The sequence below is a fragment of the Mesocricetus auratus genome, unplaced genomic scaffold (genome assembly GCF_017639785.1).
Source record: "Mesocricetus auratus isolate SY011 unplaced genomic scaffold, BCM_Maur_2.0 Super-Scaffold_100008, whole genome shotgun sequence".
In the NCBI taxonomy this organism is placed as follows: domain Eukaryota; kingdom Metazoa; phylum Chordata; class Mammalia; order Rodentia; family Cricetidae; genus Mesocricetus; species Mesocricetus auratus.
Genome location: NW_024429192.1, coordinates 53892754 through 54036932, shown reverse-complemented (window position 1 = coordinate 54036932; position 144179 = coordinate 53892754). Strand labels below are relative to the sequence as shown.

The window sequence follows — 144179 nt, the reverse complement described above, 5'->3', positions numbered from 1 at the left end:
GCTCTGGGTTTTTTTTTTTTTTTTTGGTTTTTACGAGACAGGGTTTCTCTGTATTGTTTTGGAGGCTATCGGTCCAGCCCAGCCTCGAACTCACAGGGATCCGCCTGCCTCTGTCTCCCGAGGGCTGGGATTAAAGGTATGCGCCACCACCGCCCAGCAAGCTCTAGTTTCTTTTTCCAAAATTCTTCCACTCAACATCATGTTGCTTCCATCACAAATCCTCTGTTTTGTGCATAACTCCAAATTTTCATACTTACTGCTATATCACGTCATGTCAATTCCCAGGTCCACCTTTGATGAGATAAAAAATCAATGGAAGGGGTTCTGGTTGCCTTAGAAGATAATTTGAGTAGGAATCAGGTGGCTTTCTAACAGAGGGAAAGAGGGCATAAGCAGAACAAACCAACTGAGACATTTTGCTAGACTTTACCTGCTTATGTGCAATAAAGCATTTTATGAAACTAAATGATTAAAATTTAGGAGGATATGTACCTTTTTAGATACTAAATGTAGTGCTAGATAAAATGTATTTCCTAGTAGAAACTTTAAAATGTCTGATAAAAATACTTAATTTGATGTAGTAGTAGTAGTTGTTGCTAAAAAATTTTGGTTCATTTTTTTATTATGTGCAGGTGTCTGTGTGTGGGGGTGTGCGCACATGATTGCAGGTACCCACAGAGGCCAGAAGGAGGCAGTGGATCCCTTGGAACTGGAGTTAGTTATAAGCAGCTGTGAATACCCTCTTATAGGTACTGGGAACCAAAGCTGGGTACTGTGCAGAAGCAGTATATGCCCTACGTGTTCTTATCCACTGAGCTGTCTATGCAGCTCTTGTTTTGTTTTTAATAAGACATTGCCACAGCTTTTCTTGAGTATTTTGCATTCACAAAGAGTGTGACATTTGTTCTCTAGGTCCTCACAGTGCTCCTGATTCATCCAGTGTCATGCATGGTTTTTCACGCTTTATTTCGCAGTAAAATATTTTAGTAAACAAAATCTCACAATAGAAGACTCAGTCAGCCACAGTGCTCACATGGCAATTTCTAACACAGATGGAAAGCTCTGAAGGTGAGTAAAAAGCTTTTTAATGAAGGGACTATTCACAAAGATCTGGCTGTGTAGAGGGAGACCAACAAAGGAAGGCAAAATTTCCTCAAGACTGGAAATACCACTTCCTATGTATGTGAAAGGGCAAAAGGGGGCGGAATGGTTCCCAAAGCCTAGAAAGAGCTGCAGCTGTTGTAGAAGGCTACCAAATGTGATGTGTGAACTCTAGTAGATGTAAACAACCGTTGCCAAACCACAGACTCAAAAGGATGGAGTCAGAGGAGTCGATATCCTGCTTTTTTCTTCTACCTTCTGGATACTTCTCTGATTGCCTGGGCCCAATCAAATGCTAAAGGCCAAGGAATTCCAGCCAACATGGTTCATCAGAAGACAATCCCCCTAAGGACAGAGAGCAAAGTGGAGCAAGGCAAGGAAAAAAAACAACTAAACAGGCCGACAAAGAATGTGCAGCACAAACCCAAAAACACAAGATTCATGGAATGGAGTTTGTCCTGCAGAATCAGGATGGAGAGGTTCAAAGCCAACCACTACATCTCCCTCTATACTGATTCACTGGACCACAGAATCTCTGGGGCACCATTGCTGAATCCTGATCTAATCCTTGTGTTATGAATACCTCTGTCAGTCAACAATAGGCCTATGTGCTTTGCATTTAACTATCTCATAAAAACATTATGTGTTTATATGCTCTTAACCACCGAGGCATCTCTCCAGCTCTTGTTTTTGTTTTTAGTAAGACACTGCCACAGCTCTTCTTGGGTATTTTGCATTCACAGAGTGTGACATTTGTTCCCTAGGTTCTCCCAGCGCCCCTGATTTATCCAGTGTCAAGGTATTCCAAAATTTTTTAGTGATGGGGGAAGTCCTTCTGTGTATATGTAAATAAAGCACTGTTGGTCAAAAGGGAAGCAAGATAGGTGGAACTAGGAGTCAAGGAGGATTCTGGGAAACAATGGCACAGTCAGTCACAATGTAGGACACCAGAGGAGTAAGAGGTCCAGACCCTTTCTCCAGTAAGAGAAGACCACATGGAAATACTCAGATTAGCAAGTATGGATTAATAGTTAAGTCAGGAACCAAGCAAACAGCCAACAGCTTCATAATTAATATAGTGTTTTGTGTGTTATTTGGGGGCTGAGACAGCTCGGGTCCCAAGTGGCTGGCGGGAAGACTACACATTACAATTTAGTATTGGATCCTTTGCTAAACCAAATCTTACAAAAGAATATTCAATCAGCCATAGTGCTCATAATGTGCTATATGCTCTCACTGTGGAGTTATCATAGTGCGACATGAAGGGCACCAAATCTTTCTCTATGAATTGATCACACTGAGGACCCCAGAGTCTGGAAGCCTGATGGCTACGTCATTTGTTTATGACATGTAGGTTTGTTGAAGACATTTGTTTCCCCATCCACAGACTTTGAATTTATAGGCTTAATTTAGGGAGCTTCATCAGTTATTAAGTGGAACCCTCCCTCTCAAGGATTCATGATTAATTTTCATGTATACATTCAATTTTAAAAAGAATTTTGTACTTGAATATATTAAAATATATAGTTACCGGAAAGAAAAAAATAAGGAGATAGATAAGAAGGGAGCAGAATTTAAAAAACAAGATAGTGGTAAAAAAGGATTAAGAAGACAACTAACAATAATAGCCTTACTATTAATCAGAAAAGTGATCATAGAGAATCCAGTGATAACAAAATGCAAACCTAATGCAGTCACTGGGAACCAGAGCAATGCCCTACAAATGTACTCTAAAGCACAGCTTGGCTTCCTTCACAGAGGCTGCTGCAGGTCTGTCAGTCACTGGGCCGAGTGGTGAGCTCACCCTCTGCTGCTATGCAGAGAAGTCAGGGGAGGGAAGCCAGGGGAGGAAAGCCAAAACGGAGACAGGGATGGGCAGGGATGGAGAGCCGCCAGCACAGGAGCTGGACTGCCAGATCTTCTGACATAAGAGCTGCTACTTAGACCTCCTGGTTCACTGGAAGAAGGGAAAGGAGAAGGGCTGGTGGTGTGGGGATATGGGAGGAGATGTTGCTTTCAGTCTCGGTAGCTGGAGTGGCCTTCACAAGGAACAAAAATAAGCTGGACAGAAAAGAAAGGCACAGCTGTTCTTTGCTTTCTTAGCTCTCCAGATTTCTTATTTTATCATGTGCTGATGCAGCTGCATAGCCAGAGAGCATGGGTTTCCTCTGTGCCAGACACAGGTAAAGAGCAAAGTAGAGTGACATTCAGTCAGGCTACATCGACCCCATGTCCCCTGCACCCTCCCACTGCATGCCTCTCTTCTAGACTGGCAAGACTTGAATCATATTTACCATATTTAATTCTCCAAGCCGAAATATGAGATGGGTACCATTATTACCATATAGTTTTTTGTTTTGTTTTGTTTCAGATGGAAAAATTAGTAATTAGAAATGTCAATATATTCGATGGAAGAATAGTGAACTGCAGTTTGGGCCTTGGGAAGTAGCCTTTAGTAACTAAACTTAAGCACTGAGTCATCTTATTTTGACTGTGTATACCTAGTACCTGGCCTTACTGCTTTGTTTCCTCCAAATCTCTGGGATTCATTGTTTTTAAATCTTTCATTTAACCTTTGATTTCCAGTTGTTTTCTCTATCAAAGATGCTTGACTTTTCATCCTGATGAAATTCTGTCAGCAGTCACCCTGTGGCCAGAGCTGGTCAGTGAGGTTAAGTACCCAGGTAGGCTTCTCTTCTAAGAGCTTAGGCTGCCTCAACTTGCAACCCCATTTTCACACATTTTAATTTTTTAAACAGGTTCCCACTATATAACCAGACTTTCAGTCCTTCTGCCATAGAATTATAGGTGTGCATCCTCATGTCAGGGGCCTATTTTCACAACTCGTAGTGAACACACAACCCTACCTAGAAATGTAGTTCCATCAAATATAGAGAGCTCCCAAACATGGAGCATCCCTTTTATAAGAAGAAGCTGGACTATTAGCCTGAATCCATGGCACCATTCATGGTAAGTAATGTTCAAGGCAAAACTGAGTACCAGTGAAGCAGCAAACATGTCTTACTCCCAAAGCACATGGCCGAGAATATTCAGAGAATTAAGGATGACTGAAATGCTCACATACAGGAATTTGATTGCAATTCAGAAAGCTATTAAAATTTTCCTTATTTAAAAACCCATGAGTTTAGAGTGACTTTTTGGTTGGTTGTTGAAAGTACTTAAAATAGCTGAAGAAAATGGAAAATAGAGACATTTACTTAAAGTCTCTTTTTAAGTTAGACAGTTTTCATCCTTTGTGTGCATATTTTATTATTGTAGGAGTAGTTTTAAACTGTTTGGTTCCTGTGTGTATCATGGGGCATGGTGCCTTAGTTCCATGTCCTCTGCTTTCTTTCTTTGTTTAAGTAAGACTTTAACTAATTTTTATGGTATATTTGGCATATGGGTAGAGTCATACATATGCACTCACTCATATTTAAATGAAAATGTTATTTTAAGAAATTCAAAGTAAACTTTGCATGAGTCATAGAGGCAGTTTCTTCACTGATTTTGTTTTCCTTTCTCCACTCAGCTCCCTCTTTGTGGTGCAGACGTTGTCCTCTGCTCTGAAGAGTAAAAGGATATACACAATTACATGTACTTAAAGGGTTATCAGTGGTTATTTGCCAGCTTAGTTTTAAAGCTTAATTCAACCTTGGGATTCATTTGACTCTTTGTAATAGAGCAAAGTTGGTTGAGTAGAAAAATCTTAAAATGGCTCAAGTAAGACTGGCTGTGGGAGCTGTAATATGGAAGCCGATCTTCTGTGAATCAAGAGTCTCTCCAGAATCAACCAACAGAATTAACCAAATCAGAGGACCTGAGTTACACTTAGTCTTAGTTTCCACTATAAATACCATTAAGCTACCCATGCTCTCAATTTCCAGGTTTCTTTATTGAAGGGAGGGAGAGAGGGAAATGGAGAGAAAGAAAGAAACCAATTACCCAGCCTATACATTGTTCCCTTTAAGTCACATGATCATTTCTGTGGTCACTTGTACTTGAGCAAAGTGGGAGCAAGTTACTTGCTACCAACAGAATTACCAGAGGTATATTGGAGATTGTCCCAGCAGGTCATATTCTCAAGTGTAGGTGTGTGTGTGTGTGTGTGTGTGTGTGTGTGTGTGTGTGTGTGTGTGTTACAAATACCAATTTATAATATATGAATTCAGGAAAATCTAAAATGGATGAACAAGTATCATTATCTTTATTCACGGTTTTTTGTTATACATTTGCATGCATGTGTGTGTCACTGCATGTGTGGAGGTGGAAGACAACTATTAGGAGTCCATTCTCGCTTTCCACCACCTTAAGACAGGGTCTCCTTTTAGTCTCTGCCTCTGTGCAGTACGCCAGGCTAGCTGGCCCAGGGGCTTCTGATTAATTCTCTTGTCTCTGCTTCTCATCTCACTGTAGAAGAGTTGGGGTACCAGAAACATTCAGCTTGTTACATGGACCGAATGACAAACTTGGGTCATCTGGCGAGTGTGGTCCTTGCTTTTACCTGCTAAGGAATTTCCCTCATCTGGTTAGGGGTTTTCAAAAGCCTCGTATTGTTTGTCAAAACCCTTTAATTTTCCTTTTTTAATTATTTTTATCATTTTATGTGTATGGGTGTTTTATCTGCATATATGTCTATATACTGTGTGTGCCTGTTGTCCTCAGAAGTCAGAGCAGATCACAAGATCTCCTGGAACTGGAGTTATGGCTGCCTGTGAGTTGCATGTGTTTGCTGGGGATCAAACCTAGGTCCTCTGCAAGAGCAGCCAATACTCTTAATCACTGAGCTACCTCTCCAGGCCCATTTTTTATCTTAGAGTTTGATCAAATATTGTACATTAAAATATTTGTATGAGAACAGCATACAACCTAACAGTTGATTGTGTCCTTCATGTTTCCTGGTGTCTTAGTGTGCTAGGGCAGCCATAACAAAGCCACATAAAGATAGGATGGGTTAAACAACAGAAATCAATGGAAGTCTAATATGAAAGATGCCAGCTTTAGCTTTCCTCTGTATCTTCTAGAGCAGTGGTTCCTAATGCTGCAGTCCCTTAATACAGTTCCTCATATTGTGGTGACCCTCAACCATAAAATTATTTTCATTGCTACTTCATTACTTCTTATAGTAAATATCTGTGTTTCCAATGGTCTTAAGCAACCCCTGCGGAAAAGTCATTTGACTCTCAAAGGGGTTGTGACCCACAAGGTTGAGAACTGCTGTTCTAGAGTCTTCCTTCTGTCTGTCTGTCTTAACATCCTTTTTTATAAGGAAACTAGTCATATTGTGTCAGGGCCACCCTAACTTTCTTCATTTTCATGTATTTAGTATTTCTTCAAAAGGGGTTACATGCTAAGGTATGAGAGATTAGGACAGTGGTTCTCAACCTAAGGGTTGAGTCCCCTCTGGGGTCATACATCAGATATTTACATATAGTAGCAAAATTACAGTTATAATGCAGCAATGAAATAATTCTATGTTTAAGGGTTACTATAACATGGTATTAAAGGGACCCAGCATTAGGAAGGTTGAGAATCATAGGCTTAGGACTTCAACATAAGAGTTTTTTGTGGAGTTATAATTTAACCTGTACCAGTTGATGTTTTCTATTTGGAACTAGGAATAGAAAACACATTTTCCACATCTCTCCCAATCTTCTGATTCCCCAGTTCAACAAGCCACAATTAACCTACCAGAAAGCCACTAAACTGGTCCTTCTCTATATGAAAAATCTAATGGTGACATTCCTTGTTTAAGTGACTTCTGTCACTTAACCTTGAAGTTCAAAAGTTTCCTACAGTGAAACTCCCAAACTCACAACCAGCCACTCCTCTTCCACACCATTGTCTCTAAGTCTTTCTTTTCCTTCCTTCCTTCTTTCCTTCCTTCCTTCCTTCCTTCCTTCCTTCCTTCCTTCCTTCCTTCCTTTTCCTTCTTTCTTTCATTTCTTCCTTCTTTCCTTTCTTCTCTCCCTCCATCCCTCCTTCCCTCCTTCCTTTTCTTCTTTCTTTCAAGACAAGATCTCTATATAGACCCAGGTTGACTTAACCGCAATTCTCCTGCCTCAGACTTTTGAGCACTGGGACTACAAGATATGAACCATCATACCCAGTGATTTTATGAATTGGGCATTTTATGTTCTTACTTAGTCTTCATTTAAATAAATTTTATATTACTGGGAAGAGAAGAATGAAGTCACACCATTCCTCTCTACCATCCATTACCCGTACACATATTTCAATTTCATCGTAAATGAAATAGCATTTTGGGTTACATAGAAACCCAGCCTAGGATTTCTGACCAGTTCCATAAAATATTTGTTCAGTACCTATTACATGTCTGGCACTCTTGACATTTATTACATGAAGATGAAAAGCAGAGCCAGGTTTTCAGAAATCCACAGTCTAGCAGGGGGAAAAGACAGACAGAGAAACAAATAACTGAAATACAGTATGACAAGTGCAGGAAATAGAAAGATGCATGCGGTACTCTAGGAACGCAAGATAGATTAATTTACTTGGGGTGATCAGGAAGAGCTTCAGGGAGGAGGGTTGGTATTGGAGTTTCAGTCACAGGGCTGCAGGAACAAAGGGAATACTCACAGGCAGACACCTTCCAGAACTCCAAGGAACCCTGAGTGCCTGGTTCTCTTCTCTCCGTGAGGATCTACAAGTTGGGCTGAACAGTCTTTTCTTTTGAACTGTCAAGACACAAAAAATCTAATTATACTCTCTTCTCCAGACAGCCCCTGGTGAAGTTCAGGCTTCGGGGGTCTCCTCTCCACACCTGCCTGTCTGAAAGAAACCACCCTGGAATTCTGAAGTAATGTCTATCTCAAGAAGAGCCCTAAAATGATTCCAAGGTACCTTTACAGTACCTCTCTCCAGAGAAATGAAAAATAAACTTACTTTCTGGGAAGTTCCCCTCTTATACATATTATCATTTTCTTTCAAAGTAGCTCTCAGTCTTGACTATTAATGACATCAATACACCCCAAACCAATTAAACCAGAATTTCTATGAATAGGGCCTAAGGAGGTAGGTGTGTGTGTGTGTGTGGTGTGCTGAGGTGTGTGTGTGTGTGTGTTCAAGCTCCCTGATGATTCCGATGTAAAGCCTATGCTAAAAACCAGGGTTTATTGTATCTTCCCTTAATGGAGAATTTAATTCTCAGAGTTCTCCACATTTTAGGCTAAGGGCTACTTAATAGTTCTATTGCCCCTTAGCTTGAAATGCTCCTCTTCCAGTTCTGGCTTATCTCAGTTTTTTAAGTATTGTTGTTTTTGTTGTTGTTGTTTATGGGTTTTTTTTTTGAGACAGGGTTTCTCTGTGTAGCTTTGGAACCCGTCCTGGAACTCACTCTGTACACCATGCTGGCCTCAAACTCACAGAGAAATGCCTGCCTCTGCCTCTGCCTTTGCTATGATTAAAGGCAAGTGCCACCACTACCTGGCTTTATCTCAGTTTTGTAACTTCCCTGATTTTTCTCCTGGTGAGTGTGTTCCTTCCTCTCCAGTTAGGAGACAAGTTTTAGCCAAGCGAGTCTAAGAGGAAGGTGTACGACCTGCCCTGCTTTTAGATCATTGCTTCTGCAACTAAGGGGTCCTCTTTGCTTAAGGACACAGACTTCACCCAACTTAAGCTCCTTTAGAGCCAGGTCCTCGCCGTTCTTTATAGCTGGCCTCCTCTCCCGCTCTGACCTCCACTTTCTGTGTACTGTTTAGGGAGAGGAAGAAGGGAGCAGAGGATTTCTGAGCACAGACAGGAGAAAGCTTTCTGGTTAAGAGATGATAAACACACCCCTCACCCTGAGACACAAGACTTAGTTTCTGCTCTTTCTCTCCCTCTGCTGACTGGGGGAAGACTGTGGTGGCTGGGACTGGGCAGGGGAAAGAAGACTGAGGTAACCAGTTAACACTCAGGTCAATAATAGGATGTAGAACGTGGTGACTCAGAAATCCTAGAGGCGCTGAAGGAGAAACAGAGCTCAGGGCAGATGAAAGTGCTGGTGTTGCAGTCCACTGACTCAAGGAGAACTGAATTTTCGTCAGATTAACCAGCTAACGCCTGTGGATGAAGCAGCCCACTCAAGTGTTGGCTGTAGCCAAGCTGCTCATTTGTCAGCATTGAAGTGACATCATGTAAATTCACAAGGCAGATGCTAAACTTGGTGAAAACCATGAATCACTCAGAGACTGCTGACACATACAGCTGTCTGGATGACCTCTAAGGCCCTTTTCGATTTTTTTCCTTAAGTAGTACTTTGAGAATTTTGTATAATGTGTTTTGATTATATTTATGCCCTCTGCAACTCTGCCCAGATCCATCCCTCCTTCCCTACCTACCCAACTGTGTATCCTTTATTGTTTTTTTTTTAATCTAACAAGCACATTTGTGCTGTCCATACACTCTTGGTTGTGTGGCTTTCTGTTGGAGGGTAATTGGCCTACCAAGGGCCACATATTCAAGGAAGACTCTCCCTCACACAGCAGCTTTCAGCTGTCAATAGTTCCTTAGTTAGGGGTGGGACTTTCTGTCCACTTCATCCCTCCATGCTGGGATTTGTCCAGTTTGAGCTGTTGGAGACCTTGTGCATGCTGTTACAACTGCTTTGAATCCATATGCACAACTGTCCTACTGTGTCCAGAGAACACTGTTTCCTTGTAGTCATCCACAGCCGCTGACTATTAAGTCCCTCTGCCTCCTCTTCTGCAGTAATTCTGAAACTTAAGAGGAAGAAGTGTGACAGAAACATCCCGTTTTGGTCTTATAGTTCTAGTCTTCTATTCTCTGCACTTGAACTGCTTCTTAGCATGCTAAAGGGTCTTCTCATTAAAGGGCCTCTGTGTTATGTTAGTCACTCCCTACTTCAAAAGGATCTTCTGATGAAGATGTGCTAATTATATTATACTATGGGTTTGATGATAAGTCATTAGATGCCTGTTTAATACTATGCCCAGAGTAATGTAGCAGAACCTCCCCTAGGGCCCAAGACCTGTATAAGTACCAGATCTTGGCCCTGATAACAGTGCCATCTATTGAGCTGTGGAGTGGGCCTTGATTCCAGCCAGAATGAGGGCGGCTATGCCTGTGACATTTATGCCACTATTGCACCAGTGGGCAAGTCTTGTCGGGCTGATCATTACCGCAGCTCACAGGTTCACAGCTGGGTAAGATTGATATACTTTGCTTTTCTGGTAGTGTACATAGCACTTTGTAACACCATGAAAGGCCTTCAGTTGGGATGAAGTTTCCAGGTCAGTAACAAGCTTGATTTCTCTATGCTCTATGATCCAAGTATGTGGTATCTTCAACACTAGTGTGCTTGCTATCTTTGACTTTAAAAGTGTATCCCATTTGGAATACCCATAAAGGTCAGTAAGTCCAGTAAGGGGGTTTGGGGGAAAGACTCCAAGGGAGGGAATATAGAATACAGTGACGTAAGTGAGTAAAGGAAAATAATGCAACAGGGAAGATTAAACGGAGTGGAAGATGAGAGGCAGGGTAAAGGGAATATGGTGGGGTGTGTATGAAAACCTACTACTGTAAACACTTCCTACAATATATATATGCACACATATAAAAAATAGTTAAAATGGAGTTGTCCCTAATAGGGCAAGAAAGCCCTTCTAGGCACAAAAGGCAAACACATAAAAAGCCCAGCGATCATAATGGCTTACCTCTCTTGGAGTTGTTGGCCAGTGAAGTCCTATAGGTCCCCAAGCATTCCAGGCTGTCGCCAGTTATTTTGGCTACCTTCCTGAACTCTGACAGCAAGACCTTTCCTAGCTTTTTGACTCTAACATTCTGTGATTCCAAGTGACTGCCATTAACCTAGCAAGTCCCAAAAAGTGCACTTGGGTGACTTCCAAACAGCTTTGTGTTCTGGTGCCACCACATTTTATGTGAAAAATGAGGCACTTTCCTTGCCAAGGAAAGGAACTTGCCAAATGGCAATTTTCAACATAGGAACGATGGCTTCCAGGTACCCACTTTTCCTAAACAAGCCTCTAAATGGTATAAAGACCCAAGACAGCACATTTAATAAGTTCCTACCAGGGGAAAGGAGATGTTTGTTGGTGAGAAATCTTCCTCTTCCTTCTTCCTGGTCACCTATAAACAACATTCCCTTGGGTCCTCGCTTTTGAAGCCATACCCACCTCCCTTTGCTAGGGACAATCTGTCCAGCCTTCTGTAGGTTTCTAGGCTTACTTGTTCAAAGGCACCATGGGTGTTTTGGTCTCTATTTCTGATCCCTCCAGGTAGTAAACATTGTGCCAGTTCCTTCTGGACTGAGCTCCACTAACAGCAGAGAACTCAACGGAAACAGGGGCTCTGCAAAGATGGAAGCAGACCATGTGTTCCCCTTGTGAACATAACAGGTTTCTGTGCTCCCGCTGAGGGAGCAGCTGTAACCCCTCACCCTATCCTTACCAGACCTTTGCCTTGCTCCTTTTAATCACTTGTTCTGGCTGTCCTTCTTCCTGCCAACAATAATTCACATACAATGCTCATCTCTTCATGGTGTGGTATAAACCATGGAATTACAATGTAAAGAATGAACAGAAAATCCAGGGGAAGTCTTAAAATATTCTCTTTCTAGTCATGAATTGGAAATATTGTGGATTTGGGGTTATTATCATTTGTTTTTCTTTTTATTTCTAAGGCATTTCCTACTTTTAGAATTCTCTTATCATATTAAAATATGTGTTAATAGGAACCTAACTACTGAAGCAGGTTCTGTGGTACTCTATTTTTGGAAAGAAATGAAGGGTTAGGACACAAAAAGATACCTTTGATTTTTAACCATTAGATAAACATTTAATAAATGATTAGATATTAGTAAGTTAATAACTAATTAAAATTGTATATCATAGGTTTAGTATTTATAAAAGAACAGAGGATATTATGGTGTACAATGAATTGGTACAGTCTTAGAAATTTTTGTTGTGATCATCATCTGAAATATTTATGAATCTTTTTGACTCATCCATTCTACAAAATTCTCAAACTCCGAAAAAAGATTAATGACATCACCTAGTAATCCAATGTCTTCAAATTATCTAGATTTGTAAGGATTGATAATATGAGCTTAAATGATAATATTTCAGTTATTTTTTCCAGATCTGGGGATAGATCATATTCCCCAGAAGAGAAATCATAGTCACATGTTAGAGTTGTGCATGCCTATGATCACAGCCTGTAGGGGTTGAGGCAGAAGGATTATAAGCTCAAGGCTAGCCTGGGTGACAATGTGAGACCCTGCCTCAAAAAAAATTCAAGCAAGTAAACAAACAAATATTGGGAGCCTTTACTGCCATTGTTCTTGGCTACCCACAAGAACTTAATGTCAGATCCTACTGCTGGATACACAACATACTTTGGGCACAGGACATGGAGAAATCAAGTTGATTCTTGCCTAGAAGTTTCCTCCTTTCATAGTGCCAGAAGTGCTAAGCAGACTGCTAGGGGAGAAAAGTCCTCAGCAGCCTAGGCCAGTTGCTATCTCTCTAAGCTATAACATTGGTGCAATAATGGCTTGAGTGTTATGGGGACAGCCAACTAACTTCTAATTGAATTGAAGATTCACTTCACCAAAGGAGACTCATGTCTGATTATGTAAATCTGGTCAACAGCCTGTGCCTAGAGCAAGCATCAAAGAACCTACTACCTTTATTTTGCTAAATGGACACCGTATCAAACTGCCTTCTAAATACATATTTTTATAGCTCAAGATTAGTGAAGCTCTTAGTCTTCATTAGAGGAGATGCTTTTTGCAGTGGATGATACTTAATACATAATGACTCTGGGAGGTCAGTCCTAAATGTGAGATCTTCATCACTTCCACCCTGCAGGCTCAAGGTACATCGTGGAAGAGGAGGCAGAAAGATCGTATGAGCCAGAAGTTGGGAAGGACTACTTTGAAACAATGTCTTCTGAACAAGACAAGGCTGATGTACTCATGAACTCAGTCATAGCTGTGGGTCCTAGGGATCAAACTCCAGTCACCTGGCTTGACAAAAAGTGCCTTTACCTGCAAAGCCAACCACTGGTCCAACTGTAGCTTGCTCACCACTCCCTGCCTGCCCCCCAGACAGGGTTTCTCTGTGTAGCCCTGACTGTCCTGAAACTCACTCTGTAGACAAGGCTGCCCTCCAACTCAAAGATCTGCCTGCCTCTACCTCCTGAGTGCTGGGATTAAAGGTGTGTGCCACCACGGCCCAGACCACCTATAATTCTTGATTTGGTACTGCATCTTCTTGGCCTGTTTGATCTGCTCTTAAGCAATTATATTTACTAAGATATGACAAAGATTGTTATGAAAAATGTTTCTTATGTACAGCTAAATATTTTTCCCTGACTTATACTAAATATACAAAGAAAGTCAATTTCACAGATTTATCATTGGTAAACATTTAGTAATCCGTAAATAAAAGATTCTTAAGAGGAACTGGATAACTTGCACAAAAGTGCCAGAGTGAGAGACAGGAGCTCTGTATTACTAGGAACTGTGGGAAAATAAGTAGAAAATCCAATGCCAAATATCAACAACAGAGTGATTTAAACGACTTATTAACTACATAGAAAAAGACATAGGGACCACCAGGTATCAGTGCAGTTACCATTGAAAAAGTAATTAGATTAGAGATTTGCAAAGTAAACAATATAAAGACAAATTTTAATTGCAGTAAATCTCTTCTATGTCAGAGATGGGGTGATTTGGGGTAAGTTATGATGATAGTGTCATTTAGGGTTGAATTTTCTCTTTTGATATGTTTTTCCCTTGTATCTCTTGTGTCTAATTTGGTGTCTGGAAAATATTAGGCATCTGATATATCTCTTCTGACACCCGAATTTATGTGCTTAAAATTAATCATACTCAAAATGAGCTATGCAATACAGCAAATATAATTCTTACATGGTATACTGAAAATATTCTGTGTATGTCTATTAGCTTGTTCAACACTCTAATATGAGCAGTAAAGATAGATAGATAGATAGATAGATAGATAGATAGATAGATAGATAGATTCTGGTGAGATGGCTCATTGGTTAAGAAAACTTGTTTCAGTTCTAGAGGAATTGCATTCAGTTCCCTAAATGGCAGCTGGCAACCATCCATACCTCCAATTCTAGAGGATCCAAAAACCCTCTTCTGATCTCTGTGGGCACCAGACATGCATGTTGTACATAGACATGCCACACACACAAAAAGATAAAGAATAAAAATAGATCAGCTACAAATAAATGCAATTTAGGTAAATGTCTCAGTGAAAAAGAATTAAAAATAATAGCCAGGAAAAAAGTAGTTGTCTAATATCAGTGGCTTTATATCCTATAATGCATGGTATAATGCTGTGTATATAACATGTATATGTAAATTTTAATAGATATTTTATGTTGATTGGAACAATTAGATATAGTCATGTGTACCTGTACCTCAGACAAAAATAAACCTCAAAATGGGTTAAAGACCTAATACAAGAACTAAAACCATAAAAATTTAGAAAAAAATGTAGATATAAATCTTTCCAATGTTGAATTGCTGAATAGTTTCTTAGCTATAAGAGCCAAAGCACAAACAAAAATAAAACAAAACTGCATATTATAAAATTTTTAAAATTCTGGGGGTGGGAAAAATTTTTTTAAAAATTTAAATTCTGTTCTTTGATAAACACCATTAATGAAGTGAAAAAGACAACCCACAGAATGTGAGAAAATACTTGCAAATTACACATACGATCACGAACTTGCATCTAGGGTCTATCAGGAATTACTACAACTCCATAATTAAGGGATAATTAATCTACTTTAAAGTGGAATAAACACTTGAGCAGAAATATCCCCACAGAGTTATATTAAGATAAATGTTTCTCATTATTATCTGTGAATGAAATGCAGAAGGATGTATCATTTAAACCCCTAGAATGGGTACAAATAAAACAGCTAACAATAACAAATAACAACAACAACAACAACAAAAAACCCAGAACCTTCTCAAACTACATGAGACTGTAAAATGGAATAGATACTTTGAAAATAGTCTAGCATGTCTTTAAACAATAAAAAAAAAGTTACCACGCATTCTAGAAATTCCTATATCCAATGGAAATGAAACTATGTCTATTCTTTATCTACAAGATCACACATTAAAAATCAATATCATAAAGTAAACATACCAACTTTTAAAAGTTCCACAGTCCTTAAAACTCAGACTCTTAAAGGTCCAAAGTTTCCAACTCATGTTTCCTCACTTTCCTCCACAGGGATTGATCTCTGATCTTGAACCCCAAATTATACTTCAGCATCTTCTTCATGGGACAATATTAAACACAGCAGATTAAGATGTATCTTCCACTAAAGTGAAAGCAATGTAATTTGTTTTATTTTTTAACTCACTAGGTAGGAGAAAATAAGAAACTTAGCAAATGATCAGTCATTATATATTAAAGGAGGGGAAAACAAAATTTATTATAGACTACTTATAAGTTGTTGACTGATAAAATTATAGAATCTCCAAAAGGCTTAGGACTGGAGAGAAGCCTCTTATAGAGGAAAACATTTGACAGGGGCTGGCTTGCAATTTCAGAGGTTTAGTTTATTATCATTATGGTAGGAAGCATGGTGACACATAGACAAACATGGTGCTGAAGAAGGAGATAAGAGCTCTGTATCTTGATCTACAGGCAACAGGAAGTGAACTGTCCCACTGGATGTAGGTTGGGCATAGGAGACCTCAAAGCCCACCCCCACAGTGACACATTTCCTCCAACAAGGCCACACCTCCTAATAGTCACTCCCTATGAGTTTGTGGGACCTATTACATTCAAACTACCACAACAGCACATTGTTTAACTAGGCTATAAGTAGTGTTTATAACATCATCATAATGTTAGTAATTAATATTAATTTACCTACAAAATATGTAGTTGCTGAGAAAATAGAACAGAGATGGGAAGAAGAGGTGAACATATACAAAAGATAAACTCCCATTTAAAAAGCCAAATATACTAGATAACATTTTAAAAGAAGCCAATCCACATGATTTCGAAATATGGCAAAGCACAGAAAGAAACTAAGAGACATAGGCAGCACTGGCTGAGGAGCAGTGGCTGGTTCTGAGGATGGAAATGTAGACAGGGAATAGCAAGATTGGGTTATAAATTTTATACTTGACTTTTTAAGCTGGATGCATACATTACTCTGACAAAAATAAAATGTAACTGAAAACTAAAACCTCTAAAGTCTCTCACCTTCTCAGCCTACTTGATCTGAATCCCTTCTTTTTCACAGCATTTGAGAAGAGGAAAAAGCATGAACTAAAGGGTTTGATACTGTGTCATCCATTGTCTGTATGCTTTGGTCAACTCCTAATGCTTTTCTTTCATCATCAAAAAATAAAATAATACAATGTGGGACTGGAGTGATGGCTCAGTAGTTAAGAGCAATTACTGCTCTTGCAGAGGACCCAGCACCCACACAGCAGCTCACAACAATCTGTAACTCTAGATCCAGAAGATTCCCATCTCTGAGGGTACCAGGCACATATGCTGTGCATGTATTTACATGCAAGAAAAAAAATTCACACACATAATAAACAAACAAATAAATCTATAAAAATAAGGCAGTGTGGCTGGGCGGTGGTGGTGCACGCCTTTAATCCCAGCACTCTGGAGGCAGAGGCAGGCGGATCTCTGTGAGTTCGAGGCCAGGCTGGACCGACAGCCTCCAAAACAATACAGAGAAACCCTGTCTCGTTAAAAAAAAAAAAAAAGACAGTGTGTTATGATAAATTCATTGTGCCTAACACAGAGCCTACCTTATAACTTGATAAACCACCTTATAGCTTGATAAATGTTTGCTATCATTATCATTAGTCTGATTTAAGACTTCCCCCCTCCTTTAACTTCAGCAGAAACTCTTGCTCCGTACTGGCTGCTGGCTTTGTCCAAACTTCTATCTTCAACTAGAAAACTGTCTCCAACACTTCCCCAAAACTCTCTACGAACTATTTTCTTTGGAACGTACTCCTTTGTGTAATTCCAGGATTTTTTTAAAATGCTGAACTTTGCAATTTAGGTAATTTGTCAACCTGATCTGAAGGCAGTTTTTAGGCTTATTCGGAAACTGAGGTGGCATGGCACAAACATTTAAACATTTACTGGATTGTGTTTTTATTTAGGTAATTTTTGGAATGAAGATGATTTCTATCACCACTTGACACTGTATTATCTTATTCCTAAAAGTCACACTTGACTCCTTTATTAGTTAATGACCGTTTTCTCCCCTTGTGAGATCTTATGCTTTATCTTCCAAACTAAATTTTATGATACAACGTCCTGTTGTTTTGTATATTCCCCATGACATCTGATACATAGCCTACTCCACAAAACCTGTATAATCAATACTTGTTTCTACTGATACATAGAATGAGGTAGCCTGCCATATTGAAGGGGAAAAAAAGAACCAGAAATGCAAACATGTCCTTGAAATAAATCCACTATGAAGAACAATGAAAATCCACCCACACTGGGCTCCTTCAAAGGAAAAGGTATAGTTCGGAGAGTAAGAATGAGAGAAGCAAGGCCCGTGTAGGGGGACAGCAGGGGTCTGGTTGCTTGTCAGCACTGCACAAATGGGAGGGAAGATGCGTCATCAAAATGATGATAGTCTTCCTTCAAGTAGGTTCAGGTATGGCAGTGGTACCGGGGCTGACAGGATGGAAATGACTATTATTATTTCCATCTTCAGAATGTGCCCATCACCGAGCCCTACAACACATGTACAGAAACAAACACATGCTTCAATATTTACTCTCTAGGGCCTGAATCCATGATGGTGCAGTTGTCGATCCTCCCACAGCCATCAGGCAAATGCTTGACTAAACAGATGGCCTTGCCAGGATTTTTCACTTGGGTAGGAGAATGCACAGCCAGAATTCTTAATTCAATATGTCTGCCTGAGTATGTCCTCTGAACAGTTCACCTTAAAAATAGTGCATGGAGTCGGGAGAGCATTTCATGGGAAAGTGAAGAACAAGAGAAGTAGCTACCATGGTTTGATTTGTTTTTTAAGGAAACCATAGAAGTTACAGGCTAAAAATGTAGTTTCAACCATTTCTCATCACTAAAATGCTAAGCAACTCTGCAAACATCTTTCAACTTTCTTAGTCTTGGTTTCCTCATCTGTGGGTTTTGCCTGCTTCTCCTACTTTCAGAAGGATCTGGAAAGTTTCATTTGTGTCTAAAATACACTGGAAGCTGCAAAATGTTTTACCATCTTATGATCCTAGTCAAGTGTCTAGTTCAACTATTTAAACCTTAGTTTTTCCAAGAGGAAAAAATATGTTTTATTTTATGATCTTTAAATGTACTTACTTATATAAAAATATTTTTACTACCACTTGGTTAACCACTTAGGGGAGTTTCCCTGAGGAAGACTATTTTCATATGCTCATTTTTGCAACAGACAGAGACCATTACAGAAAACCACAACCAAAAAAAATTCTGAAACAAGTGTCCAGCTCCAGCTGAGTCATCTTACAACACAACTCACACACCAGAGGCTCAGGGAACATCTCAGAAGAAAGGGCAGAAAGAGAAACAGGACACCTCCTGTGAGATTGTCTCCTAGAACTGTCAGAGAAGCTACACCCATGAAGTTTCAACAACACAGCTGCCTAAACAAGACCTCAAAAAAGATAATACCTACAAGGAAAGCGGATCTCATGGGGCCTCAATCCTAGACAAAGAATCATATTTAACTTTTTAAAAGTATGTATAATTCAATTTATTGATCATACCTAGGAGTTCTTTTGATTTTCTAAGTTTTCTGAAAGAAAAATTAAAGAATTACAGGGAATAATGCTTTTGTTTGTATACAGAATCTACAGAAAATAAATTCACAGCAGAGAGAAGAATATGCCAAAAAGGACTTGAATACTTAAAATCAGCTTTGCAAACCACTGGAATTAGGAGGCACCATTAATCTTCAGTGTGTTAATCCAATAATTAATCATTTGATGGTCTCAAGAGAGAGTTTAGCAAAATCTAGGTCAGGGGACTGGCCATGCTTGATTGCTGATTAGCCTTGAAACCCAGCCCGGCTTTGTGGAATTATAACATGCTGTGTGACTTCAGCAGGCCAGCATTTTCTCTCAAATACAATTAGAATTTTTTTGAATGTAAATGTTTTTACAAGTTTTCTCTCGGCCTATTTAAATCCAGAGTTCTTACTGCACAGTTTTATTGAGTTGATGCCAGCTTATTTCTTTCCTGTGACGAGAATATCCCATTCATACACCATCTACCAAGTATTCATTGAGCATCTCTAATACAGATAATATAGGCAAACGTTTAAATCTATATGCTGTTGACCTCATGTTGAACTACCCAAACAGTTTTTGTGTCATTTTTAGAATTCATAGCCTCATGAGACAGAGAAAATTTAAATAAGAGACAAGTGGTATATAGCCATATCTTATTATTTCACTAGGAAGAAAACAAAAATAATAGGAAAAGAAGATACAAAAAGCAAGTAAGGGCACTGGATATGATCAAAATACATCATATGCATGCAGAAAATTGTCAAACGTTTTTAAAGTTGGAATTCTTTAGAGAGTTAGGGTCTCTAGAAGGTGATATTTAAGTTGAGACATAAATGATGAGAAGGAACAGTCATGTTAAACTTGTTAGGGGAGACTAGAATATGTAGCAGGCTTTCTTTGGGTCACCAACCAGCACCCAAATAAATACATGAAGACTTAATATTAGTTAAGAATGCTCAGACTTACCTTATGCTTGTCCCACTGTCTCTTACATCTTACTTTAACCTGTTTCTCTTCATCTACATTTTACCTGGGGTTTTTTAACCTTTCGTCATTCTATATGTCCTATTCCATGTCTGTCTGTCTGGCAGCTGCCTGTCTGTCTGGCCTTAGGTATTTCCCTTTCTTTCTCCCTCGTTCTCTCTCCTCTCTAGAGCATAAATTCTTCCTCCTACTTATTCTGTCTGCTTACCAATCCTGCCTATCCCTCTACTGCCTAGTTACTGGCTGTTCAGCTTTTTATTAGACCAATCTGGCAAGGTAAAACAGCAACACATCTTTCCATCGTTGAACAAATGCAGCATAAACAAATGTAGCACACTGTTTCACAGTTAAAGAATATTCCACAACAAGCATACGCAAAGGAGCCAGTGTAGTTAGCAAAGAGTGGGCCACATCTTTAAAACTACTCTGCAATTGACATACAAACTTTCTTATATTCAAGACATACATTGTATGGTTTCAATCTAGGCATGCAGAGTTATTTCCTCATGTAACTGTCACTGTTTATAAAGAGAATACTCTAAAGTTGATTTTCTAAAAATCAGTACAATGGAGAAAGAAAGGAGAGAGAGAGGGAGGGGAGGTCTTGTTAGAGTGTGCAAGTCTAAGGGCAGTGTTCATGCATATAGACAGATGCCAGCAGGAGAGAAGGTTGACTAGGTGTTGAGGACCAGGTCACTGTAAAAGCACTTCCCAAAACACAGGTGCCTTCCCACAGATGGCCACAGATAACCCATCACTTAACAATACCTCCCTAACACCTGCACTCCCTGGTGAGATCTCCTGCCCATTGCATATCAAACACTCCAGTCTAACAACCTCTGCCCAATGGCCAATGCCACATTCCCCTATTTAAGCCTGTACAGAACTTTCATTAAACAGCAGCTTGATCGGAAGGTCTGTCTTGCTGTCCATCTCCTCTTTCTTGTCTCTTGTCTCATTCATTCCAGGTTCCCGTGGGCTGGAACCCGTTGTGCCTATGCCTAAAAAATCAAAGTTTAAATTGATAAAAGTCTCTGCTATCAGACAGACAGGAGAAACAGATGCAGAAAGGCCCCCAAAGACAAATGGTGGCATTCCATTAGAAGGCAGTCCAAGTCCCGCCTCAAGATTGCAAGCATGTAGGAAAAAGGGCATCTGGATCCCAAGCTCTTGTGGAATCTCCCTTTGCCGCTGAGGAGCCAATCCATACAAGCATCAGCTTTGCAGAGGCCAGAAGCAGTGTGGACCTCTGACTCCTCCCCGTCTGATGAGCATCATGTCCCACAGGAGCCCCAGTCCGTGCTTTACTGTCAGCAGTTCTGATGCAGGCTTAGATCCTGGCCTACCTGGGTACTTCAGTGTGTGAAAGGGCTGCTGTGGGGCACCCCAAACTTATGGCACTTTGTGGGTAATTCTCAGCTGCTTCGGAGGATTTTGAAGGGGTCTGTGGTTCTCTGGGAAGCAACTGGGGCAGAGCTGGGGACAGTTTATGATAAACACTGAGAACCTGACCCTCAAGCAAGGATAACTCCATAGCCTGGGTTATAATGGGGGCGGGTGTCACTTGTCCTTGTGTGTCCAAGCACGTCCCTTGACCAAGAAGGTTCTTCATTAATATCCCTTGGATATACGAGTAAACAAAATGATCTCTCATCTCAGAGGTTTATTCAGCCTTCCTATAAAGTAAGGGTCATGCTCTAATGTGATCCAAAGGCTGCCAGGAAAACAAATACATAAACAGAAAATCATTTCTGAAGTACAGAAAGTCAGCCTAAGGGGATGGAACGCTCAGAAATTACCTTTGATTCTCCTTGGTCTCAAGTTTCCAGTCACTTCCAGAGATAGTTGTTATAATTGCACTAGAACTCAACATGACAGATACTGTTGCCATCAAAACATTGCATCTTCCTGAACTCTCCATTGTCATTAGTGACACGTGTATCCTCATTTTGTCCTTAAGCACAACCCCAAATTTAATTTTTGCTTTTTGATACCAAGCCCTGTGGCTCACTTCAGGGAATTTTTCTATCTCCCTTTCCTGTGAATCCCAAGTGATCACTCACAGCTCTGTCCTGTATGCCTCCCCCTTACATCCTCATGACCCCCTCAAAGCTGAGTGCCCTTCTAAGGTTTTCAGTTTTTTCTGCATTGCTTTCCAAACAACCCCTCTTGCATGCCATTCTCTTGCTTTGGAATTGCTAGTTCAGAACTGGAGAGATGGCTCAGAGGTTAAGAGTACTAAATGTTCTTCCAGAGGACTTGGGTTCAAATCCCAGCACCCACATGGCAACTTGAAACTGTAACTCCAGTTCCAGGGGATCTGACATGATCACACAGATATTCGTGAAGGCAAAAACACTAATTCATATAAAGCAAATGCATTTTTAAACCCTGCTAGTTTAAGCCATGCATGATTGTACTTGCCTGTAGTTCCAGTCATTTAGGAGGCTGATACAGAAAGATTGCTTGAGCCCAAACATTGGAGACACGCCTAGGAAACACAATGAATAAAAGAACAATCAGAGGCTAGTGATTGAGGCTAGTGTAGCTCAGTGATGGAGCATGAAAACCTGGTTTGCATGCCCAGTACCACAAAATAAAACATAGTAATTCCTTACAATATTGGTAACTAGATACATGCCTTTGTGTTAATATGCCCTGGGGTTGGTTTTTTTTCATTTTATGCATAGTATAAATTAAATTGTACCCTAATCAATTTCTCTCAATATTTTAATGTGTGCATGCATATCATATGTGGGTGCACATTCATGTGTGAGGATGTGGGGGAGAGAGAAGGAGAGAGGAAGAGAGGGAGAGAGAGAGACACAGAGGGAGGAAACATGGAGTAGAGGTGAGGGAGCGAGATAAGCTTGGGGACAGAGTGATATGGTATCTGTTAAGCCATCTCTTCAACCTTCTCCCAACTGTTGGTCATTCTTTTGTTAAGTTGCCTTTAATTTTTATTTTTTGCCTGAGTGGCTCTCAACATCCCCCTGTCAATTCATTACTAGCATTCAATTAAAATCAGTTTCAAACTGAGTTGGCAGTGCACATCTTGATACTAGTACTCAAGTGAGACTGGTGACTTGCAAGTTCAAAGCCAAGTTCGAGTCTTCTACAAAGCCAAACTCAATTTCTAAAAACAAAACAAAAATTAGAATTAAGATTCACTTGAAACATTGTTTGATTAAACCCAAACTATACTGATGGCACCTTGATTTTCATTTCCTTGTCCTGTGAGTTAGATATATAGACAGAGATGCAAAAAGGCATATATAATGTTGGATGGTGGTGGCGCACGCCTTTAATCCCAACACTTGGAAGGCATAGGCAGGCAGATCTCAGTGAGTTTGAAGCCAGCCTGGTCAACAGAGTGAGTTCCAGGACAGCCAGGACTATTACACAGAAAAACCTGTCTCAAAAAACAAAACAAAACAAAAAAATGCATCTACACATGCAAATATATAAAATTATTCTTACGTGTTACTATTGTTTATTTCACTCCTCAAACTAGTTTATATAAAATGAAGGAAAATTAATACTTTCATGATTCATCATTATAGAGTAAGATTAGGTACAAACTAGATTACTACTAATGCCTTTTTAAAACATGAATGAGCGGGCTGTGGTGAAGCATGCGGTTGGTGCTCACAAACTCAGTTTGGGGCCACATAGTTAGACTGTGTCTCATAAAAAGAATGAGTTTTGCTTTAGAATATTGACATTGCCACGCATTTTTCTTCATGAATAAGATTACTTGTGCCATTCATCCATAGTCATTCATTCATCCATTCAGCCACTTACTGAGTATCTGCTGAGTTCTGAGCCCTGCCTGGAGTGACATAGACATCCCAATCTGAATAAGACACTGCCACTACCCTCAAGGATCTCACAGTTCAGTGAAGAAGCCAGGAAAAACTGCCTTTCTCACCCAAATGATTTGTTCACCATAACAATTCACTTTGTGAGTATTCTGCATTTTTTGGTGAAGCAATGATCCTCCTGACCAATGAAACAAGACAGTATTTCTTGCACTTAAAATGTTGTCTGTGTCTCAGTAAGACAACTAACATTCATTAGATTGAACAAATCAATGAGGATCTAAAAAGAAAATTAAGTCTTTGGGAGCTGAAGAAGAGTTACTTTTACCATTTTTTTAATAGTCAAGTGTTCTGAATAAAACAGAGAACTCATAGTTTATTGTTTGAGACCATTCAGGCTACAGAATTTGGATACACAATATAATTTGGTCTTTCCTGTGAACATAAACCTTTTCTCTTCCCCTGTGCTTCAAATTGAGCAGCTCCTATCTGATGGTCAGTCACTGATTTCCTCGTGGTCTGGCATTATTTGTTTTTTGTTTCTGTGTTCTTTGTGGGGCAATATGGCTTCTTCTACTGAAGGTCTGCTTTAGTAGAGCCATAGTTTACAGCTTTCTAATACCACGGACCCAGGGACACATTTATGTGATAAGATGAAAGAAAAGAAAAGAAACACATCCAGTGACCCTTGATAAACAAGAAGACAAGGACAAGAGGAAGAAAATTGAGTAAAGAATTTTCAAGGCAGTTGATTTACAGATAGAAGCACAGACAGAGAGCATTGCTGCATGACAGCACAGAACTTGGTGGCTCATACAGTGATCTGGAGATGGGAAGAAGGGGTAAATTACATTCCAGCAGCTTGCATACTTGAAAAATTTAAAAAGACTAATGTTCATCAATTATCCTCTATGAACTAAAATGAGGGGGGTAGGAAAGATAATAAAAGGAAGAAAGAAGAGAAACCGCCTTAGAATAAAGAACTATGGTTTTAATCATGTACAAGCTAGACTTCTTTTCCTATCAGAGGGATGAAATACTGAAGAGGAATCCCAAGGGACATGGCAGAATCTGTAGTCAGTCAATAAGATTTATTGCTGTCCTTGGGGAATCATCATCAAGAGAACTGAAAACTCCCTGAGCTAGATGATTTAGTTTTTTGTTTGCTTGAGGAAAGGGAGCTGAGCCATCTTTAGCATCTGCCCTGGCTCTTAATACTTTGAAAAATAAGATTCATGGAACTTGGGAATCTGTAATGTAAACTGTTTAAAGCTCTATGTTGAATAAGCCCCAGGCTATATTCTGAGTACCTACAGAAAACAAAGCTGTATGTATGTTATGTAGGCCGTTCTCTTTTAAATTTTAAATCTGACCCTTTGAAGTTTGTTGATCTCCCCTAATCAGCAGTGGCTTGACAAAGTAGTTCCTATTTTATACTACTATCTCCCTCATTTATCATGTATGACGGCTGACATTATTTTTAAGTTCAGGATAAAAAATAAAGACAAACTAATATATCTTCATTGGCAAAACAACTTAATCAAAATGATTACCTTACAGTTCCAAAATGTGGCTCTGTGAACCTCTGCTCTATCCTAGAACCTAAATCCTTCACCCATCTCTCACAAATTATACACTTATGATGGCCCCAGAGTCTTCTCAGTTCTAGAAATGCAGACCCGTGGGGGCTGAAGAGATGGCTCAGTGGTTAAAGACTGGCTGTTCTTCCAGAGGTCCCAGGTTCAATTCCCAGCACCCACACGACAGTGTTGTGCCCAAATTCTGAACCCCAAAATCACCAAGAGGCCCATTTTGATGCGAAAGCAAAGAGTCTTTTACTGTAGATGTTTAACGAGCTAACCCCATTAGCTCAGGGTCCTTCACCCCGCCACCATGGCGGATGGCTGGAAAAAGACCCCAAGCAACGTCAAGGCAGGGATCTTAAAGGGCAGCATAAGGGGAGTGTGTCTAGGGGTATGAAACAGTCTTAGGATTGGTGTGCTTCTAGGTTTGGGTGACCCGCCCTGTGTTTATTGGTCAACTGGTTGTTATGGCCCATAGGCCCTCTCAGGGCAGTTGCTATGTCACTGTTGTGCATTGTCCTTAAAGCACAACCCTGCCAGCTAACTTCTGATTGGTTCCTTGCCACGAGGAGGGCATCTGACCTTAGTGACCAGGACAGGAGTGGCAAGGTTATGCAAGCGCGTGTTAGCCCGTAATGGCTGCTAAAATGGAGGACTGGTCACTACATTCCCCCCTTTTCCATGTACCCATGACAGGACTCATCCTGAGTCCTGCCTGTTGGAGGCTCAAAGGGTTGTTAACAGGCCTTGTCGTTACCCAACAGATTTTTCTGTGGGAATGACATTTGTGTCTTATCATATTGTTCCCTATGTAAGGGAGTTTCCTTTTGACAGCATCTCAACCAGGAAAAGGGGGCAATGTATTCTTTTCCATGCTACTTCCTGCTGACTTTGGGATGCAGTTAGGGGACCCAAGAAGGCTGAAATGCTAGTCAAAAGCAAAAAGGGAATTCAGGCAATGGGGTATCCATCAGGAGCAGCTGGCAGACTCTGTTGAAGAGACAGGGGGTGTCCACATCAGCTGAACTGGTTCACATCCACAGCAAGTCTAGGGTTCACAGTCTTTAGAAGCAGGCTATGGTCAGCAACTGATGTTCAGATGCGTCTGCCAGAAGTTGAAACCTGTTTAAGCCATGTTTAAAACTTGGAACAGAAGTTAAAACTTATGTATTTAATTGAAACTCTTTAGACTCATAGTTTTAGTGATCAGGAAGGGCAGGAATCCCACAACCAGGGGAGAAAATCCCATCCTCAGGAACAGACAGGTGGGATAATATAGGCTATATGTATCTGGAGTCCTTTTGACCTGTGAAGTGGATCCAAGCTGTATGACTTTTGATCCACTGAAGCCTATGTAAATTTTATTATACAAAAGGACATAAAGGCTATAGACACATTAGCATTATCAATTGGTACTGAAATCTACATTGCAGAAAAAGCAGATATCTGGGTATCTGTATTTTGCATCTTAGCAGAAACTACAGATTTGGGCTAGTAGTGTACATTTGTCTTCTGTCCAGGGAGCCAGGTATGAATTGGACAGAGCTGTTTTTGGCCTGATGAAAATCCCTTGAAGTTTATATTTATTTGACAACTAAAATAAACCTAAAAACCTTGAGCTTATGATTGAACAGTAGATCTTATATTTTTACATCCTTTGATCCTTATTGAGGAGACATATTAAGGCTTGATTTTTACATAAATAAAATGAGCTACCAAGCTGACTATAGTCTTGGCTGTCTGATGCTGTCAAGCTGACAACCATTAATACTTTCAGAGATCTGAGAAGGATAAATTTTATACAGTTTCTGAATCTATTAAAAAGTGACAGGTGCCAGTCCATATACAGCCATACCCAAGTCTCCTCTATTAGCACTGGAGGCACAAGTATCAGGAACAGCATCAATCTTCACCAGGCCTGTAAGGTGATAGTTTTCTTTCTCTCTGTGGAAGAGGGACATGAAAAAGACTGACCTTGTTTTGTCTCAGCAAAAGGGGTGCAATCAATTTTCCAGTGTCCAGCAGCTTTGTCCACATTCTGGGCCAGGTCCTGCAGCAGCAGGTGTCACTTTTAAGCATCTTGCTTACTGGTCAGTGTCAACATAATCCAGGTGCAGGGACTAGGGTGCCTCATAATCTTCTTTGGAGACTTTGGGTCACTGTTAGGATCTGGCAGTCTGTCTGATATTATAAACTTTTAAGTTAACATTTTAAATGTCTATAGCTCTAGTTCCTGGGAGTCAGACACCCTCATACAGATACACATACAGGCAAAACACCAATGTACTTAAAATAAAATGAATCATTAAAAAAATTTTAAAAGAACTAGAAATCCTATCCCTGTATTTCTTGAGCCAAAGGCCACAGAGTAAAGGATTTTAAGAAAGATAAAATACCTAGTATGACAACAAATAACTTACTCATCAAGGCAAAATTGATAAGCAAACTAGTAACAACATTCCTATTGAAATTTGCGGATGTGTGCTGCCCAAAAGAAACACCATTTGAGCTGTATGCATACTTTCAAATTTTGTAGTAGTAAAAGAATTAAAAAGTAAGGTCAGATGAATAAGATTAATTTTAAGTATATTTTATTAACCCCATTACACAAGATTATCATTTCAATATAAAAGTGTTAGTGAGTAGCTAAGCATTGTACCTACATTTTTTGAAAGCCTCTTTGTGTTTTCACTCTTTAAGGAATATCTCAGTTCAATACCTTCATATCTACATAAGATTGGTGTCAACAGTGAGAAGTTCTAAGTCATTTATCTGATTCCCACTGGAAGGAAACAAAAGAGCAAAGCCAGCAAGGGATGAAATATGTCTGTGATGTCTGTGCTTCTGCAATAGTCTTCCCTGTTAACATATAGAAAATATAATGTGAAGGGCTGTTTAAACAGCAAAATTGACTACTCTATGTAAGACTGTAATTACTCTCCATCTTACATTGCTGAATCTCTCCTCTCACATTGCATTTTTTGTTGCAAAGCACTCTAACCTTCTAATATACTATATTGTTAATTTGGGATTATATTAGATCTTCAGTCTGCTTTCCTCCACAATAGAAAATAAGGTGGGGGAAAGGCAGGGATCAGGGTATACTTAGGCCACTAAGATATTCAAGTAACTGGGCCAGTGCCTTGTATATAGTTCAATATTTTAATAGTAGTTGATGAATATTGAAGGAAAGCACAAAACTTTAAATTTCCTAATACAGACGAGAACACACGAGACAAAGTCATCAAAGGCACAGCCAGTGCAAAAACCAGTCTTTGAACTTCTTAACCAGACATGGATAAACTACTACCCAACATGTAGAAACCACTCACCACCCTATTATAAAAGGAAAGACACAAAATAATTTAGCTAGCAATGCGAAATATAGTATTGATAGTACAACAAATTTGTATTGGGTTATAAATTCCTTGGAGGCAGCCAAGCCATCATCCAAACGGTATATAAATTAATATAAGTCTTTGTGTGTTTATTTGGAGCAAAGCAGCTGTGGGACCAGGCAGAACAGAAACTTTCATCTTCACTGCCTTGTTTAACTTCAAATCTCCCTTCCCTAATTACAGAGAAGGCTTTACACACAGTGGGTCCTGAAGCAGTGAAAGACAGGGTGGACAATGGATTCCATTTATAGAATAAGTGTGCTTTTCTTTCACTGATGATGTTGCCATGTTCATAATTTGCTACTTTTCCGATATAGCATGGAGATTTGGGATGAGGTTGACACATTTTCTGTTACTGTCAGCAATGAATTTCTAGAGCCAATGCACTAAAACCTTAGGGAAAAGAGTACTAGATCCTGGAGCCAGATTTTAACAACTATGAGTTCCAAATTCTCCTTCCAGGTGTATTGGGGCCATGAGTGTAGCTTGGATAGAATGAGACGATTTTGATTCTGAGAATCTTTTTTTTCCTGATAGAAATCGATGTGGTGACAATAAGACTGACTAAATAAGTGACAAGAAGCGTTCTCATATGCACTAGCAATAAGATTCAGGCACCATGGGACCCTCTCTGTGTGCTTTTATGCCAATAAAATATCTCTTTTTTAAAAAAGTGTTCCTTTCTTTAGTCCAGGAGAAAATGAACTTGGAGAGAGACATTTCTGTTTTACTTAGAAAATTACCAGTTGTTTTGTTTTAATGTGTTTGTTTACCAGAAAATCCACATCTATGTACTTTAAGGATCCTTTAAAAGACTGGCTAAGAGTTTTATGATCTTTGATCTCTTTTTGAACTAAAGGTCATGTCCTCATTGTAAAAGCAAGACCCAGAGAAGTCTTATTTGCATAGGAAGCCCATAGTCAAGAGTTTACAAAAACATGCTATTGGCATCCTAGTCAGTTGCACAGCTTGAGCATATGCTAACAGATCCTTTTTTAGAATCATAAAAAAAATCGCAGTGGAACTTTGGGTGATGCTTAAAGTGCAAACCTAGGACAGCTAGACCAATGCCCCCATGATTGAATTTGAAGCTCAGTGGAGAATTTCAGTAGCTTTGAAATAATTCATTTTATTTTATTTTTAAAGTTTCTTTTCGAGGACTAAAGACTGAAAAAATATTAAGAGTGAGCCATATTTTGCAGATTAATTTGGCTGGAGGTATTAATGTCTTAATTTGCTATGGCTGAGATACAACACAAGGGAGACAGTCTTCAAAGGCTAACACTGGCCTGGATTGGTAGATTATTACCAGGCAGGTGCAAACACAAATGCAATTTGAGTTTCCATCTGTGAAATTCATCTTATATTAATATGACTCTGAAGCAAGCCAAAGTAGCTAAAGAAAAATAACACATTCTTAGAGATCAGAAGAATAGTTTAAACCCAGCTCAATTGTTTGACATTTATGATTTCAAATCATCAATCACTAGTGTGTTCTTTCTCTGAGCCTTGGGATTTTTCTTTCTATTTTTGTTAGAGAGGGGTTAGGGTCTTACTCCGTAGTCCAGGGCGGCCTCCAGTTCATCATCCCACCTGTTCAGCTTCACTGGTGCCAGGTCTACAGGCATACAACAGTTTATTCAGGCTTAAGACTTGGATTTTTCATGTGAAACAAAACGGGAGGGGAAAGAGTCTAGATGAAGATACTGTTATAAAGAGACTTAGAGGTTAAAAGTGACAAAAGACCTGAGCTTCACTAGGACAAAGATTATACATTAAAATAACAAAAGATAATAAAGATGGCATGGAGAGACTTAGATAAGTAGAGTGAGAATAAGATGTGGACTCAACTCAGTAGGCAATTAGTTCTCAGAATGACATAGGGGAGACATATATGATAGATTGTCAAGGATAGTGGCAGAATGCATCTAACAGCAAAGTTCCTAGAATCAGGATAATCACTCTGCCCCTAGGAAGTCTGTTGCAGTCATTAGATCCTAAGAAGTACTGTGGGAAAATAGATAGGAAGACACGTGCGTGTGAGCACACACACACACACACACACACACACACACACATGTAAGTAATGTCAAAGATGGTGATGTAATACACAATGAAAAGGGAGAGTGGAGAGTTTATGAGATGCTGAGTTAGAGGATGCTGATGGCCATCTGTGGGGAAACATCAACTGAGCTACTGGTGATGTGGACTAGTGATGTGGAGATATCCACATTTAGAGATTAAGTGTGGTGGTAACAGTTGAAGCCATAGAACAGAAAAATAAATAGAAAAGGGAAGTGTTAACTGAAATTTAAGATGGGATGTCGGAGAGTCAGATGTGATAATGGATTTATTGTACTTTAACACATGGACTTTCATATGATAAAAAAAAAGCACAAGGTATTTTTAAGAATAGGGGCTGAGAAATAAGTCTTGGGATTCATACCTGTAACCCCAGCACCTGAGATGCTGAGGCAGGAGGATCATGAGTTCAAAACCAGCCTGTACAATATATCCAGGCCACACAGAAATACCTTGTCTTGACAGCACTTTAATCCCAGCACTTGGGAGGCAGAGACAGGTAGATCTGTGTGAGTTCCAGGACAGCCAGGGCTACACAGCAAAACTCTGTCTCAAAAGAAGAAGAGGAGGAGGAGAAAAAGGAGGAGGAGGAAGAAAAAGATGAAGGAGAAAAAAAGAAAAGAGAAAGAAACACCTTGTCTCAAAAAGCAAACAAACCAAAAACTCACAAGAATATGGGCTAGGGATGTAGTTCTATGACAGAGAGCTTGCATAGCCTCCAAGGCCTTGGGTTTGTCCCACAGCACTGGGGAATAAAGAATGATGATCTTAAAGTAACAATAGGCCATGTTGTGCCCAAATTCTAAACCCCAAAATCACCAAGAGGCCCATTTTGATGCAAAAGCAAAGAGTCTTTTACTGTAGATATTTAACAAGCTAACCCCATCAGCTCAGGGCCCTTCATCCCGCCACCATGGTGGATGGCTGGAGAAAGACCCCAAGCAACCTCAAGGCAGGGATCTTAAAGGGCAGCATAAGGGGAGTGTCTAGGGGTATGAAACAGTCTCAGGATTGGTGTGCTTCCAGGTTTGGGTGACCCACTCTGTGTTAATTGGTCAACTGGTTGTTATGGCCCATAGGCCCTCCCAGGGCGGTTGCTATGCTCTGCAGGTACCGTTGTACACTGTCCATAAGGCACACCCAGAGCCATAAAGCACAGCCCTGCCAGCTAACTTCCGATTGGTTCCTTGCCACGAGGAGGGCATCTGACCTTAGTGACCAGGACAGGAGCGGCAAGGTCATGCAAGCACATGCTAGCCTGTCATGGCTGAAAAAACGGGGAGACTGGTCACTATAGCCAGAGAGTTTACAAAGGAAGGAGCTTCCTTTCCAGACAGAAGGGTGTGCTCTCCACTGCAGGGAAGCCAGACCTCTGTGTGAGGGTACCCCAGAGCTCCCTAAGACTATCTTCTACTCAATTTCTCACTACCTATAGAATAAATCTGAATGTAAACAGCTTTGTCAGTGGGTAGAATTCCCAAGAGCTGTATTAATTGATCATTCAGACATTAGCTGAGAACAATGTGAAATATGATCTGCATACCTGTTTGAGTTTTTCTGTTTGTTTTAAGCAACTGTCTATAAGTCCATGTTTACACTAGCTACTTAAGATCAGGGCAGGTAGAGTCTGCTTGCTTGTGTTGAAACTTACAGGAATTAGCATCAAGCAGAACAAAGAACTTTCCCTTCAGCTTCATGGCGACTTGACCTCAGACCTGCAAGTGAGACCTCTTAAATGTCATAGTGCTCCTGGAAGCCCATGTAGGCAAATTCTACTACAAAACCGGTCATTCACTTAACACATGTTGAGTTTCTATTTTGATCTGGGGATGACAGCACCCACACACAAAAGAAAGGTACAGAAAACAGCTAGCCAATGAATAGAGAGGGGAGAGGAGAGAAAATAATTAGCAAAGGCTAAAGAGATGCAGGCTGTTTAAAATGCCACAAAGCATTTACAGCTTCATCTGTCTTTATAAACTCGATCCTGTTTACAGCAGGGAAGACAATTAGACCTGTGGGCTCCTCAGCCCTAATTTCTGAATTCGGGAAGGAATTAATGCTTCCAAAGAAAGGAGAGTTGTCCTGCATTTTCTCTCCATCAATCCAACATGAACACAAAAGCATGTCTGTGAAGGCTGGAGAGGAGAGGGGGAGGCAGAGCATGATCACTGCCAGCGCAGGCTCCGCAGACAGGGACGGGAAAGATTTTACTGGCAGAAATTAGAAATTGTTCTTTCTCACTCCACCAACACATAAGTAATAATGCAGAGCTACCTTCTGCTGCCTCATAAGCTGTGTTACAAAAATGATGCCTCAAGGGATAGGAGTAGACTCCAAGTGCAACAGAACTATAACACACCACCCAGCACACCTGGAACTACTGCGGGAGAAAAAAATGGTTTTATTCATGGTGTCTTTGATTTGATTTCAATAACATGTTAGTTGATAGATGATGTTGATATATTTGGGCTCTTGCAAAATCTCCAGAATTGAAGAGAATAGATACTACCCTAAGAATCTGTCAAAATCAACACACACACACACACATCCCACAGTATTTCATGCTTGAGACATGATATTTCAGAAGACACTAGATATGCGACATACAATTAAAATGAGAGTATGTTTTGGTTTGGCCAACGCTCCTAAAGCAATGAATGCTAACTGCTCCCACATTGCCCTGACCAGCAGGACACAATGGGTTCGAGCCACGGGAACCTGGAATGAATAAGACAAGGGACAAGAGAAGAGATGGACACCAGGACAACATGGCTGATGGAGCTGCCGGTTAATGAAAATTCTGTACAGGCTTAACTAGGAGAATGTGGCATTGGTCATGGGGCGGAGGGGGAGGTTGTTAGACCGGAGAAGCTGAGGAGTGAGGCAGCAGGGAGCGGGGAGCATTTTATATGGGATGGGCAGGAGATCTCACCAGGGAGTGTATGTGTTAGCTAGGCATTGTTAAGTGATAGGTTATCTCTGGTGCTGGGCCATTTGTGGGAAGGCACCTGAGTTTTGAGATGTGCCCTGAGGTAAGAAGTAGATTCAGTGACCTGGTCCCCATCACCAGATTCCAAAGGTGCTGCTATATCCCCATAGCAGAGTTTGCAGTTTTATGACCATAAGTTGATCAGCTATTATTTCTCTATCTCTAAAACTAAGGTGGATGATGTTGAGGGAGATTTTACTTTGAATTGTTTTTGAAATGCTAGGGATTAAACTGCATACTAGCTAGTGATCTACCACTGAGCTGACAGGGTTTAGAGATTTTAAAAATTCTAGAGTGAATTGTGCAACTTGAAAAGGTATCTTCCTTCCCCATAATGGCCACCTTCCCAACATGGCACCTCCAGTGCAGCAAGAGGGGCATTGAAGAAACACCAGAGAGTTCTGAGTGACTCCAGGACACATGTGAGAACATCTTTAGGTTGCCTGGAGTAGTTTGAGGCCACCAAGTAGAGAGCACTGTAGCTGAACTACACGCTTGCCAACAACAAAGCTTAGATGCTGGTTTGGGCATTGCAGAAGGCTGAAACTGGAACTTGTGCAAGCAGACAACCTTCTGGAGAAGGGCTGGGAGGTCTCAGAGGGTTTAGAAGTTGTGACCTGGTAAAGAAGCTACAAATGGTTTCTTGGTCTCTCGGCCACAACCCGACAAACGAGGGAAGAAATGAGAACTACATTAGTTCTCATTAGACTTTTCTGTCTCACCCTTCTCCTGGATCCCTCGCATCAACACTGAAGGAGCCAGAGAGCCCAGTGAGAAGAGCCGGAGACAAGGAAAGAGCCCACATGCTCCCACCCACATCCGCTCGCACAGCAAGCTTCCACTTGAAGCAAGTCCAAGTTGAGGAAAAAGAAGGAGATGTATCTTTGAATGAAGTTCAGCATTTTTACAGTGGACTAGCTATATTAATTAGTGAATGAAGATTGTTGTAGTGAGTCAAATAGTCAGAGGAGACAGATTTTATTAGCTAATTGTGAGGATCCAAGCTGTGAGGCCTGTCCGAGATTCCATCGGAGAGCAGAGGAAGATGTAATGGCACCAAACACAAGCAGAGAAAGCCCAGTGTTGGTTTCTGATTGGACTCTACCCTCCCACCTCTATCCTCTTCCACATCTGTCCTTTTCCACATCTGTCCAGAGCCCTTACCCAAAGAAATCATGTTTGTTCCTGTGGGTTCCACCTCTTTTCTAATTCCTGACCATCAGTCATTAGGTGAATGAAGGGGCATCTGACTAAAGCCAGCCAAGTGACAGACCAGCCAACAACCCGTGAACAAAGAGATAAAATACACATGAGACCCCAGTCTCAAAAAGCCCAGTGGCAGCAACTGTAACAGGAAAAGGCACAGACACTCAGGGTCCTTGTTATAGGAACCTGAGAAAACATCAATAGGAGAAATAGTATACTTACCCATGGGAACTGAAACTAAAATATCATCCACCCAACAAATATTTATTAAGATCATTCTTATGTTGCCATAAAGATTAAGAAACAAAATTACTGTCTCTAAAAAAAGCTAAAGTTATAATGGGGGAGAGAGAAAAAACAATCAAATAAATAAATGAAATAATCACAGATGATTATTATTTCCCTGAAGGAAGCAAATAAAATATAGGTAAGAAACAGTGAGCAAGAAAAAGAGAGCTACTTAGTATCTATATGAAATGGAAGCCTATGGGGGGTTTTCTGGGGTGTGACATTTAAACCGAGAGCTGACGAATAATGTGTACCTGTCTATAAAGAGCCAAGGGAAAGTTTACCCCCAAATAAAGGCAAATACAAAACCACTGAGGTAGGAAATTGCTCAGCACATTCCCAGAACTGACAGCCGGCTGGCCAGGGAAACTAGAGCAGAATGAGCAAGAAGAACTATGAGATCAGAGGGAGCCTGCAGAGATCGGGAAGTGGTGGTCAGCACAACACAGTCTAGTGAGGCACAATGGAAGCCAGTGTGAACTAGACCAAATATATATTGGTTCAAAAGGACAGTGACTGAAGCTATCTAGACAAATCTATAGCTAATGATGACAGTCAGCTGCATGACATAACTTCCATCGACAATGGATTGCAGATGTGATGAAGAATTCCTATCACTTCAGAGAGCAATTGCCACTGTAACTTCACAACACTAGGCATTACTCACATCTGTGATAGAGATGTAAGCCAATCTACTGTGCTAACAATAATGTAAAACTCTAAAACATATAATTTTGTACACTACACAATGCTTGATATTGATAATAAATGATTATGTCACTGGCTTGTATTATACACTATATATTGTTGTTATTTTGTATGTCATCCTTTTACCTATAAAAAGTTTATTATAGAAGTTGTCATTCATTCATGACACATACATCTGTTTCTTCTCCCTTCCTCCACCTCCTTCCCTCCCCACATCTCTTCTTTCTGGGTTTTTAGGGGAAAGAGTTTTCCATGTACTCCAGATCAGCCTAGAATTCCCCAACTTCTTGCCTCAGCTTCCAGGGTACTGTAATTTATTTTTAAAAAATATGATATGCCATTGTAGTTAGTGTATGTATCTCTACTGTATTTCTTGATTGTATGAAGCTGTTTTCATTGACCTACGCTATCTATGTTTTTGTATGTACACTCTATAGTATTTACATGTGATAAGATAATGCTGCATTTTTCAGACTGTATCTGCATCATTAAGTAACACATGACTGTAGGTGCTTTCATGTTTGCCAATGCTGTATGTCAAAGATTGGCAAGCCTGTCTAAAAATGACTAGGTGTCAGATACAAAGAAAACTCCAATTCCCCAAACTCCAAAAGACATCTGTAATTCCAATTTTTAGGGTATCAAATTCCCTTTTATAGCCTCAACTGGCACTGCAAACATGTGCATAGACATATGCAGGCAAAACACAAAAAATAAATTAAAAATGTTAAAATGGGTTCCTTCTGGACTTGCCATAGAGTCAACATTACAAGATTGCTGTACATTATTAAGGGGAACTAACAGATTTTGTCAGAATTGTGGAGTGGATTCCTTTAGAAGTGGTCATTGTAGATAGAAATTCTTTTGTTAGAAAGCTAAATATATCCCCTAACCAGTTAGCTCAGGAATCTTGACCAGAGAAGCTTCTGAATGTAAATACAGTAGAAGGAACTAAAGCTTTGTTTAGTTCTGAGTCATGAGTACTGCCTTACTGGGCCCATTTGTCACTTCTCTTTGTATAGACCCATATTGAAACACATACTAATTGTTTGATTTCAGTGTATATACCTTGAACTCAAAAAGCAGTTGATGCCATTTAATTTCTGTAATAAAGAACTCTTGTGATAATGTTTTATAAAAAATCAAAGTTTAAATGACAGTTATACAAAAGAAAATAACTCCTGTGTTCTAAATTTGTGTTATAATATCTAGGGTAAATGGTGTGGTATTAATATATTCAGATACTGCAAAAAAATACATTTCTGCTGTGACTCATTTTTAAATCTGACTTAAAATATAAGTATATAAGTCAATAATTATAAAATCATGTGATGGTTAAAACATATAGAAATATATTTTGTGTGACAGAAGAAGAATGGAAGGTAAAAAAGCTATTATGAAGTATATGTTTAATATGCTATTGAAGCTGAATTGATATTAATCTAATATAGGTCATTAAAATTAAGACCTTAGCTATAATCTTCAAGGGAACAACTAAGAAAATAACAGGCCAGTGTGAAGGCTCATGGGGGTAAAGGCTCTTGCCACCAAATTTGAGAGATAGGTATAAGTATAATCCCTGGAACCCGCATGTTGAAAGGAGAGAACTGACTTCCATAAACTGTCCTCTGACCTTCACATATACACTGTGTCACAAACACACAATAAATAAAAGCAAAAAGGAAAAATAGAAGCTGGAGAGATGGCTCAGAGGTTAAGAGCACAGACTGTTCTTCCAGATGTCCTGAGTTCAATTCCCAGCAACCATATGGTGGCTCACAACCATCTATAATGAGATCTGGTGGTCTCTCTGGCCTGCAGGCATATATGCAAGAAGAATATTCTACATATAATAAATAAATCTTTTTTAAAAAGGAGACAATAACAAAAATAGTAAGAATAAATGACAAGAGAATGTAGTACACTATAAAATATCTATTTAACAACAACAAAATAAGACTGGGTGTCAAGGGGCACACCTTTAATTCCAACACTTGGGAGACAGACGCAGACAAATCTGTGAGTTAGAGGCTAACCTTGTCTTTATAAAGAGATTCAGGTCATCCAGAGTTACATAGTGAGATCCTATCTCAATGAGAGAGAGAAAAGTGAGACAGACAGACAGACAGACTAACTGACTGACTGAAAAAAAAAAGCTTTGTGTTAACTAGTTGTATGTCACCAGTAGCTAGATTCATTTATGACAAGGGAACCTCAACTGAGAAAATTCCCCTTACTGGATTGGCTTGTGGCCAAGGCTATATTTGGTAAGTTAATGATTAATGTGGTAGGGTCCACACCACAGAGATTGATTGGTGTCACCCCTGGGCTGGTGGTCCTGGATGCTATAAAAAGTCAGGCTGAATAAATCAGGAGAATAAGCCAGTAAGCAGCTCTCCTCCATGGCCTCTGCATCAGGTCCCACCTCCAGGTTCCTTCTGAAAGACCTCGGCATCAAAGCGCCGGGCACTGAACCGAACTCTGCCCAAGAACCGGGGCCAGACCACTGGCTGCAAATGCAAGAGGTGATTTATTGAGTACACAGGCGCCTGCGGATGCTACTGCAACTCGGGTGCAGAGCATACCGGGCTTGTAGGGAGTACAATATTTATAGAGTTTTAATGGTTACATAAGTATCAACATAGCAACAGGTATTTCATTGGCTACTTAAGCATGGGCTGAAATCATCTTGGGGGCAGGGGTAGTTGCCAAGGACTAGGTTTCCTACATGAAAGACCCCGGCACGCTTCAGCAATTAGTATCCGGGTCCCATGACTGCTATAGTGATCAGACACAATTGGGGGCCAGGGTAGTTGCCAAGGACTAGGTTTTCTAGTATTGTCATATGAAAGTTCCCAGCACGCTTCAGCAATTATTATCCGGGTCCCATGACTGCTATAGTGATCACAGACATCCTGTTTTGAGGGTGAGACACCTGGTCTGGGTTTCTTTCATTAGGCAACGGCCTGGCCTTGCTTTTCTTTTCCTAGGGGGTCCTGGGTAGGGGTCTTTCACTTCGATGATGATGTGGAAGCATGAGTCAAATAAGCCCTTTCTTCTCCAACTTTCCTGTTGGTCCTAGCGTTTCATCACAGCAATAGAAACCCTAAGACAAGCCCCAGTGCAGTTAAGAAGGCTAGTAATACGAAGTATATTCTCCAAACACAATAGCATAAAAGTAAAAGTCAATACCAGAAGGAAATTTGGGATTTGGAACTCAACAAATATGAAGAAAAATTTAAACAACATGCTGGTCACTAGTGAGCCAAAAAAGAAATCATAATGAATGAACTCTGGCACTTCCTGTGTGACCTAAATTAAAGCAAGTTCAGGAACCTGTCTGTGTCTGTTTACCTCTAATTTTTCTTGAAGAATAACTGACTTTGCTGGATTAGAATAATACTTTATAAAAGGAACGTGCTATCAAATACTTTCTATTAGTATTATTATTATTCATTACCAAATTTGCCATGGATCATTTCATTTTGTTTAACTCCAAAAATGTCCCCATTGACACCTCTCAGTTTATCGTGACAAGTGCTACGTGTCACTGAAGAGTTAACAGATGCATTTGAAGGGGATGGCGATATCTGGTTCCTTGAGCCAAGAAATTTAAAGCCACCGCTGAATTCTTCATAGTCAATATCTAATTCACAAGCAAATTCTTCAAAAATGCCAATGCAGCCTCTCTTCTAACAAGCTGTCTCCCGCCAGCTCTGAGTTATTACACTGTCTCACCCCCACCCCCACCCCACACCCCAAAGCTGTTTTCTCTGCTAATGCTCCTACAATCTGGTTGTCAAGCAGCAGGCAGAACAGCACTGGTAAATCGCAAATTAGATAGGGACTGTTCTGACTATGCCCTGAGGGATCTGCTTAATCTGGATCCTGGACTCTTCTCTGGCCCAGATGTCTGCGACTCTGGCCCTGCTCTTGGCTTTCTCATAGCAGCTGATTTCTGGGTTGAACCCAACACTACAAACATGTGCTTGCCTTTAGTTCTCTGCCCTGGCTGTTTCTCAGCCACAGACACCCTTACCTCTATGGCTCCCTCTTCATTCATTCAGGTCTTATGGAATTTGACTTCTTCAGGGAGGTTTTCTCTGACTGTCTATCAGATGTAATATCCTGCTATACCCTTTCTTCTGAAGATGCTTTGTCATAGCCTTTATTGCTACCTGACATTACATATTTTCTTATGCTTATTGCCTGTCTCTTCCTAGTAAAAGTTGAACTCTGTGTTTTTGTCTCCTGTTTACTGCTACATTTTTAAAATTTCTACCTATGACATACAATTCCTGCTTGGAACATATAAAATGGAAAATAGCTATTGGTTGGAAAATACTAATGAAGGGTCAGAAACTTTGTCTTGAAGACATAGGTGGGCTGTAGAAGGAGAGCCAATTCCAAGTAAAGGTTGAAGCCGGAGGCAGACACACTATGGCCCCAGGACAAATTGGCATCCAGAGCCTTTTCTGGTCACTTCACTCTTTTGTTTGTGTTTGTTTTGTTTTTTGAGACAGGGTTTCTCTGTATAACATCCCCTGGCTGTGTCCATGAACTCTCTTTGTAGACCAGGCTGGCCTCAGACTCACAGAGATCCTCCTGCCTCTGCCTCCTGAGTGCTGCAACCAAAGGCACGCGCCACCAAACCCAGCTAACTCTTTTTTAAATTAATTTTTTAAGATTTATTTTTACTTTATATGCATTGGTGTCTTGCCTGCATGAGTGAAGGTATCAAGTCCCCTGGGACTGGAGTGACAGACCGTTGTGAGCTGCCACATGGGTGCTGAGAATTGAATCCGGGTCCTCTTTAGAAGAGCAGCCAATGCCCTCAACTGCTGAGCCATCATCTCTCTAGGCCCAATTCACTATTTTTACAGGTCCACTCAACTACTTTTATAAGTGTATTTTTTACTACAACACAGCAGAACTCATTCATTTGCATATCATCTATGACTTATTTCATGCTGTATCATCGGGTTAAATAATTGAAACAGAGATTACATGGTACACAAAGATGAAAAATACTTGCTATCCAGGCCTTTTACCAAAATTCCATTGAACTCTGATTACAACAGCTGAGTAAGTAACTTTCTTGCAACACCTATTCCCATTGTAGAGCCGGAACCATTATCATTCTCTTCCTTGCACCCTCCAAACTCCATACTTAATAAATTTAAACTCCATTTCAAAACTAAAGTAGCTAAATAAGGTAGTCAAATATCTGACTTTCATAGTTGGCAGATTCTAATTTTTACACATGAAAATAATGCTGAATTATAAGTATGATCTGAGCTGTAACCACAAGACAGCAATAGCTGTATATGACTTTATCTGAATAGCAAATCTGCCCTTTTTCCCTAGAGGAATTCCTGTTTCTTGTAGTTTGCACCTATGGGCTTTGTGTTTTCCACTTACCACAGACCTTTGGTAGGGTTATTGAAGCATTTGCATTAACTCAGACAGATAAATGGTAATAGCACTGAATAGGTCTAAATTTTCTTAAGCTAATGAGTTGGTCTCTTCAAATGAAATACCAGTGTATGAAACAAACACAAAACTTTTTCAATTTCCAGATCAAATATCCCCTCTTCCATGAAGCAGTGGTTCTCAGCTCTACTGGATGAAATTAAACTCAGCCCGTACCACCTGAAGAATATAGTTCATTCCTCTGATGAATATGTCACAGTACACTCTGATGTGAAGTTGTTTGTGTATAGACCTGTAGCCTTCTATAAAATATGAGCTCTTCACTCATCAGAGTTTCACCATGGTAGCTTCTAACACCTGGCATCTGGAATAACACATGACCCCAATGACTGTATGTTGACTCAGTCTCCAACATATCTTTTTTCCCCCTTTGCCATTATAGAGTTTGTCAGATCCGCTTCCTGCGATGTGTTGAATGAGGCCCCAAAAAATTCATTCCTGAACTGGAAACGGCAATCCTCAAACTCATGCTAATGGTATTTAGAGAGGAGGCATGTTGAAAGGCAGCTGTGGTGAAATGAGGTCATTAGTGTAACGTTTCCGTGATGACATTAGTGGCTTGGTAAGAAGAAAGGCCTGAGCCAGCATTGCCTATGGCCCCCATAGTGCAGCTCAATGGTCCTCATCGACTGCTAACGACACACTGAAACATTATTTTGGACTTCCCAGCTTTCATTTCATAAGCCAAAAAACTTCTGTTCTTTATAAATATATACTTGGGTACTTTGTTACAGCAACAGAAAATGGACAAAGATATGTCCTTTTCTTTACTGATTTGCTCACTAATGGATATACTTCTGGAAAAAAAAGTCTTTGACATTGAACTTTTTTAAAGACAGGTTTTCTTTCACCTCTAAAAAACAATGCTCATTGTGTGATAGTTTTCTTCCCTGGATGCTGTTTTCTCGCATGCTCTCCTCTATCCTTAAATTACAGCCACCTTCGTGCACTCTACCAAGCAGTGGAGCAGAAAAGAGAGAAACAACTTTTATTTCCCTGTGTTCCCACCTCCCTACTTCTATGTCTCATCGATCCAAAATCCTTGCAACCTTTTCTGGCAAGAACTGGCTGGCGAGAAGTGCCACAGCTCCTTTTGCCCTGAATGCTAAGTGACAGCCGAGAGGCTCCCTGTAGCCCCCACCTTCATCAGAACATGGCGTTAGCTATTTTTACATATGACATACACTTATTTTTAAAATCATGAAAGCAGGAACTTGTAAGAACGCCTGTAGTAGGCCATGGGCCAGCTCTGCTACTGTCAGCAAGCATCCAGTGTTGACGGTAAAGGGATGTGCTTCCTTTCTGGCCCCAACCCTCAGCCTGTGGCCCTTCTACCTTTTCCGGTGACTGCTGGGACTGACTCTCACCCAGTCTTCCATCTTCCTAAGCACCTACCAGATGCTGCTGCCAGACTGAAAGGGAAGAAGAATTGATTTCGGTTTCCAGCTTGAGAATGTCCTCACTGCTTTGACCTTGACCAAGGCCATTTCACTTTCTTGCCAGTCTTAGCCTATTCACTGTCTGCACTGTGTTGGTGCATTTCCCTGGAATTGTTTTCTTTGTTTCTTCTCTGTAAGCCTCTCATCTTGCCTGGCCTTGTGCCCTGACCCTCTCCAAACCCAGCAGCGCCTCTGGGTCAACCAGGATAATGATGGGCACTTAGACAGAGATGTGACACTGGCTCTTGGCAGGCTGACAGATGCCAGGAAGGTCCTGCGGCTGGGAGGGAACCGGGGCTGCCTGACCCGTCCTTCCAGGTCTAAGAATTGATCTGACCCGTGTTAATAAAGAGCACATGGTACTAATCTTGAGGTGGGGTGACCTTTGTCAGGAATTATGCCTATTTTTGTCTCTTGACTTTATTTATAAAATGAAAATACCTGGAAGGCACAGATATTCAGAGAAAGATAATGTCAGGACAGTGGTCAATGATCCTTGGAAGGAAGCAGTAATTGCTTTAGGCTAAGAATGAGAGAAAGCGGTACAGGGGAACTCAAATTTGATCAGACTATCCAACAATAAGATCCAAACTAGATTAGGAAACTCTATCTCCGAGCAATTATACTTCCCTTTCCAAGGACTGTATCTTATTGCCAGGACCATGGGCTTGCCTAGGAAATCATTATTTCCTGCACCACACTATAGAAATACCCATTTCTCCCATGGCCCATTGTTCTCTCCCGGGGCAGATCCCCACAAAGGGTAGTATGTGACTCTGAGTCAAAGCTTGGCTTTATCGCTTAGATGCACAGAAAAGATCCTTATTTTACAGTCCAGGAGTCAGGGGCAGACACAAAATCTGGGACCAGTTTGCTGTCGTTTGCCCTCTAAGGATTTATGAGCTGGAAGCTTGGTCTCCTGTGGGGTATTATTGAAATGGAGGAAACATTGAGAGGTAAGCACTAGTGGAGGGTGGGAGTAAGTGTGTGTGGGGGGGTAATTATGTCATGGTGTCCCAGGCCTCAGAAAGGATGAATGGTGGTCTGGTAGAGTTGGTTAGTTCCTGCAGGAGTGAGTTCTTTAACAAGGGATCCTCCACCCTCCCTAGTCTTTCTAGTTTCCTGTCTCACTGTAAAATGACTCCATCTTGTACACACCTCCACCATTATGACATTAACTATATTGAGCTTCAGCTGGAAGGTCCTCACCAGAGCCAAGGAGATTCTGGCACTGTTTTCTTGGATTTCCAGAAATAGAACTAAATAAACCTCTTTTCTTTGTAAAACACCAGCCTCAGGTATCATGTTATAGCAACACAATGACTAAAACACACATATATCTAAGTTTGCTTTATTTCTCTAAACTTCAATTTACTTCTCAAGTCCAATAAATAGATTATTTCCTTATAGTCTCTTCAAGGCTCCTTTCTCCTAGATGCCTTCAGTGTACCATAACTGAAGTAAGAGGAAAATATTTGGCTTTTAGATCTATTCACTTCTATTTGCAGCATGAATGGAAACTTCTCAGAGGACCCTGTCATACAGCCTTAGACACAGGGGGAGGGAAGTGGTCAGAGAGCGTGCATACCAGAGTCCTGGGCTCAGCATCAATTCCTCTTTAAAGTAGTGGACAGTCTAGAGATCACCAAGAATCTTCCTTTTCAAGCATCATTCCTTCCCCTTCTAGGTCTTGATCAGTTCTCGGTCTGGGGAGCAATGCCCATTAGAGAAACACCTAACTGGGCAGACATGACCAGGCACTGAGATTCCTCTCCTCTCTCCTAGGCCCAACCATTAGATTGGAACTGACTCAAGTAAGTGTGAGCATGGTGAGAAAGCTAAGGCTGGAGGCAGTCAGTCATGGCGCTCCTTGAAACTGCATGGCAGGGTCTTGGAAGAAGGTCCGTTCAGTATATTCCAGTGTTTGCCCACATGGCAAAAGAAACCAAAGGCAGGTTAATGCAAAATCTAACCTAGGCTCCCTCAACAAAGTCATGTGAGCAGAGATTGGAGGAGAAGAACCACCTAGCCATGGGTGAACAGAAAGGTGGCTTCCAGGCACAGGTAAACGAGGCAGTAAAAATGAAAAGAAAGAACAAAGAAAAGTGGGTTTAGGAGCATCTACACAGCAGGACACAGGATTCTCCCATGCTTCTTCTCTCTATCTCCTTAAGAAGCTTCAGCAAGGGCCTGCATTGCTCTTTAGAATTTCCTGCTTTTGGGTTTTCTTCAGCCTCTGACAATGTGCTCAACTGAGACTTGAAGTGAGAGCTGGAGACCCAAGCTCAATCAGGCCCACTCACAGAAAAAGTCTCCCAGAAATCATGTCTTGTTTGGTTGATAACAATATCTCACTACTCAAGACAGATGACCTCAGGCTCACAATCTTCCTACCTCAGCCTCCAAAATACTGGGATCACTGGTGTGCGTACCACACCCGGCTTCTCAGTATGTTTGAGGAGTGCGTTAGATTCAGAAAAAGCGTGTTTCTCCTCTTTTCCTGAAGATAGTGGCTCAGATGATGGAAGGAAGCTGTAAAGACCGGGGTTTGCTTGGTGGGGGAGGAAAGGAAGATGCTGACGTGTGCAGCACCACATCAGTGCCATTTGCTGGAAACTGAAACAACTTAGACCAGAGACTTTAGAATCTTGAAGTTTATCTAAGAAAGCTAAGGCTGACGCTTAAGGAGACTGGACTAGAAGCTGCAGTGAAGTCACATTTTGGAGAAGAGCCTGAACCGGGCCGAAACTCCATCGTTCTTCCCCTTCCTCAACATCCTGCTCCTTGACTTGTCCATCAACCCAGAAAACAGACCTTATCTCCCTTTTCTGGAGTTGCTAGTGGCAAAAGGAGCAGCAGGGCTCTGTTCAAAGTCAGAGCTGTTAACAGCAAAATAATGGAATGGAATGAGTGCGTGAGCCACTCAAGGAGAGAAACTCATCTCTGTTGCAGAATTTGGGGCCTTATTTGCATTTGAAAAACAATCTCATTAGGGGAGCCTATTAGATAATAAGACATTCTCCAAGAAAGTATTTTAGAAGAATGATAGCATGCCCATTTTCATGTGCATGCACACGTGCACACACACAGAAGGAAATACATACTCTCAATGTTGCAATAAAAAACATACACATACTTTTTCAATAGAAGATCAGTAAATAGATCACTAGAGGTTCCTAAACTTAAAGAAGGAAAGACTTGTGGGAGATTAAAAAGAAAAGGACCAGGAGCCATAGAAACAGATTTTAGAAGAAGGTGTGTGAAAGCCTAGGATAATGGTAGAATTAATTGAAAACAGTTGCATTAAAACCTTCCTAATGGGAACTAGTGCATTTCATTGACTTGGGTGATTATAGAAGCTGCTCCCATTTTAGGTTTTTTAATTGGGTGGCTATAAACAGATGCATAAAGGCATCATTTCTGGCTACTAGAATTTTAATCTGCATGTTCAATTCAACAGTGGGGTTCAAGTCATCAGCTGGAAAAATCCTACAACTTAAAGGCCTCCATATGAGAAGCTTCAGAAATGGGTCAGTAGTTAAGAACACTTGTTCTTACAGAGGACCTGGGTTTGATTCCAAGCACTGACATGTTAGCTTATAGACATCTATCACTCCATTTCCAGGAAATTCAATGCCTTTCTGACCTCTGTGGGCACCAGGCACACATGTGGTACATAGACATGTATGCAAGCAAAACACTCATACACATAAAGTAAAATAAATCTGACAAATTCCATTACAGAGGATTTTATATACTACCATGTATAAATCACCCCCAAATGGCTCCTTTGCTTTCATATTCCTCACCAAGGATTTTCATTCTCATGGAACACCTTCGTATTAGTCTACATGTCCACTTCCATTCTCCCTCACTCTTCCTTCTCAAATCATTTCACAGTCTTCTCGCACGTCAACAAAGGAACCATTGGAGGATATTTTATCATACTGTGAACCCTGAGGTTTCATTAACTAAATAAAATCAACCTTGGGTCAAGAAGGGGAGATAGCAACTAGTTGACAGGAAGTAGTCATAGAGTTGGAGGGAGTCTGGAAAATGGATAGAGAAACACATAGGAAGTAGGAGGAAGGGGCTTAGAGTTTGTTGATCCTTTTTGGTTTGGGACAGCAGAGGAGAAGGCTCTTTCTGAGAGACCTACTAAGGAAGAAAATCAGCTGGTTGCTCCTTTGCCTCTCTGAGCTAGCAGGTTTTCACCCCAGCATCTGTCTCCTGATAAAATCACAAGATTAAGATTTAATTTTAAAACAGCATGGAAATACTTATATTGCAAAAGATTTTAACTACCATCTGTCTCAGGGTTTCCATTGTTGTGGCAAAACACCATGATCAAAAGGAACTTCAAAAGGACAGGTTTTATTTTACTTTCACTTCCAGATACCAGTCCATCACTAAGGGAAGTCAGGGCAGCAACTCAGGCAGGAAAGAAACCTGGAGGTAGGAGCTGATGCTGAGACCATGGAGGGATGCTGCTTACTAGCTTCCTTGGCCTGCTTTCTTAATAGCACCATCCAGGACCACCTGCTCAAGGACAGCACCACCCACCAAGGGGTGGGCACTCACACATCAATCACTAATTTAAAAAACGACCTACCGGCTAATGCACAGCCTGATCTCATAGAAGCATTTTCTCAATTGAGGTTTCCTCCTCTCAGATGGCTCTCACTTGTGTCAAGTTGACAAAACAAAACAAAGAAATTAGCCAGCACATAATCTTTTTCCTACCTTTATTTCAATAAGAAAACCAAATTGGTTGCCTTCCCTAGTATCACGCAGCCTGGGTAGAGGCAGATGTACATAGGCCTAGAACCCCTACACTGCTGCAGATCTGCTGTGCTGCTTGCTCTTCAATGGCCCTCAGAGAACAGCTTTCTCGTCTTCTAATTTTCCCTCCTGAGAGCTTCTGGCAGCTCATTACAGTTCCCCTATGACATGGAGATCAATAGTACTCACACAATATGTTTGTACAAGTACATCTCATATGCCCTGTTTTGTTTCCTAACACGTTTTGTGGCCTTTTGGCCTAGTTTGTATGTTGGGCATATGTCTCACTGTAAGTAAGCTGTTGGGCCAAATGCCTTCCCTCTACAAAGAAGGCTTAATGTGGGAAAAAAGAACTCAATAGAAATCATCTACTTTTTTTAAAAAAAAGGTTTAAAATAACACAAGCACACAACAGAAAATTAGGAGTTATGATCCAAGGATAGAGGTGCAGAGATGGCGTTTGTCTATCACGTGCAAGTCTCAGAATTCCCTCCCTAACACAATACATGCAAAAGTATTTATCCTTTATATACATCTCCCTACCTATTACAGTAATTGTCACACACTTAATTATGACTACATAGCTGTTCCTTTTTAAAGTCATTGCCATCTTTCCTTTACCCAAGTTATCTTAAACCTAGAGTTCCAGCATTAGAAAGTGTCTATAAGCTGTCTTTCCTTCCTTGGATTAAAGTCATCCTAAGAATGTTGATACATCTAGAGTTCTATCCACCATATAATTCAGAGCTGGAAAAAAGTTTAAATAGTCTATGGTTAGAAAGTTATGGCATAAATGGCTACTTGCCTATTTAGTATCCTTAATACTCATACATCTTGGTAAGAGAACTTTAAAGTAATCTAGGGCTAGTGAGATGATTCAACTAGTATGGGACCTTGCCATCAAAGCTGAACTCAGTCCCTGTAACCCATGTGGTTTGTCCTCTGGCCATCACATTTGTGTCATGCATGTATACATCTACACAGATACATGAATACATTCACACACATAATCTAATGTAAGTGCCAAATCTGAAAATTATATGTCAGTAGTCTGTCTTTTAGTTAGGATTTGTCATATCCAGTGTTAAAAAAAGTGTAAGTAGACATTATAAAGTGGAATATTACAAGAAATCTTCTTTAAAGGAGACTGACTGAGTGGGTAAATAAACTTGTGCTCATCCTTTCTTCCTCCTACCTCTGTGGTGGGTGTGGTGGTTATAGATGCAATAATCTCAAAGGTGGAAACCACACGATAAACATGTTGGCATCAAAAAATAAGTTAAAGGACCTGCAGAATGGCACCATGAGTAAAGGCCTGCTGTGCAAACTCAAGAACTTGAATTTGGATCTCCAGAAGTCACACACACACATACACACACACACACACACACACCAAGCAAAAACAAAACAAAACAAAAACCCAAAAGGACATGACAGTACACATCTGTAATCTTAACTTTGGGGGTGAGGAAGAGATACACAGCTGAAGGCCCGCTAACTACCTACTCTAGCCAAAACAGTGAGTTCTAGGTGGAGTGATAGTTCCTAAGTCAAAAATTATGGTGGGAGACACTAGACATCAATGCTGGCTCTTATATGTGCTCATTCGGAAAAGCACACCTGCACACACTGTGCATTTACACATAAACACAAATGCATACACACGGTTGGGAGGGGGAGGCTTGAACACTAGCTCCACCATAGTGATACTGCCAGCTTCCCAACTTCATGTCATTTAAGAGAAGTATGTTCTATCTTCTTTAAGTCTCACTTTAAAAAAATCTTTATTAGCTCTCCGAAATTTTTGTTCAATGTGTTTTGACTATATTCACTCCCTCCCCTAACTTCTCCCAGGTCCACCTCCCCTTCCCTACCTACCCAACTTTTTTCTTAACAGGGTAAATGTAATTTGAAGAGGGAAATGGGGAAAATGGGGCAGGGAAGCAACACAGGAGTGGGGAAAATAAGGTTAAAAAAACAGTAAGGGAAAAAGTCGTAAGGAATCTTTATTATTATTATTTACCTAAAATTACATATAGTACCTATAAATCTATGTGTGTACCTAGACGTAAATCTTTTAAAGAAAATTTCCCCATCTGGGCAGGCAATGCTACCCCCAGGAGTCATAGACTAACAAAAGCACCAATGTGAGTCATGAGAGGCCCCTTACAAGTTGTCAGTCAGGAGAGTACAAGAGGCTCCCCAAACACCATAGATGATTTACTTTGCCCTTGGTTGCCTTCCAGGGGTTGCACTGTACTCTAAATATTTAGCTGTATACCCACAGGCAAGTGTAGCTCTCAATCCCTCAACAAAAATCTTCTCTCTGCAACAAACAGAGATCATTACCAAAACCCCTAACAGATGCAGAGACTATGTGATCATGGAGTGCCCAGGCCCAACTGTCCAGTTACAATACAACTCTTGCACTCAAGGTTCAGAGAGCACAGCAGAAAAGGGGGGCAAGGGTCAGAGAGACAGGATCTCTCCTGTAAGAGTACATCTAGAAATGGCAGAGGAGCTACATACATGAAGACTCAACATGGCTGTCTAAGTAAGACCTGAACAGGGATGACGCCAGCAAACATGCAAACACATCTCATGGGGCCCAATGTTAGACATGACAGGTAACTTAGGATTGCTGAGAGCAGGAGAAAACTGTCTTCCCCAAGAAACAGTCCGCCGATTGGTTATGTAGCACCAAGCCCTGAATTCATATACATAGCAAGTAACATTATAGAAACTGAAAAGGTTGCATTTATATATTTAGGACTATAGGTATACTGTATTCATATATATATATATATATATATATATATATATATATATATATATAAAGAAAATGAGGCCAGAGGAGTTGGAGGGAGAAAAGAAAGAGAAAATAGGAAATTACGTGGTTATATTATAATTTCAAAAACTATGAAGTCCAATTTTTACTGCCTACATGCTCTTGGATGTGTGACCTTCCTCTGGAGTATGGTTGACTTGTCAGGGGTTACACTCCCAAAAGAAACTGATTGCCTCTCCCCTAGCAGCTTTCAGTTGCCAATAGATCCTCGACTAGGGAAGCCAGAGTGCCAACCTCTCTGTGCTGCGTTTGCTCTGGTTGAACTTGCACGGGTTTTGTGCATGCTGTTAAACCTGCTGTAAGTTCCTATGTTGTCATCCACTGTCTCCGGCTCTTACATCCTTTCCATCTCTTCTTACACATCGATCCCTGAGCCTTTGGAGGCAAGGGGGTGATACAACTGTCTCATTCAGAGTCGGGCATTCTGCGGCCTCTTACTCTCTGCACTTTATCCAGTTGTAAGTTTCTGAATTAATCACCATCTACTGCACATAGCATATTCTCTGAGGAGAGCTGAGAAACATATTAATCTATGGGCATTGCAATAAGTCATGAGGAATCAGTTTAGTACTCTGTCCATTTAGCAGAATAATAGTAATAGGTTCTCCCCTAGGGGCTATAACCTGTCTAACTAAAGGTTCTTGACCTGATAATGATGCCAGGTATGGGTTTCATCTTGTGGAGTGGGACTTGAAATTCAATTGGAAAGTGCTCAGTAATTCCCATGATGTTTAAGCCACTTTGGCATCAACAGATCTGTCTTATCAGGCCAGTCATTATTAGGGCTCAAAGGATGTCCAGTTGGGTAAGATTGATAATTTCCTCTTCCAGTAGCATGCACAGTACCTCCCAGCACTACAAAAACTAGACAATAGGGATGAACCCTCCATCTTGGTTACTCCATGTTCTACATAACTCAAATATGTAATATCTTCAGAAACAGTCCTACCTTCAGGTTCTGGAAGGTCACCAATAGCATTTTGCTTTTAATGTTTGGGGTTCCATGAGACCTCATTGACCAACAACTCCAAAAGAGATAATCCATCCCTGACACTGGGCTTTTTATTTATTGATGTGGCGCCTGGGAGGGGAATTCTGGTATAAGATAAATTCATTGTAACTCTCTCTCTCTCTCTCTCTCTCTCTCTCTCTCTCTCTCTCTCTCTCTCTCTCTCTCTCTCTCTCTGTGTGTGTGTGTGTGTGTGTATGCATGTATAGGATTCTACCCATATAACTTTTTCTACATGTCTTTAGTGTTATTTGTCCTTCCACACATTTCCTCGTTGATCAAATGACCAGTGGATATGGAATGGGAACAGCTCTGTGATGCTCTCTAGAAGAGCTTGCCTGGAACACTCTTTGGGAGAACTGGGTCTGGACCCTTAGGTACTTGAGATTTCTTATCCTTTCTGTTCCTCCATTTCCCACACCAATATGTTGGCAAAGCTGGAACTTCAGCCATCAGACTCTTCGGGCTAGGCTATCTTGAGTCTTAGTGTGGAAGTCCTTTCTCTTTACTCTGCCCTTACATCCGATGGCACCCCACCCTCATCTCCAAGTCATGATTTTCCTTAGAATCTGCTGTTGTTGCTGAGTTTCACTCCTATCTCAACACCTAGTTATTTTGTGCACCAGATAAGGGCTTTTGATCATCTTCCTACCCAGGGCTTAACATAAGCTTTCCGTGTAATGTCTCTTCATGGAACATTCTTTAAGACTCTCTCAAGATTATTTTTTATCTAAAATTTCTGGACTTCTTTTTTCTCTCTCAATAAAATCAATACCACCTTATCTCTCCCAGTTTCAGCCTGGGTTCATCATGTCTGATTAAAATCAGTCCAAACCTTCCCACGGGTGACAAATGCAAGTCTTTGATAATATAAAACAAGTTTTCCTAAATGTTAGTCATAGAAATATAGGGCCTTTATTATATTTCGTTCCTTTTACCTTTTTACCTACCTATTTAAATGCTGAAGATTTTCAAATTTTGCGTTCAAATTTACTTAAAGAATAAACGAGAGACCTCCTCCTCTATCATGACCACGACCAGCATGGGGGAGGCCTGCAGGAACATGAACCATGAGTATAACCAGTGCTTCAGCTGCTGGTTTGTGGAGCAGTTTCTCAAAGGATACTAACCTCTTCAAACACTACAAACGGTATGTCCAGAAAACAATAAAGAACAAGATTTCTTCTGAAAGACTGGAGTTTGTTTGAGTCATGGCAAAGAAAAGCCAGAAACACCTCTTGGCCTAATGGTCATGCAAGAGAAGCTAAGAAATTGAGAGGACTCTGAATTTTGTCAGCTAAGGCTATGAATTTAGTCATGAGATTCAAGGAACTAAGAGGAGAATTTTGTTTCTTCCTTCTTGGTGTTCTCTTCTCAATTCTAAAGGATCAATTGTCGCTCTTGCTTTGAAACAATTGTACTTGCGCTGGCATCTTGCAGGGACTCTGTGCATCTTGGGGTTATGGTTGCAATGAACAGTCTGGAGTCAGCTCTAATAGACCTTGGATTACATAATTATAAACTGGTCGTGCTTTTGCTGGAAAGGACATTAGATACACTCCATGGGGGTCAGTATTCATGAGCCCAGTTGGTCAGGACCTCTTTTTCCTCTCAGGAAATGAATGCTCCAAATAGGCATCCAGACACAACGGTTTTAATCACTACTTGGTTATATTTTTATACAGTAACAGTTATAGCTGCTGGTAACCTGGGCTAGCAAAGTGGAAGACAGATTTACTTGGATCCTTCCTTAACAAGGTATTGGATAGGCATGTAAAAGCTTCAAAAATGATGTAAACATTTTGGAGCTCACAGCATGGCTCATAGTTCTGACACCTGAAATAGTTGTGGAAGGACCATGGCAACATCCATTGGTGATTGTAAATTAGTTTGCCCAAATTATTTTCTCCTTGGACTCTAGAAACGGTCTTTAAGCCAAGTGCATGGAAAATAAATCTTCTTATTGTAGGTTTGCTATTAATAAGGCATGAATATCCTTCCTGGCTAACAAGATTTAAGTTGTGCTATGGTATTTCCACTTTCCTAAGAGTCTGAGACAGAGAAACATGAACAAGATCAATATATCTACCCTAGATGAACCTGTCTTGGCTACCTTGGAGGAGTCCACCATGACCATTCTGGAGGAGACCACCAAGGATACCCTGAAGGAGCCCACGAAAGCTACCCTGGAAAAGTCCACCAAGGCTCCCTGGAGGGTCCAACCCACCATGGCATCCCTGGAGGAGTCCACCATAGCTATCCTAGATGAGCTCACCATGGCTACCTTAGATGAGCCCACCATGACTGTCCTGGGAGGAGTGGGCCAGAGAAGAGTGACCTGGAATGGATGGAGGCTAGAAAGGGGCTCTTAGCACAAGCTTGTCAGACTGAGCTCTCAGATTCATCATTACTCCAGGGGAAAAAATGCAAACTCAAATAAAAGATATCACAGATTGAACCTATTCCCACGGGAGACATTTGAAGACTTAGGGCCACCAATGGCCTCTATTGAGACTGCTCAGGAAATCCAAACCAGGCCATTTCTCCCCCTAGGGACTCTCATTTGCCCATTCTGTTTGTTTGTACAGTGACTCTGCTTTTACCCACCCAAGTTACCTCAGTACCTTACCCACCAACAATGATGACTTGCCAAACAAAGGACCTCTTCTCAGGCCCTATACAACAAGTGAAAACGTTACCACACACAAAGATCAAAGAAAACAGATCAGAATCTGTTGTAAGCGTTAGAACTCTGTGATTTTTTTTCTTCCAGTTCTCAGTCCTCCCATATTTTATGTGATCCTAATACATATTAATGAGTGGAAACATTTCCTGCACAGACCCTGGGCCAGGCACTCTGCAAGGACATTACATATTTTATGTCTTAATTTTATTTAGCACTTAAAAATTATATATAAGGAAACAAAAAACTTAATTTCTCATTGACTAACTTGCATGTTGCTCCAGGTATATACAATATTATAGTCAGAAAAATTAGCTACCATGCTTTTTTAAATAATAAAATGCACATTTTGACCTGGATAATGTAGCATTTACTTGCAATCCCAGCATTTCAAAAGGCTGAGTCAGGAAGATGCTGAGTTTGAATGCAGCCTGGATTACACAGTGAGACTCAATTTCAAACATAAATGAATTCATACATACATACATTTAGAAATACCTTAAGATATTTAAATAAGAAATTTGCACCATGGATTTAACTCAGAGAACTGAACTGTTGTAAAACAGGAGGAAACATGGTATGGTGGTATATGTGCAATATTATATGGTAGTATATGGGCAGTCGTACATGGTAGTATATATGAATAATATATGGTGGTAGATGTGTAGTAGTATATGGTGATATATATACAGTAGTATATGGCAACATGTGATTATGTATATTAGTATATGATGATATGTGTGTATTAGTATGTGGCAATATATGTGCAGTAGTATAATATCTAAGTACCTGGATTCTGAAGTCAGAAATCACAAGTCTAACATCCAGTTTTCTGTCTTGCTAGCTCTGTGATCCTAAGAAAGTTACATAAGTTCTCCATGTCATATTTTTTACATCTATAAAATGGAGAGAATAATGGCACCTAGCATTGGATTATTATAAAGAGTAAATTAATTACAATGTATGAAATAAATAGGGCCAGGCAATACCAAACAATATAGTTATATTTCCTATTGCTGTTCTTACCGTTATTAGTAGTATCCATAATTATTTTGGAATCAAGTTTATATTCTCTTGTAATGTATCCACCTCAAACCCTTGCAGATTCAAACTGTTATATGCTTCTCTATATGCTCTTGAGGTGATGGGTGTATAGAGGTGAGGACTGTTACCATGGAAACCAATCTTCCAATTAGAGCAGCTGTTCTCAATTTGTGGGTCACCAATCCTTTGGGGTTCAAAATACCCTTTCACAGGGGTCACATATCAGAAATCCTACATATAAGATATTTACATAACAATTTATACAGTAGAAAATTACAGTTATGAAGTAGCGACAAAAATAATTTCATGGTTAGTGGTTACCACAGCATGAGGAACTGTATTAGAGGGTAGCAGCATTAGGAAGGTTAAGAACAACTTCATTAAAAGTTGGATAATTTAGACCTACCTGTTGCAGGTTATCCTGCTCCTACACCCCTTGGGGGAGGGGTGAGAAGATGCTGCACAAACAACTCAGACAGACTCATTTATTAAGGAAGTTAGGCAGGCCTTTATACCCCGTCCCAAAGTTCTGTTGGCTCAGATGACTGGCACTGCTACCTGGTCCTTTCCTCATTGGTGTCCCCGGGTCAGGTGTCTCTATGTCAGTGACAGCATCTTTGGGCACTGAGGCAGGCTTGGTGGCTTGACTCAGGGAGAAAGTGCCTGCTGCTCATGCGCATGCTCATGCGGATTGGCCTGGGTACCGGGGGCAAGATGATTACCCCTTGGGTAGGCAGGAGTTTCCCCTACACCTACCCACAGAAGGGGAGAGGGATTGAAGGTTGGGTTGATTGATCAACAGTGACCAATACCAATAGTGTCTATGTGAGAAAGCATTAAAAAAAAAAAAGACTGACCTGGGCACTGATGGCCCATGCCTTTAATCCTAGCACTCGGGAGGCAGAGGCAGGCGGATCTCTGTGAGTTCGAGGCCAGCTTGGTCTACAGAGCAAGTTCCAGGACAGTCTCCAAAACAATACAGAGAAACCCTGCCTCTGAAACAAAAAACAAGCAAACAAACAAACAAAAAAAAAAGATTGAGTCCAGGGAACTGGTGGACAGATGAGTAGATAGAAGAAAGGACCATGTTCCTGAAAGAATAAGGGAGCTGTGGAGGTTCCTGACCTGCTCCCCCTGTGCCTTGTCCCATGCCTCTCTTCATCTGGCTGTTCATCCATACCCTTTCATATAACCTTTGTAATTAAAGGAAAGCAAAAGCAACAGCAAATGTAAGCTCTGAGAGCTGCTCTAGGGAATTAACTGAATCAAGGGAGGTTAGTCCTAGGAACTCCAGTTACACCCAGTGGGTCAGAAGTAGGTGCTGCAGCTGGGCATTTGCAACCAGCATTCAAAATGAGAGATGGTCTTGAGGGGCTGAGGCCTCAACCTGTGAGATCTAACACTGTGTAACCCCCTGCAGAGTGGTATGTGGTGTGTTGTGGGGACAGCCTGCACACATCTGGTGTCTGAAGTGTTCAGCTGAGTGTGTCAAAGTAGGGAATACACTCTGGTTTTCCTTGTCTCTTAGATCTCCTGAAAAGAAATTTGATATGTGACTTCCTTAAGCTCCTGGATAAGGATTTCAAGAAAGAGACAACTGCTTTCCTGGTGGGAGAGCTTCAAGGTGAGGGAGCTCTGAGACAGTGTGCCCAGTCTTTGGGATGACTAGAAGTACCCAGGGAAATCTCCTGGTACCGTTGCTATTAGCACAGCATAATCTCAGAGCAGAAATGTCCATCTTTTCTCCATTGTACTAAAGTGTCGCTCATTGTTCTTAAAAAGCAGGAAAATGGTGTTTAGGAACTACCAAATAGAACACAGAAAATAAAATACAATGTATGGAACAACGAAGATGTTTCTGCAGCAGAAACAAGTTACATAATAGATGTTCAAAGTGGGTCCTTCTGTTGTCTGGAAAAATGGATGAGGGCATGAACTGCAGCTGCCCTGGGCAAGAACTCGTAAATGTGGCTGAGCTATAGTCATACAACTGTAACTGGTGCTGCAGAAAGTGCTTGTGGGCCCAGGCTGGTTTCTTTCAGATGGTTAGTAGCACCCAATTTGGGACACAACATGCATAAAATATTAGGTGAAGTTACAGCCATGAATCCCTAGCACAAAACAGACACTATGGTGTTTCCTTTGGTCCAAGGAATAGGACTCCAACTGAAGATGCTTTTCCACTTCTCGTCTCACCTCTGCTCCATGTCAAAGTTTCCTCCAAGGCAGCCATAGCTAAAAAAAAAAAAAACCTGCCAGATGCTCAGGATGCATGCCCCTCCAAAGGACAATGGTTCAGCTATTTGCAAGCTCTTACTGAGGATGAACTGAGATCTGTCTTGTTTAAATTCAGCCCTTCTGTCTAGCTTTACATCTTGACAGACATGAACAAACTTATTCTACCTGTCATTGGACAGAATCCTAAATATTTGGAGACAATGATGTAGTGTGCCTTTGATGGATGATTTTTCCCCCTCCCTCTCTAAATGAGACCACTTCCACCAACTACCTTAGTTTCCCAACCCTCACCATTCTATCAACTATGTTCTAGTTGGTTCGTGGTTCCCATAGAACCCAATACTCCAATATGGTCTGACCACAGCCCATAGCAACAAGACCAGAGGTACCTGTAATCTGCACCTTGAATCCCTTCATGTAGTAAAAAATCAGTGTGTTCTTTTTCTTTTTCTTTTTCAGCAGAATGTTGAATCCCAATGTTGGCAAATATTCGACTTTGAGTAATTACAGTCTCCAATCCTTTCATATGAATAAACTCTATCCAGGTAATCACCTCAATCCAGAATTCATGCAGCTGGTTTTCCTTTTTCTTCTAAGCCTAGGATTCTGCAATTATTTCTGAGATATCTCATCTTATTGAGTTAGACAAGACACTCTGGACTGTCTAGACAATGATAAATTCTGATTTAGTTCAGTGGCTGTCTTTCCAAACTATGTGTCACCTGTGGGTTCAGTAAAAATGTCATTTAACCTATTGATGCTTTGCAAAAGTGAAGCAAACTTTTCTGACATTACTGAAAGTATAGGCTTGGGTATGTGATGCAGAATGACTTCAAAATTAGCTAGAGCAATTTATAGACAGCCTTTTGCAATTCTCTCCAACCCACCTGCACAACGTGTAATACAAAGCATACAGAGAAGAAAAGGCAGCCTATTGAACGTGGGTAGTGAGAGAGGAAGAAAACAGAAGGAAGCAGGGCCTCACCTGTGTCTCCTTCCCTTTTCTGGGTGCTCTCCAGGACTGGGCAGTTTTAGGATGTTGTCCAGGCATTACCTCCTTGTGATGGGTTCATACTTTCTCTTCCTTAGAGTGTGACTCTGTTGGTTTTTTTGTTTGTTTGCTTTTTTGTTTTGTTTTGTTTTGATTTTCAAGACAGGGTTTCTCTGTGGCTTTGGAGGCTGTCCTGTAACTAGTTCTTGTAGACCAGGCTGGTCTTGAACTCACAGAGATCTGCCTGCCTCTGCCTCCCGAGTGCTAGGACTAAAGGTGTGTACCACTACCACCCGGCAGACTGTTACTCTTTTAAAGCTCCCTTCCCCAAGGGAGATAGAATGATACTGCCCAGAAAAATCCACTTACATTGGCTAATATGTGTTCTCCTTCCTGATAGACCAAGAATCATATAATCTCAAGTTGAAGTTTAATAAATGACCTACATAGTTATTCAAGTAGGAATTCATAAATAAGAAAACAGAGAATAAAACTGTATAGAAAGCACCTGGCCCTAGAATTGGGCCTGGCCTCAGTATTAGCCTCTCTAGTTAATAGTCCTGTAATGTTGGGCAAATCTCTGTTCCTCAGAGATGGTTTGTGGCAGTTTGAATGGAAATGTCCCCTGCAAGTTCAGACATTTGGCTAGTTGGTCCTCGGTTAGTGGTGCTGTGTGGGGAGGCTGAGGAGGTGTGGCCTTGCTAGAGGGAATGAAACACAAGGAGCAGGTTTTGAAGTTTCAAAGCCACATGCCATTCCCAGTTTACTCTTTATGCTTCCTGCTTGCATTTCAAGAGCTGTTCCTGCTGTCCCGACTGCCACACGCTGACACTATTCCTTGCCATGATTGACTCTTACCCTCTGGAATCATAAGCCCAAATAAACTCTTTGTTCTCTAAGTTCCCTTAGTCATGGTGGTTTACCACAGCAATACAATGTGATGAGAATTAATTGCAGTAGTATACAAACAGGTTGGTATCATCCCTGGCATTGGCTGTTATGAAATAGCCTATTAATATGTGATCATCTTTCTTTTAAAAGATATAAGATATTTATTGAAAGAGAGAGTGTGTGTGTGTGTGTGTGTGCGCGCGTGCGCGCGAGCGCCTGCAGGTGCCTATGGAGGCTGGGGGGGTGTCTGATACCCTGGGAATGGAGTTACAGGTGGATGTAGTGGCTTAGGGTGGGTGCTGGGAACCAAACTCAGTTCATCTATGAAGCAGCAAGAGCTGTTGTCTGCTGAGCCATCTCTCCGGCCCCCACACTCTGCTTTCTTTATCTAGTTCCAATTCCATACTTTGGTCTGAAACAATTAAAAGACAGAGTAGCAGTTGTCACTAGGTCCTTTGAAGCCTAGCATGTTAGAGACCTAATCAAACCTTCCTTCAGTTGATAGATATGAGGCACAGATGGAAGATGGAGTCCTTTCCCAGAAACATGAAATGAATGACTGGTATCCTGATTCCCACCCTGGTCCATGATGGCCTTTATTTTTTTCTATAAGTAAATCAGAACTAGCTGTATAGGCAAGTGCAGATTTCAATGTTAGTATATTTTATATGTAGGAATGTGATAGTCATCATTATGGCATATATTTAGAGACGATGTGTTTATATATGCCGTTTTGAGGAGAGAGATTATAAGAATTATCTATAAATGCATACGCACAGCACTGTGAAGCCCATGCTCAAAACTCCGTGTGCACCATCCCCATCTACAAACAGTACAGAATGGTGAAAAACAGACACAGGACTTGAAACTGAGTGAACTTGGAACTAAACCCCATCACTTACTGCTTATGACTTTTAGCACGTTTGTAATATTCCTGAGCCCTAATTTCTTCAGGAAAATGAGGATTTCAAAATCTGTTTCAGTGGAACCCATTTATGGAACATAATGCCTGAGTATAAAAAGATGGTCACCACACACTGGTACTTCTTTATTCCTTTGCTTCTCTGATTTTGGTGCTCTCGAAGAAGCTAGGCACTCCCAGGAACTGGCAAAGTAGGAGCCATGTTGGAGAAGAGTTGCAGCTGTTTTCCTTGTTAAAGGCAGGGGCAGTAGAAGACAACTTGGAAGTGTACGGTATGTCCTAGAGTCCATCATCTCAGGAAGCATTACATGTACCAGTTACCACTCCTTCTTTGGATTGTTCGTGTCTTCTGTTTATTGGCTGACCTTCGTGAACTCAGCAGCAAGCTTGTAAATCCAAATCCTCAAGCCCGTCATCACCTAAAGCGGCTTTTGCATTTGGCATTTGGCATGTCAGTTGCTGTAACATGATCTTAAGTTTCCTTATGCGTTAGATATTGATAAGTCTATATGAAAGGAAAGCAGACAGGAAGAAAGAAGAAACGGGAGGGCGAGAGGAAGGAAAGCTCAAAGATGCGATGGTGATTGGCCCCCATGTACTAGGAAGTAACATTTGCCCTGAGAATTAGCAGATACAATCTTTCTAAAGGGGATTGGAAGAGAATATACAAAGTCATCTTAACTCCATGTAAGAGATTATGAAACAAATAAGGTTTTCACAGGTGTTGTTCCCTGGCCTTAGCATCACTGGGAATCCCCAAAGTACTCATCTCCTTAGACCCCTCCTGGACCTAATAAATTAGAATGTTCTACATTCTGAACAAGTCTGTATTTCTTTGCAAGGGACCAGGTGCTGCAGTGGCAACCTGCTTCCGTATCCAGCAGATACTTGGGGAACCACAGTTCTACTGCAGGAGGTCTGGTAAGGATGGGTCTATAGAAAGACCAGGGTACTGTACTGTCCAGAGATGGGCCAACAGAAGGAACATGGGGGACTGGGGATTCTTGGCACACTCTGGCTCATGCAAGCCTAACTCTAGTACAAAGTTCCCTACTGAGGTGCCTGAAATCCTGGACTATATAAGGGGTGGCATTCTGTTGAAGAGGAGGGGGTCCTGGATGAGTGCAGCCTGGTGATGCTGAATATTTCAGTCCTCCAGCTTCCCTAGTCAAAATTTCCTGCCTTCTGATGAACTCTCTTTCCATGCTACTGGTCTACAGGGAGAGCAGGGGCAGACAGGGCCAAATGTTTCCCACTGTAAATTAATAAACTGCCATGCTGGTTATAGATCCGTCTCTTGTGGGTTAGCATGAGTCAGCAGCCCTGAGTCTGATCAACACAGAGCCTCTGCCAAGACCAAGTTCCTGATGCTGCAAAGTCGAGGGCTTGACCCTGGACCCTAGAGAACTGATCTGACAAATATGTTCCCTTTGAACCTCAGGAACCAGGCAGTTAGCCTCTCCCAGAGAAGGGAGTAGAAAAAGAGCCCATTTCCTAGGAAAACACACTGTGAAAGATCGTTACACCTGCTTTCTTGGGAGCTTGGAGTGTGGAGGGCATTTCAGTCTCTGGTTAGCATGCTTTTTAAGTAAAGCCACTTCTGTTTCCAAAGGGCTCTTTCTGGATTAACTCTGACACAGGTGACAATCCTGGGAGGTTGGGAGGGAGGGAGACAGAAGACAGAATGGAAAAGGGAAGGAGGGAGGGAGGGAGGCAGGGAGGGAGGGAGGCAGGGAGGGAGGGAGGGAGGGGTACAAAGAATATGAATAGGTGCATTTTTTTTCTTCTTTCCTTAAATCAGAGATGCAGAATCTGAACTATTAGCCACTACCCAAGAACCAAAGGAAATGTCACAGCTGGGGCCAGAACCCAGGTACTCTTCTTATTCTTCTCTCATTTAATATAAACACCCTGCACAGATCCCTGAAAAAGCATTAGAAATGCCCAAGTGGGACAACGGGGCAGGAGGACCCACATCTGCCTGTGAGATGGGGTGGATGAGGAGCAATGAGACTGGGGGAAGGTGTGGAAACGAGGGGCAGACTGGCAGAACAGAGGAAAAATCAGAGCAGAGCTGTAGTTTTTTAAAAGCATTCTCATTTTTTTGTTAATTTTTGGCCAAGAAGACTGGAGACCAATTAAACACATAATTAGCGGAGCACCTACTGTGTGCAAGGCTTTATGTGCTAGATGTCACCAAGAAGAACTGAGCTCAGGAAAAACACTTTTCACAGATATCTTAGGACCTCCTGTCTCCACTCTTAAACACTCATGTGTTCTTCTTGCTTCAATGGAAGGCCCTGACATAATGTAAGAATTACAAAAAAAAAAAAAAAAAAAAAAGAAGCAAGCAGGAAGGGAAGAAAAAGAAAGGGAGGACATAGGTTTCAGCACCATCCACTGTGGGGCACAGCTTGAGCTGGAGACAGCTGTTAACTAGCCCAGATGTCACCCCATGTCCCATTTCTGTATTCACATTTTGCTAGCTGGTTGATCTTGTCTCTTCTATAAATCAGTATATTCTGGTGTGAGCACTGAAGAGTGGTAACGGGAGAGCGAGCTAGCTGTCTGTTCCCCACCCAACTGGTTCATGTCTGGCTGGATCAGCCTCCCACCTCTCCTGCTGATTCACCAGGCTCAGTCTATTCAAACAGATGGCACTTCTATTTAGGTATTTTAATAGCATGTATTTAAGATACCCTATTGAGAATCAGATCTGACAGGACTTTGATGAAGCATTGATGTACTGAAAAACCAGGCTCACGAGGCAAATAACTTCATCCCCCAAACCAAATCCTCAGGACCAGCTCAACAAACTCAGGCACTTAACTGAAGGTCTACTGTGTTGTGAACACGCTTAGCAGTAAGTTGACAGCCAGAAAAGAAGCAGACTGCTTGCCACATGCCCTTGGAAATTTGTACTTTCCCTGGGGAGAAATGGCACAGGGACAGATGTCTGCAATTTTATAAACATATTATGACCTACTATGTGTAAATCTGAACAAGTGAGTAAGTAATAGGGTAGGTGCCTACACCAAATATTCAAATGACAATCAAGGGACATCAACTGCCTATTGTCTTTTGTGACAAGAAAATTGAAACATAAGATCTAACACTTACTAAGCCTCAACTGGATGCAGTGAAGGCTCCCAGTGCAGCATGCTCCTTCCTGGTGGCATGCCATTGCTTCTGTGATTGCCCTAACTTCAGTTTATTCCACTCTGCCTACCCTAGCCCCAGTCCCCCCTTTAAGATTAACTTGGCTTTCTCCAAAAAGCTTTTGTTTCTGCTTTCAACTCTCCAGCAAGAATGCACCATTTCCTTCATGGCCTTTGTGGTTAGTACCATGTCTTTTGGGTGTCCCAGCTGGTAACTAACAGCACATACTATCTTGTATTGTTCTTGAATCTTTTGAGCTTGGTAGACTTGCAGTTTCCACAATACTGTAGGGTATGTTTCAGTTTAAGTTTGTTCAGTTCATCCAATATTTGCCCAGTACTCAATTATGTACCATTTGCAAGGGAAACAAATGTACATAAGAACAAATGCTTTCTTCCAAGGAACTCACACTTATACTTGCTACCCTGATATGGAATATATTTGTTTTCTTTCTGGAAATCACTTAGCATAGTGGCATGTACACAGTAGGTCTTTGTAAATGGATGCTATTATTACTTATTACTTCTTCGAGACAGTATGGACTAGTGAGCAGTAGAAATAACAGAAAGGAAATAAACTATTTGCACATTTTTGAATTTTACAGCAAACTCAACTTAGGTGCCTTAAACAATAAAGGGGATTTATTGGCTTTCCTAACTGAAAAGTCCAGAGGAGGGTGGTGATAGGCTAGAGTCAGTCATGGCTTCCCCTTCCTCCTCCATTTTTTTCACACTACTCTCCTGGATGCTGGCTTTACCTTCATGACACTTCCAGTAATTCCAGGCTTTGCATTCACACATAAGAGTCAGAGAAATGGGGATTTTGTCTTTTTGGATTAAATGTAAAAAAAAGAAAAAAGGAAGAAGGAAGGACATGACTGCTCCTAGGTATGATGGAGGAGAAGATTTACTACAGAGAAAAGGGAGAGCGGTAGAGACATCTGGGAGGGTCCAGAGTGAGCATGACCAAACTGAGCTGGGCCAGATGAGGAAAGGAGGGAGGGGAGAGGAGCTGCTGACCAAGAGGGGAAGCCTAGGCCAAGAGAATAACGTGTAGATTAGAAAATCCAGGTAACCAAAATGGCTGGATTATATAGGGAAGGGCAGCCCAGCCGCTGGGCTGGAGAAGTTTATTTAGGGTAGGGGGCAGAGTATGCCAAACAGGAGAGCCCTGTATCAGGTAGGGGCCAGGGATGCTGGGAGAACCTGATGGCTAGCTTTGATATGTTAACGCCCACCTCAGTTAGTCATTCGTCCTTGGTTTGAGACCTAACACTGATGTATCTATAAAAGTGCAAAGACATCCTTCCTTGAAGCCCCAGCAACTTTTCCTTATCATTTTAGTATCACAACTGAACCATAAGCACTTTTCTTAATCAACTCATTGGCCACTGAATGCTAGGGACTGCTCACTTACGCCAGGTTTCTGACCCTGGCAATGTCCAAAAAAAAAAAAAAAAGATTGCTCTATCTGTTATATCAATCTTCTTATGCAACAGTAACAGTAATTTAACCTCCAAATCCCAGTGGCTTAACCAGGCACAAATTATTTCTTGCTCTCACAGCCTGGCAGGTTAGGCTGACAGGGAGCTCAACCATTATGGCCACCCTGGTACACCAGATGATGGTGGCTTAGTGATTACTGCAGAGGGGAGGAAGGTGCACCAACTTTTAAAGTCTTCTGCCTGGCAATGGCATATTATTGCTAGTCACAGTTAATCGAAACAAGTTATGTAACCACCCCCTAACTTCAACAATTGAACCATGCTGCTCCAGGAGCATATATATACTACCCTGGGAAAAGGATCCTTGGGAAAAAAATTAGGTATTATTAGAAACAGCGGAGGCCGAGTCGACAATTGAAAGTGTTTACTACAGAAGTTTCACGAAGGCCAACTGAGCTCAGACATTAAAGGCACAGAGAAATCAAGATTATGAACAGATTGGCAAAGGCCAATGGGAAGAGAGTCAACCGTGGTAGGAACCATGCACAGCTGAAAGGGGCAGATGGAAAATAGGCAGCAAGACCAGTGAGGGTGTGTGTTTACATCTCTGCTGCTGCACTCCCTAATGAGGGCAGGTTGCTTTAAAAGATAATCAGGAAGGTATGGGGAAGACAGGGAATGTAGGGGCTTACATCGTTCAGACCGATTCTTGAGAAGTGGCAGAGTTGAAGAGCTCTAGGCTCAAATGGGCAGTGAGGCCAAAGGTTTATCACAGGGAGGCAAACATCACATTCCTATACTAGGGTACATCCTTTACAAGTGACCCACTGTAGTTTAAAAGGCTTGGGCTGGTTGGTGCAGACCATTAAATAGAATCCAGATGATGGAAAGTATAATACAGTCATTTGGAAAGAGATCCTGAGATGAAGACCAAGCTCCACTCCCAATGGACCCACAGGTGTTAGAGCAGAGCCATCTCCAGGTCTCCACGGGAGAAGACAGTGTAGGCTGACTTCAGAGGCCCGTTTCTACCCAGGGGAGGCAACACAACAGGAAGGCAGCATCTCCAGCTAGCTCTGCAGTCAGGATCTTAGCTGTAGGTCTCAGCAGTGACATAATTGTGATAACATGGGCAAATCATCCAAAACATCTTTCAGCTTGTTTCCTCAACTGAAGAAAGAGGATGGAATGATATGGTAAGAAGTTTAGCATATGCATGGAATGATAGGACCAATGTAAGACAGAGAACCACTCAAGCCAGCCTAAGAATAAAATAAGATACATTGGGTCACATTCTGGAAGTACTTGCAAAGGTAAACATGCCTGCAAGTGTGGCAAAGAACTCGGGTATGAACGCTGTAATTTTTCTTTCTCCACACTGAGCTCCTGCCAGTCAGTCTGTTGGTTTTAGTTTCAGGCAGGCTGTCCTGGATCAGTGGTAGAGCTTGCCCTTAGCAGCTACCCATTATACTCCGCCAGTGCAGCAGCTCTTGTAGAAAAAAGGGCTCATTTCAACTAGTATCCCCAGGGAGCTCCTGCTCTCTGGCCTAGATCATACACCCCTCTCTGAAATGATCTCTGCAAGACAGACAATGAGCTTGTGGCACCGCGTGCATTAAGAATGGGAAGGAAACACACCATGGGGAGTGAGTGAAAAACACCCACACAGGAGCGGGTCTGAAGAGCTGACTGCGGGTGTGATTCCTGTGGAGAATTCAGAAGAGAGGAGGGGAAATGTCAAGGGAAGAGCCCATCCAGAGAAAGTACCACTTAGAAGGAAGGCAAGTTCCAAAAGGGACTTAGCAACTGCAATTTGTGAGAAGGGGACTCAGTGTGTCCAACACCATTGAAGTAGATCCCCCCCAGTGAAAAGAGGGGGGACCAACAACGTATTTAAAAGTCCCCAAGATGGTTCAACATACACTTTGAGAACTACGCTTAGGAGGGGGAGAGCTGTCACTGTCAAACACATTCATTTAGTTCTCTGCTTGGTGGGTGGGTATTCTGCGGGTGGGATAAGGTGTACTGAGCGGGGACTTGGGGTTAGAAGGCTGCATCAGCAGGAAGAAAATAGAAAGCTTGCTGTTGCTGGAGATGTGCACATAGATGCCCACAGTAGCATCCACAGATGCTACAATAATTTTACAGTCTCCATGGAAAAAAAAGCAAATGATCACTAAAGTTAACAGTTACAACCTGTCAAAAAGATGTGAGATGTGATTGACACACACCTCGCAGTTGGTCCTCTCCACCCACTCTGTCTTGCCTTTCCCCTAACCCTCCTACATGTACATTATGCCTGCACACAGGCCCAGAGCAGCAGGGAAGGTTTTTCTTGGAATGTTGCCAGAACATTCTTCAGACCTCCCAGGTAGGTCACTCCCCTGAAATGAAAAGCTGCCAGCCTTCCCCTTTGGAAGCCAGTGGGAGAGGGCTGATTAAAGCTGACTTCATGCTGCGCCAATACTGTGAGAGGCAACTTAGCTCTGGATCTACCTTCTGGCTGCTGACAACTGCCATCACCACCGGTCCTGACACTGGTCCAGTTCCAAGCATGCCCAGATGAACGGGCCTCTCCTCCGTGCTTAACCAAAGGGAGATCTAGGCCACCTCTGACCCTGAACTTGAAGGCTCGACTGTGACAGAATTGGAGCAGACACCACAGCTCTAGGTAAAGGTACTGGCAGACCAGGATATGTCTAGATTCCAACTTATGAGCTGAGTCCTAGGAGTGATTGTGGGCAATGCAGAGAAGTGAATTCCTTTGAGGGGAGGGAGATTGAAAACTCATGAATCCCCATCTCCTAACCTGTCCTCTGCAACTATTGCCAGCAATCGACAGTGTTCTCTTGGGACCACCACAACCAAAATAGACACCTTGGCTACTATTCCCTGGCTACTTACTCCCCACTGATTGACAGTAATTGCTGCAGAGAGTATAGGAAGAGAGACTATTCTTAAACGAAATAGTACACAAATAGCATTACTGTATAAACCTACAAATCATAGGTTTATATCTATCCTAGTTTGCTTTCTGTTGCTGATTAATCACCATGACCAAAAGCAAATAGGGGAAGAAAGCGCTTGTTTTATCTTTTTTTTTTTTTTTTTTTTTTTTGGTTTTTTTCGAGACAGGGTTTCTCTGTATTGTTTCGGAGCCTGTCCTGGAACTGGCTCGATAGACCAGGCTAGTCTCGAACTCACAGAGATCTGCCTGCCTCTGCCTCCCGAGTGCTGGGATTAAGGGCGTGCGCCACCACTGCCCAGCTTGTTTTATCTTATAATTCCAGGGTTACAGCGCATCACTGAGGGAAAGCAGACAGAAGCTCACGCAGGAACCTGGAGGCAGGAACTGAAGTAAACACCATGGAGGAACGCTTACTGACTTGCTCCTTTGCTTCTCAGTTACCACTTTAATAGAAGACCACCTGCCCAGGCTCCCTATGAAAGCAGGTACTTAGTATCCTTACACAAATGTGAAGAGCAACATTGTTCACAAAAATTCAAAACAGAAAAACAGCCTACATGGCCATCTACAGCTGAATAGGTGGACACAAACATACAATCACAGTATTAATACCAATCCGCCATAAAAAGAATTGAGCTTTTGACATATGCTCCAATGTGTAAAAGTTGTAAGGAGGTTATGCTGAGAGATTAAACATAGCAAATCATACACAGTTTAGTTCCATGAATAAAATATTCTTGAACTCACTGGCACAGGAAAATACTTCCTGAACAGAACACTGGTAACACAGGTACAAAGATGGACAATTAATAAATGTAATCAAAGAGCTCCTGTATGGCAAAAGACACCATCATCCACACAAAGTGGCAAGCTAAAGAATGAGAAAAAAAATTTTCAAACTACAATCCAATAGAGGGCTAATATTTAAAATATATTAAAAAACTAAAAAAATGGACATCAATAAAACAAATAACCCATTTAAAAACCGGAGTACAAGCCAGGCCTTGGTGGTACACAGCTTTAATGCCAACACTTGGGAGGCAGAGGCAGTGAGTTCGAGACCAGCCTGGTCTACAAGAGCGAGTTCCAGGACAGCCTCCAAAGGCACAGAGAAACCCTGTCTCGAAAAAACAACAACAAAAACAAACAAACAAAAACAAAAAAACAAACAAAAACCCAAAAAATGGAAAACAAATCTAAACAGAAAATTTTCAAAAGAAAAACATAAACGATTGAGAAACATTTTAAGAAATTATCAACATCCATGGTCATTAGGGAAATGCAAATCAAAACTACTCTGAGATACCATCTTACTCCAGTCAGAATGGGCAAGATAATAAAATAAATGACAGCTCATTCTGGTGAGGATGTAAGGGGAACATTCATTCACTGTTGGTGGGAGTGTAAAATTGTACAGCTACTATTGAAAATAGTGCAGCAGTTCCTCACAAAGCCAAGAATAAATCTACCTTAAGATTCAGCTATACCACTCTTGGTCCTATACCTAAAGGATGTTTCAAAATTCTCTTACAGAGACACTTGCACAACCATGTTCATTGCTGCTCTATTCATATAGCCAGAAATAGGAAACTACCTAGATGCCTATTAGTGATACATTTACACATTGGAATGTTACTCAGTCATTTAAAAGATAAATCCACAGGCAAATGGATGGAGCTAAGAAAAAGGTCATCCTGAGTGAGGTAACCCAGACCTAGAAAGACAAATATATGTATTTGCTTATGTATATGTTAGCTATTACATCTTCAAAAGAAAGCTAACAATCCCTGTAACTACAGAGGTTGGGTATAGAGTAATGGATAGGGTGTAGGGATGGAACTCCCTATGAAGGGGAAATTTATAAATCAGGGACCGGACAGGATGATAAAATGGGGAGAATAGATGAGGGGTAAGTAGAAAATATAGGGAAGGGCAACTAAAATTAAGGGCTCTTTGAGGGATCATATGGAAACCTCATACAGTAAAAGCTTTTTAAAAAATAATTCATTTAACTTTATTCTATGTGCATTGGTGTGAAGGTATCAGATCCTCTGGAGCTGGAGTTACAGACAGTTGTGAGCTGCCATGTAGGTGCTGGGAATTGAACTCAGGTCCTCTGGAAGAGCAGCCAGTGTTCTTAACCACTGAGCCATCTCTTCAGCTCAGCTCAGTAGAAGCTTCTTAAAATATATACATATATGAAAGAAAGTCTAAATGGAGTCACCATGTAACAGGGGAGAAAAAGCCTTGGGTTGATTCCCCCTAACATCTACCCCATCTGTGGCCTGCTGGAGCCGGTGAAGGAACTGGTCCTGCAGAGTGGTAACAGGGCAACAGAGGAGTTTCAGTGCTTGAGAAGAGTTTCAGTGAGGATACAGTGATGATGGTGTGCAGAGATCATGGGCCTTGAACCAAACCAGTGACTCATTGCAGTGAACATTTGCAGGTGGGGCTGATAGGACAAGGGGTATACTGTCATGACACACCGCAGCTCCCAAAGCCACAAGGACAAGTGAAGAGATGTTGGAGAGGCCAGAAAGATGGGGGAGCAAGGTGTTTTTGTTTGTTTTGAATTAATTTTGGGAGGGATGCTGCAGGGGTGAGGGACAGATATGGAGGAACTGGGGGGAGAGTGGGATTGGAGTGCATGATGTGAAATTCCCCAAGAATCAATGAAGAATTACGTTATAAAAATAAAAATAGGAATTTTATTTACCAAGTAGAACATAAATAAAACCTAACTCATACTCTTAGAAAAAATGTAAACTAATTATCTCAGCACCATTCTTCACCTTTGTGCATCAGTAATTTCACATTTGTCATATATCAAACTCATAAATATGACAGTGTATCTGTGTTTTAAAGCTCATAAAATTCCATGAAGCAGCAATTCTTTCAGTGCCTTCATTTGATTTCCATCATTCAAATATTGTAATCCCAATTTAAAAACAAAGGTTTTAAACAAAGAAAGAAAGAAAGAAAGAAAGAAAGAAAGAGAAAGAAGGTAGGAAGGAAGGAAAGGAGGGAGGGTGGGAAGGAGGGAGGGAGGGAGGGAGAATGGAGGGAGGGAGGGAGGGAGGGACACCCAGTTCGTACCTGGTTTCCTTTTGGATAGTAACAGCACAATGAACTCGATAGTGTTGGTAACAAAATATTTTGAATATACTCTAGATTCCACTGAATTTTTTACTGTTGCACAATTAATTTTATGTCACATGAATTTTACCATTAAAAGTACACTGACCCAACTGACAGATACAATATTCTCTTACCTTCTCTTTTCTCTAACTGATGGGAAAGAAGGACAAGCCATCAACATCCAATAATTATTTGTCAAGACAAGACAAGTGTCTGCATCTTTAACAACATAAATACCAGTACAAAACCACCAATTTTATTATAAGAGAAGTTAAATTCTTAGTTTATTTTTTTTAAAAATTGAAAGGAAGGGCTGAGAGCGTAGCTCAGTGGCAGAGTGCTTGCTTAGCATCATGTACCAGGCCCAGGCCAGGGGCCAGTTCTCCAGTGCTGTGGAAAGTAAATAAATTAAATAAAGCACAAAGTGAAGGAAGAAAATAGTTCAACCTTTGTTGCTGATACCATTTTCTCCTTAAAGGATTATCTTCACATACACGAAATAAATTCATGTGCAAGCCTACGACTAGATGCATTTGTAAGACGAACTTTTGGCTAAGTAGTTTAAATAGTTGCTGGGAAAAATTTCATTTGTAAAAATGCCCTTTTAAAAATGAAGGTGTGGATGGATAACACAAATTAGTATCACAGACATCAGGAATACAATGACAGAAAGAAAATGCAGATGAAAGGGTCATAGCTTATTTGTGGTCTGGAGAAACTACCATATAATTGTTCATTCATTCATTCATTCAGCCAATACATAATGGTGGCTACCAAGATACATGCCAGGCTCTGAGCCTGGGAAGTGAACCGTACTGCAGTGAGCAAGAAGCAGAAGGCCTTGGCTCTGCTTGGGGTGAAGGTTCATGGAAAGCATGGGAACTTATAATATGTATTAGTATGATATATACATGCAGATCAACACACGGGGCTCCCAGCTGTCTCAGTTAGCTTACCTTACAGCTTCTTTTACTACAAAGACAACAGTCCTTTCCCAGTATTATGTCGTTGGACAATGAAGAACCTGTCATATTCTTAACAATGTCGATGCCAGTTTCACTCAGGAAGGAAACAAAGCACCCCACCATGAACTCCCCCATCCTGGGCCAAACTCCCCCATCCTCAAACTCCTCCATCCTCATGCTCCCCCATCCTATCCCAAAGGGGAAAGAATAAAGTAGAAACAAAGTCATAAGTTTTTGTTTGTCCTGCCAGCCATCACCCAGATACCAGCAGGGGACTTATATTAATTATCAAAGCGCAGTCTTAGCTTCTCCCACTAACTCTTATAACTTGAATCAACCCACTTACATTACTCTACATTTTGCCTCATGGCCTTTTATCTTTCTGAATGTCTGATTCCCTTCATGTCTTGTTGGTGTCCCACACACACCTGGACTCATCTCCTCCTTCCTCTCTCTCTCTGCCACAAGTCCCACCTATACCTCCTGCTTAGTTATTGCCCATTCAGCTTTTTATTACACCAATCACAACAATGCATCTTCACACTGTGTACAAATATCCCACAACAAAGTCCATTAAGGTCTCCAAGAATACAGAGCCAACACACAAAACCAAGGGACTTTCCTGGTGAAATGATGGGAGGAGCAAGAGTGGCAGAGCCTTCAAGCACAACTGTGTGAATGGGAGCCACCAGCTGTCCCTAAGTATAATACCCAGGGCTACAGGGCTGGGGAGCCGGCTCAGCAGTTAAGAGCCTTACACAGGACCACTGTTTGGTTCCCAGCACCCACACCAGCTTGCTCACAACAGCCCATAACTCCAGTACCAGGGGATCTAATGCCTCCAGCCTCCATGGGCACCCATCCACGTATGGAAGCATACATGTGCACACACAATTACTTAAAAAAATAAATCTTAAAAAATACATTTGATTATGTCTGTCCATAGAAATATTCAAAGCCAACTACAAAAGTAACCTCTTAATGTTATTTTCAAAGTTCCAATAGCCCCTTTTTAAAAGGGAATTAAAATTATTTTAATAGTATTCTTTCTTTAACCCAACACATCTATAGTGTTACTTTTTAAAAACGTAATCAATATAAGAATTATATTGTGCTACTACTCCCCATTCGGAGTCTTCCAACTGTGAATACTATTCAGCTATAGCATATTTCCGTTTGGGTCAGATACATCTCATGTATAGACAGTGCAGCCCCAGTATCACTAAACTTCCTTTTCTACAAACATTAAAGCTAATGGTTCCCAGAACCAAAGCTTCAAGATGTCTAGCTGTGCCTCAGAAACTGTGTTCCAGCACCCCCTACTGACAGAGCCCTAGGCACCATGAATCACAAGTGAGCATAATTATCTGATTAAGAACATAATTAACTAATTTGCAATTCAGGCAGGAACAAAATGATCAGCTTCGGTACAGAAAAGGTCAGATTCCCCTACTGCTAACTCATCTGTCCATCTCCCGACTCAACACTGAGTCGACTCTGCTGCAGAATTAATTCTACATGCTAGTATCCTGCCCTCTGGTGACTTAGTCTCCTTTGGTGGGGGGGGGCATAAATAAGACATTTATTTCAAGTTTTAAGAATGGAATAAATAAAACAGGAAAATACAGAGTAGACAGGAGAACAGAGAACTGGTTTCTCAGAGGTGGCATTTGTGCTGAAGAATGAAGTGACAGGCAGGAACGGGGAGTGTCTCACGCAGAGACTGTAACTAGACAAAGACCTAAGGCACAAAAAGAAGCTCTAGTCAAGCTCTGTTTTCAACAAGGAAGTTAGCAGAAGAAGCATGCAGTTAGAGGCCAGATCATGTTTTAAAATCCCTGTGTGGATGGTTAAAATCTTGTGAGTGAGTGAGTGAGTGTGTGTGTGTGTGTGTGTGTGTGTGTGTGTGTGTGTGTGTGTGTGTGTGTTGTGGAAGCAGAGAGAAGTGGAGGTGGCTGCAGTCTTCAAGGTGAGAGTTAACATGACTGAGAAGAGAATGGTAGTGGTGGAAGCCACTGGATCAGATTTACAGTGTATCTCCAATTCATCAGCAAGTCCTGTCAGCTGTACTTTCAGAATTAGGTTATATAAATTACATGATATTTTGAGTCTGGCAGACCTGGATGATAAATTTGATGTAGGGTGAAGAAAGCAAAAATGGTCAACTGTTATGACTTTTAGGTTGACCTTGTGGGTAAAATAGCGGCACTATCTGCTGAATTTGGAAAATCCCATCTCTCCTGTTTCTAATCCATGTAGAAAACTTCAGAATCATCCAAGAAAAGCCATCCTGTCCAAAGTCACCAAATCATATTACTTCTATCTCTTAGCATCTTTCAAACCTGTCCCCATCTTCCTATCTACATGGTCTTGGACACAAAGACTATGAACATGACTTTATAATTCTCCAGACGTAAGCTCTAATCAAGTACCAATACTCCATACTTTTCTTTGGCTCAAATACCACCTGACCACCTTTTTAAAGAATAATTTGGCAGTATCTACTATAGTATACATGGATGTATCCTGTCGGTTTGGATGTTTCATGTGCTAGGCTGGTCCCCAGTGGTGGAGTGCTGAGATGGAGGAACATTTATGAGTTGAGCCCGTTGACGATCACATTACCAGGAATGGAAAAGGGACTCATGTTGCCTCTCGGAGTGGGCTCTTATAAGAGCATGTCATAATAAAGCAAGTCTGTTCTGTGCATTGGGCTCTTCTGCAAGCAGCCATTTCCCTTTCCACCCTTTTGTGTCAAGGCAAGAGGGCCCTCATCTGAGGCCAGATAGAAGCCGTGTCTGCTGGAGACTTTCACCCTCAAAAACTCACTGAACACGCCCCTGTTCCTTAGGCTGTATCCACCTCAGCTATTTGTTACAGCAACATAAGGCAGACTAACATACCCTGAAATAACCAAAAGAAATGAAAACGTAAGGATAGGACTAGTTGTTAACAAAGGAGGTTGCATAAACCATCGTATGGTATTTTACAATTCTATATAGCTCTCATTTTTACAAAAGCAACTGACAGTATATGGAATCCCATTTGTGGAGAAAAGGAACTAACAGCATAGAAGATGTATGGAATAATTAAACTGTCAACAATGGTTTCCTTAGAACAGTGAAACGGGGGTGGGCTGAGGAATTCTCAGTTTTTACTATCTATATTTCTAATTGGGTAATTTTAAAACACTAGACCCATTTATGTAACAATCAGACTATACAACCATCTTGTATGTCTTAACATGATTCAAGAGCCTGGCGCTTGTATTCTTTCTAGGCTGATTTCACAGACTTATTTACATTGGGTAGGCGATAATGTACTTTTGTATGATGGGAATTGTGGGCTGATTGTTGAAACTGGGTCATGCACCAGGCCTAGCAGCTTTGTCAGTGAATTCGAAAGGCTGCCTCCAGTACTGGGGACATGACGTTCACTCAGAAGAGAGGCTTATCTGCTCCTGCACTTAAAGGCACTCGGGAATTGGCTCATCCCTTTAGTCTCCAAAGGCAGACTTCATCACCTGCCCCTTTCTCAACCCACTTAGGCTTCACAGGCTTTAAAGAGTTATCTGCACTAATCCTGTTCAGTTTACTTTATTTCTTTTATAGCAGGGGGGAAAAAAAGCATGAACAGACAGTGAGTTTACCACAGTACCAGCTTCTTTCTAAAAGCCTTCCTTTTCCACGAGAGAAGTTTTAGCTATTAAAAAAACGGGAGTGCAACCAGGCTGTTAAAGGTAACATAGCTTTGATAAAAACAATGTGTAAAACAAATAAGGAAGTGAATCATGGCAATTTCAAACATCTGAAAGGTCTTTTCTTTATTCCCAGTGGTGGGGGATCCAACCCAAGGCCTGGATACTAGACAAGTGCACTACAAGGGGCTCTACTGAGCACGGAGCGCCCCCCCCAGGTAAGTGATTTTTGATGGTTGAGAATAAGAAACTGATATTTTATACTTCCTAAAAAAACAACAACAACAACAACAAACTTGGGACTAAAGAGAAAAAAAAGCAACACACATCTATATCTTTTTTTACTATGGTCCTGGCTGGAAATCTAGGCTTGGAGCCAATTGATGGAATAGAATGAACTTGACCTTGCTGTTCTCATCTCCTGCTGCTATCCCAACCTCTTATATTATCAACAGTTATCAAATACTCAATTATCCCTCCCTTAGTCATGCAGATGACGAGAAGTTAAGTACCACAGCAAGATGGAAAAACAGAAACCCAATTATTTGCCAATTCATTTTGACTTATGACACTGCCAATTCCAAATCTGCCCTTTACATTAGTCTCTAAATTAAAACACTCTTTGCCTGGTTTTGATTTCCTTTAGCATATCACAGGGCATTTTTTTTGTGGGTGTTGTTTGGCTTTATTTTTAAAAATATATGATCACTTGCCTCCATGAAATAATAGCTGGAATAAACCTGGGGATCCTATCAGAACCATTTCCTAAAAGACTTGAGAAAATGGCCAAGAAATATCACACTAATAACAGTATGGCATCAGAAGTAAGGGTGTCTGGTCAGCTAGTGCCAGGGTTAGCACCTAGTCCCCTGACTTTCACCAAGATCTTCTGAATAGATTCTTAAAAGTTATTTAAATCTAATATTCCTTAAGATGATTTGTGAAAAGGTGGGGGAGAGGTTTCAAAATGAACAAAAAGCATCAACTTTAAGGGCAGACCAAATAAAGCACCCCCAGGTAGACCTGGATCTCCTAGGGCTAGGGTAGCTTACCACCTTCGTTTTGGGAAAAAGTGTAAGCGAAAGTCGAAAGTGGTATGTGTGTGTGTGTGTGGCGGGGGGGGGGGACCAGCTTGAGGGGAAGAAAGAAGCCAGTTACCCTCCAATAATGGCTCCTCCATTGGGGAGCCATTTATAGGCCCCTTAGGATGTCATAGACATTTTAAAGGCAACTATTTGAAAGGAACAGGAATATCTTAAAAACATAGGAAAACTTTCCAAGGTTTTGGGAAGAAAGGAGGACATGGAAAGAAAAAGGGAAGCAGAAACTTCAAACTTCACGGTAAAACCTCTGAGAACAGCTGAAATTCCCCTGCCCCCTCCCCTGAAAGCCCTTTCCTGATTCCTTCTGCCCCCTCCCCAATGAAGATCCAATACAACACAGACTGGTGTTAATGGAACCCGGAAGAATGCGTTCAGGTGGTTAAGATGAAGAAACCAGGGTAGCAGAGAGGTAGGGACAGAGAATATAAGCCCCCTGCTTCCCACTCCTCAAAGGAGTGGTGTTTCCCAAAGAAACGATACTAAAAGCAGTCTTCCATGTTAAGAGTTTGTGAAAATCTTAAGGGCAGTGGAAAAGTCAGGCGTCATGAACAGCTGGCGTAAGCCTAAGACAGCCAGCCGCATTCAGAGTAATCGTGTTCTTGTCTGCCATTCACTATATGCTGTGGGTGGCGGTAATCTCTAATGTCCTGTGTCTCTCTTCACTATATGTTACTGCATGTATTTGCCACCTATGGGGACAGACCTGCCCTCAGTAGACATTCAGAGGCTAACAGGAGCAGCACTCCCATTTTTTTGGTGTTTCTGTCACTAATTGGCTTCTGAGCAGCTTGAGACAAACATGTCTGTCTGACAAAGTAAGAGAAGCTCTCCTGGGGTTTGTTCACATGTTATTGAAATAGAGGCAATAGTCTAAAACTTACATATTAAATTATATTGTCTTATTATTTTAATTTGATTAATTTGAGATTTTTAAATATGAGAAAAGGAATACACATAAAAATCTTAGCATTAACATAGAATTTGTTTTTGTTATTCCAATATTTCTACATATAATCCATTATCTGTGTGCTACTTTCCAAAATGGGAATCTCTTCTATTGTAAAACACACTGAGATTAGTGCAAATCCCATCCCCAGTATTTTCACTCACACACTATCCCCGATTCATGTTTGTTCCAAATGGTCAGCCAAATAAAATAGCTAAGAGTTTCTTGAAAACAGTAGGAGAAAATAAAAATCCTTTTATATGAAACACAGTATGAATAGACAACTTTTTTTCCTAATGCCTTCTTATGAACAACCGTGTATTTTCCTTGAAAAATTTAGTTCCTGATTAATACGCATTTAGTGAGTATGATCATCTCTCTAGTCTAATTCAAACACTGCTTTAATGAGTGCCTTTATTAATACATTTTTCCACAATAGAAAAGCACACTCATACACATAATTATATAAAATGCAACAAAGAACATAGTTTAAACATTAACATCTTTCTAGAACCATGAAAGTTAAAAAAAAACAAAATTTAAAAGTTGAGTAGTTCATGTATTTAAGATAAATACATAAAAGGTATTTTAAGGCAATTCATCACCAAAAAAAAAAAAAAAAGAGAGAGAGAGAGAATTTAGCTCGCATCCAATTGCACCTATGATATACGGCCAGTGAGAAGTCTCTAACATCTTTAAATGGGAAAAGTGTTCATTTTAGTTATGTTCCAAGATGTTAGAACCAGAAATTCACAAATTTTAAACAATAATAAGTAAACCATCAATATTCAGTCATTCAACAAGCAGGTAAATGAATAATCACAAGGCTCAGATACTCTAAAATGTTCTTCACTTCACACATACACTACAAAATAATAATTAAAAGTCACAATGCAAGGGAAAACACTATAAAATGTAATCGTTGTAGACCTTTTATGAAAGTCCTTTATTTTCAAAGTTCTGCCTTCAGGAATAACACCATGCCACATGACTGTACCTCGAGGTCACAGTGCTCAACAACACAATGGAGGCGCTGGAATACAACGTCTGACAAGACTCATAGGAGAGACAGGCTTGATGACAGCTAGCGAGGGAGAGTGGAGCAGCCAACAACCGTCTACTGCTTTCTACTGGAACAGCTCCTTAGTTAAGAACACTGGCAAAAGGCCTGCCGAGCAGGAGGGAAGTGGGACCAGGCTCAGCTTTACACAGATTTCCAAATCACACTGGGGCAGTTCTAAGGCACTGTCCCCCGCTCTCAGTTCTTCAGTCCTGGACAGACTCCTTACCCTTGTGTGCACGCACTCTCCTGACTTCTTCATGAAGGTACGCCTAGCCTGCGCTGAGATCTGTACCCCCGGACATATGTGTGTGCTCTCCTCTAATTTCTCTCTTACTCCTTTTACAGGGTGACCCCAAACTCAATTTGGAGGAAAGATGAAGTGTTTGGGGCTCCCCTAACCAGCGATCCGCTTCTTGGTACACTGCTTTGGTTGGCAGGACTACAAAGAATTGTTTCAAATGCCTGACCAGAAAACAGTTATAATAGGAGAAGTTTATCCTAGTAGATAGACAGGAACATTTTAATCAGAGTGAGAAAAACGTCTTAAAAATGAAGGAAAAAATTAGGTAAGGAATTACAGAAAAATACTAATACTTCAGTAATAAGAGGAGAGGGAATACTTATAGCCCATCTACCCTTCTTGGGAGTTTCTGACATTAAAAAAAAAAATCAAATTTTCTCTCCTATTATGCTTTTGTACTAGATTAATAGGTGCTTTACATCAAGAGGGCAGGAAGCCACTTCAGCACCTGGTGGGAAGTTCTCTCTGAAATGAACTAACAGGAGAGAGCAGAGAAAACTCACTCAAAGAGGTCCTCAAACATGCGTTGACCCATGGCTATGTATGCTTCCTTCTCCTCTGGTGTCATCTGGGCTACCAGCTCTGGCCGTTGGCTAACTTCACTATAGGAGAACGGACAGCCGGCCACCATAACAATGGGATCATCTGCTACTTCCTCAAACTCATCATCTTCTTCATCCTCATCCCGGTGATGGGTAGCCACAGCTGCTGGCCGGGGTGGGGAGTCATCATCCGACTCACTGGTCTCACTCTCCGAATCACTGCCATTGGCAGCAGATACTGGAGCAGCTGCTCCCACTGAGCCAGCTGTGGCAGAAGAAGTCTTTTTCTCATGAATAAGTAGAGCTCGCATGACCTCCTCGTTGTCATCAGGCCCTGCACGGGCTTCCTCGCGCCCCTGAAATGTGTCCATATCGATGCCACCTGAAAGTTAAAACCCAGAAAGTCACGAGCATTCATTTGTAACTAATGAAAAACAGACTTTGATGTGTTATGTTTAAATTGATAAATAAAAACACAGATGACACTGGCTCCATTTTCTGAGTTGTTCTGCAGAATATCTAAAATGTTTCTTAAAAACTAAAGCTTAAGCAGCACAATGACTAAGTACATGGAATTTATAGGTTTATGTAAGATAAACATGAATGTGAATTCTCCCTTTGCCCCACAAAAGCTGTCCTATTTTAAGCACATTTTTCAATTTCTAAATTTTAGGAGGGTGACAAAAAGGTGTGTCTTCTAAGACTCTGGGTAAGAACTGTGGGATAATGCCAAGATAGGACCAAGTACACTAGCTGGTACAACAGAATGAGAGCATGGCCCCTTCACCATGCTCGAGTAAAAGCCAGAGGCCTTACAATGGCCTATAAAGTACTGTCTCCTCTTGGCCACCTACCTCTTACCCACCCTCCCGCCCTTACCCACTCCATTCCAGCTACAGCTGGTATTCCCTGTAAACACAAGGTACACACTCTCTCAGGGTATTTGCACTGTCTGTTTGCCCTGGTAGGTTCCTTCCCTAACTTTTCTACATCCTTCACGTCTTTACTCGACGGCTACTTCTTCACGGCTCTGTTCCTCCCCACAGCACTCACTTTCCAACACAGTGACTTAGGCTTACTGGCCCTGTCACTCACTTTCTAAGGATAAGGATGTAGATTCTGCCACTATGAAATTTTATCTTTCTTATTCACTGTGACTCATGCACTGGGACAATACCTGGCACTGAGTAAGAATTTACTGGATGGATAAACAAAGGGTAGTTTCATTTTCCTGAAGCAAACTACACACACTTTAAACTCATTATAAAAAGGTACATGTAGTACCCATATGTACGTACAAGCAAAACACTAATACACATAAAAATAAATCTTTCAAGAACAGATTTAAAAGCCTATTTGTTACTTAGACTAATCTGAAAGACAGTACAATACGCTGGCTGCTTTTAATGCTTATTGCTCAATTTCATACCATGAATTTTCAATAAAACCAAGAATTACCCAGGCATTCTCTTCCAAGCTGGTTCAATTTTCCACCAAGTCTATGACATAGCCATCTTACTGACTTCTTATTCTTACCTTCCTTCATCTCTTCAGAACTATATGCCCCTTGGACGGTGCTCTCTCTCAACCAAATGGGCCTCTCTTTGGCAGATTTCCCCTCCAGCGAGGTGCGATGAACACCATCTTGGTCATCCATATTAATGACAACATTCTGGGTATACAAGTCCTCATAAGAGGGGCCTTTGCTGGTCCATGCTTCCCGGTGGTGCCCACCTGCCAGACCAGCAGCTCCAGTAGTAGCTGCTGCTCGGTCCTTGCTGTAGAAAAAGATTAGAGAGGAACAAGAAGAAAAATTAAAGTCTGGGCATTGAACACAGGCCTTCCTTGCCTGCCAGAACACTATAGGCCTGATTTTTCCTTCTTTCTCCAATTACTAGGCTTCCCCATTTCTATGAGCTAAGTCAAGTTTTCCTTCTTCCCTCTGCTTCCTATTTTCCCTGCTTCAGAGTTTTCAATCTTGATCTTACCAGTTTGTCTCTAATGTGCCTGTGTAGGTTTCACCCCACAACTGATCATGTTTCCTGAACTCCTGCTCAGGCCATACCTTTTGTGCTGGTTTCCCAGTGCCCACAGGTACTCTAGAACTTCTCTCACAGCCCTCTGATTCATTTCCCTGCATTCCATTATCCTTTTGGAAACCAGCTCATCTTAAATCTAACAAAGATTTCATTAATCTTCTTCCCTCTAAACCACTAGGACCACTGTCCTTGTCCTGCTCACTAAGCTGGTCTCTCTTTCTTAATGTGACCACTTCACAGTTCCTGGGGCTGCCTGTGTTCAAGAATCTGGCTGGCTGGCTACTTGTCCCTTAGAACACAGTGCTTCTGACCGTTCTCTAGAGACAGTCTCGGGCTTATTCAGCCCTCCTGCCTGCTTCTGGTTCCTACACTCCTGAAACCAAGCAACAAGCTTGTTCCGGTTATTTAATGCATGCTTTTCAGCTACTGCCTTGACATCCTTTCATTATCCCACCAGCACCCAGGGATACTCTGTGCCATTCCTGCCTACAGCTTTTCTCCCTGGCAGTCTACCTGGTCTTACTACTTTCCTTTAACTCCTCCTTATTGTCTCCTTGGTCCTACTTTGGATCTGATCAAAAATATATTCTATCTTTACATCTTGCTTTTTTTTGATGTCTCATGCTACAATTGCAAGCACTTGACTTCCCTCTACCTTCTGTTCCTTTCTGTATTCAAATTATGTTACTTTTTGCATTGTTTATCACTTGTCTCTACTTGGCCATATCTGTCGATAGACAGAGATTCTATCTTCCTATATGTGAAGCTGCCATTACTGTAATCTAACTTTTTACTTCAGTGTATCTTGGCTTTTTACATTTTTTTCTCCCTTAGCACTCACTTTCCTTTCATTTTCTCGTTCTGATCCATTTTTGTTTTTGTGCTTATGCTACATGCTGAGTTCTCCCTGCTCATCTCACTGTTTCCCCAAATCCTATCAATGCTGTCGGTCCTCGGCCATCATCTTCATCCTGCTATACTCAGCTTGCCTCTTCTATGTGTCTCAAAATGTTACCCTCCATAGTTACCTAACTCCAGTCAGGAGAGAGAAGAAAGGCACACTGTTCTAGTGAGGACCTGTATTTACTTTTCATTGGTGTTATCTGTCTTTACCAAGACTTTCTGACACTGTCTCTCTTTATACATAATCCTGAACCCAGCCTCATAGGTTTAACTTTGAAGAAAGAAAGGCAGAAGGAAAGACAGAAAAGGAGGGAAGGAAGGAAGGAAGGAAGGAAGGAAGGGAGGGAGGAAGGGAGGGAGGGAGGGAGGGAGGGAGGGAGGGAGGGAGGACGGAAGGAAGGAAGGAAGGAAGGGAATGAATGAAGACTATCCTTAAAATCTTATTTTATTTGGGGCATCAACTAAATGACAGTAAATGTTTCTGTCTCACCAGTGAGCTAACTTATTGAGTTAAACATGAACCTGCCTGTGATGTGGATGTAATGTTTCCCCACTAATCATGGCTCCTTGATTTTTATTTATCAATTTTATTTAAATGCTAATGGCTAGTTACTCCAAAGAACTCAGAACTTCCCCAGCCAAAGTAAAGCTTAGCTGGTCTCAGTACCAATCATACAATTTCATCACCCTTATCAGATATTGGTTTAAAATAAATATACAAAGTAATTCTAGCCAGTAAGACATTGGGGAACAGATAAGGTAAAGGGTGTTTCCGGAATGTTTCTGTGGTCATATTTCAGAAGGTGTTTTCTGGAATATTGTAGTCATATTTTAGAATACGACACAAGGAACAGATGCCATCATCTCTGCATTTGGATATTTTCATCTGCAGGTATAGTCAAGACACAGATGGCCACCTTAGGGCAGATCCCCTCATAGTTCTAAGAGGACAATGCAACGAGGAAAACCAGAGATGGAAAAAGAAATCTGGACGTTCAGTATGTACCTGAGCTATGAACTGTACGAGGTGGTCATGGAGACAAATGATCACAGGCAAATGCACCTTAACTGACACATGGTGTTAGGTGTTAGTCCACAATAACCAATAAAGTTACAGAATTTGCCATACAACTGTAAAGAAATGCAATTAACTCAGGACTTACTATTTAACAGTAATGGAGGGAATAAAAAAATTAGAAGCTCCACTAGAAAAAAACTATGCTGAGGGAGACAACCCAGACTCAAAAAACAAACATAGTATATATTCATTCTTATGTGAATATTAACTGCTAGATCTTTGATAAGCAGTTAGACACAGAGTAAGGGACTGAAGAGTGGAGAGTGTGATCTCCCTAGGAAGAGGAAACAGAATAAATAGTAACGGATGGACGGGGTGGTGTGGGTGGACTGAAAAGGGAAGCTCAAATTGGAAGGGCAGGGGAAGAAGAGGTAAACAAGAAATACAGAGGGACAACTAAAACTAAGAGCCATTTGAGGGGTTGTATGGAAACCTAATACAGTAGAAGCCTGCCCCCTACTCCTCTTTCTCCTTTTTGTTTTTTGGGACTGGGTTTCTCTGTGTAGCCCTGGGGTGTCCTATAACTCACTCTGTAGACCAGGCTAGCCTAAACTCACAGAGATCCGCCTGCCTCTGCTTTCTGAGTGCTGAGATTAAAGGTGGACATCATCATGCCTGGCAGTTTCTTAAAATATATACATATATGAAAGAAGTCTAAATGGAGTCCCCAAATAATAGGGGAGACAAAGCCCCAACTAGACATCTCTCACCACCAAATGAAGCCTTCATTGTTTGAAATGGGTTACATCTAATTGAGATGTTAGTCAAAGGTGTTCCATGGAACCCCCTAAAAAACTCAGGCTATGGCCAAGGTCATTGGTTGCTCTTCACAAACTGATAGTAAGACCCTATTGCTGAAGACAACCTTATATAACTCACTGAACACGGAGAAGTCAAACTGGTGCTTATCTAGAGCTTTGATCATTATTGACTAGTACTGATGGTACTGGAAGGTACTCTATAGGCGGATAGTAATGAATTAACCAGACCCAGTAGAATAATTGACGGTGTTTTATTGGTAGAAGAACTTACACAGAAAATGGCAAGTGACTGTCGCAGCATTCCTGCTTCAAGGACGCAGCCCTGCTTCCTCGATGCTCTCCAAGAGCCCCCATCCTTTCCCTTTAACTGGTACATCCACACATGTAACCACGCCCAAAAGGCATGGTCACTGCTACAGGTGCGAAATATATTGCTACAGTACTCTGTACACTACCAGAGTAGAAAGGTAAACAATAACCCAGCTACAAACACTGGAATCTACAATAGTGACCTGCCTGCAAGATATACTGGGGCCATGGTGGCACATAAGTTGTGAAAGCAACCAACCACTATCTGATTAGATTTAAGGCCCACCCCATGAGATGGAACAAATGACCAGCACTGCCCTGGTGGTCAAGGATGAGATTGGATAGGCCATGGATCTAGAGGAAAACCAAATACGACTTTATTGCTAAAGGACCATAGCAATAAAATGACTCTTAATGCCATTTTGCTATAGTCATAGATAAAGGTCTTGCTCAGCCATCACCAGAGAAGCTTCTTCCTACAGTAGATGGGAACTAGTATAGAGACCCACAATTGGACAGAGAGTGAGAGATCTTGGAACACTCAGTCCTAGATGAGTTGGGTTATTTTTATTAAATCCCTCCCCTCGGTGATCGGGGAATTCTGCAGAAGATGACGCAGAAAAACTGTAAGAGTCAATGAGGATGAAAGACATCAAGGAAACAGACCTTCTAGACACAGTACTGACACACATATAAACTCACAGAGACTGTGGCAGCATGCACAGGGCCTGCACAGGTCCAAGCCAGATGGGATCCCAGTGCCGAGAGAAGTAGACACATGCCCCCATCTTTAACCCAGAAGCTACCTCCAATTGATAATCACTCTTGGAATCTCACTGAGTATATAAACCACACCTAAGAGCAGGCAGGCCCCGTGCCCAGCAGTAGATGGCCAACACAAAATGAACTCAATAGCATTTTTGGAGGGTGTTTTGTCTGATAATGCTTTCTCTGGGCTCCCACACACACTTTCTCTTTGTTTATACATTATAGTTTCTAATTTTGTTTAATGAATTTTCTATGCATGTGAATGTGTGTCTCAGCATCTGTATGTATGTCTTGTGCCTTTTCTTTGTCTCTTTTTTATGTTTGTTTTGTCTGGTTTGTCTGTATTTTATCATATCTTCTTATTACTATTATTGTTATTAGATGCTTATGTTTTCTAATGAGAAAAAGAAACACTGTGGATATGTGTGAGTGCGGATGTGGGAAGGATTTAGGAGAATTGAAGGAGGGGAAACCAGAATCAGAATATACTGTATGAACGGAATCTATTTTCAATGAAAAATAAAGATGAAACAGAAGTTCCAGGACCCCACACAAATACAATCAAAATTGTGAGCTCTAGAGTCAGGAGCAGGCTGGTGGTTATGAATTCACCTTGGTATCGGAAAGAAGGAAAGAAAGACAGAGCAGAACAAGAGAACACTCCCTGACACGAGTTCTCACTTAGGCATCTCAAGAAGTAATATAGTAACTCCTACGAGATGACTCACAGGTTAAAGGTACTTGCTGCTCTTGCAGAAAATCTGGGTTCACTTCCAAGCACCCACAGGGTGCTCACAACTATCTGTAATTCAGTTCTAGAGAATCTGACACCTTCTTCCGGCCTCTGCGGGCACCAGACACAGATGTAGTACATTCAGACTGCAGGCAAAGCATTCACACACATAAACTAAAAGTAATTAAACCTTCTAAAATATAGTGACTTTTTTATGGCACAGTAGAACTAAGCCTACCTGGCAAGTCAAACCTACAACACACTGAAAAAAAAGAGGAAGAAGCCATTATTAGCAGTATTATCTCATGGGTAACACTGTACTTTCAGAAAATTGCATTAAAACTGAGTAACACAAGAATCATGTGTTTAAAATGTTTCAGAAGAATAAAACAAAATGCTACATGTTCTGACTCATACATAAACCCTAGCTTTCAATGTTTATGTATGTGTGCATATGTTTATATATGAGTGGAATAGAGAAAGAACAAAAGGAGGAAGGAGGTTTTGAAGGGGGAGGGGTGTGTGTCTTGGGTATGAGAAAATAGGATACATGTGACATCAAATCTGAAGAGGACAGGGGACTGTGTGGGATGCAATGGTGTGAGTGGGAGCTGAGAGTGGAGGTAGGAGCATGGGAGTGACATCAAGGAAGATCAACAAAAACAAAGTATATATGCAATGGCTGCCACAAAACATACATGCTGAAGAAAAGCAAGCAAGAACCATAGGAAAATGCCGTGTTCCTGAAAGAATTTGAGCCTTTAAAAGTTGACTACAAGCCAGACAGTGGTGGCACACAGGAGGCAGAAGCAGGTGTATCTCTGAAGCCAGCCTGGTTCCAGGATAGCCAGAGCTACACAGTGAAACTCTGTCTTGAAGAACCAAAAAAAATTAAGAAGAAAAAAATGACTAGAAAAATTCAAACATTCCCAAGAGGCACAACTAATTTTAAGATTAGCTACCAGGCTGAGTGCTTCAGGTCCAATCAGGAGTGGTTAAGGTGAACCCTGCCTACCTAAAAGATTTCTGCCACAGGCCTACCCTCTACTACATTCCAGACCAACAAATCTGATTATAGGCACAAGTTAGTAAGACAAGTGTGGCAGAACTCATAAGCTCTGTGACATCTTGTCTTTAGCCTCTAGAGTATTCACTCTAACTCTCCAAAATTAAAACCAAAGCAAGTTGTAAAAGATAAAGGCACAGACTTTCACTCACCTCTGCTTCAGGGCTGGGATTTCTGTGGGTTCAGGTTCAAGTATTTCATAGGCCAAGTTTACATCCTCTGTCTCTCGAAGCAATGCATAAATGGGCTCAATTTGTTCATTAAATCTTGCCAAAAGTGTGCGAGCATCTTTTTTGGGCATTGCTGACTCATCTTCTTCTACCTCTGTGTGGCAAAAGGTGCAGCGGAAAGTTCCTACCGAAAACACCAAGTCTTAGGTCAGAAGAGGGAAATCTTCCAGGTAGACCTTAACTACACACCTCCACCAATGTTTTAGTAAAACTTCCACACACCAAAAGTCAGGAGAACTGTATAATGGTTATCTATGTACCTACCATCTAGATTCTATAATTTTCTGTCATATTTACCACAGTTCTGTCCATCTTCATATACTCTCATCGTTTTATGCATTTCAAATTTTCATCCTTTGCAGTTTTTGAAAAATCACAACATTTTTATTACATTTATGTTTACTTTAACTTATAGCTAATTATTTACAGCTTAATGCTGAATTTGTACCCTTTTCCAAAAGCTTTCTTCATATATTATACATTTGGATTATTGTTTTAGAAAAGGCCAAATAAATACCTAAAACTAAAAGCTTTTGGTGGTCTTAGGTATTGTCAAAGAGCCATTTCTTTTACTTTTGGGGGGATTTATTTTTTAATTGTGTATGCACACATACACGTGTATGTGCAGGTGTCTGCCAGACCAGAAGACGGTAATGGATCCCTGAAGCTTAAGTTACAGGAGGTTGTGAGCTGCCTGATGAAGATGCTGAAAACCAAACTCTGACACTGAACCACCAATGAGCCACCTCTTTAAGGACTATTGTTTCATGTGTATAAACCATTTATACTTAAGCAAATGTATTCAAATCAATCTCAAAAAAAATTCAAGGAATTTATTTTTGTTTTCATATCCCTTACATCAACATAGAACTGCAGTGATTTCAAAATGCCCGGCATTTTTCACCACTGCTATACTGTACTAAGTGTGGCCTCCACTGGAGCTTACAATGGCCTTTATAAGTATGTTCCTCCATCTCTAGGCTCTCCCCTGCCCCCAGTCCCAGTTCCTTTACCACCCTAGTTACTACCCTCTCCTCCTGGTCTAAAGTCTATTTGATAGCTTAGTCTCTCACACCTGCAAAATAATATCAAGACACTGTAAACTTTGGTCCCAAAACATTATAATCCAGTCACAAACACCTGACTAAAATTACTTTATTTATACTAGTTTACTATACCATCATCATTTTTATGAACTTTACTAGGCATTATGAAGATGCAAATCAGCTTTTCCAAAATCAGAAAGGATGGTGGTCTATGAGAGAAGGACCATGTAAATTCAGCACATACTAAGAATGGTGGTGGAATATTCACAAAGAACCTGTCACCAGTAAGCTTAAAGTTTAAGAGAGAAGCAACTTATGTGGAGATCAAAATGATCAAGGGGCAATGCAAGAGTAAATTAAACTCACCAGTGTTTTAGCAGAGTCCAAAGAAGATATGTGACTTCTAGCTGAGGCCACAAGAAGGCTTATGAGAAAGAAGGCCATGAGAAAGCTACACTTTTCTGAGGTAGGATTTAGAAGATAAAAGCTTATTCCAGAGGCCGAGGAAACCTGGGGAAGGAGACAGGATGCCCCAGATCATCATCAGTAGGTAGTAAAGTAAGCTGAAGTTTTAGTCTGGTAGGAATGTAGTTATCAAAGAGAATGGTGACACCTGGCACTCACAAGACACCCAGGATCCTCACACGAGTGCTCTGAACATTAAGCTTCACTCTGGCTCTATCCTTTAGGGACTGGAAGGTTTGGAAAGAACACAGGGAATCAAAACTAATATTTCTAAAATGCTGATCTGCTCTAGTAACAGTAATATCCAAGCTGTATCCAAGTACCTACTGATCCAGTAGGTCTGGAGTAGGGAACAAGAACATGAATTTCAAAGTTCCACAAAGAATTCTGTCATTAATGACAACTCTTCGTGTGACTAAACCACTCTGTACTAAGCCGTACAGACAGACTGTCAAATACAGGAGAAGAAATTGGAATTGAAAACCCAGTGCCCATTCTATCTTTCCAACATAAAAGACAAAAATAAATCAAATAAACAGGGCAAAAATACTTAAGCCAATCCATGTTAGAGAGAACATGGAAAGCAGATCTTACAATGCGGAACCAGAGAGAAAATGACAATGCGGACAAAGTTTGACAATGATGGGACCGACAAGAAAAAGGAGTTATCTATTTCCACAAACTATAAAAGAAGAAAGCTGCTTATAAATATTCTCATGTATTTATTAGAGGCAAGTCTGTAAAATAATATTGGCTGCATAATGTGAATAAAGGCTTAGAGATACTAAGTTTACTGGATTACATCTTGGATTCAAAACACAAATCTATCTGCTTCAAAAGACTAAACTCACTGCACCACCAGAATTACACACCCCTTCTCAAACTCATTATCTCTGCCAGCTCTAATCTCACAAACTTTCCCATGTAAGTCCTCTTCTTAAGAAGGAACAGAAAAAGGAAGAAACTGTATCAAAGAATTTAACAAGCATTACGTGCACATCACCTGGCTGGCATTTACTTAGCTGACCGTTAACCTATTATGTTTGCCAGAAGGTCTAGTTGCAAATAGGCATTTGAAAGTAGGGAGAAAAAGATACTTTAACAAATAGGCATCTCAGAATGACTTTAGGCCATCTATTTGATAGTTCAGTAATGTCCTAGCTCTGTGTAATGAAGGCATGTCACACTTCAAAGAAAATGGGAAGGGAAGACAGACTTCTATACCATTTTAACTGTCCAAATATAAGAAAAGAACAAAACTGAATTCAGAGTGGAGAAGGTGAGAGATAAGAACTTAGAACAAAGGGGTAAAAGAAAATCAGCCAAAAAGGTCAACAAAAGTCAGGAAGCAGAAGAGAACTGAAGTGGGGAGTTTCCTCCTCCGTTTGACAATGGAGTGCTTGGGACACTCATAATCAAGAACAGGAGCAGCAAGGGCAAATGGTTACACTCTGGGGTAGAGGTGGAAAGAGTCAAATCCCCAGACAATCAACTGCTGAGGAGAGCATTCCTCTCTCCTCCAATTGCAGACAATCAGTGCCTCGCTGTCAAAGATCTATTTGTGGCGTCCATCAGACTGCAATAGCATTTAGCCATTTTTCTTTCACTTTTAAATTTTAAAACTTAAAAAAAAATTAAATTTTAAAAAGTTACAAAGAGTAAATTTAAAAATCAAAATAGGTCCAACTACTTTGATAAAGAGCACTGCTGCAGTGTGTCACGATGCAGCCCACATCCTCAAGGCTGGACAGGGAGGGAGGGAGATCACATGACTGCTGCACAGAGGCCTCAACCAAAAACAGGAGGTCTGATGTCCCCACGGCTTTTCCACATTATGCTTTCCTAAATCCAGCCAATCCTATTCTGAGCTATCTTCCTGACATTCATGTTCTGCTGGCAGGCAGTCAGGATAAAATAAATAAGTAAGTAACATCAAATACAGATAAGTATTATGAAAAAGGGAAAGGAAGGAAGGTAGAGAAGAAACAGTGGGGGATAGGAGATACTGCTGCAATTCTTCTTCCAGGAATCAAGGGAGTCATCTCTGATACAGCAACATTATGAGTAGACACTTCAAAGAAGGGGAGGAAGCCCCATGGATTTGGGCACTGAGGATGGCTCTTGGGAAAAGGTAAGGAAAGGCATCCCTGATGCTTACAAGATACAAATCAGATGGCTGCTGTGAATGTGGGACAGGGCAAAATAGTCCCAAACCTGAAAGACCTTATGAACAATAACAGACGACCTCAGTACAGAGGCTTGGTAGAACTCTGAAGGGACAACAGTCACATTTAGGAGTGGCTGACTACTACCTACTTCTTCAAAGCACTTACCATTCCTTTGTTACAAGCTTTAAGAGTTCATTGAGGGGAATACATATATCAAAAATATTAAATCAAAAACTGAAATATCAAAAAGTCACCTTTTATTCTGTCCAATTTTCAAACTACTTTCCTAACACAAATGGCTTCAGCTTAATTGAATATAGGAAAATAGATGAAAAAAATTACTGTTATCTAACACATGTGACAGTAAGTTATATATCTCATAATTAGTGTACCTATCATAAAAATAAATTAATTCATCCCTTAACAATTCATTGTACAGCACTACAAAAATAAATGTGTACATAAAAAGCCAAAATAAGGTAGGTTTAACATTTTTTGAAACTGAGAAGATCTTAAATGTACTGATGATATACAAAATACAATCCCTACCCCCAAACTAAATTTATCAAGGAAGCTGGCTTTTGTCTTCCCACAAATGGACATTTAGCTAGTCTAACCATCAATTATTCCTAGACTCTGGAACTCATCATAAAGAGGGGGAAATGTAGCATGCCTGGGGGAAGAAGGGGAAAAATGATGTGAACTACACTACTTAGATAACTACTAAAGCTTGCGATACGTTTTTCTAAATTAGACTTCAATAAAATTTGTCTCAAAATACAGTGAGCAAGTAGGAAGGCTGAGGTTTTGACATATTTGAAAGACAATAATCAAATGAATATTATGCCAGAATCAAAACCAAAAAGCAACTCTTCACATGTAAGTTAGTTCTTATATCAGCATCAACATACAAAATAAATTCTAAAAATAGAGCTCTCTAGGATGGAGAGATGGCTCAGTGGTTAAGAGCACTGGTTACTCTTCCAGAGGTCCTGAGTTCAATTCCCATCGGATTCCCTCTTCTGGCATGTGAGTATATATGTAGAGCACTCATATATAAAATATAAATTTTTTTAAAAGTAGAGCTCTCAAACTGTTAAGATCAAAAGCCAGGCATGGTTACAAATGACTTAAATCTCAGCTCTAAGAGGCTGAGACTGGGCTGGTCTACATAGCAAGTTCCAGGCCAGGCAAGGCTACATAGTGAGTCCAGTCTCAAAACAAGCAAACAATTTGAGGGCTAGAGCCATGGTTCAGAGGCTAAGAGCAGTTGCTGCTCTGGCAGAGGCTGAGTTTGTTGCCAGCTTCCACCCCACTGGGTGGCTTAAAACCCCCATTACTCCAACTCCAGGGTCGTTGATACCCCATTCCACAGATACTGCACTCATGTGCATATAACACGCCCCCCACACACAAACATATACACACATAATTAAAAATAAATCATTTTAAAAGTAGCAGAATTTTAAGATAAAAAATCTAAAGGTTTTGGATTTCTACAATTTGTGTGCGTGCTTATGTATGTATGTGTGTATGTGTTTATGTGTGCATGTGTATGCGCAAGTGCACAAGCCCACATTTACACCCATGGGAGAAAGGGTCAATGGATAGTCTTCTCTATCACTGCCTTATTCCCTTGAGGCACTCTCACGGAACCCAAAGTTTGCTGTTTTGGCCAGGCTGGATAGCCTGTGAGTTCCCTGAATCTTCCTTCACCCTGCAATGCTGGGCAGGGTTACAGACATGCATGACCTCAGACTTAAGTAGCTTTCCAACATAACTTTCTAATTAATATATCCTGCCCATGATTTCTTTGTGTGTGTGTGTGTGTGTGTGTGTGTGTGTGTGTGTGTGTGTGTGTGTGTGTGTGTGTGTGTGTTTCGATTCAGGGTTTCTCTGTATTATTTTAGAGGCCCTCCTGGAACTCGCTTTGTAGACCATGCTGGCCTTGAACTCACAGAGATCCGCCTGCCTCTGCCTCCCGAGTGCTGGGATTAAAGGCGTGCGCCCCTGCACATGATTTCTAAGACTGGGAACTCAGCAACTGAGCAAACAATCCTAGATTTCTTCTGAGTTTGTGCTATGGGCATTTCAGGAACTGCAAACACTGCTTTCAAGACATCTCCTGCTCTAAACAGTAAGAGATAAAGACAGGAAAAAGTAACTTGTCTTAACCAGGTAGACATTAACAGAGTTGATGGTTCACAACGCCGGACTCTAGTTTAGATGTCAAGTTTACCTGAATATTCTAAATTACTCCTAACTCATCTACAGAGGAGGTCTATCCCCATTGTTGGCTGAGACAGAATCTCACTAGTTTAGGCTAGCCTTGAACTAGTAGCAATCATCCTAGTGAACCACTATACTCAATTACTGTTGGCTACTTTTGAGTTATTTAAAGATTCTACTTAGTACTGAACACTTCTTTGCACTAATCCTAAAATTGGTTATATCTTTTCCAGGGAGTCAGAGAAAATAAGCTAAATCCCCATGAAGACTCCCACACACCTCCCTGATATTCTGTGGAAGAGCATCCTAGCAACCTTTACATCCCTAGAATTGTGACATTACTCTGTAAATCTTCCAAATTCAACAGTACAACAAAGGCATGTGGGCATGGCACCCATACTTATATCATTTGATGACTTAACTACATCATCTCTAAATGCCAATTTTAAGTTTTTATTAAATAAATGTATCCCTTTAAGAATTTCTAATTACACCTATCTCAAAGTTAATTTAAAATGAGTTTCTGTGCTCTCCAGGTTATCCGTAATAAAGGCTCCCAAGGTATTTCTAATTCCAACATTTGAAAATTTTATTTCACTTACAATAAAACCATTGTGCCACAGAAGCATTTATAGAAGCCACAGAACTACATTCTTCTGGCAATATTTGTATTACTGAGAAAATTTTTAGCAAGAATAAAATGGAATATATACAAAGCAATACAAAGCATCTTATTTGCAACAGAGGGCAAAAAACAAAGTGCTCATGCTATGGCAGGGAAAACCAGACCTATTAACTATATTTTCAATACTATAAAAAGAGTTTGGTACATTAAGAAAGCAAGAGAAAAAATATTCTAGGCTACAATTATAAATATAGGTAAAATATAAAAAGGCCGGTGGTTTGGGTGATATCTTTTTTTCCTTCTTGAAAATTTTCTCTGAAATTACGGGTGCATATTTTTAATTTAAAAAATGGAAAACATAAAGCTATTTCCATTCCATCTAACCCTACATTTAAAAAGAGAATAACACATGTTGCTAAGCTTAACTCAAAAGTGCCATTAACTACATGTGGCTGAGAGTGTTAAGATAGAAATACTAAGTCTATTTACATTGTTAGAAAGCTTGCTAAATCTAAACTATGCACTCAGGAACCACAAGAGGCTATTCTGCTGATCTGTGGGATTTCATATCATGTCTGTTTTAATTATATAACCTCCCATATTTCTGGAATTGAAACAGCTATTTTTGTCTGATTAAACTTCTGAAGCCCAGAACTGGTGGGCAAAAACTACCAGGCTTGTCCAACCTGCATCCCACTAGCCATATGCTACCTATGAATTCAGTCCAATAAAAAAATCACAAACTTACTTAAAACATCTTTTTTTCTTTTTGCAACTGCATTGCAGTTCTCAAACATAACTGTGTGGATGACCAAGTTGTGTTGCTTGTTAATTGCTGGTCACATTGAAAACTACTCCAAATGGGGGGGTAAAAAAGGATCTACATATACCAAACATTTACAGTTGGACCCAGGAAGACCAAAGGTAAAGCATGAATGGGAAATATGGAGAAAGTTCACAAACGTGTAGGAAAAGGAGAGAAGGATAAGGAAAAACTATACTAGAGTAGGAGATCACTGGCCCATACATGAATTCACAGTAAAGTAATCCTTACTCATTGGATACAGAATTCCCCATGCTCCTGGTGACTTCATCTAGGAGTTACTTTCTTTTGCTCACTGGTAAAGAGCTGCCCATACATTTGAGTTAGGAACATTTTACCAAAAGTATCCAAGTATGGAAGGCTCCAAATCCAATTACTGAATGTTCCATGATGGCTAAAATAACCACAGTTCAACCTAGAATTGCTGAGGAAGACATAGAAAGGGAAGCTCTAGCACCCAGAGGGTAGAGGCAGAAGGATCAGGAATCAGGTCATCTGGAGCTACATAGCAAGTTCAAGGCCAGTCTGGGCTACCTGCGTCCCTCTCTCAAACCTAACCAACCAAACAAAAGAAGCCCTTCAGTCATCTCCATCATTAGACCAGAGACACCACTAATCTTCAGTATCAATAATACTGAGGAGTGCAGAACTGAGGTTACAATGAAATCTACTGTGCACAAATTTAAAAGGTGCATAAATATTATCAGAGTGAGGGCCCTGCACCCCTGACTCATGTATATTTACTTCCCGTTTTCTCCATAATGAAGGTAGGAGAGATAAAAACTATAGAAAACAAGAAGGAAGCAAAGGAGGTGGGCGACCCCACAGGGGTTTCTAAAGAGGATATACAGATAAAGGAAAAATATCAAGGTATTAGAAGTTAAAGAATTCACACACACTTATTACCTCTGAATTAATACATAGAATCAACCAATCAGCACATTTTGTTCTTCTGTAAAGCCCAATAAAAAGTCACATTACTATCAGGTGGCAAGTACAATCAAGAACAAGAGTCCTTGATTGATTACAGATTTTAAGTTATGCTAAGTCAGGTTGTACCATGAGCAAAAACCCACCAACTGAGCTTTGGTACAAGGGTTTGAGAGTGCTCTCCTCTGGGTGACATGAAGGGTTAAGTGGCTTTCTTGCTCTCTCATACCCCTTCTTCCTACATTCATGTTAACTACCGACCTCATACTGAAAATACAGTCTTTGTTCAGACTAGCTACAAAACACTCAACTCTAGTTTTCTTTCAGAAAAATCTTTTCACGCCTTTATCCTACATCAGCTCATTCACACTAATAAGTGTAGCTATACTCATAAATCAAGACAACTTTTCCAAAGTCTATCTGTGGATTATACTAGTTTCAATCACACTAATCATGAGTGAAATTCAAAGAGCAGCATGAATCAATAACCACAATGATTTTTTAGAAAGTTTCATAAAATGAAATAAGACTCAAATGATGAATAAATGTAGAAGCATATTACTACAGATTATCTTTCTGAGGAACTAGATAACACCTTTCACTGCCGTCCAACACGATAAGGAGTCCACTGTCATATCAACAACAACAACAAAACCCAAAAACCAGAACCCCAAGGTCCTATAAGAAACCTAGTTGAGTAAACCTAGTTGGCAAACATCCCAAGACCTAGCTAGCCTATTTATGACGAGCTCCAGGTAAATTCTAGAAATTCCTCTGGTATACCCAAACCATGCTTACACCCAAGATAGTTAATAAGATTTTCTTAAGGTCAAGATCTCACAGCCAAGCTTTGTACCTTACACCTATAGTACCAGGGTTAGGGGGAATGAAGTAGGATTATCAAGAGTTCAAGGCCAGGCTGAGTGACATACTGAGCTCCTCCTAGTCATCTTTGACTAGAGTACAGACTCAGTCTTGAAAAAACAAAAAATAAAAAACAAATAAGAGTTCCCAGTTATGTCTCCTACAGGCTCAAGTATTGATACTTGACTTCCTGCTGATTGCATTATCTGGGGAGGGTAACTTTAAGAGTGGACCCTTACCAGAAGAAGCATGTCACTGGGACCAGACTTGGAGAGTTTATAACATCAGTCCACTTACAGTTAGCTCCCTGTTTCCTTCATGTAAATAAAAACATAATATCTTATAGCCTTGCTGCTCCAACCGCCTGCCACCACGCCTTCACCATCATAGACTCTCCCTCTGGAACTATAAACCAAGATAAACTCTTTCTTCCATAAGTCAGTTTTGGGCATGCTGCTTTATCACAGCAACAAAAAGCAAACAATATACTAGGCAAGGTGGTGAGGGTCTATGATGCCAGCACTCAGGAGACAAGGCAAAAGGATCAACAGGAGTTCGAGGTCAACATAGTGAGTTCCAGCCTGAGCATACAGGGAGATCTTTTCTCAAAAAACAAATGATAATCAAAACAAAAAACCCTTTCCTAGATAAAATAAACCCACTGCAAGGTAACAAGACAAAACTGGTCCAAGTATTTGACAAAAATTGTCTCATGCCTAGTTTAACTTACAAATAACCAATTAACCCAGCACTTTAATGGTTCTCACATTAATGTCAGATATACTATATTTCTGGATAATTTGGAAAACATGGTTCATAAATGCAAATTCTTAAAAGTATAGTATCTGATAAACGAGGCAAATCATATATAGTTAACAACTGTCTTCCATAAATTGATCTAAATTGATCCATTTATTAAATTTAAAAAAGGTTCCCCTTTTACTTGATCTGGCTAATTCTCATTTAATCTCTTAAATCTCAGCTATTCTTCTCTCTAGAGACCTCCTGCAAATGTAGATCACATGTCCTAGTTACACATTCTTGATGGCACAATACACATCCACTAGCAAAGCATTTAAGTATATAGTGTCATATGTGCAGGGATTCTGGCCAGCCCAGGCCTGGCAAACAAGGCTCTGGCAGGCCTTGCCCTTCTCCACCATTCCCTTTGCCTTGCTAAAAACCATTAGATTACATTCTTAAAGCTAGCCACCGAAGTCTATTCCCTTATTTGCTACTTCCTCCTCCCGAGGCTGACGACCAAAGTCCAGCTATCAAAAGCCCCCTTTGAGCCAGGTGGTGGTGGAGCACGCCTTTGGTCCCAGCACTCGGGAGGCAGAGGCAGGCGGATCTCTGTGAGTTTGAGACCAGACTGGTCTACAAGAGCTAGTTCCAGGACAGCCTCCAAAGCCACAGAGGAACCCTGTCTCAAAAAACAATACAAAACAAAAACACCCCCTTTGGCTCACCTAATTAGCATGCCCAACTGGGTTTCCATCTTTACCTTTATAAACTGCTACTTTCCTGTGTGCCACATCTGTCTGTCTCCTCTCTATCCAAAGGCAGTCCGTCCTTAGTCACTCCAGGACAAACTGCCCTGCCTCACCCCCTTTCCCCTGGTTCCCTATCTCCTTCACTGCTGCATCCTAGCCCATTCTAACAGAGATCTCCCCTTTTCTCCTCTTAGAAATTACACCTGCAAGGTCATTTGTTGCTGTTTTGTGCCTGAGTCAGAGAGCAGCCACTGTAACTTTTCTTTCCTACTTAATAAAGATCTCTCCGTGAAAACAGGTGTTTGGGTGTGGTTTGTACCTAATCTGGGGTCAGAGAGGGTCCCTGTTGTGCAGGGGTCTCCTTCAATATGCTTATAACCCTGTCTGCCAGGGATGGGCATAAATAGACACTAAAATAACTTGCTGAAGAATGAGGTCACAAGTCAAGTCAGAGCAGCCTCAGAGTAGTATAGAATCAACCCTGAGATTAGGCTGCAGTGGTGAACAAGGGGAGACAGCAATCAGGGGGAAAAGAGTTTTCCCTATGAAGGAAAAAGACAATGCAAAAACTTCTCAAAGCTGTATGTCAGCCTGTCAAGACAGCAGGGCTTATGCTGATTCACACTCATCTATTTACTCCTACAAAGCCTATGATTGGCTTACAACTTAGAACATTTTTTAAAAAAATGAGTACACAGAAAAAAAAAAAAAACAATCCTTCATAGTTGTACCCAGCCACTTGGGTTTTAGTTAACTTCAGATTTAGTTCAGACAAATTATGTGTTTACTGACCAATGTGCTAACCACTAGGCCCACGTAGGTTACGGAGAATAATACACATCTTACTTTACTTGATTCATAAACTGAGTAAGTCTCACCTGTCATAGGGTCAAACAGCTGATTAGCTTCTAGGTCAGTGAAAGTACTGCAACAGACAGGACATTTGAAGGAAGCCCGGTTGGTGGAATTTCTCTCATCCGTTTCAATCCTCCTTCTCATGTGGTCCAGTTTGTATTTTACTACATTAACAAGAGTGCGATAATTGATGAAGTAGTAGTTATGGCGCGTGGTTTTCCCATCTGCAGCAGTCTCTACCCTCATTCTGCATTTGATGAACTTGTCTCCCTTTAAATTATTCAAAACAGATCGAAGTTGCTTCCGATCAAACTTGAGCAGCTCCAGCATGTCCTCTTCCTTTACACAGGGGTTGCGGATCAAGATGTCCAAGGCCAAGACGTGCTCAATGCCGTAAAAGCCCCGGATTACATACTTGGCTAACCGCTTCAATGCTGCTGGAACCTCGGTGAGGACATCTGGGTCTGCCATCTTCAACAGCAAGCTTCAACTTCAACTCTAAGGATGGAGGTGGGGATTAGTAGGCATGAGGACATAATAATCATTTTAATCTACAACCACCTCTTACTGGGAGCTATCATTATTCTTAAAGTGCCACAAAAGCATTCAGACATTGTTTTAAAAGATTTCTAACACTTAAGTACTTGATAGAAAGCCAGGATTTTCTTCTATAGTACACAAAAGATCACACCTAAGAAGCCTGACATAATCCTTAAATAGTTACTTTTATGATCAACAGTGTGCTGGATTCCAAAAAACTATTATTTCTGACAATGATATATTATATCAACTCTACTTTATTTCACAAAAAGAAACAAAAAACCCTGAGAGTGTTCCCTGTTCTTAATGGCATGCTGAGAGAGTCCTAGCAATTACCCTAGACTTCATTTCTTTTCAGTAAAACTTTCCTTCGAAGATTCAAGAATGTGTTACACAGTCACTTTCACAATGAAATCACAAAACAAAAACAATAAACATATAAGTAACTGATAGGTGGGATGACAAAATTAAGGACTGTCATGGCTGAAGGAAATTAATGCTAAGATCCAAAGCACTTTACCAACTTTGAAAGTTTAAACTGCTTTTAAGTAAATACCTTCTAGATCTTAAAAAATGAAGGGAGAGGGTAAAAGATACCCTTTAATACTCAGTCCCTTGAAGAACAAAGCAGATGCAGACAGTCTCTACCTTCTAGGCCACAGCCCAGAGCTGTCCTCTCTGACATGCATGTGACAGCACTTGGGCTGTGGACCCATGTCAGAGGCTGCATTTTGGTTGCTGTATGCACCAAATCAAAGCCTTACACAGCTCAAGCCACACTTGACTCTCAGAAGGAAAATGGGGTGCTGTGACTAATGAAAATGTTAAGTGGTACCTAAGAGGACTTATTAACTATGGTTACTTCCACATAACTTTAATATGACCAAACTGAATCTAGTCAGCTATCCCTGGTATGATATAGAAAAAATTTTAATAGACATCCTGCTGAACTATTTCTATGAGCATATTGTTATTGTTTTCAACTGAACCTTTAATTTGAACTCTGAAGTAACCAATCCTATCAGATGTGATGCTTCTTTCTGTAAGAAATAATATCTGCTAATATCTGCAATACTATACTATAAAGTAACCAATATGCACACTTTTATGGGACATATCTATAATAAAGGAAAAATTAAAAAGTTACCATATATATTTTAAACCACAGTACTCAGGCATAAATGTACACACGTGCAGATAACAAAGTAGCACCTGGACCCACCAGGTCCAAACCTGCAGTCTTTATGTCACCCTAGATGTTTAAGAATGTCTGGATTCATTATCAAATCAGATTCACAGCAGAGTATCAGAAACATTTTGATCTCCTTCTCAATTTTGTCTACACAGCATACTTAAAACCGTATTTTGCGTTTTGTTTTATAAGCCCGGTAGCTGACAGAATAGAACATATGGCTTCAGAAACATCCAAAAGACCAAAGGCCAGACGAATGTCAGCATGGCCTAGCATTTTCTGTATCGCCTTCCATTACTTTATTCTCCTCTGTTCCCGCCCTCATACACTCCAAGATTCAGACCATGGATCTCAACTCTAACTGCAAAGCAGAATCATATGGACAGTATTTTAGGCATACTAAGTAACCCTGAGCCCCACTCCCAGGGGCTTTGTTTCAGCTGATATAGAAGGGTCAGATTAGGAATACCTCTAATTTTGAAATTCCTTTAGATTACTCTAATGTACGACAAAGTTCCTGCTAATCGATCCAATCTGCCCATGGCTATTTGTATCCTGCAAATGAACATCCTGTATGGAGAAGTCCCTGTACTACTTGCTGTCCAGCCTGTTTCCTTTGTCTGATATACCTCCGGGGGTCTTGAAGATCAGTGCAAAGGAGTGACATCAAGACTTTTCTAGTCAATAGTTTCAGCTTGAAAATCCCAGATCAATTTCTTAGTGTTGGTCACAGAAAATCCACAGCCTTGGTTTCTTCACATATGAAATTAAAGTGCCTTTCTCACACAGTTAATGTATGAATTAAATCATATAATTAACATAACATGCTCTGCTTCTGGGCTGGTATATGAGTTCAACTCGACTATTGATGCATTCAGAACAAAATCTCCCATCTAACTGATTCATACGCCAGTGAGCTGATGATATGAAGTGATACTATGGTTATATCAGGAGCTGTAGTAATAAAACCTAAACTTAGGAAGAAAGAGAAGAATTGCAAGGACAAGATAACTGAAATTTATTACAGAAACAAAATCAAAAGGACCCAACAATATACTAGGGGGGAGAAAAATCCTAAGTAGCTGTTTAGAGGCACTGGAAGGAGAGAAAGTGCATGAGAAATAGCTAACATTCCTTCCAGAAGCCTGTCTTTGATGAAATACCATGCTATTATTCCTTTGAAGACACACAAAGTAGCAGAACTAATGAAACTGGAGCTCAGGAGGGCTACCTAGTTTAAAAATCCCAAATTTTAAATCCCCCTTCCTGACCATGGCCTTCGACCTCTTAGCGCCCAGTCAGGAGGAATCAAGATTACTCAATCTCTAGGTGTAAGCTACTTAGGCCAAGTTCTGAAACTGGAAGCCCAAACGGAATGTTTTGGACATTTTATGAACCAGTTGTCAACATTTAAAAATCTTGAGTGCATATAAATTTCATCATCCCACTCCTTTTGAAAATTAGAAGTAAGTGAAAAGTGAGCCCATATTCCTACATCTGCTAGTTTCTCTAGCAGCTGACACTTAAGAAGACAACTTCTCGGGTCTATGGTGCTTTCTTGGTGTAATAGCTACTGGTTTTCATCTTCTTCCTCTCTTCACTGTAAGCGGGCCTCTCCCAACTTCACCCTATAGCCTAATTGTACAAACATTTAAGGACTACTGTGCCCCTGGTGTGGAGCTGGGAGAAACAAAGTCGAAATCACTCTGCTTTTGCCATAGTTAGCCTCTTGTCCACACACCATTTCCCTTGGCCCTCAAAGCTAAGCCCAAACCTTTCTCCTGATATCCTTAGGCTTTGGGTGATGTGCCCTGACCTCCCCAAATTCCCAACAGTAGCATCTAATGCTCTCCTCCACATTGCCTCAGAATTTGTCCAGTTTCTAACTGCATCTCTAAGACCAGAAACTTCACCTTGTTCACCAACGCTAGCACCTAGCATAAACAGTATAAGCTACTCAAGTACTTAAATCAAACTTTCAATACATCTTCTGGACACGCGTTCTGCCAGCTTCCACAGACTTAATTCACTTGTTCCACACCTGCATCCACAATCATGACAGCTATAAACCATCCTTTTCCCTTTAAACTTGTAACCGCTTTATGCAAGGAGTTACGAAATTAAATGTGATTTTTTTTTAATAAAGACTACGTTGGATGAAGAGTGGAGGATAAAAGAACAAAGTAGATGCAGGACGCCCAGACTATTTCAAAGTACTACTTTCCGAGTTCCAGGAGAACGTGGATTTTACACCGCCTCTACTCTTTTTCTGTTATGTATTTCACGAACTCTCCATCCCTTCGTACTGTAAGGGGCCCACGACAGAGGAAGCTCCGGACCCAGGCGCCCTCCACCAGCTGTGCCCGGGAGTGTCCAGACCCCGAGACCCCGCAGTCCCTCAGCGCCCAGGGGGCTCCCGGACCACTGTCGACGCCGCCGAGCCCGTCCTACCCGAGGTCGCACATGGGCCGCTCCCGGGTAATGGTTCTTTGGAAGACTAAGAAGAGGACCAAGGCAAGAGGGTGGTCGAGGAGAGGGGACTAGAGAAGGCGGGGGTGGACAGGAGAAACCATGAAATACCACGCCAGTTCAGAAACCGGGAACAAGGATCAGGGAATAAGGTTTACCCAAGCGGATGCTCGAACACTCCCACTACAGCCGCCCTCAGCACATCAACTACCGGCTTCAGCCAGCCCACGCCACTGGCGACACAAGGACAAACGCCTAATTCCTGCGACCAGTTTGGAAACCACCCGTTAATCCGCACGGCGAAGCTTTCAATCAAACCTGACATGCTCTGACCGACCAATGAGGTAGTAGGTCCTGCCCTCAAGCCCTGCTATGATTGGCTGAGAATCCAGGAACGGGCGTTAACCTCAAGGAAATCGTGGCAAGATGGCGTCCCTGGATCGGGTGAAGGTTCTGGTGTTGGGAGACTCAGGTGAGCCGCTTACCCTACGTCTGGAACTCCCGACACGCTCGAGCTACCCGAAACCCCTCTCTGTTCGCTGTTTAACCTCCAACTTCCTAGCGTTTGGGTTCATGGCCGAAATCCTTTCCAAGACCCTAAAACTACACTTCCCAGAGGACTTTGCTCCTTTTGACGACGTGGTGGCGTGGCGGGAGGTGGGGGGCGCGGAGCCCGGGGCTTTCACTGCCTTGGCTTTTCATTACCTTGATCTCCCAGGCGACCCCAGACGAGAGTATATTGTCAATTCCTTTTTAGCTCTTGTTAGGCAGACAGAAGTTGGTAAAACCGCGCCTTTAGGAAGCTTTGTTCTTTAAGTCAAATACACACTAAGAATACACTGACAGGTATTAGCGTCTTTAATTCTAAAATAAGACTTTTAACCCCATTCTACAGATAATAAAAGTGAGGCGAACTGGTGCAAACCCAAAGTCGAAAGCTGTAGCTTGTAATGTGATATTAGATGGCAGTCATGATTTCCTGTTTTTTGGGTTTTTTTTTTTTTTTTTTTTTTTTTTTGGTTTTTCGAGACAGGGTTTCTCTGGCTTTAGAGTCTGTCCTGGAACTCTAGACCAGAGTGTCCTCGAACTCACAAAGATCCGCCTGCCTCTGCCTCCTGAGGGCTGAGATTAAAGGCGTGCACCACCAACGTCCGGCCATGATTTCCTTTTTAACTTCCTTGTTCTCATAAATTTGATAAGGGCCACACTCTGAAGCAGCTTAATGCTAAGTTCAGTTTAATTTAGTGTCAAAATCTTTTTATACCGTGAACACTTTATAATTACTATTGAACTCTTTATTTCCCTCTTCTGCCTCATTATCCTTCTCTTTCCCATTTCCAGCTCACAAGAACTTGAATGTACTCTAGCCATGCATTTTATAGATGCACTTTTCTAGAAATGACCTTTGCTCTAATCATTTCTGGATTCTTGGTAAAGAGTACATATATGCCAAATAACCACCTATTAACTAATCTAAAACTGAAATCGTCTTAACACCCACCTAAATTTTTTTTGACATTTTGCCTTTTTATAATTTTAAAATTTGTTTATTTTTGAGATTATAATTAGAATGTTTCTTCCTACCCTTTCTTTCCTCTAAACCTTTACACGTACCCCTTCTACTTTTCTTTTAAATTCATGGCCTCTTTTTTTTCATTGATTGTTATTGCATGCATATCTACACTTGCATATACATGTAGATTCCTAAGTGTAACCTGTTAAGTCCAGATAATGCTACTTTATGTGTTTTCAGGACTGATTGTTTGGCATTGGACCGACAGCTTGTATGTTCTTCCCTGGGTTGGACCACCTGTCCCATTCCCAGTTTTACTCGTTGTCTGTAGGTTTTGGCGTAGGGTGAGGCCTCAGGGGTTTTTTTTTCCCCTGTCCACGGTGGTGTGCTCACTGGTGTCATCCTTGTTCAGCTCATATTTGGGCAGTCACGTTGGTGAGACTTCATGAATGTAGCTTCTGATATTGCTAGGAGACACTCAGAGCAAACTCCCTGGTCCTCTGGCTCTTAACAGTCTTTCCACCCCTTCTATAATGTTCCCTCCACAGTATTATGGTGCGAGAGTGCTTTGTAGTTGTAGCCATTTGGACTGGGCAACCACAGCTCTGCATTTTGATTGGTTGGTTTCTGTCTATTGCAACGTGAAGTTTCCTTCATGAGGACTACATTTATCTGTGAGTGAAAGGACATATGTTTATAGGTTGGTATTAACCTTTCAATGTTCTTACAGAAATGAATAGTTAGCACTTGCCTTCCCCTAGGATGTCATCTCTTGTCATTGCTGAGAGCTTCATTTCTTTTTGGCTAACACACCCAAGCATTTAGTTCACAGAGAGCTAAATAAACTACATAATATTAACACACAGATGCTTATCCTGATACAGTTAGGCCAACTTTGGTCTCAAAGCATTTATTAAGCTGATAACTAAAGCCCTAGGTATGCCTCTAACATAAACCTATATGTAAACCCAGAAATCAACAATATATTTTTTTTTTTTTTTTTTGGTTTTTACGAGACAGGGTTTCTCTGTATTGTTTTGAAGGCTATCGGTCCAGCCAGGCCTCGAACTCACAGAGATCTGCCTGCCTCTGCCTCCCGAGTGCTGGGATTAAAGGCGTGCGCCACCAACGCCCGGCTCAACAATGTATTCTAAAGACTTTAGATGGCAAGCACTATGCAGTGAGTATAAATGATTGTGAGTGCCCTCAAGTCTTAAAGTCTATATGTAAGAGGATATAATGGGAACCCGAGAAAATGTTTGCTTCAGTTACTTAAGATATTTAATTTCTTTTAATATGCAAAGAGGTCATATAGGGCTGGGATGTTTCTCCACAGTACAGCACTTGCCAAGCATGCACAAGAACTTGTATTCAATACTCAGTATTCTATATTCATCTGACAGTATGATACAAAAGGTCATACAAGTCAATAACACTAAACCCCATTATTAGTTAAATGGGCAGAGTGCATCAGTAGAAAATTCATAAGAATGGGAAAAATTGACCTGTAAACATGACCATAATGTATATCATTGTGGATTTTTAATTACTTTCCACATTAACTGAGAACTGAACCCAAGTCTCATCTGCAAAAGCAACAAATGCTCTTAATGGCTGAACCATCTCTCCAGCCCTTCCATCTTGTGGTGGTGGTGGTGGTGGTGGTGGTGGTGGTGGTGGTGGTGGTGGTGGTGGTGGTGTTCGGGTCATAGAGGTGTTTGAGATATGGTCTCACTATATAGCCCCAGCTAGTATAGAACCAAGCTGGCCTGGAACTCAGAGGTTCACCTATGTCTGTCCCCAACCTTCTTTTTAAGGTGAAATCTCCCCTCGGCCTGGACTCCTAAGCTAAGACTGTCAGGCTAGCCAACATAAGGGATTGTCTGTCCCTGCCTCCTCAGCACCACCAGCATTACAAGCATGCACCTCTGTGCCTGGTGTTATGTGTTTTGTGGATGCACTTTGGTTCTCATGCTCATAGGGCAAGTTTTTACTGTTTGTAAATACACAACAACATGTTCATAGAAACCCCCATATGGTTGGCAATAGTGGTCTAAGGTGATTTTTCCTTTTTATGCTTTCTCAGTTGTTGGAAATACAGCTTTCATAATAAAAAGTAAAGATGGGGTGTGGGCCCATAAGTAATATTGCACACAGAGAGATTTCCTGCATTTTTGATACAATTCACAATTCATAGCCAGTTAAATGAATGAGTGAGCTGGGCAGTGATGACACACACCTTTAATCCCCAACACAGGCGGATTTCTGTGAGTTTAAGGCCAGCCTGGTGTACAGAGTGAGTGCCAGGAGAGGCTCCAAAGCTACACAGACAGACCCTGTCTTGAAAAAACAAATAAAAGAAAAATGAGTGACTCCAAACCAGGATGTGAATAGATGGTTCATTCCTTTCCTCCCCACTTAGGTCTTCAAGAAGTGCCCTTTAATGAGCGCAAGAGATCTAGAGAGAGATAAAATACTGCTGTCAAATAAAAGGCCATGATGAAGAAAGGAGAGTAGGGTTGTTACTGTTGGCCAGAGAAGTCTGGGACAGAGAGAGTGGCTAGCTGCTTTTTAAAAGCCTGTCTGTGTGTGACAACTAAAGTCCTTTGAGTATGGAATCATGACATCATGAGGCCTGTCACTGATGAAATTCAAACCAGTCTGTGAGATGTTCCTGGATTACAGGCAGTGGTATAGAAGTCCCATTTTAGGGCTGTATATTCCCCTGACTGGAGACCTTGTATCTTCCACAGGTGTTGGGAAATCTTCACTCGTCCATCTTCTATGCCACAATCAAGTGCTGGGAAATCCGTCATGGACTGTGGGCTGCTCAGTGGATATCAGAGTATGTGTTTTTGTTTTAGTTTTTCATCAGTTATATTATCTATTTTGTTTTTGTTTGTTTTGATTTTTCAGGACAGGGTTTCTCTGTGTAGCTTAGGAGTCTGTCCTGGAACTCACTATGTGTATCAGGCTGGCCTCAAACTCACAGAGATCCACCTGCCTCTGCCTCCTAAGTGCTGGGATTAAAGACAAACACCACCACCATGACCTTCAGATCACATGATTAAATTACAAGAATTAATTAAAATAAGTAATAATAACAACTGTGATTGATTTAGTTCCTACTGTGTGAAGACTTTGCTGTCATTCCTTATTTAATCTTTTTTTTTTTTCTGGTTTTACGAGACAGAGTTTCTTTGTATTGTTTTGGAGTCTGTCGGTCCAGCCTGGCCTCGAACTCACAGAGATCCGCCTGCCTCTGCCTCCCGAGTGCTGGGATTAAAGGCGTGCGCCACCACCACCTAGCTCCTTATTTAATCTTAATCATGAGAAAGTAAAAAAAAAAAAAAAAACAAATTCCTTCAACTTATAAAGCTAAATCAACGCATGAACCCAGTTGTCTGATTATACAGGCTTTTGTTTTAATCACTATATTTTGAGAATTCAGTTAATATCCTCCATGACTAATTCTGCCTAAGCCTGCCCAGAAGTACAGTGTAAAAGCAAAAACTTCCAGAACGTCGTGTAGATTGTCTGTTCTCTGTTACTTTAGATATTCATTGCGGTTTACCCTAAATTAAGTGTCAGTGCCTAGTTCCAGGCCAGTCCATCATCTGTTGGTGCATCTTCTTACCATTGAATCAAGAACAAATATGGGGCCTGGTTAGAATAGCTCAGCAGGTAAAGGCCCTTGCCATCAAGAGTAAGGACCTGAATTCATTTCCCACCAACTCACATTGTAGGGAGGACTAACTCCCCCAAGTTGTTCTCTGATCTTCACATGTACACCCTGTCACGCACACACCAACAAACATACGTACAGTAAATAAATAAAGAAAATGGGTACAAATAGGGGAGAAATGGTTATATTAATAGCATTTTTTTTGTTCTTTGGAGCTATGGTATAGGTTCTGATATGTTGATTTAAAAAAATCTATCCAATTAATTATTCCCTCTTAAGGTAATCTATTTTCTCCAGCTGCTTTTTATTTTTATTTATTTTTTGCCATTTTTTAATTGAGATATACATCTTCCCCTCTCCCCTTGCCTCCTCCCCTCTCTCACCCCCCCCAATTTACTCAGGAGATCTTGTCTTTTTCCCCTTCCTAGGTAGATGCATGTCTCTTGTAGGGTCCTCTTTGTTACCTAGCTTCTCTGGGGTTGTGGTTTATAGGCTAGTTATCCTTTGCTTTATGTCTAATATCTACTTATGAGGGTGTACATGGGATATTTGTTTTTCTGGATCTCAGTTACCTCACTCAGGATGGCTTTTTCTAGTTCCATCCATTTGCCTACAAATTTCAGGATGTCATTGTTTTTTTACAGTACTCATTGTGAAAATGTACCACATTTTCTTTATCCATTCTTCAGCTGAGGGGCATCTAGGTTGATTCCAGGTTCTGGCTATTATGAATAATGCTGCTATGAACATAGTTGAGCAAATGTCCTTGTAGTGTGAGTGTGCAACCTTTGGGTATACGCCCAACAGTGAGATTGCTGGGTCTCAGAGTAGACTGATTCCCAATTTTCTGAGAAGTGGCCATACTGATTTCCACAGCATCCAGATACTCTTTAAGGACTCTTTGTCAAGTGTTTTGCAGTAATGCTAACCTGACCTACATCTTCATCTACTTCTTTCACATTCATTATCCTACTCAGAAGTAGAACTGCTCATATTTTCATTTCTTAAAGGCATCCCTCTTCTGTCTTCCTCTCCTTGTCCCTCTATTCCTTCATTTTGAATTTCCAATGGCTTTGCTGTTTATATCTTTGAACTTCCTTCACATATATCCTTTTTTCTTTCATTTTTTCTTAACTGCCCTCTGGAAGATGCATTCATCTCTGCCATCCAGTTGACTAACCTCCTCTCAATTATATCTAAAATGTTAATATGCACATTCTGTTTTTCACGTAGTATAATTTTTAACTTTTTGAAATGTCTATTCACTTTTAAGTGTCAAGTTTTTCAAAATCTTATTTTTCATTGTGGATTTTATTTTTAATTAACTTACTTTCTTTTGGATTATAGTATCTTTTAGAGTGAGGTGAGCATCCTTCTTGCTATATAAGTTATCCTACTTTACGGAAATATAACTTGTATGGTTTGTAATTCTTGAAAAATGTTCTATCTTTTAGAGACTTTTCCTTGTTATGTGTCTTCCCAAATGTACATCTGTGTACTGCATGTGTGCAGTACCTCCAGGGACCAGAAAAGGCATTACATCTCCTGGGACTGTGTTTACAAATAATTGTGAGCTACCATGAGTGCTGGGACTAAAACCTAGATCCTCCCAAAGAGCAGCCAGTGCTCTTAATCACTGAGCCATTTTTACAGCTCCATGTTCATATTTTTCTTAAAAAAAAAAACAAAACAAAATCTCACACACCTTGTTAGAGAAGCCCTGTGTGCTATGTTGTACAAGTACAAGTATCCTAGTTTTGCTTTGCTCTGTGGTTGCCAGGGACCTAGCAAGTTCAGTGGTGCTCAGAATTCCTGGGCCATCTAAACATCATGGATTCCCCCACCACCTGATTGTGCCACAGACCTGAGGTTTCCAGTTAGTTCTTTTAGCTGCCTCCTCTGCTGACTAAGGGAATTGTCCAGGGTTCACATTTCAAGACAGTGATGGCAATCTATTCCTTATCACTCACTCACACATACTTTTTCCTTAAAAGCTGGAAAACAGGTCCACTATTCCTGGATTCCCACTAGTACCCCGGGCACCAGCCCTTAAGCTGTGTCTGAGTCTGTGTCATCTCCCTCATCTTTAATTTTAAAGTTTTCCTTCATTTCCAGCAACTGTAAATATTCCTTCCTTTCTTTTTCTCAGTCACTAATTTATGTCCTCTCTCTTTTCCTCTCTCCTTTCTCCCCCTCAAAATGCTGGATAGCATTCCTTTGAGTTTGGAGTAGAAATGGACTATAATCATTTTAGCCTAATATGTCCTTACATTCTTAGTTATGTAAGAAAACCAGGGTCTAAGTAATGAATTCAATAGCAATTTTATCTAGGTTTGGGAGGCCCAGTAACATATTCTGGACAAAATTACCTTTAGACTTTTCTAACATCCTTCCTAAGAACAATCATAGCATATTAAAAAAAAAAAAAAAAACCTTAGACCCTGGATCAATTGCCTTTTCTACTTAAAGAGTTACCTTAAACTAATCAATGTACCTCCTGAGGCCTAGTTATATCATTTATAAGAGAGAAGGAAATTACACGGTTCCTGACTTTCACACAGTTTTCTGCGTCTCCTTTTATCCTGGGCCCACCCTTCATTTCTGTCCCCACTCAGGGCTAAGTAGGCTCATGTATCACCATTTGTCCTGTGCATTTTTCCCTTTGTCTTAGTAAAGTGGCTAAAATCCAGTACATTTTAGAATACGCGTACCTGTAATAATTATCTTTGTTTCATTCCCAATCCCAGGGAAAGTACACCATATTAAGTGCAGTGTTTATATAGGAATTATATTTGTGAATGGTATTGGGGATTTGACCAGGAGCTTTGTGCACACCAAACAAGCACTTTACCTCTGAGCTGTGTCCCCAGCTTAGATACAGAATGTTCTGTACATGGATGTTACTTTAAAAGTTCCCTGTATTAGTTTATTGATGAGAATTTGTCTCCTGAATGGTTATTGAATTCTGTTCATTCTGTTTTCATAACGATCATTATTTCTCTGCTTTATTCTATTTATTAATTTTTGAATACTAAACACACCTTGCCGTCCTGAACTAAATCCAAACCACCACCACCACCCAAGAGCCTTTACCTTTATTTTTATTTGTATAGGTGTTTTACCCATATATTATAGCTATGCATCACATGTTTGTAGTGCCCTCAGAGGCCAGAAGAGGGTGTAGGATCCTCTGTAACCAGAGTAAAGACTACTGTCAGCTGCTGGGTGGGTGCTGAGAACCAAACCCAGGTCTGCTGGAAAAGCACCCTTGAGCCATCTCTCCAGCCCTACCCTCTCCAAGCTTATCCTGATATGTTAGTTCTGGTATCTAGACTCAGTTATCTAGTATGTTTTTCAGATATTTGCCCTAAATTCATGAGACATATTAGCCTATTTCTTTTTTTTTCCAATTTCATTGTGGGGTTTTGATACTGTGCTAACCTGTTCTTCTGAAGAACTTTGAATTTACAAGTGAAACTATGAATTTCTATGTGGGAAGTTTTTAAGTTCAGTAAAGACAACAAGAAAACAATTGTATTTCTTCCCTTATCAATTTTTGGAGTTTTGTGTTTGAAAAAGAATTTGTTCATATCAAGCAAATTGTAAACATTGTTTCTTAGCTTCTTTCAATAAGACAATTGAATAATATAATCATTACTGAAAATCCTGTATTTTCTATTTTTTAAAATTCTGGTATGAGTAATTTATAGCTTTTATTTTTTAAATGTATATTTATTTATGGGAGGCATATGTAGCATGGCACACATTCGGTGATCAGAGGAACACTTGCAGGAAGGAGTGTTTTCTACTTCTACCCTATGAGGTCAAAAGTAGAAGTCAGACTGTTAGGGTTAGATGCAAGCCCCTACTCAGTGAATGATGTTGCCAGCTGGGATGCTCTTTTCTTGATCAGTTTTGTCAGCAGTCTAGCAAAGACGTTTCTGTTTTGTTACTTTTGTATGTTTTGGGTTTTGGGGGTGGGGGCAGGGGATATATGTGCACATATGTGCAGCCCATTGTGGGCACCTGTGGAAGCCAGACGTTTACCTTAGTGTGTTCCTCAGGAAACACCCATCTTGTCTTTTGAGACAGGGTCTCATTGGACTGGAGTTCACCAAGGGGGCCAGGTTGTATGGACAGAAAATCTCAGGAATCCACCAATGTCTGCCTTCCCAACTTTGGAATTATAAGTGCATGCTACCACACCCAATTTTTTTAAGACACGGGTGCTGGGCGGTGGGACTCAGGCCCTCATACTTGCCCATCAAGGACTTCACCAGCTGAGCACTCTCCCCATCCCTGTTTGTTTTGAATTTCACTGTAGTGTCCATACTTCTGGATTTAATTTGCTCTTTTTTTAAGCTCCTTGAAATGAGTAGTTGCTTCATTGATTTCTTTCAGGCTTCTCACAGAGCTCTGAGGCACGGAAATCTCTGTCTAAACACAGCTTTAGCTGCCTCTTTATCATTCAGTTCAAAACACTGTCTAATTTCCATTGTGATTTCTCCTCTGGCTCATTTGTTATTTGAAATGTGCTTCTTAATTTCCAAACATTTGACAGTGTTGATGATCTTATAATTACTGGTTTCTAGCTTATTTTCACTGTGCTCAGAGAATATATACTATATAATTTCATTCTTTAAAGTTGGCTGAGATTTGCTTCATGTCTTGTTTTATGGTCAATTTTGTTAAATAATTGTTTAGTATTTCATATCTGAGTCAGAAAGAATACATATATGCATATTCTGTCATTGTTGTATACAGTGTTCTATTAGGTCAAGCTTGTTAAGTATTTTGTTTAATTAACTCTACTGAATTGCTTTTTCTTATCTATTTGATCATTTATAGGTAGTAAATGTTATAAACTTTCACTATATATTTAATTTGTCATCATCTTCTTCTTGTTGGATTTGCCTGTTTTGAGGTTACATTCTGGTTTGAGATTGTATAAATTGCTTAAAGGATTTCCTGGGATTGAATTCAAGTTTTCAGGCTTGTGCAACAAGCCCTTTTACCCACTGAGCAGTTTTACTGGCCCCTGGATTCAACATTTTATCACTGTAATATGTCCCTTTTCTATCTGCCAATGTATTGTGCCTTGAAGTTTATCTTCTCTGATCCTGAAATAGCTTAATTATTTTTAGTGTTTCTATGGTATATCTCATTTTCATCTTCCACTTAACTGTTTACATGCCATATCTTTCTGCTGTGTCTCCTGTTTAGTAGGATATACACAAAACTTAATTTAATGGTCAGTCTGATAGATTTTTTTCCTTTAATTTGGTTTATGGATCTTGTTTCAGATACTCTAATTTAGAGATATACATGGCACCAGGGATCTGCATTTTAAGAAACATCTAAAGTGATTAAGTAGAGATAAATGGGATGCTGAATCTGTTTTCCAGATGAATGTAGAGGTCGTCAGTGTCTAGTCTGGATGCTCACAGAAAACTGCTAGGTATGTGCAGTAAGAACAGAGAGAAGGGAGTATAAACGATGGTCTAGACTCCAAACAACACTAGTTTCTTAGGTAATGGTAAAGTAATTGAAAGGAGTTTGGAGGATAAGCAAGGCATTTCATAGTTTTCAACCCCAAAACAAGGGTGTTGAAGGATAAACAGCATCTGAAACTTGTATCTTCGAAATAGAGGTTGTTATTGTTAATATAGAAGGATTAGGCTAAGATGTAACAGGATTTTGTGATCATAGGGTGAGACTCCATAGGGAGAGTAATTCTTGGAGGAAAGAAATGAGGTCAAATGATAAGTAGTCTGGGAACAAGAATGCAAGGGTTCCAACAAAGCCCCTCCCCCATGTGTGTTCAATGAGGAAAACAAGTATATGAATGTCCTGAGTATAACTGGCAGCAAAGGTTCCAGAACAGATGTTGTCTCTGCAGGGCCCTCTGTGTGAAAAGAGGCTTGATCATTTCTGCAGTGTATGCTCTTGTGTAAGTTCTAGAGAACATGTCAGCCAAACTAGCAAATTCTCAGCAAGCTGACTTCCTGTAGTAACAGCAATTCCCTGAGAACATCTCTGCTTTGGGGGTTACCAAGTTAAGAGTTTCCTTGAAATCCTGCTGAACCATAGGATTTGCTGTTGTATCCATCACTTAATATTAAGAACTCTAGATAGCATGAAACTGCCCAAAAGGAAACTGGAATTAAAGCTGGAGGGGGAGGAAAAGGGTCTCAAGAGCAGGGTACACAACCACAACATATATGCAGAGGACCTATCCCTGGGAGGCCTGCGCTTTTCTGAAGGGAAACTGAGGAGCAGTGGACTGGGGAAAAGGAGAGATGAGAGGTGGCTGGGAAGAATGGAGGGAGAGGAGGCAGCCGTCGGGATGTATTGTATGAGAGAAGAATAAGTAAAAAAAGAAAAGGGAGGGAGCTATAGTACACAGAGCTCACGTAATGGTGCGACTGGTCTTACTGGAACCAGTGTGGTGCTAGATGATTCCCTTTAGCCAGTCTGACCTGAATTATGTTGTTGAAGAATAAGGTGTGTGTGACTGAAAGGGGCCTAGCTTGTATTACTGCTCATTGTTGATCTCTGCCTTCCTTCTCCAAGAGGCATGTGTTTCTTGAGTGGTGACATAAGTAAAAGACATTTTGAAAGTATAATCTAAAGTTGTCATAGAAATGTAAATCACTATTATAATAAAATGAGCAGTTGTTCCCTGTAGAAAAATGATTAAAGTGTAAAAAGGCCTTATAAATGTCTTAGAACAGTGATTCCTGAAGCAGCTTTTATAGTACAGTCACAGTGTCTGTGTTACCCAGCCTGCAGGAAGGGACTCTCTAGGACTAAAGTAGATTCCGGAATACCCCTCTTCAAAATTCTTGGACACAGTTGCTTCATTTAGCTCATTTTGGATATGTTAAGAGGCAACTAAAAATAGAGATGACGAAGGTGATATGATCATTTCAAGTGTTCCATGAAGTTAATGAATTTACTCCTTAATTAAACTTATTACATGGACCCATTTCTCCTGTGCAGAAGCTCATAACTGAATTAATTGAGTAGGGAATTTTATTTTGTGGTATTCTTCATTCACTCCTGGTTCTGACTTTGTTATCTCAAATCTAATGAACTGATAAGCGCATGGCTACTCCTAGTAATGACAACAAGATGTTTAGAGCTTAATCTTTTCACAGATTATAAATAAGGAAATTGATTTGTCATTTCTAGTTTCCTTTAATGGGATTTTAACTCTCTAACTTGTACATTGAATGCAATCAATATTTATTGAATTTCTCTTTGGGTAACAAAACAATGTGCAGACACTGGGGAAAAATAAAAAGGCGTAGTTTTTATCCTCACAGGGTATGGAGTGGATCTACTTGGAGGGATAATGTTTCTATAGAGTAGTCTTTAAAGTGACAATAATAACAATAGCTAACATTTCTTTAGTGCTTGCTTTGGTTAGGAACCCATGCACATAGTAGCTCATTGATTTCCCACAACAACTCTGTGAGGTGGCTATTGTTGGACCCATGTTCAGCACAGGAAGCAATTGAGGCACAGAGGCATTGTGGGATTTGTCAAGGCCGTATTGCTAGCAAGTGACAGAATTGGAATTCAAGTCTAGACAGCCTGCTCCAGAAGCCTGTGGTTCTTAATCACAACTTTACTGCCTCTTATTCCAGAACAATGTAGGGAAATAAGTACTCCAATGAAGCTCAATGTGGCAACAACTAACTTCCTGTGGCAATAAATTTGAATTTACTAAAATTAAAAAATTAGTTTAGCAGTTGAATGAGCCATATCTGGATGGTTTGGTAAGTTACGTGCTGCTGGCCATTGGTCCTGGACATGCCCATCACTGAAGACAGTGACACAGGGCAGCACTAATGAAAAGGGCGATAGCAGTCTGAGAGAAAGTGAGCATTGTGTAGAAGATGCTGATGATTGGGTGGTCCAAGTCACTGGGTAGACAGACCCTTCTCCCAAAGGCTTGTATCATAGAAGAGAGAAGGAAATTATAAGAAATTCAGTTGTATACTTGGTAAAGGGTGCATCTATAAACTATCTAACTGAAGTTGACCAGAAAGCATTTGATAATGAGATGCTAAAGATCAAGATAATTCCAAATTGCAATCGTGTATATAGAAATCATCCTAAATCATGACAACCAATGAATTCAAAGAAGAAATAAAGGAAAACCTTGGGGTGCATTTGAAGAGTGCCTAAGAGAGGAGGCCACTGAAAAATTAATGGGAGTAGAATATGGCTAAAAAGATGGACTACTACATGAGCAAACACGGGCAGTCCTGCAGGGAGCGGCATTGGACTTTACTATAAAATGCCTGTGATACAAGGTGGAAAGACAAAACAAACATTGGGAAGTTAGCACTAACCTTTGGACGTGTGATTACATATTAGTGGCAAAACCAAATGGAGTGGCTGGGCAGCCAGTCTTTTATGAAGGTTAGTTGTGAAAGGAAGGAAAGAATGGGTAGAGGATGGGGGGGTCTTTTATAAATAAAGGCAATGAGCTTGACTGAAGGCAGAGCCTCTGTCCCTTTAATTCAAATGTCCAGGACACCCATTGCATCTTTTGGTTGCTCTGCTTGTCCCACTTCTCTTTTTCTCCCAACACTACCTTAAGAATCCCTACTGTTCCTTTCTTTCTAGAGGTAATTCTATAGGCACAGTTACTAAATTGAACTTGTTAGCATCTGTTCTTTCTTGATGTGTATCATTTCCTTTATTAAATGTATTTCACTTCAAAAGTTACACTGAAGCACTCAAATGAAATGAAGCCACGTGTAATGTGATTTGTTGTTCAGTAGATATGAGAGGGCCATGGTAGTGAGGCGTGTTGCTCATTGTTGATGTTTCCCATTCAGTCCTGCTTGCTGTTGAGAAAGCCCAGCTGATTACCATAAACCCTTGAATGTCTCTAAGTATCAGATCCTTGGTGACTTGATTTAAATATATTTTTAAAAAAGCTTCTTACAGTTAGGCATTACTCTACCTGTCATGTTAGACTCTTATTATAACAGCAGCTCCCACTTAATTGTCAAGAGCCATGCTCTAGTACAGTGTTAACTTCCTTGTAACCTATAGTTTTAAATTCTTAAGACTCATTGCATATGGATTCATTTACTTGAGTATTGAGTAAACAAATTGGGAAGGAAGAAAGACATTTCTTCTAATTTTAGAAGGGTATTTGAAAAACTGGCTTGAGAAGGTATTTTGTGGTAGAGGAGAGTATAGATGAGTCATGAGAGTGGCTTAGGAGTATGTATATACAAAGTGGTCTGGCTAACAGGCTAGTACATTACAAGGCTAAGAAGTCATGATCTGTAGGAGTTGTATTACAAAAACACAGGTTTTTATCCTGTCTCAGAAGCTTCAGGGACACTCCGAGAATCTATAGTTCTTATTCCAATTTATTTCATCAGATAACTATACCTAAGAAAAAACAGATATTTAGTAAGCAAACTAAACATGATAAAACCTTGAAGGATAACATGCCATAAATATATTAATTTAACAAACATGTTCTAGGCATAGCACTATTTTCTAGAAATTCAAAGATGAATAGGACATGACCCCTGCTCTCTCAAACTCCCAGTGTGAGGGAAGAGATAGTGGGTGTTGAGTGAGACAGTGCAGACAGTGAGATGACAGCATGCAGAGAGAGTTATAAAAACACAGAAGAGAACCTAACATGCCCTGGCTTGGAGTATGTGGGAAGGCAAGTTCAGGAGGGGCTTGTGGAAGTAGCTAAGCTTTTTCATACCAGATCACATGCTCCCTATTTAAATGGTTTTGCTTAGAATCTTTGTAAAATATGTCATCTATTTCCACACTTTCTTAACCTTTTTTGTTTTGATGATTTGGCGTAGTTGTGTGTTATCAGTTATTTATGCCATATAGCAAAATAGCAGTGCTTATTGTTGCAATATATAACATTAATTTCCATTCTCTGAAACAGTGTCCAATGTCTGTGACTTTGCTGTCATCATTTCCTATCTTGTTGTCTTTGTCTGTTCCTTATCTTCTTAATGCCACTGTGACTATCTGTACAATATCTCATGTTCTCAAATACTTTCCTGCCCAAAGGACTTAGAACTAAACAAATGAATACAGCAAAATGCAAAGCATCCTGTTGAGTATAACATGTGAAGTTTAGTGGATTTTATGACATCTTTTAAACAATTAAGTTGTCGTTTTTGTCACTACTATTTTTTTGGGGGAGGTTTATGAGACAGGGTTTCTCTGTATTGTTTTGGAGGCTGTCGGTCCAGCCCGGCCTCGAACTCAGAGATCCGCCTGCCTCTGCCTCCCAAGTGCTGGGGTTAAAGGCGTGCGCCACCACCGCCCGGCTTGTCACTACTATTTTAAAGCCAGTAGGTGCTTTACAGATGCATCTCTTTAATCAGAGGCTAGGTGATACCAGGGCTGATTGACGGCAGAAGTGTAAGCCTAATAGCATAATAGTTTCAGTCTGTAAAATCAGCAGTTCTCCAATAGAGAGTGACAGCAGAATCATTTGGAGACTTATATGCCTGGGTCTCACTCCCAAAAGAACCTGATTCTGCTTTCTTGGCATGTATATTTTTCTGTTTTTGGAAGGGAAGGAAGGCATACTTAGACATGGGGAGTCAAAGTCCCACAGTATAGCCAAGAGCAACTTCAGCTGCATAATCCTCCAGCTTCAACACCTCAAGTGCTGAGATTACAGATACACAACCCACCTGGCTCTATATATTATATCTTAATTTCAAGAAGTCTGTTGTCTACTACCCTTGAATCATCATACATCTGATTATTGTATATCAGAATTTGTTCCTATATAGTTAAATAGACAATAAGAGTCTAGATCATGAGGAATCAAAGGAGACCTTGAAATTTATTGTGACTGAGAAAGTGTAGGGTTGAGATGATCTCACTTGGATTTTAAAATCGTTCCTTCTAACTACTTTGTGAAAAACAAATTGGTGGAAGAATGCTTCTAGTAGGGAAACTGGTAAGAGACCATGTTAGTTAATGAATTCAGGCAAAGAAGTAGACAGAGACATCTCCCTAGACGGTGATAGTTAAGGTGATGATCAAAGGAACAGAATTTGCTGACAGAGCAGTTATGTAGTGGGGAAGGAGTCCAAGTTTACTCCTAAGATTTTGACTCAATTTATTAGAAAGACATCAAAGATATCTCAACAAAAAGATTACCTTTTCTTAAGACTGTAAAAATTGGTGGAGGAATAGGTTTGAGAAGAAGACAAGGATATCATTTTTTTTATAGATTACTCTGAAGTACCTATTAGACATTCCTAGTGGTAGCCTGGTTAATGTGGTAGTCTAAAATTCCCAGGATTTATATAAATTTTTGATTTATCCACATACATAAAATCATAAGGGTAGATGGAATTGCCCAAGAGCAGGAATTGGCAGAGAAGAAATAGAATAGGACACTACAGCAACAGAAGTGAGAGAAGTAAGGAGATCCTAAGTGACACTGAAAAAGAGCAGTCAGTGGGATGGGAGAAATCCAAGAGTGTGATGCCATAGACACCAAATAAAGAAAAATTGCAAAGCACAGGGGGTGACTAAATGGTGGAATAAGATGGAAACTCACTAGACCATTGACCTTAGCAATTGTGGAGATAATTGGTGATTTTTATTTTCGAGACAGAGTTTCTCTTGTATAGATTTGTAGACCAGGCTGGCCTCGAACTCACAGAGATCCACCGGCCTCTGCCTCCCAAGTGTTGGGATTAAAGGCATCCACCACCACGGCCCTGCTGATAATTGATAATCTTGATCAGAAACAGTGTAATAAAGAGATCATATAAAGGCCATATAAAAAGGAGTTCTAAAGAGAATGTAATTCCAGGGGCTCTGATGCCCTTTTCTCACCTCTGGGTACCAGGCATGTAGATGGTGCACATACATACATGGAGGCAAAACATTTGGGCATATAAAATAACTAAACATTTGAAAAGGGGAACGTGAGGGCCAGTAAGATTGCACAGCATGTAAAGATGCTTGCTGCCAAACCTGATGACCTGAGTTAGATCTCTGGAGCTCACTCTGTAGAAGTAAAGAACTGACTTATATAGGTTGTTCTCGAACCACCACATGTGCATCATGCCTCCCAAATAATAATAATAATTATATACATATGCATGAAAAAGTAAAGCATCTTCTAGTCATAAGCTGTACCATGAAATCTCAGCAATATAAACAAGACCTACATAAAGATACTACCAGTTGACATGCCAATGTGGTGAAGGAAATTTCACAAGGTCCCACCCCTGGATGAACAGCTACAGGTAATCAGTGGCTGCTAAGAAAGGGAGAATCCCTTGTAGACAGCCAGTCCCAAGTGGTCAACCCTAAACATGCTTACATGCAGAATCACTAAATAGACTCAGTAGATTGTATGTATACACACATACACACACAATAATAATTGAAAATAATTGAAGTCATGAATTTAAAAAGAAGTTGTGTGGTTGGAGAGCAGACATAATAGAAACTTGAGAAGAGGAGAGGGAAGGATGGAAATGTTGTAAATACAGTACTCATGTATTAAATTTTCAAAAAAGAAAACTTTTACATTTAAAAAGGTGAGGAAAAATAGAGCTGGAAATAGATAACTTTTGGGGGACCTTTTCTATGAAAATAGAAACAGCACAGTAGCTGAAAGAAGATAAGGCATATTTATATTTATACATATTATGTTGTTGAGAATTATCCAGCAGAGGAGGAAGTGCCGTGCTAGAGACAGAAAGAATGGTGTGACTGCATCTTTGTATGATGAAATGGGATGGGATTTACTGCACAGAGGATTCAGACTTAGCTTAAGGGCACAGAGAGCCTAAGGTAATAGCAGGTGGAACGTGATCTTATGGGCTTACATTCCAGGAGGAGAAAGGACAGGTGGAAGACATTCTTTTTTATTGTTATTACTCTAGCCTAGGAAACCACCTTACCTCTTTTTGAGCCTAGAGAAAAGATACTGGAAATTTCAAAAAGAAGCAAAAAGTATAAAAATTGTTATCAGGGAAAGGAAAGTGGACATCCAAGGGCACACTTGAATTAGAAAAGAACTCAGTCTGCTAGGATGTAGTTTTCTGAACTACACATTCAGGAAACTGAATTCCAGGGGCAGAATACAGAGAGAAGAGGCTGTTGCCAGGTTTGGGGTTTTGTCAGATGAGTGTGGCTAAGAAAGGTAAGAGAATGACGTGGAGTGGGAAAATGGATCATGGGACTTGTGCTTAGTGAGGAAGGAACTACAGCTTTGAAAGTAGGAAGGAAATTGTCCAAAGACATTCACATCAAATATAGGGTCCAAATGGTGAAAGATTAGAGTTGGAATAGCCAGGAGTAAGCATGAAAGCTAAGAGGGGGTGGTAATCAGAGGGCCGGTGCTGAGGGGAATGACATTGCTTTAAACTGAGTAAGGGTGCTTCCTGGTTTGTTTGGTGGCTTTAGAGATTATTTTCATTAATCCATTAGGTTCATGACTACAAAGAAGGAACCCCAGAAGAGAAGACTTACTATATAGAATTATGGGATGTTGGAGGCTCTGTGGGCAGTGCCAGCAGTGTGAAAAGCACAAGAGCAGTGTTCTACAACTCTGTAAATGGTAAGAGCTTTTCATTTCTCTTAACTATGAGAAAGCTGATGTGTCTAAACTCTGGAATTAAGCCTGCATTTCACAGTCTAATTTGTTAGCCTCTGGTGTCTAGCTGGGGCATTGTTGCCTTGCTATAAAGTTGCTCCACTTTTATTTTTATTATTTATATGTGTGTAATATATAATATATCCATTTTAGAAACTCAACAGTAGTAGTTTTCCATATATCTTTTATCCCTCGCCAAACTGCTTCCTCAACCCTGCTCTTCCACCCCAACCCAAGTTTAACCCTTCCTGTTCCATTCTTCCCTTTCAACCTTTAATACCAGTTCATTCTATCTCGTCTTCCTTTAAACCCCCTCGTCATCACGCCTTAGTAATTTCCCGGCCTCTGTAGGTATTCCAGATGAACGGTATCTGAAAATAAGTACACTTTCTTTCTTCCTACTTGATGACCCAGGCTACTGATCTCAGTAGAAAACCTATGAAGTCTCTGTAGCCCCCTTAAGCTAGAATAAATTCTAGTCAGACCTCAGCACAACTCTATCAGTTGGACCTAACACTTAAATAAAAAAAAGTCTGTGCTCTTACCCATTGAGCCATCTCTGCAGCCCTCATTTGTCTTTTAAGGCAGGATCTTGCTGTATTGTCTTGGGGGGCCCCAAACTCAAGTTCTCCAGCCTCAGTTTACCAAGTGCAGGATTATAGGCATGCATCACTACAATGGGCCAACCAACTCTTTTAAAGTAGCAAGCTTACTTAGCTCACAATGAATTCTAAGAACAACAAAACTCTTGACTTGATGAGATTCAGAATATCTATAGCACAAGATTTGTTTGTTAAAGAATAACAACTGAGGGATTGGAGAGATGGCTCATCTGTAAGAACACTGGCTGCTCTGGGAGAGGACCCAGCTCTGATTCCCAGCACCCACCTGTCAACTCACAGCTGTTATCTCGGCTCCAGGAGATCCACCGCCCTTTTCTAGCTCCACAGGACCCACACATGTGTGTGTGCACAGACAGACACACATACACATAGATAGAAATAAAAATTTAAAAAGATTAACCATTAACCTGAAAGTGTGGCACATACCTGTATCTCATATCTGAGAGGAAGAAGCAGGAGTGTGAAGAATTCCAGGCCAGGCTGGGCATCACAATGAGCCAAGCCAGTATCCTCTATGTAGTAAGACCCTGGTTTTGTTATGGGTTTTTTTTTTTGTTTCTTTGTTTTTTATTTTTTAAGGAAAAATAGCATTTATAAAAATTAAAGTGGCCAGGTGTTGGTGGCGCATGCCTTTAATCCCAGCACTCGGGAGGCAGAAGCAGGCGGATCTCTGTGAGTTCAAGGCCAGCCTGGTCTACCAAGCAAGTTCCAAGACAGCTTCCAAAACAGTACAGAGAAATCCTGTCTCGAAAAAAAAAAAAAAAAAAAAAGAAAGAAAGAAAAATTAAAGTGATGCTATTTTAGTATATTTCATCAGTGCAGAAACAGTATGATTTTTGAATGAATATGATCTGTTAATAAATAACGTTCTTCATTGGTGAAGTGCTTCTGTAAGCAGTTCCAAGCATGCAGTTGGCACCTGGGCTGCTAGATGAGAGTATCAAAAGGCATTCTGGATATTTTTATGACATTCTGTTAGTCTTTGGGAAAGAAAAAGAAAACACTCTTAAAAGTATATTAGTAGCCGGGTAGTGGTGGCCCACACCTTTAGTCCCAGCACTTGGGAGGCAGAGGCAGGCCAATCTCTGGGAGTTCAAAGCCAGCCTGGTCTTCAAAAGCTAGGTACAGGACAGCCTCCAAAACTACACAGGAAAACCCTGTCTCGAAAACCCAAAAAAATAAAAAAGAATATTAATAGTAAAGCTGGATAGTTAGTTATTTGAAAATGTTCATAAAGGACATTTTGAAATACTTGTCTAAATCTATTAGTCATACTTGAATACTAGGTCATTAAGCCATCTAAGATTTGTACTTACTAAGCTTGTCCTTGTTGATTGTAAGGTAAGAGGCGCTGATGAGTACTGACATTTTACCTGTTTATTTTTAGGTATTATTTTAGTACATGACTTAACGAATAAGAAGTCATCTCAAAACTTATATCGATGGTCACTGGAAGTTCTCAACAGAGATTTGGTTCCAACTGGTGTCCTGGTGACAAATGGGTAAGGCTGGAAATACTTTACAATTGGTTTTAATTGTGATTGCAATCCTGAGAATTCACTTTACAAAATAAAACTTTGTAGGATGTGTGATTGGTTCTATATTTTAGCCTATATATGATATTTCCATTATCTGAATGGCATCTTTCACGGCAGTGGTTTTATTTTGATGAAATCTAATTACTTAAGTTTTCCTACTCTGAATTTTGCTAATATTTAGGAACTGTTTGCTTAATCTCAGATCACATAGATTTTCTTCTGTGTGTTCTTTCTATTAGTTTTATAATTTAGGAGTTTTATTAGATTTATGATCCTCTCTAATTTTACATAATATGTCTAATTTGGGCTTATCAGAATGTCACTTGTTCCAGCATCAATTGTTAAAGAATATCCTATCTCCCTTGAGTCGCCTTCATTCCTTTGACAAAATCGGTTGACCATATTTGTACAGGTCAACTTCTGTATTCTGTCTATTGATCTATGTTGTCTACTCCCTTTGAAACCATGAGCCTATGTAAATATTTCCTCCTTAGAGTCCTGATGCTGTAGCTCAGTAGAGCCATTCCCTAGTATGCAGGAGGCCCAAGGTTCAATCCTTAGCACCACTTTAAAGAATAAAACAGCAACATCAAAAGCCCTGTTGCATCTTTTAAGTATATTTCTTGGATCTTAAATCTTCTTTCAATGATAGCTATAGTGTTGAAAAAAATGCATAATTGTTTTTGTTTCTCAAAGGGTTATTGTGTGCATAAAATGATGTGGGTTTTAGGGAAAAGTGCTAGCCATATCTGTCAATAATAAAATTCTCCATCAGTTTTTTACATAATGATTTTAAAATAATTTCAAGATCTAATTTCAATTGGATGATGATTTTTATGAAAGAGGTAATAAAGAAAAACAAAATCAATGTGGTATAATTTAAATGATGAGTCACTATACATTTATGGTTCAGTGTAGTTCTTGGAAAAATAAAAAGCCAAAAAAGAAACATGAGAGAGAGCAAGGTACATATACTTACATGGTAATCAATGGGAGATTGTATAAGATTTCAAATACCAGAGAGTGTGTGTCAAAGATGGTGTTTGATACAAAATCTTTCCATGGTAGAATTTGTGAATATAAGAAAAGAAATTACCAGCCTGGCGTTGGTGGTGCATGCCTTTAATCCCAGCACTCGGGAGGCAGAGGCAGGCAGATCTTTGTGAGTTCAAGACCACCCTGGTCTCCAGAGCTGAGTCCCAGGACAGCCTCCAAAGCAATACATAGAAACCCTATCTTGAAAGAAAGAGAGAGAGAGAGAGAGAGAGAGAGAGAGAGAGAGAGAGAGAGAGAGAGAGAGAGAGAGAGAGAAAGAAAGAAAGAAAGGAAAAGAAATTGCCCTAAAGGAAGGTACTCTGAAAACTTCATTCTCTACTAATTTAGCTTTCAGTTCAGACCATGTCTCCTGAGTCAGACGTGTAGATAAGAAGGTGCTGGTGCTTAGGCTTCTAACTTCAGCTATTATTGGCTTCAGTGTACATAAAACAGATGGCGATATTTATATGAGGTGGGTTACATAGTTCAAACCAACTGTGTTCTAAGATGGAATTATAACTGAGGCGCTGTAAGATGATTGTGAAGGAGGGAGAGATGTAGGAACCCTCTCCCTCCCATTCCCAGTTTAGATTGCTCAAAAGGAAAGAAAGGGGCTAGGACGGAAGAGAAGCTGTGCTCCAGTGGGTGTTATTGACTGGATTGTCAGTATTGATTATTCAAAAGCAGGTTTTGCTGACTGTGGTAAACAGAGCTTATAACATATGAGAAATCCATATATACTTTGCTTCTAATAGGTGGATAGAATTACAATTAATTAACAACAATGGACTTTATGTTCCTTTCACTAATGAGAAATATCATTCATATTGCTAATCAATCCTTTGGGTAAAATGGAAATAAAATGAGTTATAATAGACCGCCTTCTGTCCCTGAGAGTTTCTGATGATTGACCCTTTGTCTCTCATGGCTGTCATGTGAGGACAAGTATTTGGTTCTAATTTTTTGGCCCTTTATTATTACAGTTAACATTTCGGCTATTTTCCTTCCACTCCCATTCAAAGCTGTGGTCTCACTTAGGTTCTCTTCACTATAGCCTGCAGCTTCTCTACTTCTTTTTACTGTAAAAGGTTTTTTTGCACACTCATAGCTAGGAATGCATAAGCAAGTTAGAGAATTGGTGCATGAAGTACCAGCAGTACATGCTAGACTCCTGAGTTTTCCATACACTGAACTTTAAATCCACTTTCTGCCTCCACACTGAAAATTTTTGAAGCTGATACCTGTTGAAGACAGAGAGTTGTAGACAGTTAAGTCACATTAGGCCCTCAATGATCCAAGTTATCTGTTAGAAAGACACACGGGAGCAGATGTTGAGTAATAAGATGAGTAATTGGAATTCAGTAGACAATGGATTGATGATGAATAAGCACATGGAAGAAATTAGGAGATAAAAGATTTCTAGGTGATGATGAGCAGGAATTAGTTATTACGGTTGTGTAATCATCTTGCATTTAAATACTATACATCTACATCGAAAGGTAAATCCTATTCACCTCTTCATGGTTATTTATCACAGGGATTATGACCGAGAACAATTTGCTGATAATCAAATCCCACTGTTGGTAATAGGGACTAAACTGGACCAGATCCATGAAACCAAGCGCCATGAAGTTTCAATTAGGACTGCTTTCTTGGCTGAGGACTTCAATGCTGAAGAGATTAATTTGGTATGTGTTCACTAATGTGTGTCTGAGCTATATTCTAATCATAGAAGCTTTACACTCAAAGTAGAAGCTCACCAAACACAAAGCAGATCAAAGTCAGCGTGTCTAGACTGTCACGTGAGGGTCTCTTTCCCTTTGAACTTGCACATTGATTGCTGGAATCCTCAGACCGTACTCGGTGAAGAGTACAAATCATAGACTCTTTCTTGAGAAAACCTAAAAAGCATACCAAATTCAAAAGAATTATACCAATTAAGGTGATACTATATACTGGTTATTGTTGCTTTTGAAAAAAACCTCTTAATCCCAGCACTCGGGAGGCAGAGGCAGGAGGATCTCTGTGAGTTTGAGGCCTAGTGTACAGATTGAATTCCAGAACAGCCAGGGCTACACAGTAAAACCCTGTCTTGAAAAACCCAAAAGGGTTTACAGCACAGAATTGATCTTGAAGGGCACCCAAACAGATGTATAAGAAAATTACAAACTATATAATAGTAGAATATCATGAAGAGTAATGTATATAAAGTTTTGCATATAGAACCTTGCTGTAATAGCTAGTTTAATTAGAACAGAGGGCTATCGAGGCTAAGAAACAGAGCTCATATCCAGAAAAAGGTCTGACCTGCAGCTTCAGTGATGGTTACACGTCATCCTTGTTCTTAAGCAGGATTGCCACACTGTCAGCACACTGTCGTTACAGGTGTTGATTACTGATAGTACTATTGGCCAGCACTCTTAGAGCAGTTATTCACCAAATGCTGTTTTAAAGCTTTACAGTATCACGTCACACATACCATCTCCACGTCAACCTTTTAACTTAAACTTTGCGACCTCCGTTCTAAAAATAAAGATAAGAATAACATGTAATCTGCCGGGCGTTGGTGGCTCACGCCTTTAATCCCAGCACTTGGGAGGCAGAGGCAGGCAGATCTCTGTGAGTTCGAGGCCAGCCTGATCTACAGAACGAGTTCCAGGACAGCCTCCAAAACAATATAGAGAAATCCTGTCTCAAAAAAAAAGAGCGAGAATAACATGTAATCAAGCCAAATAAGTCACTCTGACTGTCAAGCTTAGGTTCTATAGTTAAGCCTAATTCTCACTTGATTATCCTTCAACTAAGATTTCAAATGTTGGCTCTAAAAGAACTGTGAAATAATTTATACCAACAGTTACTGAAAGCTCTCTGCATATTATTACCAGCAGTGCCTGTGAACATCTTCAATGGCTGTCCTTCGGATTAGCGCTTTGTGTCCTTAGTGCTGGTAGGAGCAGTACCCTGCTAATGGTTTGTCTGTTTAATGTGGTGCTGGCGCATGAGAAACATACACTTTCCTGCTGACTTATACCCTCTGCCAGTGCTCTCACTTGACAGATTGCCCAGTGAATCAGCATCTATAAATACTGCCTCTACCCCAAGTCTGACTCAGCTTCTGTCTGCCATCCATTGTTTTTGTATTTTATTGTGCAATGGAATGTGTCCCCTTTTTTGTAGCTGTCACTGTGGAACGCTCAATGTAAACATCCTGGGTAGTCAGTGCTGGACAATAGTATTCCAGAGAATTCCCTACTATATAAATTATATAAATATGTTATCTCTGTAGAATTAGTGCTGGTGTTACTTTATTTGCATATTATTTTCAAAGGGAAATTTGCCATTAAATACGCACAATTTGTTCCAATCATAACTTTACTGTGCTTCTGAATATGTCTTTGTCTGGTGCCTACTGATTTCTGTGACAGCCAGCTAGACACATATTATCCCTCCTTAGCTTACAAAGGCTAGACCAACGTCAGTTGTTAGCAAAATAAAAATGTAAGCAGTAGGACTTCAGCATTTATAATCTCCCAAGAGTTTAAGTATAAATGCCTATAGTTTGTCAGTGTATCCTTCAAGAACACAACAGAAACAATATAGAAGTGGGTAATGAGGATACAAGGAGTTAATTTACAAGAGGGCAGCTGAATATAGGAGTTAAAAATAGAAATTCAACAAGTAACTATAAAGCCTCAGACTGGGCCTAATATGACAACATTAGTGTTAGCTTAGTTTCTTGTATAAATTTACTTAAACCTATGGAGAAGTATGAATCTAACATGCATATATCGGAAGTGTAGTCAGAATTGCCTTCTGTGGATACAAATGCAAACTATTTGAATAAAAATGGGTGCTAGCACCAAGTGGTGGTGGCACACGCCTTTGGGAAGCAGAGGCAGGCAGATCTCTGTGAGTTGGAGGCCAACCTGGTCTACAAAGCTATACAAGGAAACCTTGTCTCGAAAAAAAAAAAAAAGGGTGAGGGGGTGCTAGGGTTGTTGTATATAGTACTTTTGCTCATGTGTGTCTATTTAGTATATAGTCATTTTCCACTTCAGAAAAGATATTTAGAGCTATTAATTTTCAGGCTTTCCCTCAGCCATGATCAATGACTAATGGCTCTTTCAACTCCAAAATGTTGACCCTAAAACACATGGAGTTTCAGATTTCCTGTTCAACTTGAATTGTGGAGCCCAATAGTCAAATTTTTTTTTTGTTTTTTTGTTTTTGTTTTTTTTTTTGGTTTTACGAGACAGAGTTTCTCTGTATTGTCTTAGAGGCTGTCGGTCCAGCCCGGCCTCGAACTCACAGAGATCCGCCTGCCTCTGCCTCCCGAGTGCTGGGATTAAAGGCGTGCGCCACCACTGCCCTTTGGTTATTTTTTTTTTAAGACAGAGTTTCTTTGTGTAGTTTTGTGTAGTTTTGGAGCCTGTCCTGGCTGCAGACCAGGCTGGCCTTGAACTCACAGAGAGCTACCTGCCTCTCCCTCCCAAAGGCATGTGCCACCACCACCTGGCTCCCAATAGTAAACTTGTTTGCTGTTTGATTTAAGATTTTTCTTTTCTTTCTTCTCCTTTTTTTTTTAAGTAATTTTGACTCTTATTTAGAGTCATCATCTAACATTCTGATGATGTTAGATCTGATCAATACCCATTTTGCAAAAACATCTAATGTAGGTCTAAGGTTGATTTCTTGTCTGTTCCAAATAGTACAAATGTATTCAAATATTACTGCAAATACATCAGTGTGCACAGTGATATACCAAGGAATTTAATTCACATGATTATACTTAAAAATTCAGTGGGACAAGGAGGATAGACAGGAAGTAGGGGGAGGGAATGGGAAGAGAGGGGGGAGAGGAAACTGGTAGTATGTAAAATAAATGAAAAAATTTAATTAAAAAAAGAGAAAAAAGAAAACTGATACATTTAGAATACTTACTTACCAAAGTAATAATAATAATAATCAATCTAATAGCATTTTCTTACTGTTGTGCCCAAGTTGCAAAGTCCCCAGAGACCACCAGGAAGACAGACCCACTAAAATGCAAAAGCAAGGTTTAATGATTGTTCATCTACCAATGAAAGGGACCCCATCTAACAAGCTGATGCAGCAGCCCCCAGAAGGAGTGAAGTTCCCTGTCTACTGTTAGGTTTTATAGACAAAAGTTACAGGATTACATCAGTAGGTACGGGTTGATTTCTGATTAGTTGACATTTGGGAACAACCAGGAGAATTTCTCAAAGTCATATTTTGGCATGAACTACCTGTGTACCAATTATTTTCATTGGACAATGCTGAGAGGGAACATTCTGTGGTTTCTATGGCATTGTCTTGTTACTTGCAGGTGGCCTGTTGCACATAGATACCAATAGTTTTCAGAACTATATCCTAGAGACTATAGGGGAGGTTTTGGTCTCTATAGAGGAGTTTCTTTTGTGGCCAAACAGTTCCTGGGAACCCAGCATCTAGGCGGCTGGGGATCGGGGGTCTGGAGTCTCTTTGTGTTCAGTTTTGGTCCTAGGCTCCAGGAGGCCAGAGGATCTGGAGTTTCCTTGTGTCAGATCCTACGTGTCTGTAGCCTGTCATGGCTGCTAAAGCAGGGGGCTGAGTGAAGGTCTGGTCCCTTTTTTTCTAAATTATTTAAAGTGAAATCCTTGCCGGGCGGTGGTGGCGCACGCCTTTAATCCCAGCACTCGGGAGGCAGAGGCAGGTGGATCTCTGTGAGTTCGAGGCCGGGCTGGACCGATAGCCTCCAAAACAATACAGAGAAACCCTGTCTCGTAAAAACCAAAAAAAAAAAAAAAAAAAAAGTGAAATCCTTGAGTTTAGTTTACTCCTTTCACATACAATGAAGAAGAGAATTGATATTCCAGTGTCTGCTGTGTGGCAGGCATGCAATATCTCATTGAATCTCACAAAACTGAGTAGATTTGTCCCCATTTCACAAATGAGTAAGCCCAACTTTAAAGCCATAATGACTTAAGCAAGTTACACAATCTGGAAATGTTGCCACATTTCCAGAGATTACTGGCTTCCAAGATCCCTCATTTCCCCAGTATTTTATGATCTTTGAAAACTGTTACAGTCAGCCGGCTTTCCCCCTTTCCCTCCTACCCACTCCCTTTTTCTTTGTGTGTCGGGGCGTGGGTAGAGAGCTTTATAGTTTCTGGCCATTATTTAAAGTGTGATCCTTGAAATGCTGTGTATGAACAAGACAAGAAATTGCTTCTAAATGTATTAGAAGGAAACATGTGGGCCTGGCTGTTACAAAACAGCATTGTTAAATAAAGCAAGAGTAATTTCAGAATTTTCTCAAGGGCACAGAGTGCCCACAGATATGTACAAGACACTTCACAAAAGAACCTGAATGGTCTCTGCACAGTTTGGTCTTGGTGGCATTTGAGGTAAACATCAAAGCCTGCTCCATCTCTTGAGAGGGCCAGCCCCGGTGGCAAGCAAAGATGGTGTAATACTGGCGTTTGCAAGCTGTTGTGATGACTTAGTATCTCAGATTGTTTCCCCTCCTCTGAGTTCCATGCTTTCCTATTTAAAGACTCTTATTGAATAATATTAATAATATGTCTCTTGCTTTTTATTATCAAAACTTGCATGTCTTTGTGATATGTATGAAGAAATAGAGAAATCCTTGGTACCTGTTTGTTCTTTGGCCCACTAAATCTTATTTTCATGTTTCCAACTATTATGCAGCCTGCACAATACTTAATTAGTTGAGCACTTAGTTCCTGGCCTGAAATGCGTCCTGCTTGTCATGATTCTATTTCTGATTTTCAGAGTGAACATATGTAGGTCACCTGATCAGTCCCTTTGTTTTGCTAATAAGCTGCTAGCAATTCTGCTTCCTTCAGGAATTATTTGATGATGAGTATGTTGATTCAGTATCCTCCAATGTTGCTCAAATGGCAAAGACTAAATGGCTTTACCTTGGGTGGTTTCCTGTTTGTGCATCATAATCTGAATATTGCCGTGTAGTTTATGAGAGTTGTGATGATTTAGTATTATTAGAACAGTACAATGGGAATAGTTGCACTGGAGTTTCACTGCCTGGCTTTTCTGTGTGTGCCTTTGTTTTTCAGGATTGCACAAACCCACGGTCCTCAGCTGCAGGCTCCTCCAATGCTGTCAAGCTCAGTAGATTTTTTGATAAGGTAATGGCTTCAATTAAGTTATTTTTAAACTTAACATATGATAGCTTAAACTCTTTGTAGAATGCTGTGTCCTTTTGTTCCTTTGCCCAAACTTCACAGCCTGAATACCTGTTTTGATCTCTCTTATCTGTTGGAATAATTGCTCAAGGCCTGCTGACGTACTTATTCCATTACTAACATTCTCTAAGCAAAGAGTAAAGGCTATTGGATTATTCACTACTCTGTATCCCAAAAAGCACTGAACAGAGATTAAATCCTTCATTCTCTCAGCTATTAATATTTTCCGTGTAAATGTTACTATTATTTTGTGAAGTTAAAAGCTGTCTCCTTGAATCTCTGTTGTTTCCCTATGAGAAGCGTTCATTCCTAGTGTAGCACTGGTCATCTCCTCTCAGGGTTATGTGGCTGCCTTGCACAGTGCTGATTTCACATAACAAAGTATACAGGTCTTTTTCTGCATTCTTTACTGAAAAGGATTAATTTCTGTATTCAATCTATTTTAAGTGTGGTCTCTTAAGAAAAACACTTCAATGCTAGAGAAACTGCTCAATGGTTAAGAGCAGTTGCTACTCCTTTAGAGGACCCAGATCCAGGTTCCAGAACCGGCATCTGGCTGTTCATAACCACCTGTAACTCCAGCACCAGCAGATCCAAAACCCACTTCTGGGTGTACAATCGAGCAGGTCCACATGCATACAACACATACACATATAGATAAAAATAAGTTTTAAATTTTAAGAAAGACACTCCCCTTCTTACAGACCTTCCATACAGGTCCTTTTTCTTTTAACTGTTTGAGTCTCTAATATTTGGCCCCCTTTTCAATGTGTTACCATGAGTTTCAATCATGTTTGTGTCTAATAGGAAAGCTTTATCTCACTCACAACTTATTAACTGGGGTGTGGAAAAGGGACAGATGTACACAGACATTGATTGTCACAATTCTCAGGTAGCCAACCCTTCAAGCTTGGGACTGGGAGATTGACAGCTTCTATTCACTGCCCTGGGCTGCACAGATAGTAACATGTTGGGGGGAAGTGGTGCAAGGAATTATATTTCTCTCTGTATTGTTTTCAAACCTAAAATGTTGCAGTATTTGCTTGATACAGATCCAAGTCCCCATCTAATACAAAGTCCTGTCCCTAATAATAACATTCTGTAGATAGGGTTTGGTCTGGAAAAGTTTCATATGGTACTTTTATATGTTTTGTTTTGGTTTGATTTGCTTTGGTTTATTGAGATAAAGTTGTCCTGGAACTTGATGTGTAGACCAGGCTGGCCTTGAACTCAGAGATCCGCCTGCCTCTGCCTTCCGAGTGCTGGGATTAAAGGTGTGTGACACCACCGCTAGCTTGCTTTAAGTGTTTTTAAGATTAAAAACTATTAAGTCCCATCCTAGAGAAATAATAGATATTAGACTATCTATCATGACCTATGGTTGGATTTAAGAGAGGACCTTCTAAGTTGGGGGTGAAGCATTCTCAGCAAACGAGAAAGCTACCTTTGTTGTCTAGTTCTCATAGAGTCCATCAGTAAGGAAATTGCCTGATTTGCACAACATGTACTGGATATGAAACCGAAACACCTGGCAATACAGTTTGCCCTTTTTCTGTAGATTAAACCTTCCAGAATGCCGACTACCAGAGGGGTCTATGTCCTCCAGATTCTCTCAGCTGGTAGTAATTCTACGCCAGAATAAAATGTTCCTGTCCTACTGAGAATGGGGAAAGACTCAGTCCTTAGGGGGCTTGGGGCTTGGTGTTTCAAGGTATTACTAACCAGAAACCAGCTTTTCTTCCTCAAAGGCTGATGGATACATATTTGTCCTGGGTCTGTTGTGACTTAAATACTAAGCCAGACATAGTCTCCAAGAAAGAGCCTGAATAGTTTGTGTTTTCATGTATTGTGAGCAAGCTGTCCCAGGCCTGAAAGGACAGGCTGTGCTCTCAGTCAGCATCATCACTCCAGATGTGAATGCCTTAGTCTGAGTGCACCTAATCTGTAATCACAGCCGCGCCTCCAGGACAGATGGAATTAATGTCTTATGTAATACTCTCCATCACATGAAAGCATGCTTCTCACACCTACTGCATTGGAACATGTTTTGTGAGCTTTTCACCAGCTGCAATATTTTATGAAGATATATCCACTGCTTCAGCCTGTTCCTCCTGCCAACAAATGCAGCAAGCTCTTCAACTACTGAATAAGGATGCCAATGAAGCCGATAAGCAAAACTCACTGCCTGCTTGACAGCATGGTTCCATCGTCCACATGCAGGACACACAGAATTCCTCACTGCCTCACACACACGCCTCTTGAGGATAGCTGCACTACTGTAGTCATTTGCATTGTCTTGTGGATCCTTTGGAGCTGACTGCTAGGAAACGTGGCCCAATGGCTGCCAGTCTCTAGTAGCCTGTTGGGACATCATGTATTTTTTCGTGCTATTTATTTGTGAGGTTTTTTGTTTTTTTGTTTTTTGTTTGAGGCAGGGTCTTTATCATTCCTTCCTTTTGGAATGAACAGGCATTAGTGGAAATAATCTCACAGTTTTGATCCCATTAACACCAGATTTTAAAGGTATGTGTCTGTGTGTAGGTGTCTATATGTGTGTGTGTCTGTCTGTGTATGTTTTTTGTGTGTATATCTGTCTATGTGTGTTTGTATGTATGTATGTGTGTTTTTGTATGTCTGTGTGTGTGTGTGTGTGTTTGAGTGATTGTCTGTAAGTGTGTAAGTGTCTGTAAAAGCCAGAAGATGCTGTGTGATTCCCTGGAGCAGGTTGCAGGTGGTCATGAGCTGCCCAGTGTGGGTGGTAGGAACTGAATTCCAGTCCTCTCAAAAAGCAACAAGTGTTCAACTGCGGAGCCATTCCTCTCACCCCCCCCCCCACCAGAGCTTTAACTCACTCTATTAAATGTCTGTAACTGTTGAAAAGATTTTTAATTTGGCAATACTTTCTATAGTTACATTAATGAACATTATAATTACTCACCTTTTCCAGGTAAATATGTTAAACCCTAAAGTCTTTGCTTGTCTCTCACAGGTCATAGAGAAGAGGTACTTTTGTAGAGAAGGTAATCAGGTTGGTAACTATCTTTTCTTAATAAAATGAATTCTTAAATTTTGAAAGAAATGGTTTCCAATTTTTTTCCCAGAGGGAATTTTTTTTTTAGTTAGAAGAAGCTCTTTGTAGGCACAGACAACTATCTCTGTCCTCTTGAATACAAAAGGAGAAATCCTAGATAAAGGTGAAATAAGAATGTGCAATACAAGAAGAATCCATGGACAAGGTGATACTGTAACATAAGGAAAGAAGATAATTTGCTTCCATCTTCAAAAGTTTTTGTCTAGAGTCTTCCACAGTACAGACAATTTCTATAAAAGTCCATTTGGCGATTTTAGGAGTTCTGACCTGTGTGACTCCAGATGACACTGCCACCAATTTGTTGGCAAATGTTTTCCATATTTGTAGAGTTTCTTTTTATTATTTATCATTCTACAGTTTTCTGAGTGAAATCTTAGAGAACTGGTTTTATAATGAGCAACAGATTGGCATACAGGAACCTGAAACAGGAAACAGTTCAGTTTTAACGTTTGAGTCTTTCTGCCGAGAATATAACAGGATGCTTTCTTGCCTGCAGATTCCAGGCTTCCCTGATCGGAAGAGGTTTGGAGGAGGGACCTTAAAGAACTTCCATTATGACTGAGTTGCACTCACCCTTTGGAAGAGTGAGCAGTGGCAGTTTTCACTGCTTTCCCCTGCTGTGTCAGGCTATTGACTTCTGAGGCTTTGATACAAACATCTCAAAATGCTACCTCACCCTCTCATGGAAAATTGAAAGAAAGCAACGATGCGGAAGATCCTACCCTGTTCTCTGTGTTGCTCACCTACCTGTCCCCGTTGATAGCTTCTGTAAAACCCTCATGAAGGTGTGAGATATTGTCAGAGCAGTGCAGTAAACAAGCGGTGACAAAGACTACAGAGAAAACTGACTCTTGCTTGGAACCAGGGGCCTTTAGAGGTCTGATTTTCCCACACTAGATACAAGGTGTAATTAAGTATTTCAGAAATGTATCTGTGCTGGTTTACCTTCTTGAGGGGAGACGTCGTGTTAACCAGCCCTGAATTATCCACCCCAAACCATCTCTGTCATTTTTAAAGAAGCATTACTTCTTTTTCTCCAGCCTCATTACACACAGGGATGCATAAGAATAGCAGCTCCGGCTCCTCTCCTCTCCCCTGGAAAAAACTTGGTGTCTGGCAGGGACAAGTGAATAGATGGAGTTAAATAGAAATACAAATTAATAATACATGGAGACTAGAGCAGAAAAGAAGGCTTCTGTGAGGCATCCACAGCTCCTCCACCCCAGGTTGCAGCTTTCCAAGACTCTGTTTGGAAACTGGGTGAAATCTGCGAGGAGCACAGGGCAGTAAGAGAGTTACTGCCTCTTTGGTGTTTTTTTCTGTTTGTTGTTGTTTTGTTTTTTAAAGGAAATTGAACTCCTGAAATGCCCCCTAATATGATGAACAGTAAATAAGCCTGTTATCCTTGAGTTCACAGTGTATTTATGGGAAAGTCAAGTAAGTTCCAGAGTAACACAGTCACATGAATTATGAACCAGGGTTCAGGGTTTCACAGTCACTCCACAGCTTTACAGCTTTTTTGTGGTGTATGTGTGTGTCTGCATAATTGATCATCATTATTTTTTAGCCCATCTTTTTTGCCGGTTTAATTCTCTCAGCCTACCTCTTCCTTAGTTTATAAAATTGGTTGCAAAAAGAAAAACTATTAATTGGCAACTGTGTTCAACACCTTATTATCCATTCGTCTTTGCTGCAGCTCTCTGCTCCCTAGTTTACAAAAAAAAAATTAAATAGTAATATAAATACACAGTTGCAGTTCTTTTAAAACCAGGTAAGAACTACAAAGTTCATTTTTCTGTTCATTTTAATTACAGAAGACTCTGGAAGGCAGGGTTTGCTGGGAAGGAGCTTGAGAAGCTCGGGAGTGCAGTCCCTGAGGACTGGTAGAGCACTTCTCCTGACTGTTCTGTCTTTTCCTCCTCACTGGAAAGGCCAGGCCTGTGTTGGCTTCTTTGCTGGTTTGATTGTTCTCTGATATAATTGGTGTTATGCAAATTATGATCCGTGTGTGGACTTTTGTCACAAATGACTTGTGGCAGAGTCTGTAAATTGGGAAAGTAGAAGCCAAATGCTCACAAAGTCTTGTCTAACCTGTATTTGTATTTCTCTTAAAATTAAATCAAGGGTCATGAAATGCAGCTCAGTGGTAGAGCATTTACCTAGCATGTGCAAGGCATTAGATTTGTTTCCAATATCAAAAATTTTAATAAAAAGTAACTAAGTTAAAATTCATTCCTTTTCTCTCCTTTCTTCTTAATTAAGAAACCCACTACCAATTTCTATCATTTCCTTCTTATTAAGAAATAAAAGAACCTGGCAGTGGTGCACATCTTTAATCCCAGCACTCCAGAGGCAGAAGCAAGTGGATCTCTAAGTTCTAGGTCAGCCTGGTCTTCAGAGTGAGTTCCAGAACACAAAAAATTCTTATCTCGAAAAACACAAAAGAGAGAGATGGAGAGAAACGGGGGAAGGGAGAGAGAGAAGAGGGGGGCCTGAAGCAAAGTGTCAGTGGTTAAAGCACTTGCTGCTCTTGCAGAGAACCTGGATTTGTTACCAGCACCTACATGGGCAGTTTACAGCCATCACTAACTCAATTCCAAGGGATCCAGCACCTTCTTCAGACCTCTGTAAGCACTGTGCATATACACAGTGCATTTTTCATTCATAAAGGCAAAACACTTGTATGTAAAATAAAAAAATCCTTTTTTAAAGTGTGAGGAAATAAAAGCAACCCATCAGTGATGGATACAGGATCAGACTTGATAAATTAATAATATTCTTCAAGGGCTGGAGAGATGGCTCAGAAGTTAAGAGCACTGGCTGCTTTTCCAGAGATCCTGAGTTCAATCCCCAGCAACCACATGGTGGCTCACAACCATCTATAATGAGATCCGGTGCCCTCTTATGGCTTGCAGATGTACATGCAAATGCAATACTATACACAGTAAATAAATCTCTTTTTTTTGGTTTTACGAGACAGGGTTTCTCTGTATTGTTTTGGAGGCTGTCGGTCCAGCCTGGCCTCGAACTCACAGAGATCCACCTGCCTCTGCCTCCCAAGTGCTGGGATTAAAGGCATGCGCCACCACCGCCCAGCTAGTAAATAAATCTTTAAAAAAATAAAATAAAATAATAATATTCTTCAATTTCATTTCTTCTACCAGCTTAGTTCCTTGAACTATAGTTTCTCTTTATGATTTTATACACTTTTTTATTTAAAAAACTCATAAATAAAATAAACATTACACACCCAAAGCAATCTAACCCAAGGTGTCTATCTCTCAGTGAGCTTCTGTATAGTTAGAGCAGCCATTATGAAGCTGGGGAATTTCACACTTTTATTCTCTCTCTATCTACCTATCTATCTATCTGTCTGTCTGTCTGTCTGTCTGTCTCTCTATCTACACACACCCACACACACACACACACACACACACACATATATATATAGCACTTAGTTTTGAGCTATAATTTTCTAAGAAAAAATAAATTTTAATCTATTATCCGAAGTAAATTTGTTACAAGTATATGTAGCAGCAAGTAAAGTCGCTTACCAAATGAGTGTCATTTGCCAGACACCCTCAAAAGAATGTTCTTGAAGCATGTCTTCTAGAGACTTAGTCATGTATACTACAATTTAATATAATACAATTTAATATAATGCAAAAAATAAATTATTGTAACTGCCAGAGTTGTTTTTTGACATGTTGAATCTTAATTATCTTACCTTCTCAATAACACAATTTGCTAGTAATAGCTGTTATCCATTGTCGTTTTTCTCCCTGAATAACTTAGGGTCCTTGACCAATATTCTGATTCAGTGGAGTGGGAACCAGATGTAAAAGCACTGAGGCATCCATTCATCCTTTGGATGGACAGGACCCTTACTTGGAACCTAACTGAAGATTTAGGTAGTCTCTCCACCTCAGTGCCACTGGGATGCAGACACACTACTCTATCATATGATACCTGGGCATCTTAGAAAATGACAAAAATATGAGGGTGTTCACACCCCTCCTTATTCCTTCTCCCCCAAAGCAGGTTGTAAAACTAGCAGCCTCTTCTGTGAAAGTTCTCGCAAATACCTTTATTCCTCATGCCCACTCTTCATCCCGGGAGGATCTTTATTCTCAAAGGTGGAGACATCAAGCAGAATCTGAGTGAATATGCCTTACTGTTAGGCAAGCCCTGCTTATTTGAGGTTCAAACGATCTGTATGCTTTTCTCTCGTTAATCTACCTGTTGTTGGTGTCTCCACCATGAATGAGAAAAAGAAGATGCCTTCCCTTACATGGGGTGTTCATCTATATAGTCACTATTACTTTTCTGTCCATTTTGAAGTGGACTTCTTGCAACTGATGTACTGGGCCATCAGACTAGAATGAGGTGTTCCTAACTGCTGCCATTATCCTCATCTCAATGATGTGTGTTACAACACCTAACACAGGTAGAGCTGTGTTAGATACTTAATAGATAGTGGCTTTGTTGAACTTTTAAAAGTACAGGTAACATCCTGTTCTAAGAAATCTGATGAATTCAGTGGGATTCCTGCACTGATTTAATTAATACCTTAACATTTAGAGGACACTAGGGGAGGGGGAGAAGAGGAGAAGAAAGGAGAAATGCATTTCTTCACAGTTGAAAGACAGCTAAATCACTACACAGGGAGAAGGGTGCCAGGAAGTCTAACCCTGGGCATCAACTGTCCCAGTGGATATTGCTGGTTTGCCAAGACTGTCCCAGAGAATTGGAAAATGATGTGACTTCCAGTTACAATTAATCCACATGTCCACAGAAGGACAGCAATCAGTTGCTTTCAACCTCAAAAGTGTATAAAAATCTCCAATGCTGGATTTAAAATCAGATTCCCAAGGTTCATCTGTTCTCTTTCTCCCTTAATTCTATATTATGCCATAAGATAGCAATTTTGTATTTTTGGATGTTTTTAATTTTCTCATGTGTGTGTGGGGGGAGGCAGGGTCATGCCTGCAGAGGCCCGAAGACAGCATTGGATCCCTGGAGTTGGCATCACAGGTGTATTCTTAACTGCTATGCATCTCTCCAGCCTCCAGGTTTTATATATTTAACAGACCAACCAAGTGAACCCCAATGCAGATAGTGAGGCTCCAGCCTTTCAAAAAGACAAATGGACTAAAGAGTACAGAGTACATTCAACTGTAAATCATGTACTTTATGAGAACCATTATAACAAAGCTCACCATTCTTGGGGATGCTATTTTCTTATAGAGATAAGTGTTTATAGTCCAAGTCCAGCTATTGCTAATCAGTGCTTTGCTGGCTGCCATAGCATAACTCTTCTGTTGACAGTGGCTTGTTTTCTCAACTAACTAACTGCCAAGCTTTACCAAGTAGTGGTAGAAAATGCAGCCTCTAACCAAGATGTAACAACTGGCTCAGAACTGTCTCTTATTTGGAGATATCTGTCCTGGAGTCCCCTAAGCTATAAGAACCATCCTGCTGTGGTGGCTTTATGGGTCTGTCACACTGTGTTTCTCATTACCCCACCTTCCTGGAAGTTTTCCAGTGACCTTTAAATGGATGAGCACACACATCCCATCAGCAGGTATATAGGCACAGATCATTTTATGGGACCTATTTTCCAGATCGATTTCTGTATATGTACCTTTAACAGAATTGACCTACTTATGAATGCAGCCCAGTGCTAGTTCTTATTTTCCACCTCAGCTCACCATCACCTTTGTCCTCATCGGCAAAGGAACAACTCATTGTCGTACAGTAGTACTGTGGTAGATTTCCCCAAGGTGCACGTGTCTTCCAGATGCGAACCAAAGGACAATTCTAAATAGTTACTTCCTTTAAGGACTTTGCCTGTACCAATCCCCATACTATTTTTTAAATATACTTGTCTTAGTTATGTGTCTTAGTCACTGTGCTACTGCTGTGAAGAGACACCATGACCAAGGTAACTCATAAAAGAAAGCATTTTATTAGGGGCTTGCTCACAGTCTCAGAGGCTGAGTTCACTATTATCCCAGTGGGAAGCATGGCAGCAGGCATGGCAGCAAGCATGACAGACATGGTACCAGGGATGTAGCTGAAAGCTACATCCTGATCCTCAGGCAGAGCAAGAACCTGGGCCTACTATGGACTTGTGAAACCTCAAAGCCCACTCCCAATGACACTTCCTCCAACAAGGCCACACCTCCTAATCCTTCTAATCTTATCAAAGACTCTCTATGACTAAGCATTGAAATTTATTAGCCTATGGTGGCCATCTTATTCATACCACCACAATACCTAATATACATGTGTGAAATGTCACACTGAAACCAATTATTTTGTACAATTGATATGTCCTAGTAAAAAGCAGAAACAACCAAAACTAAGATCTGAAAATGTTAAATGACTGTCAGCATTTTCTTTAAAACAATTTTTAAATTTTATAAATCTTGAAAACAATGCAACAAGGAGTTTGAAAATAAGTAACTGTCAACATTTTTCTTTAAAACATTTTTAATTTAGAATTCCTGAAAACAAAGCAAAGATAGCTAACCAGTTATTGCTTGTTATTAGTTGCTTACCAGAACCCATTTCTGCAGATGCCCATGCCTTAGTCACAATGCAGAGAAATCAAGCTGGAACTAGGCTAGATACTTGCTCCCTACTGACTAGCCCTCAGTGCCTGAAGATGCTCTGCAGACTGCTGGGAGAGACTGCCATCAACAGTCTCTCAGCCTTGGACCCTTGTACATCACAATCAACTAGCTAGATAAGATGAGCCCAGTGTTGCAACAATACCGGGTCTGTTACTGGGTAGCCAACCACTATCTGATTGAATTTGATGCCCGCTGCACAGGAAGGAATTCGTGTCTGGTACTGTAAACCCCAAGAGCCCATTAGTCAGATATAGGCCCCAGTAGGGAAGCTATTGCTGTTGTTTTGCCAGATAGACATGGTCTGCCCATCACATTGCCTTATGAACAGCTAACTGCTGTCAGCTTTGTTCAGAGAACCTTCTTTGGGTAGTGATCACAGTTACTGCAGGGACTCATAACTGGACAGAGAATAAATAACAATTGGATGTTCAGTCATAAAGGAAATGTTTGTATCATGCCCTCTAAGGCTCAGAGAACACTGTAGAAGGAATAGAAAGAGACGGAGAAGGCTCAGGGTGGTGGTGGAAGCTTCTAAGTGTGACATGACTGTGGCACTCTTGATCTCAACTGCTGTGGTTGCCCACACAAGATCTGCACACGATTGGATCCATCAGCACCCTCTCTCGATTGGAGAAGAATCCATGCCACCACCAGGTATTTTTATACGGTTAATGGTTGATGGGGGATGGAGGCAGCACTCTGACAGGCAGAGAGGGAAAGAGGACATAAAGAGAAAGATGGCATATTTCTGGCTTCTTCACCCAAGACAGAGATCTGACAGGCTTCACCCCCCCTCCCCTGGGTTAGCCCCTTTCAACTGACCAGTATAAACTCCATATGTTCTAGGCAGGTCCATAAACAGGCTGTGTGCCAGCCACCCCACTCCTCTTTGGTTAAGCTGACCAATCCAAAGTGAGGAGTGGAGACCCCCTCCTAGACCACCTTTAAAACCTCCATCCCTCCAAGAGAAAAATAAATTTCAATGTCTGGCTCCTCTTCCCACTTTAATGAGGTGGGACACATGCACTTTGCTTTAATAAAACTTGCTGTGACTGGTTTGTTTCCTGCCTTTTCAATCTTTACTTGACAGAGAAAACAAACATAACCCAGGTCTCTTAGACAGTAACAGCACCACTAGTAAATGCCCCCAAACCTATGAACAGACCCTTACCTGTGTTCCTTAAGGCAACCCTGGCATGCTAATTGGAACACTAAAAAGTAAAAGTCATGAAAGTAGAAGTGGGTTGTGGAATATAATATTTGTTTAGCTATGTAAAGATATGCTGTTTTGTTTATGCTGCATTTAACTTTTTAGAGATGCATTGCTCTTTTACTTTGCCTGCCTAAGGCATCTGACTGATGTAGTAAAAACTTGAATAGTCAATAGCTAGGCAGAGCAGGGATAGATGGGGCTGGCAGGTAGAGAGAAAAGGGGAGTCCCCCAGTCAGCCAGGGGGGTGGGGTGGGAGGCAGCCAGCAAGCAGGAAAGGATGGACAGTACATAGATGAGGTAAACGAGCCTTGGGGCAGCACACGGGTTAATAGAAATGGGTTAATTTAAGTTAAAGAAAGAGTGTTAGCTAGAAATAAGCCTAAGCTAATGCTGAGTGTTCATAATTAGTAAGTCTTTGTGTCATGATTTTGGGGCTGACAGTCCAAGGAAGCCTGCTACAGTGGGACCAGTTGGGAGGAAGAAGAAATGAGGGGGAACAAGAGGGTAAAGACGGGGTGGTGTGATTGGGATACACTGTATACATGTGTGAAGGTGCCATTATGAAGCCCATTATCATGTATAATTAATTTATGTCAATAAAAGGGAACAAAAGCCAAATCTTTGTCACATTCTTTCCTGACAGTGCTTCTCTCTAGCCTATCAAAGTAAGAAACAAAGTATAAAAATAGTTATAAAACTTAACATTTTATTTCCCTAGCCCTTTCTGAGT

The 144179-nt window shown here is 40.6% G+C and overlaps 2 protein-coding genes across 3 annotated transcripts; one reads left to right on the top strand and one right to left on the bottom strand.

The window, feature by feature from the left end:
• Positions 1–78144: 78144 nt before the first annotated feature.
• On the bottom strand, positions 78145–103546 carry Gtf2e1 (general transcription factor IIE subunit 1). 2 transcript variants are annotated; one of them, XM_013114588.3, is made up of 5 exons: positions 103398–103546; positions 99062–99536; positions 87463–87664; positions 81190–81431; positions 78145–80035 (listed from the first exon to the last, which is right to left on the bottom strand). In XM_013114588.3, exons 2-5 carry the CDS (start codon positions 99507–99509, stop codon positions 79611–79613), a joined length of 1317 nt encoding a protein of 438 aa, XP_012970042.1. In that variant the 5' UTR covers positions 99510–99536; positions 103398–103546; the 3' UTR covers positions 78145–79610. The 2 variants fall into 2 exon arrangements, with proteins under 2 accessions (XP_012970042.1, XP_012970043.1); XM_013114589.3 differs by lacking the exon at positions 103398–103546 and adding an exon at positions 103222–103373.
• A 63-nt stretch (positions 103547–103609) lies between these two features.
• Positions 103610–136430, top strand: Rabl3 (RAB, member of RAS oncogene family like 3). Its single transcript, XM_005071506.4, has 8 exons — positions 103610–103711; positions 107506–107597; positions 121920–122049; positions 124096–124210; positions 126819–126969; positions 132379–132450; positions 135497–135535; positions 136095–136430. Exons 1-8 carry the CDS (start codon positions 103666–103668, stop codon positions 136158–136160), a joined length of 711 nt encoding a protein of 236 aa, XP_005071563.1. The 5' UTR covers positions 103610–103665; the 3' UTR covers positions 136161–136430.
• The last annotated feature ends 7749 nt before the right edge of the window (positions 136431–144179 follow it).

Bases quoted from the DNA above. Each gene is read 5' to 3' on its own strand.
- Rabl3 (XM_005071506.4), top strand. From the start codon at position 103,666: ATGGCGTCCCTGGATCGGGTGAAGGTTCTGGTGTTGGGAGACTCAG. The intron at 126,970-132,378 runs GTATGTGTTCAC...TTTGTTTTTCAG, and splicing joins ATGCTGAAGAGATTAATTTG to GATTGCACAAACCCACGGTC. The intron at 132,451-135,496 runs GTAATGGCTTCA...TGTCTCTCACAG, and splicing joins TCAGTAGATTTTTTGATAAG to GTCATAGAGAAGAGGTACTT.
- Gtf2e1 (XM_013114588.3), bottom strand. From the start codon at position 99,509: ATGGCAGACCCAGATGTCCTCACCGAGGTTCCAGCAGCATTGAAGCGG. The intron at 81,432-87,462 runs GTGAGTGAAAGT...CTTTTTCTACAG, and splicing joins ATCCCAGCCCTGAAGCAGAG to CAAGGACCGAGCAGCAGCTA. The intron at 80,036-81,189 runs GTAAGAATAAGA...TTTAACTTTCAG, and splicing joins TTCTGAAGAGATGAAGGAAG to GTGGCATCGATATGGACACA.